Source organism: Orcinus orca, chromosome 9 (assembly GCF_937001465.1).
Source record: "Orcinus orca chromosome 9, mOrcOrc1.1, whole genome shotgun sequence".
NCBI lineage: Eukaryota > Metazoa > Chordata > Mammalia > Artiodactyla > Delphinidae > Orcinus > Orcinus orca.
In genome coordinates this window covers 35263311-35407489 of record NC_064567.1, presented here as the reverse complement: position 1 = coordinate 35407489, position 144179 = coordinate 35263311, and the positions used below count along the sequence as shown (strand labels likewise).

At 35.7% G+C, this 144179-nt stretch overlaps 1 protein-coding gene and 1 long non-coding RNA gene across 2 annotated transcripts; one reads left to right on the top strand and one right to left on the bottom strand.

Annotated features, from left to right (window-relative positions):
- Positions 1–59956: 59956 nt before the first annotated feature.
- On the top strand, positions 59957–136632 carry LOC117201339 (uncharacterized). Its single transcript, XR_004483344.2, has 6 exons — positions 59957–59971; positions 61765–61796; positions 65584–65645; positions 85380–85651; positions 132203–132356; positions 133811–136632. It is a non-coding gene; the product is annotated as an uncharacterized LOC117201339 (long non-coding RNA).
- On the bottom strand, positions 70451–109124 carry PPP1R3A (protein phosphatase 1 regulatory subunit 3A). Its single transcript, XM_004269876.4, has 4 exons — positions 108337–109124; positions 77336–77394; positions 77115–77239; positions 70451–75198 (listed from the first exon to the last, which is right to left on the bottom strand). Exons 1-4 carry the CDS (start codon positions 109122–109124, stop codon positions 72820–72822), a joined length of 3351 nt encoding a protein of 1116 aa, XP_004269924.2. The 3' UTR covers positions 70451–72819.
- Positions 136633–144179: the final 7547 nt, after the last annotated feature.

Here is a 144179-nt window from a genome sequence, read left to right as displayed (position 1 = left end):
CTTATATAGAATCTGACTGAAGGTATTAAGGTAAGGGCTGAAACAACGTATCTTAGAGTTATTGAATTGAAATCTTATTTCCTCTGTAAAAACTTAATCAAATAAATGAAATATGAGGCAGAGTCCTCCCTCCTCAACTTCATTCTATAATGCAATTCTCAGAATTGAGGGGAAATAGCAAATACTAAATCTTGTGCAGAGTGTAAATCTTCATTTGCTCATAAACTTAACATATTGTCTCCATCTTTATTTGAGTACTGGCTATACTTTTCTAGGTTTTAAAATAGCTGTCCAGAATAAAGTAGGTTTTTCCCTAGTCATATTCTAAACATACTGAGTATAATATTTAATAAAATAAAATCTATTTCATTTATTAAAACAGTATTTAAATTTTAGGAATATAATCTATAATGAAGTATAATCTACCCATGAAAAGGGTAAAAGAAAGAGTGAAAAGAGGAAGTAAGAAAACTGGAGAAGTGAATAAGGAATTATGCTGTGCAACATAACTTTGCCTTGAATGCCTTGATTTTTGAACTGGCATGTGTCCCAATATAACAGGAACTCTCAAAGGAACGGTTTACAATCTAAGTACTATGTTAACCATGGTGAAATGAGTCAGAGCTAAACATTCTGAATCTTGGAATCGGGCACCTGGTTCCTGGGCTGTGGTGGAGTGTGTAGAGAGGAAAGTAAGAGAGTATCTCCGTGGTTCTTTCATGTTTCTGCATATCTTGGGAGAAGAGTGCTTTGCCCCAGATTATCTTTTTAAGGATATTTGTATAGCAAGCAGCCTTAGAAGATAGAGATGGTATCTCCCTCCAGAGGAAGAGGCAGATTTACTTACTGTCTGGGGTAATAAAGATAATGTCTCCCTCCAGGGCATAGTCAGGTATGCTTACTGCCCACTATAAAAGATTTGGGTTCCCAAGTTCTGAGTTCATCTCCTGGAGTGCAACCTACTGCACATGCAGGTATCATCTGGCCCTCTTTGTGAGAACTTGGGCTCGGAGACTCTGCATAATGTATGCTGACTTTCATGCTGGTTTCTGTGCCATGAGTAATGAAGTTCTTTGACTCTGACAAAGGAGTCTCACATCTACTGCAAGCATCCATAGACCCCCTGTAAAGTAAAGCTCAGATCCTTCACAGTTCTTGACAGTTTGGTGGTGAATATGATACTGACAAAGACATGCTTTCTGGAAGAGGAAAAATTAGTGCCACAGGGCAATTAATGGTATCTGAGGGAGGTCCATAGGACTCAGTAGTAAATATATTGACCAAATTGTATGGCCAGCCTGTCAGTAAATGGTGTTCTGTTTTATTACTTATGAATGAGGAAACGTTAGGAGGGTGGTTGTAGGCCAAGTATCAGGAAGCTGGTTCAGAGATAGATGCATGAATGGTGCCCTGGTTGCTGCTAATTTTTCTCCTAAGGTGGAGGGTGAGGATTCCTTGACAATCTGGTAGTCAGTCTCAGGTCTGCCCCATTGTCACCCAGACAACTAACATTAAGGGTCATCCTGAGTAGGCAGATGTTTCCAATCCATTTCAGACAATAACTAAAGAATGTACACTACACTGGCTGAAAGAAGGAAAATTAATGAATAGTATGGACAGGACGCAGACAAAGTTTAGAACGTTGGCTGGTTTACTTGAGACATGAGGAAATGAGAGGCAGGGGACTTAATTGCTTGTTAAGGAGGAATGCAACAGCTGGGCAGGCTCATAGCTCAGCCCCACCCACAGTCTAGTATGACTAACTTAGATCCATTAGAATTGACAGCAAAAGGTCACAAAGGTCTTTTTGTTGTCGTTTTCTGTTTGTTTGTTGCAGTGGTTCATGGCTGTTATAAGGGAGATATGGCCCTTTTACAGAGATTTCCCTGAGACAGACGAGCTCCCTTGAGAAGCTCCAGATGAGGCATTGACTAAACTTTGGACTCTTATTGCCCTGATTGACTTAACAATACCAGTGGAGTGATGGAGTTCACCCCACTGGAGAATTAGAAACCCACTCAAAGACATGTAGATAAATTGTTGCAGTCAGCCTTGACACCATAGAAAACTCTCCTAGCCTTTATGTTGAAATTGAGTAAGCACTTAAGGTATACTGTTTTGATAATGGGATAGCAAATGGTGTAGATTAAGGTAGATTCCTTTTAAAAAGAAGACTTCTATGTGAGTTAAGCCCAAATCAAGCAAGGAATACAAACCTCAGGGTCACAGTCTCAAAGCAATTTGTCTGTGGCTGCTCAAAGGCTATTTGTCCATGGCTGAATCAAAGGGCCCCCAGATCTGTAATATAGGCGCCAGCAATGCTGACTTTGCTGCCCCATATAGGCCTTTGGTGGGCCAATAACATTGGAAGTTTGTTTGGTTGAGCCATGAACAGCCACCATGTTGCTGGAGACCTAAGGTAAATGTGCTTTATTTAATAGCCTAGTTCCACTCTCACCCTGCACATTCCGTTCCTTCTCTCCTTCTCTAACCTTACACAACTGCTTTAAAAAGAAAGATAATTAGGGGGAACTTCCTTATCCCGAAGGGGAACTGAAGTCCATACATACCCATCCTAGTAATCTGGGGAACTTTGGAGAGGGTAAGGACTCAAATTTTTATAGCTCTGTTTGGTATAGGGAGAAAGTTACTATCCTATACAGTCCCATGGGGGGAAGGGACACTCAAATTCAACTGATAGGCTTTGGGCAAGGTTTGCAGTGGGGAAAAGAAGTTAACAGTGATCTTGTATGGGTGTGACGCTTTGAGTTAATTTAATGTAGTATTGTTGTGACCTCCCTTGCTGAATGTATAATTGACACTGGTGTTTCACATGATGGTACTGAGAATGTTCATAAAGTCTAGGGGGACTTTTCTGATCAAAAAGATCTACATCTGGGGCTTCCCTGGTGGTGCAGTGGTTGAGAATCTGCCTGCCAATGCAGGGGACACAGGTTCGAGCCCTGGTCTGGGAAGATCCCACATGCCGTGGAGCAACTGGGCCCGTGAGCCACAGTTACTGAGCCTGCGCGTCTGGAGCCTGTGCTCCACAACAAGAGAGGCCGCGATAGTGAGAGGCACGCGCACCGCGATGAAGAGTGGCCCCCACTTGCCACAACTAGAGAAAGCCCTCACACAGAAATGAAGACCCAACACAGCCATAAATAAATTAATTAAAAAAGAAAAAAAAAGATCTACATCTGGAGAAGTGCTGGGGGACACATAAAATACTTCTTAACCTATTTCTCTGTCATCCCTGCAGCCTAAAGCAAAGCTTTTGGCTGAATTGAACCCTGAATTCACAGAATTTCCCCTAAATATCTGGGCCTAGTTCTTTGAACAATTCAGCGGAGCAGAAGCCTGGTGGTGTCCACTGGGGTATTGTGGCTCTTCAACCTCAGCGCCAGCTGTACAGAATCAAAGATATCTGTGGTTTTTCCTTTTAGTGTGGCAGTTCTCATAGCTCTAGCTATTACAGCCCTTGCTGAACCTAGTTATAGTTTTAATGAATCTTGGGCTATTGCCAAGTAGCCTAGATGTTTAGTCTGCCACTTGGGAAACTATAATCCAGCAGATTATAAGCATCTTCCTGGCAGATTGGCTATATCTAGCCTTTGGTCCCCTTTCAGGGTTTTTAGTGGTGCCTCACCATCACTGACATCTTTTCAGATTATGATGTTGCCGTTCTAGTCCAATCAGCCAACTGGCCACTAACAGGTATCAGGGTTTCAGCTTTCCAGTCCATTTGCAGTTTGAAAATCATGCAACAGCCAGTGAACAAGAGGATAATACTCAAGGTTTTGATGGTCTTCCATGTACTCTGCCATTCACAATCATCTGGTATTGCTGAGTGTTGGAACAGTCTCATAAAACATTGACTTCAGAAGCTTTCTGACTCTCCCTTACCTTGTCCTGGTCCACACTGTTCAGAAAGACAGTTTGGTCACTGAATATGACTTTCTACAAAAGTGGATCATCTTCTCTGGCCACTTCCTGTATAATGATCATAATGATCAGGGCAAAATGAGGGGGGTATGTAGAACTATTTTGATAATTCTGGAGTATGAGTCATTACTGGGCATGATGAATTTTTCTTCTCTCTAAAAGCAACCCCAGGCAAGAGATGGTAAGACACTGTAATAGAACCTAGCAGTGGGGGTGGCAATGATGGGATGACTTTGAGAGACGTATCAGAAGGAACATTAACAGGATATGGTATATCTTTGGATGCCACTATGTCAGGCAGGGATGAAAGGAAATTGTGAAAGAGAAAATGTTAAAGATGATACCCAGGTCAATTGTGATATCTTATTTAAGAGGTGGAATCTGGGAGAGGGAGTGGGCCTGGATTAGGTTCCCACTGAATAATGACCTTCTTTAAGAACATGTTGAACAAACAAGTGGATATGTCCTATAGTTTTAAAGCTGAAGAGTGAGCTGGGCTGGGAGTGTAGATTTGGGAGCTGTTGATACAAAGAAAAGATTTTAAATTATGGTACAGAATGAGATTTCCCAGAGAGAGTATATGAAATATGACAAAAATTCTGAAGATGGAAATGTACAAAGCAACATTTTTTGTGGTCAGCAAAAGAAGTTTAGACAATGAAAGTAGGGATATTGTATTTAGAAAGAACTCTTTTAGAAAGTGACTCTTAAAATGAATGACTCTTCTTATTCCGAAGAAGAGGGAAGATAATCCTTGGAGAAGTACAACTCTTATTGATACACATAACTTTATTATATTAAATCATTGTTTCCATGGACATTTTGGAAAACTCAGTGATATTTAGATATTTAGGGTGAAAAAAATGTAGTGAGGAGTATAGATTATATATATATTTTTAATTGTTAAAGTACAACACATTTCTTTTGTAATGAAAATACTAAAAATAAAACTCTATAATCTTTCTGGCAAGAAGAAATGTTCAGAAGACAGTGATTCTCAAGATAAGTGACTGAAGGAAGATGTGATATATTTATCTTCCTAAAAAAAGATGGCATAGCTTTTTAAATGTCTTGATACCTGTCTGACAGGAGGGGAAATCCATTGACCATGCTCATCCAACCACGGATGAGTGCTTTTTCCTCAGCCACTCTGGTTCTCTGGGCCAGATGGGAAGAGAGAGCTAAGAATGCAGATGTGTACAACTCATCCCTAGCTCAGGCATGTCAGAATCTATTTTAATTCCTCTTTAAAAATAACAGTTCTTTTTAAAAATAAATCATAAAGGCCAGTAATAAAGAATATTCTAGAGAAGTGCCAAATATGATGGTGGTTACATTTGCCATTCTTTGCCCTGCTAAAAAACGGAAAAAGAGTATTATGTTTGATATAGGATTTGAAAGACTGCTTCTTTATTTCAAGCATTTGGAAATATTATGGAAAGGAGTCCTTGAAAATACAATAAAACACAACAAAACATATCAAAGAATTAATTGTAAAATATCGACCCTCTCACACTCTGCTTTTCCATCCTTAGCCCCCTTCCATCACCCCTAGCATCTTATAGAATTGAAAATCAGAACAAAGGGATGAGAAGAGACAAACAACACAGGACCTGACACGTGTGTGAAGAATGACAGGTAAAGTGGTCTTCTGTGTTATTTGGAGGAAGGTTCATTACAGAATGGTAATTAAAATTATCCCTCACACTGGTAAGTTAGAAGCGGGGCATACTACTTCTCCGAAATATTTCATAGACGACTAAGCCTTATCCCTCCTGTGCTCTCCTGACAATTTGTGCCATATTCCCAAATTCCCTCCTCATCAAGAGAAGCACAAGTCATTTTCCAGACCTAATTCTTTGTGCTTGTTATTGCCTTAAAAGGGATGTGCTGTGAGACTATACATTTTAAGGACACGGGAGGCTCACTGTGTAATCTATGCACCACATGAAGGATTTATAAAATAAAAGACTATTTATAGATTATGATCTAAACTCTCATCACGTTCTTTTCCTTCATAGAGAATCCCACTTGGATTTCTCTCTTTTCTCCCTTCCTTGCTAATTGAATCTTCCTTTTTTAATGTTTCTTTTCTTTGTCTTTTCTTTGCTTTCTTTGAAGAGAAAGTTAGGTTTTTATTCTCATTTTATCCCTTTTCATCTTGTTTTCTACTGTATAGATGATCTGTTGTTTTGTACCTCACTGCTAAGTTGGGAAATTCTCCATATTATTTATTTAATGAACTAACTACAATTCTTCTGACTTTAATTTGGTCAATTACAACTTACTATGTTTGGTTACCTCGAGTTCCTAGACTGACATAAATTGTGTCACTTCTAGCAGCTACAAATGCCATTGAAAATAAAAATTTGGTGTCGTTCCAATCAGTCAGCTCTCCCTTCTCCTTTTTAATTATTTATTTTATTTTTAAGGCTTAAAGTTCTGTCATTATGAAGAGGGTTGTTCATTATTCCAAAAACTGCTAAGAACAGGATTGCTACCCAAGCAGAAGAGAATCTGTTTTAAGTGGTGAGGCATTTGGGTTGATTGTGGAAGAAAAAGGTGCCTCACACTTTCCCTTCACTGGTAGAAATGCTTTATTTTAGACTTCTCAGACCTGGTCCTTATTCACATTATTCTCAAAATAGAATGTAGTGACATTTATAAAAGGACAGATGAATTCTTTGTGTTTTTTCTAACTAAATGCTTTAAAATTTAAACACTTCATGAAAAAAAGATTAAAAGAGTATATCTATTAACACTAATATACTCAAATTAGTGGATTCAGGTCTGTAGAATGTTAAAACAATAAGATAAAGTGTTAAAAGGGTCATTGTAAATATTTATTTAGCCCCACCTACCTATATCACTATAATTGGTATTTCTCTGAGATACAAAGAAAGCAGAATTCAATTTGATTCAACAAATATTTATTAAATTACTATTATGGCCAAGACACTGTGCTAAGTACTGTATGGAATACAAATATAGGAAATGTTGTCTAGTAAAGGCTTGAGTTCAGTACTGTTTATTTTAGACAAGATTTATTGAACAGCTAGGTACTGTGCTAAGTATTAAAAAATACAACACATCTGTAGGTAAAGGAACTTGCAGTCTGGTAAGCTGGCGTTGATAAATCCTTAAAATCATATACAAAATTGTTTGCATAGATGGGGGGTGTGTGTGTGTGTGTGTGTGTGTGTGTGTACATTTATGGTTTTTCTGAGGGGCACTATCTGCTGGATTCTCAAAAAGTTCAGTGACCCCTCAAATGTTAAAGTTCATGTATGCAATACAGGGTAGACTCTCAGAGCTATAAGAGTGATCAAACAAAGGACTCTTTCTGACCTGGTCCTTCAATTGCCAACTGCCTACATGGTGCTTGGGACTAAGCTATGTGCTGAGATGACCATTTAACAAAGTATTTTGCAAAGCAAGGGAAGACAAACCTCCAAATCAGAAGGAAATTTTAAAAGCGAGTGCTAAACGCCGTTATTAAATATTACAAGAGAGAAACGAATAGTCACTAAACTTTGGAATAGTGGGAACAGGCTTCTGGATCCCTGAAGGAGTACAGCTCTAAGTGGAGCCTTGAAGGTCATGTAGGGCTTGAGTAACTGGAAGCAAAAGACAATGCATGCTTCGAATGGGCTACAGACAGAGTGAGCAGGAAATGGACAGGGATGTTTTCCCTGATGCTTCCGGATACATCCTGAACTGATGGAGTTCTGGACCCAAACTCTTTGGAGTCCAATTATCCTTCAATCCAGCTCTAAAAGTTGTTGCACCTGTTACACCACTGTTAGTTAGGCCAGAAAGCAGAGATTTTGTGTGCACATATTTATGTACATAAGCACACACACACACACACACATCAACATCACATACATACGTATGTGCAAATATATATATGTTATTATCTTTCACACAGCTCTTTTGATCACAGTTAATAATTAATGTATTTTTGAAGAGTCTACCTTTTGCTAAGCCTTGTGTAAGAGCTAAAGATGAAAAATATTTCCCATCGTCAAGGAGCAAATGTCCATCAAGTGAAGAAGGAAAAGTAAAGTATTGCAAAGAGAACAGCATAAATAAAGGCCGGGAAGTAGGTAACCTTGCGCCCCTTCTTGACAATGGCAAGTATTTCATTTGAACCGTTGTTGAAAGAGGAGTCCATTAGGGAATGAATTTGATGAAGAAAGACCTCATGGAAAACAATGTATATCATGTTCAGAAGCTTAGGATTTAGATAACAGAGAAGCTTTAAAAGGTTTTCACTGGAAGGACAATGTAATTAGATTTAGACTTTAGACAGTCTCTCTGGCAGCAATGTAGACAGTAAGACTAAAGATCTGGACAAATTTGCACAGTATTATAAAAGAATAAGTGATAGGACACACCACATAGTCAATGAAATATTAAACAGAATCAGTAAGATTTGGTTCCATATTAGATGTGGGAAATGAAGGAAATGAGAAATCTAGGATAACTACCAGGTTTAAGGTTTGGGTGACAAAGTAGATGGTGGTTCCACTCAGCAAGGCAGGGAACACAAAAGAGGAGAAAGTATAAACCAGATTAGATAACAGAGAAGGACAGGATGACCTGCCCTAGGAACAGGTTGAGTTTGAGGAAATCTGAGGAAGTGAAGACGTAGTTGTCTGCTTTATAAAATGAAGCTTGAAAAGGGACTTCTAGATCAGGGCTCAGCAAACGAGGACCTGCCCATCACCTGTTTGTGTACCTCCTGTGATGTAAAAATAGTTTTGCCTAATTTAAATGGTTGAAAAAAAATGAAGTGTGACATGTACACACTGCTATATTTAAAATAGATAACCAACAAGGACCTACTGTAAAAAAAAATAATTAATTAATTTAAAAAAGAAGAAGAATATGTTACATTAGTTTTATAGGACTGTCACAACAAAGTACCACAGACTGGATAGCTTAAACAACAGAAATTTATTTTCTCACGGTTCTGGAGGCTGGAAGTCTGAGTTGTCCACACGGTATTGTCAGGGTTGGTTTCTTCCGAGGCCTCTCTCCTGAATTTGTAGGTGGCTGTCTTCTCCTTGTGTTGTCACATGGTCTTCCTTCTATATCATTCTGTCTAAATTTCCTCTTCTTATAAGGGCACAAGTCATAATGGATTAGGGCCCACCATAATGACCTCATTTTAATTACCTCTTTAAAGATTCTATTTACAAATACAGTTACATTCTGAGGTATTAGGAGTTAGGACTACATCCACATTGCATGAAATTCAAATTCCAGTGTTTTATTGGAACATGGCTGTGCTCCTTCATTTACGTTGCCTATGGCTGCTTTTGTGCTACAACAGTGGGGTTGAGTAGTTGTGACAGAGACCATATGGCCTGCAAAGCCTAAATTATATACTATCTGGGCCTTTACAGAAAAAGTTTGCATCCTCTACTCTAGATAAAAGATGTGTTGGCAGTTACCAGTTTAGGGCTGGTAATATGAGCGATGAGATTACTAAGGAAGAGTGAGTTGTGTGAAAGGAAAGAGGGCGAAGCATGCACCCTTAAGACACAAACAGGTCAAAGAAGAAAGAAGAAAAGAAGCTACCAAGGTAACGGGGACAGAATGAGCAGAGCTGTCAGAGGAAAAGAGTAGTTGAACTGTGTACACTGTCTTCTTTCTCATGAGAGGGAGCAATGAACAGTGACAAGAAAACAGAAGGGTTCTAGTGTCACGGAAGCCAGCATTTCACATAGACGGAGCTGGTGAATTAAAGCAAACACTATAAAAAGGAGAGGATAATAAGCATTAAAAATGGCTTTTAGATTTATTAATGGTCTATTTGCTTTGGAAATGTCATGTAATATATAATTTAATATATATTAAATACTTAATTTATTATATATTTAATTATACATAAATTTAATTAATATATATTTAATTTTATAAATGTTTAATATATAAATACTTAATTTAATATTTCTGAAAGGCAGTTTTGCCTTCATAGGGCTTGCAGAATATTCCCAATAAAATAATCAGGTTTCTGTACTGTAACTATTTATATTCTGAAGACACTTCTTGTGAAATTATCTCTAGAATAATACTTTAACCAGTGAGTAAAGGGAGATAAAAAGAACAATTTCAAATACATTCTAAAATCAGTTATTGTGTACACATTTTAAAAAGTGAAATTTTCAAATATTTCTGCATATATGTCAAACTTACCAGAAAAACACCAAATTTCCATTTCACTTTATGCTGAGAAAATTATTGTACTTTGAAATTTACTCCTTTCATGTTACTATCAAATCTGTAACTATTCCTCCTTAAAGCAAGCCACTTTCATATAAAGAATGGATATTACTAACCTTCCATATTTTGTACTATTTTATATTTGGTGCCTTGAAAAAAGTTATTCAAAAAGAATAGCACTGAGAACTTTATCAAAGTTCAAAACAGGTATTTGAATAGAAAAGTGAGCCATAATCATGAACCAGTGGTTTCAAAATTATGATTAGATCAAAACAGATGCACTGTTTCTATGAGTTGTTAAGACCAGTGCAGAGGACCTATGTATGCTTATAAGCATTACTTGCTATCAACAAGAAATTAGCTCAAACATATAGATTCAGAGTGCAAGAGCCAAAGCATATTGCAAAAGTACTAAAGAAGGAACTGTCACTAAAATTCAATGCATTAAAGACAAATTCGTAATGAACACACAGAATAACTATTGGTTTTTTGAGTGTAATTTTATTACTATTAAATTCTCTTATGCTTCTTATATTTACTCTTGAATCTCGTTTTTCTCTATTAATATTATAATCATCTTTAAATCTGCAGTTTTCTTGAAAGATTTTTGACCCTTTCTACATTTTTTGGAACATTATTTATGTTTCTACCCAAAGTTATTTATTTTCTAATATTTTGCTTTTTAGGAAAGAAAAAATATTTAAAGGAAAAGGTGAAAATTATTCTTGAGAACACATCCATCTGAAGTAAGTACTTTGATGTACATTCTAATATTTGTATTGGGCTGCGTTTTCTATTACCTTATCATTTCAGAAGCAATGGAACAAATTGGTCTGCACATGAGAAAAGTATTTTCATTTGAAAGACCCAATGCTCTATTTAGAAATGGTTCCTGCATAACAAAGTACTGGAAATAGATTTTTTTTAACATCTTTATTGGAGTATAATTGCTGTACAATGTGTGTTAGTTTCTGATTTATAACAAAGTGAATCAGCTATACATACAACCCCATATCTCCTCCCTCTTGCGTCTCCCTCCCACCCTCCCTATCCCACCCCTCTAGGTGGTCACAAAGCACCGAGTTGATCTCTCTGTGCTATGCGGCTGCATCCCACTAGCTATCTGTTTTACATTTGGTAGTATATATTAGTCCATGTCACTCTCTCACTTCGTCCCAGTTACTTAATGTCTTAACACTACCTCTACCTTGAAGAAAGCTTTTGTGTCAGTTCTTTAAAATGTGTTCTCAAAGAAGACTATTTCCTAGAAAACGCGATCATATCTTTTGTCCCAATTTTGTTAAATGGATGCTACATTGATACAACTTTTAGTTGCATTTCACTTTAAGGAAAAAAGAAATGCTCTGGCTGTAGAGGGACCAGAAAAAAAAGAAGAATGTGTGGTGAAAATATTCTTAATACTGTCTCCCATTCACTTAATTATTTAGATGTTTTGATGAACAAAATCCTATGCTTTGTTGTTCTTAGAATGTGAGATGAGTGTTAAATCCAGCATATACCAAATTCTCCGAAAGGGTAGCAATCATTTTATAACGATGTAGTGACTCTTTGTATGACCAAAATTTACATGCTGGGTGCTCAGCTCATAAAGTGCTTATGGGAAAGTCAAGGCTGAACTCAAACTTCACTGTGAGACCTGCTAGTAACTATCATTTTTTATTCCTAACATATTAGGCAGAGGAGGGAGTTGAAGCCTAACTTTTTTTGTTCAGTCAAAGTGCAGATGGCAGAACGGCTGCATAGTCTTCAGCCTACTTTTGAGTTAATCAAGAGTTAAGTCCAGAAACAAGGGAGAATGAGTAAGTAGTCTTACTTTTTAGCAAGCATCTTTACCATTTGCCAAAGTTTTTCAGAAATAAAATTGATCAATTTCTACATGTATCACTCAATCATGAACAATCTAGAATTTGACCAAATTTTGTGAGTTACATATTTTTGGTTATTTGTTTGCATGCCTGTTCTCTAACTATACCCCTTCCCTCAACACTCTACGCATACATGCAACACTTAGACTGCCAGGTAGCCAAGCAGAAAAAAATATCCCCAGTCTCAGAAGTTTGTTTCCTAAGTTAGACAATATTTTCTACTTTCCTAAAGATGTTCCTTTCATCACTTTTTGGTGAAAATACCGTATGTCCCCATGGCTTGCATAATAGAAAATGTAATCATATACATCTGAGCAAGGTGAAGAATGCCAAGGCAGACCCAGAAGCCAAATTTTGTTATCTTAATCTTCCACACTTAGTTCCAGAAAAAATATTAAAGCTTAAAATAATAGGGTATAAAAGCACTAAAATGTTTCTATTTCATAGAATGTGGAATTGTAGTTTTAAAACCCTTTACAATTTTTTAAAAAGCTACCAATTAAGCTGCTAAAGTTTGGAGGGTTTTTCCTTCACTATAAAACCCCCCATAATTCAGTTTTCATTTGAACAGTCAAGAAATATATACAAAGGATCTGCGTAAATTGTAAGCCTTGCCATTTTTTTCTTTTTTCCATTTACAGCCTCCACCTTTCTCGTCTTCCCCAACCCTATCCTTTAACCTATTCTCTAAGTCACTTTTTGCTGCTGATAATCTTTTCAATTTTGTTATAATTATATATTAACTGGGTCTCCTAAAGTCTGAATGCGTTGTCGCAAAATACTGAATGTAAAGGACTTGATAGGCTGTGAAAAAAGCTATTTCTCTTCCTAAGTAAACTCTGGTTATCATCTTCATCTATTGAAATCAAGTTTCTGTCTATATTGGTTATTGGGTCACAGGAGAATGGCTGGGTGGATTTGGATGGTGTGTTTGGTATGGTATGTACAAGATTCATTTTGGAGCATCCTGGCTGGCGGTGGTGATAAAGGGCATCTCCAAGGGTGGGCAGTCATCTGCAGATTGCAGCTGAAAGTGACCCTTAGGGCTGCTATGCAGAAAGAAGACAGCGGTTTCAAATATGAGCCCAAAAGGCAGGGGTTGACTTGCAGTTGGGCTACCTTTCTTGTGGACATTCTCGTAAGTGAGCAGTAGCAAGGACTTCTATATTTAAAGATAGTCTTTGATTATGCCAAGCGATTCTGGAGTGTCCAGCTGGTATATGACAATACCATGTTGTAGCTTTAATTTCTCAAAAATATTATTTATACTCTTACCAAAATGGTATAAATTGATAGCTTTACGTTGTTTCACACTTGAACCAAAATATTTCTGGAGGAGAACCAATGCAAATTTCAAGAGAAGAAATCAAGACCTAAACCAAGCTCAAACTCAATACACTTTTTTCTTTGGTTTTGTTTAGTTTTCCTATATACCAAGTGTCAAGTACTACGCTATATATAGTGAATTGAAAGAAGTATTTAAGTTGTAGTACTTGACCTCAAATAACTGACAGTTCTGTGAGGTAAGAAACTATATTTGCCTCGTGTAATGCATGATGGAGAAGGGGTTTAGACAGTGTACTATGTCAACACTGAGCAAAGCTGACTAGTCTTTCCTGGATATATAGAAAGCCTTCTTTAAGGTATCTGCTTCCATATATAAAAACCTGCAATTTTAACTGTTTACAAAGCAGACATTCATGCCACTAGAAGTCTGAAAAAATTTTGGCAACATCAAACAAAAAATCTCAATATATAAACGTTCTGATTCATTTTGTTTGACCTAAAACATTAGTCAACAAGTTTTTACACAGAAACCATGTAAATTTACCATTTTTCTCTCTTCTTCCCATTTCCCATGTGCTCTCCCTTTGATCTGCTCCAACATTGTCCAGGGTCGTGTTGCCATAATTCTCTTGCACTTGGTCTTGATCTCCCAAACTAAAAGAAAGGGCAGAGTTGTCCAGGGAGGAAATGGACAACAATGGCATTTGGGGGCAGAGAGGCTACCTGAAATTGTGGCTTTGGAACAGACCAGGAAAGGCTCTGTCTGCCATATATGGAGGTGTTCCCTTGGAGGCTTTATGCAGCACATTGGCAAGATCAGATCTTTATTTCAGAAATATGATTGCAAAGCACAGAGATAAAAGAATAATTTCATTAACACAGAAGAGATAAAACAAGGGTCTAGAGGGCTGTTATAGAAGGATTTCATCATCTCCTTTCAGCCCAAGAGGCTGTGTTAGTTTGCTAGGGCTGCTGTGACAAAGTACTACAAACTGAGTAGTTTAAACAACAGAAACTTATTGTCTCAAAGTTCTGGAGTCTAGAGGTCTGAAATCAAGTTGTTGGCAGGGTCTTTTCCTTCTGAGGGCTGTGAGGGAGAGATCTGATCAAGGCTTCTGTCTTGAATTTATAGATGACTGTCTTTATATTCACATAGTGTTTTCCCTGTGTACATGTCTGTATACGAATTTCCCCTTCTTATAAGGACACCAGTCATAACAGATTAGGGCCCACCCTAGTTGACCTCATTTTAAACCTGACTACCTCTGTAAAGACCCTATATCCAATAAGGTTGTATTTGAGGTCCTGGGGCTTAGGACTTCCACATATGAATTTTGAGAGGGAAACAATCCAACCCAACAGAGGCCAATAGCCAAGGATTAAATAATTTGAAATCACACAGTTAGTCAGGATTAAAATCTAGATCTGTTAACCCCTAGTCCAGGACTCTGTCTGTGATACTAGAGGTGATGCTGGAAAGCTGTCTGTTGCCAGCCAGCATTGTGGTTTCAATAAGGTAGCATATAAAGTGCTGATATTTGTCCGTAAGGAATCAGTTATCAGCAAAGAGATTGACTAATGTCTTGAGAAAACTTTAAATTAGAATACTGTTTTTGGAAACCAAATTGATTTTTTAATAGAATTTAGAAAGCAAAGTTACTCCTCTTAAAGCAAACATCAGGAGGTAATTCAAAGTACTACCCCCAAGCCCTACTCATGCAGTATTACTCAGCATTATCCAGTGGTGCTTTCAAACAAATCCCAGGAGCACAGTTTGTGAAAAATTAAATGCAATAGTGTGTTTTTACTGGTTAAAACTCCACTTTTTAATGTTCAATAATTTTTTTGCTTCTATAATAATGTTATAGTGCTTACATCATAGTATCCAAACCAAGACAAGGTCTAAGTGGTGGTAATATGGAGTCTAAACTTGGGAACAAACATCAAATTTGCTTTCCCTTATGCCATAAGTCAGCTCGTATAATGATTAATATAGGATTTATATAGGTAGTGCTCAAATGCTATAAACCATTCAATAGATGGTTAACCACAGATAATTCAAATTATTCATTAACTAAATCTTTGCAACCATCTAATAGAAATTTGCTTAGCACTACTAAAAAGACTTCATTACTTGAAGAGGTAGAACAGTTTTATTAGTTGTCAAAATTGTTATGCCAAGGCCATTTATCTATTTTTTTGGTGAGAGAAAGTGTATGATAACATTTCTTAATAAGTATGAGCTTACACAGAGATGTCCCTCAAGGAACTTGGAAATAAGTAAAATGAACTTGTCCATGGAGAAGTAAATTGTAAAAGCAACAAGTAATGGATCAGAGAAGACATAACGCAATCACTGGAAAGAGACAGGACGGCTTATAGGCCATACATTTGGATTTAATTCTAATCCAGTTATACACACATATGCTTGCATACACACATACATGCACACCCATTCAAAAGGACTATGTCTATTAGAAAAGCAATTGCTCAGCATAAAAATAAGAAGAGTCAGAGAGGCAGCTGTTAGCAGTGCCTACTCAAACACCATAAGGTAGAGAAAAACTTAGCCTCCAACCATGAGGTATTTTCAGTCCATATGGCAAGTCTATCCCTCCAATGGAGACGGATGGAGGTGATGATAACTGGTGGACTTTACTGATTTCTGGTTTTATTGGCAAACACTTTACTTTGTGAGAGGGGTATGTTAAACCACCCTAGAATGAGGCAATTCCATATTTATATAGTTTAACTTCTTTTGTTCTTATTCTACTCTCAAATAGCATCTTTCTGATTATGATTTACTTTCTCTATGTAGCTTGACTATAGAGAGAGAATATGCTAATCAGGCTAGTAGAGTACTCTAGTCCCATGCGATTGAACTAGTTCTAACTGCAAATTAATACATTGACATTCTGGTATCTGTCCCTCATGACTATTGTGCATGCCAGTTATCCTCAGGAATTTTCTTAAGACTATATTTGAGTTAGTGTTATGGCCTTCAAAAAGAATGAGCAGCCTAATCTGTACTTTATCTGACTCTGTCTGGCTCCAGGAGGCCTGCCCTTAGATGACACTATTATCACTTCCTTCCTTTTCTTATTCATTTCTACACTGAACAGTAAGTAAATGTTCTCACCAGTATGTTTCTAAGAAGTTTTTCTCTTTCTCTATTCTTAAACAAGAGAAACATGTCTAGTTGGCCTAAAGTCAACCATATGCATCCTCTAATTAATCTCTTTAAAACACAAACACACACACAAATTATTACTTTTAAGACCTTAAAGATTTCACTCAATTAACACTGAGTTTCATTGTAGAACTAATATTGTACTTTATTAGAAATACAATTTCATTCCATTAGTTCATATTCTTAAAAATGCTTCAAATGGAAATGTCTTTGAGTGTTAAGTATTTAACCGCCTGAAGGCTTGTTATTTATCATTAATGTTTCATCAAGAAATAACTTTTTTATAGCCTAGTTTTAGAATTCCATCAATAAGTACAAAGCTTCACAATAGATCCTTGAGCCTCCATTCCTAATAATAAGTAACATTTATCTCTTTGTTTTATACACGTTATGTGGAATTAGAGCCCCCTGTAGAGACATTTGATTAGGAATTATAAAACCAATGTGGCATGCAGTCGTTGTCCTGATATTTTCAAACCATCAACAAAGAATGGAAAAAGGGGCACCTGGGCCCTGACCTGCCATGTGGAAACATATTATACAGGAGGGTATCTCTCTGAGAGTCACTAGCTAGACTGCCTGTGTAAAGTTAGATAAGGGGTAAACTTAATGTTGAGAGAAATCTATAAATAATTATGCAGTTCACCAAGCAAGGTAACACTGCACCCTGTGGGGTCTGAATCAGATGACTCAGTATGTGAAGAAAAATATTTGTATTTAACTGGAATTTAATTTAGTTTCACATCCTCAATATACGTTACTCTTCCCTAAATTAGGTCACTAAATTGGTAGTGTTTTGAAGTGTTAATTACTTTTGCCATGTCTGTCAGGCCTACAAACCAACTTTTGTAGTTTATAATGTAAATCCACACTGATCCAGACTAATTTGAGGGGTTAATTCCATGGTGATCAACGAAATGGCTAAAATGATGACTACAGACTAAAATTCAACACCCATTTATGATAAAAACCCTCCAGAAAGTAGGCATAGAGGGAACTTTCCTCAACATAATAAAGGCCATATATGACAAACCCACAGCCAACATCGTCGTCAATGGTGAAAAACTGAAACCATTTCCACTAAGATCAGGAACAAGACAAGGTTGCCCACTCTCACCACTTCTATTCAACATAGTTTTGGAAGTTTTAGCCACAGCAATCAGAGAAGAAAGGAAATAAAAGGAATCCAAATCGGAAAAGAAGAAGTAAAGCTGTCACTGTTTGCAGATGACATGATACTATACATAGAGAATCCTAAGGATGCTACCAGAAAACTACTAGAGCTAATCAATGAACTTGGTAAAGTAGCAGGATATAAAATGAATACACAGAAATCTCTGACATTCCTATACACTAATGATGAAAAATCTGAAAGTGAAATTAAGAAAACACTCCGATTTACCATTGCAACAAAAAGAATAAAATATCTAGGAATAAACCTACCTAAGGAGACAAAAGACCTGTATGCAGAAAATTATCAGACACTGATGAAAGAAATTAAAGATGATACAAACAGATGGAGAGATATACCATGTTCTTGGATTGGAAGAATCAACATTGTGAAAATGACTCTACTACCCAAAGCAATCTACAGATTCAATGCAATGCCTATCAAGCTACCACTGGCATTTTTCACAGAACTAGAACAAAGAATTTCACAATTTGTATGGAAACACAAAAGACCTCGAATAGTCAAAGCAATCTTGAGAACGAAAAACGGAGCTGGAGGAATCAGGCTCCCTGACTTCAGATTATACTACAAAGCTACAGTAATCAAGACAGTATGGTACTGGCACAAAAACAGAAATATACATCCATGGAACAGGATAGAAAGCCCAGAGATAAACCCATGCACATATGGTTACCTTATCTTTGATAAAGGAGGCAGGAATGTACAGTGGAGAAAGGACAGCCTCTTCAATAAGTGGTGCTGGGAAAACTGGACAGGCACATGTAAAAGTATGAGAACACTCCCTAACACCATACACAAAAATAAGCTCAAAGTGGATTAAAGACCTAAATGTAAGGCCAGAAACTATCAAACTCTTAGAGGAAAACATAGGCAGAAAACTCTATGACATAAGTCACAGCAAGATCCTTTTTGACCCACCTCTTAGAGAAATGGAAATAAAAACAAAAATAAACAAATGCGACCTAATGAAACTTCAAAGCTTTTGCACAGCAAAGGAAACCATAAACAAGACCAAAAAACAACCTTCAGAATTGGAGAAAATATTTGCAAATGAAGCAACTGACAAAGGATTAATCTCCAGAATTTATAAGGAGCTCATGCAGCTCAATAACAAAAAAACAAAGAACCCAAACCAAAAATGGGCAGAAGACCTAAATAGACATTTCTCCAAAGAAGATATACAGACTACCAACAAACACACGAAAGAATGCTCAACATCAGAGAAATGCAAATCAAAACTACAATGAGATATCATCTCACACCAGTCAGAATGGCCATCATCAAAAAATCTAGAACCAATAAATGCTGGAGAGGGTGTGGAGAAAAGGGAACAGTCTTGCACTGCTGGTGGGAATGTGAATTGGTAGAGCCACTATGGAGAACAGTATGGAGGTTCATTAAAAATCTACAAATAGAACTACCATATGACCCAGCAATCCCACTACTGGGCATATACCCTGAGAAAACCATAATTCAAAAAGAGTCACGTACCAAAATGTTCATTGCAGCTCTATTTACAATAGCCAGGAGATGGAAGCAACCTAAGTGTCCATCATCAGATGAATGGATAAAGAAGTTGTGGCACATATATACAATGGAATATTACTCAGCCATAAAAAGAAACGAAATTGAGTTATTTGTAGTGAGGTGGATGGACCTAGAGTCTGTCATACAGAGTGAAGTAAGTCAGAAAGAGAAAGACAAATACCATATGCTAACACATATATATGGAATCTAAGAAAAAAAAATGTCATGAATAACCTAGGGGTAAGATGGGAATAAAGACACAGACCTACTAGAGAATGGACTTGAGGATATGGGGAGGGGGAAGGGTAAGCTGTGACAAAGTGAGAGAGTGGCATGGACATATATACACTACCAAACATAAAATAGATAGCTAGTGGGAAGCAGCTGCATAGCACAGGGAGATCAGCTCAGTGCTTTGTGACCACCTAGAGGGGTGGGATAGGGAGGGTGGGAGGGAGGGAGACACAAGAGGGAAGAGATATGGGAACATATTTATATGTATAACTGATTCACTTTGATATAAAGCAGGAACTAACACACCATTGTAAAGCAATTATGCTCCAATAAAGATGTAAAAAAAAAAAAAATGAGGATTTCAAGTAAAGATCCTTCAAAACCTAATTTAATGAGAAGGGATTCATTTGTAATTAGCTCCATCATTTTTAAATATGTGCTAATAACTGTATTTAAATAAATAACCTCTGAAGTTAAATACACATCTCACTTTTTAATTTATTTCATCAAAAAGTTTTTTCTTTATAGATATTGTTCAGGAAATCTCCAGATCAACCCAAATCCAATTTTCATAACTGATGAATAACTTTGGAGGACACAGTGGGTTGTGGGCATTTGTGTTGTGTCTCCTTACAAACAGACATTGTGATGCAGAATCAACCAGAGCTTCCTGCAGCTTTGAAAGGAACATTAATTTTTGCATCCATCAGAAGAGCAAACTTCACTATTATTTTTATTGCTACCTTGTTAATTTTCCCCCATAACTCCTAGTAGTGTCTAATTATAGAGCCAGCTAATGCTATGGTAAGGTCTGCTGGTTAATAGAGATGTTTCTGATTCAACTGACAAATGTCCTCTGAAACACTTGAGCTCTTAAATTAAACTGATGACTCATGCTTCATAAGAGGCAGTAAATATCCCTGTTCATTTTGGCAATCCAAGGAGATTTTTTATAAACTGGAAAAGGTTAAGAGATGCAGCTCAGGTTCCTGGGACAATATTTGACGTATAATGACCTTACCCTAGGAAAAGCTATTCTTCCCTAGAATATCAAGGCAAATACATGGTTCATTCAAATATACATTATAGGCTGTGTATATACAGTATAGAAAAGAGTGTTGGGGAGAGAGAGCTAGTGTTTATTGAACAGCTATTATATAGCCAGCAAGTGATAAGAACTTTACACAGACAGCCTTACTTCATACTCACCAAGATCCTACAAGGTATATAGTGTCAGCTTATCAAATTAATTAAACAAATAAAGAAATATAGTTGATAACACTGTATTGTATCATTGACATTTTCTAAGAGAGTAAAATTTAAAAAAGAAAGAAGGAAAAACTCAGAAGAATCAACGTGGCTTTGGGAAAAGAGAGATTTAGGCCATGCTGTTCACAGTATGTAGCCTCCAACATAGAGGGCATTAACCAGTTATGATTGGAATCCTTCAAAACCTGTTATCAAGAGTTAACATGTCCTTTAGTTAATAGACCAAAGGGAAAGAGAGGAAGTTACACAGGGTTAGCTGAGATAATAGCTATCCTTTCACATATTTTTTCAAGGTAAATTTTCTAGTAGGTTCTATTTTGAATCCCATAATTTGATGTATCTCATGTGCATGAGATGTGATGTATCTCATGTGCATCAATGAGAAGATACACTATTTTAAAATGAAAATTTGAAGCGCAAATTATTTTGTAATCTCTTCATCATAAACAGTATGATTATAGGTATGCCTGGTAATAACTATAGAGCATGTGTGCCTGTGTATGTGTCAGCCTAGGGGAAATCTGTGAAAAGCATTTTGCCTATATTATTAATGAATGTACTTAAGACCACTCAGGCAGCATAGTTTCGTAACCACAGATCTAGCACTGAATTAGATTGAACCAAAAGATAGTCAAGTCAGTAGTCATGGGATTAACACCACAGAGTTACCTTGCTTAACTGATTTTAAAATAGTCTATTTGACATATTAAGTTACAAAGAGAATGCTTTCATTATTTGAAAACAAGGCTTTTCATTTATCAAATACTTCTTTCTTTTCAGTATGCTGATATTTAGATGCAGGTTAAATTAACAGTCTACTTGTCACTTTACCTCTGAAGTGATATGGTTAGGCCATGGAAAAGTGCTGTGAATAATTATATTGCACATGGCTGAATGTGACCAAGTTGTCCACTCCTTGGGTGTACCCAAGCCTCAGGCCTCCAGCATTCTGGAAGTACTCTTTGCTGTGACCCTCAGATAAAAGTGATTTTATCCCCCTTTCTAGAGAAGAAACTTCAGTGTCCCTATAGATAAGGAGATTCTCTGGGGGCTTCTTAAATGTTAACTTTTAATTCAGCTTCCCCAGCTTCTCTGTCTCTGCTCTGTGTCTCACTTATTACTCATGCCATTCCTATTTTATATCATATTATTCCACAAAAGCAATTACTCACTTCTGAGAGTCCTACCAGCAACACATTGTGACCTGGGTGAATTCTATAACCTGGGAGAGGTGAAAATATTGGGCTGGCCTAAAAGTTTGTTCGGGTTTGTCCATAACATCTCATGAAAATCCCAAACGAACTTTTTGGCCAACCCAATATTTCTAACAGTGACAAACTCTAGAAGCAAAAAGAAAAAAAGAAAGAAAAAAATTGATAAATTTGACAACATAAAAATAAAATTTTATTTAGTATATTAAGACACACACAACCACCACCAAAGTCAAAAGATAAATGACAAAATAGTACAAAAATATTTGCAAATTATATCACAAAGAATTAATATCTTTAATACCAATATATAAAGGACTTCTAAAGATAGAGAAGAAAACAATGTATCAATGATACAATAGAATAATGGACAAAATATATGAATTACAAGATCACAGTAAAAGAAATAAGTGAATGTGGTGCTCAAATATGTGAAAAGATATTCCATATCACATGTAAGATAAATTAAAATCCACTGAGATACAGTTTCTCACCTAATTGGCAAAATTCAAAATTTTGTTATTATCTGCTAGCGATGCAAAATCTAGACTCAAAAGGAAAAATAACCCACTTTCATACACATATAAATTGACAGGAAAAATAGAGTGAAAGATGGATCAATATACATTGATCCAAAGATATACATCAATCAACTGAAAAATTTGAACCTTATTTGGATTTCAATTTGAAAAACAGATACAATCATGAGACAATCAGAAAATTTGAATACTGACTAGACGATTACGAAAATAAATTTTTGGTAAAATTTATGTGTGATAATTATATTGTTGTTTTTTTTTTTTAACTAAGTCCTTGTATTTTGAGGAAAGACACTGACATATTCATGGATAAAATGATAGGATGTTTGGCATTTGCTTCAAAATAATCCGGGCAGGCTGGCAGCAAAGGATGAGGTGGTATACATAAAACAAAATTGACTATGAGTTGATCGCTGTTTATGTTAGGCGATAACTTCATTAAATTAATGTCTCCTTTTTATGTTATAGAAATTTTCCATATTAATGTTTCCAAAAGAACATCAAATATGTGTTAAAAAATATAGTTGTCAGTGTGAAGCTCATTTTACTATAGAATATTTTAAATTGTGATATAAAAGGCAATGTCTGTACCACGCTCTGAAAGTCTGAAGTCAAAGACAAGGTTTAGTTTGTCAGGATTGTGTAATAAACAATTTGTAGCTCAAGATCAGACCCTTATTCTTTCACATTCCTTAGACATTTCCCATCACTTCTTAGACAATGCTCTTCCTAAGTCCTCTCTTCTCGTCCTCCTCTTCACTCTTTTCTCTGTTTACTTTACTTTGGGCCCTACCAACACTTCTCTCAGGAAACTAAAGAATTTTTAATGCAGAATAATTTTCTCTCTCGTTTTCTCTCCTTACTAATTGAGGGACTGCCTTGAGAACCATGTTTCTACATACAAAGTGACCATGAACTTGTTACTTTTAAGGAAATATCCCCCTAAATTTAAATCAATCCTCCGTGCTACAAATTCATTACCTTATGTATTAAATAGATATATAGTCTCAAAATCTTAGTCTGTTGATAAAGTCATTGCCTTATACCGTTATTAGCAAATCAGTTTGTTAAGAATGATTATATTGTTTTTATTAAAAATTTTTAATTTATAAAGATTAATTTTGGCTGCTGTTAAAATATATAGGATATACTTTAAAATATATATAAGAAAAGATGTATATCATCAAAGAAACAATTATCTTTAAGTAGTTCTGAATTAGAAAATCATCACATAAGTTTTATTTTTTTAAAAATCACTTTAAATTATTTTCACATTTTATTTCCTCAATCTTTCCCAAAATCATTATTGAGACATTACAACTATACAAATTTCAACCCACTAGAAAACTTTTGTATGACTTTATAGTTAAAATTTATCTGTAGCAATTTTTTGTACTGTGCAGAATTATTCATAACTGCCATATCAAAAGTCATTCCTTATTATTTCAACAAACATTTATTGAGTTCCAGACAACTTATTAGTTCCTGACAATACCGAAACATCACTTCTTTCCCCTGTATCCCTAAGGATCTCCTGGCAGAGCCTCTTCTCTTCCCATGGGTGCACGGCTATAAAAATGCACCTCCAGCTTCCCCTGCAACTTCTGTAGTTTGGATCAAGAAAATGCTGTTGATTCCTTTCTCCATTTATTTTGTGCATGAAACCCTTGCCTCTTTTGGAATTCACATATCTCAGAGAAGTACACCATTTACTCCTGGGGAGCTACTCATTTATTTTAGGCTTCTTGGACAATCATTTTTATATTGCTTCTGGAAAAAAATAAAGTGTTTTCAAGGAAATATCCCCAATCCCCAATGCAAACTTATGCACTAAACTATTGCCTAATTTAAATGCAGGAGAATAACATTCTTGGAAAGGCTGGCTATAGACAGGACATTTTTAGAAGAAGCTAGAAACAGTATTATAACTTTCTGGGATGGTCAACAGTGACTTTGCTTCATTGATGTCATGTCTCCAATATAAGGTATTGTCACCTGGTAAGTCTTAGAATACATTTTTTTGCTGCAGTATGAGGAAGTTTTGTTTTTTTTTTAACCATATGTACCTTAGTTGATTAGTTAATAAATTCACTACTATAATTCAATCTGAAATAGGAAAACAAGTTTAATTCCCTTTTCCTGGAAGCAAGTTCTTTTTGAGAAATAGCACACCATTTAGCTAGTTAGTTTGGAAAGGACTCAGTAACTTTTTATTTGAGCCCTCCCAAATACAATAGCAACATTATTCCACATGGTTTTGGTTCTTTCCTGGTTCCTCTTACTCTGAAATTTCTGACTTAATGCAAAAGCTCATGTCACACATTTTAGTCCTGAGGGAAATTACTGTGACCTGTTTTCTTACTTTCTTCAGGGAGTTTTTTTTTCACTTCCCCTTCCCCCAGTTGTTGACTATTTCTTACCAGCCACAGTCCACTAAATCCTCCTTCTGGCAGGGCATGCCAGCTGTCTACTGAGGATGCATCTAATCTTGGTCCCTGTCTGTCATTCGGCTTTTTTAAAATGGTCCCAGTTAAAAGTGTTGTGTAATAAAAATAAACAGGTTCACCTCCCTGAGTGCTATGACTCACCCTCATTAAAGCCGTTGATGCCTTAAACGACACTGATTTTACCTTTCTCTTCAGAGTAGAAAAGCTAACGTGTGTACTTTCCAATAGAGTCAGGGCCACAAGATTCTTGTATTTTAGTAAATCCACATTTATGGATCACATACTATATGTATGCATGGATCAGGAAAGTGTAACCAAACTGCGTAAAAAGAAAAAAATCCAACAACTTCATCCCAGCATATTTAGATTTAATATCAACAATCGGAAATCCACAAATCTTTCAAGAGTTGGTGCCTTAGGAATTCCTTCAGCTGTGCATTCTTGGCATTTACAACCCTGAACAGAATATATATTTTAGTTGCTTTGGCTTTTCTGTGGTAAAATTCTCCTTTTACCCCACCTGCATGCCTCTCCCAGCTTCTGCTACTTCTTTGACAAAAAGCCCTAGGTGCCAGATATACTTCTGCGTGTTTTTTTCCCATATGTCCAAATTTCTGTAAATAGTGCATACATTATACTTTAGTTCTTTTACATTATAAGTTACTACCACCAGCTGGCAAATATTAAATAGCTTCCTCTGTTGGTTTGTTCAGCACCAGTCTCAGTAAATTATTTTGTAAAGGCATGAACATGAATCTGAGGGAGGAAAAGTCTATTAGAAATTTGATTTTGATCATTTGTTTTATGCATTCCTATGATATTTTGTAAGTTCATCCTACTAAATTTTCAAATATATTAACTATATATTATACACAGATAAGCAAAACAACAACAACAAAATCCTGCCTAGTATTGACAAACGTTAACACTAATTAAGACAGAGATGGCACTTTTTTTTTTTTTTTTGGAAAAAGCAGGTTTTTTAAAAATTCATCATAAGCAAAATCAACTTATTAGTAGTTTCCCCCTAGTATTCAATTAAATGTCCCCACTTTAAAACTGGGAGTTCCTGGGTGCAATATGGGCAAATCATTTGTTTAAGTAGTATGCAGTAATCCTAGACTGTCATCTGCCAGTTGTTACATGTCAAGGCCATTTGATGTAGACAGTCCTTCTAAAAGGGGAGCAGAGAGGCTGATTGACAGTTTGCCACAGTGGCAATACTTATACTTAGAGGGAATATACTTAGAGGGAAAAATTATAGGGCTTTAAATATGTACATCGGAGAGTAGATAAAATTAATTTAAAAATTTCTAAATTATAGTTTTACATGTTAAAGGTCAGGATTTCTTTAATAGAAAAGTCCCTATGTGGCTCCATTTATTTGGCTCTTAAAAGTATTGTTCCTTTAAAATAGAAAGTTAAAACAAAATTCAAGGTAAACTATTACCACATATTTTGTGTAAAAATAGTTCTCTCACCAGGAAGAGAATTGGTCTAGCATAGTTTCAGAAACTGGTTTCCCAGGATCTCTAGAAAACTTGGAATGAAACAGGGCACACAATTTCAAGGTCAAAATTTCCACAGTAATATTTCAAATCTGTATTTTCATTTTGATCATAGCCTCTTTAAAAATTATCAGTATAGAAGTCCTCTCTTTGGGTATATATTTTATTTTATTTTATTTATTTATTTTTTAATAAATTTTATTTATTTATTTTTGGCTGTGTTGGGTCTTCATTTCTGTGTGAGGGCTTTCTCTAGTGCCGCGACCAGGGGCCACTCTTCATCGCGGCACGTGAGCCTCTCACTATCGCGGCCTCTCTTGTTGCGGAGCACAGGCTCCAGACGTGCAGGCTCAGTAGCTGTGGCTCAGAGGCCTAGTTGCTCCGCTAGGGGTGTGGAGGGCAAAGTGGAGAGATTCCCGCACAGAGGATCAGTGCCGGCCAGCACTCACCAGCCCAAGAGGCTTGTCTGCTCACCCACCGGGGCAGGTCAGGGCTGGGCGCTGAGGCTCAGGCTTCGGAGGTCGGATCCCAGGGAGAGGAGTGGGGTTGGCAGCATGAACACAGCCTGAAAGGGGCTAGTGTGCCACAGCGAGCCAGGAGGGAGTCAAATCAAGCCTTGGTGAATTTTAAAAAGTTGAAATTATATCAAGTATCTTTTCTGACCACAAGGCTATGAGACTAGATATCAATTACAGGAAAAAGCCGGTAAAACATACAAACACATGGAGGCTAAACAATACACTACTAAATAACCGAGAGATCGCTGAAGAAATCAAAGAGGAAATCAAAAAATACCTAGAAACAAATGACAATGAAAACACGACAACCTGAAACACACGGGTTGCAGCAAAAGCAGTTCTAAGAGGGAAGTTTATAGCAATACAGTCCTACCTCAAGAAAGAAGAAACATCTCAAATAAACAACCTAAACTTACACCTAAAGCAATTAGAGAAAGAAGAACAAAAAACCCCCAAACTTAGCAGAAGGAAAGAAATCATAAAGGTCAGATCAGAAATAAATGAAAATAAATAAAGGAAACGATAGCAAAGATCAATAAAACTAAAAGCTGGTTCTTTGAGAAGATAAACAAAATTGATAAACCATTAGCCAGACTCATCAAGAAAAAAAGGGAGAAGACTCAAATAAATAGAGTTAGAAATGAAGAAGTAACAACAGACACTGCAGAAATACAAAGGATCATGAGAGATTACTACAAGCATTTATATGCTAATAAAATGGACAACAGGGAAGAAATAGACAAATTCTTAGAAAAGCACAACCTTCCAAGACTGAACCAGGAAGAAATAGGAAATATAAACAGATCAATCACAAGCACTGAAATTGAGACTGTGATTAAAAATCTTCCAAGAAACAAAAGCCCAGGACCAGATGGCTTCACAGGCAAATTCTATTAAACATTTAGATAATAGCTAACACCTATCCTTCTCAAACTCTTCCAAAATATAGCAGAGAGAGGAACACTCTCCAACTTGTTCTACGCGGCCACCGTCAGCCTGATACCAAAATCAGACAGAGATGTCACAAAGAAAGAAAACTACAGGCCAATATCACTGATGAACATAGATGCAAAAATCCTCAACAAAATACTAGCAAACAGAATCCAACAGCACATTAAAAGGATCATACACCATGATCAAGTGGGGTTTATTCCAGGAATGCAAGGATTCTTCAATATATGCAAATCAATCGGTGTGATAAGCCATATTAACAAACTGAAGGATAAAACCATATGATCATCTCATAGGTACAGAAAAATCTTTCAACAAAATTCAGTACCCATTTATGATAAAAACTCTCCAGAAAGTAGGCATAGAGGGAACTAACGTCAACATAATAAAGGCCATATATGACAAACCCACAGCCAACATCATTCTTAATGGTGAAAAATGGAAAGCATTTCCTCTAAGATCAGGAACAAGACAAGGATGTCCACTCTCACCACTATTATTTGACATAGTTTTGGAAGTTTTAGCCACAGCAATCAGAGAAGAAAAGAAAAGAAAAGGAATCCAAATCAGAAAAGAAGAAGTAAGCCTGTCACTGTTTGCAGATGACATGATGCTATACTTAGAGAATCCTAAAGATGTTACCAGAAAACTACTAGAGCCAATCAATGAATTTGGTAAAGTAGCAGGATGCAAAATTATTGCACAGAAATCTCTGGCATTCCTATACACTAATGATGAAAAGTCTGAAAGAGAAATTAAGAAAACCCTCCCATTTACCATTGCAACAAAAAGAATAAAATACCTAGGAATAAACTTACATAAGGAGACAAAAGACCTGTATGCAGAAACTATAAGACACTGATGAAAGAAATTAAAGATGACACAGATAGATGGAGAGATACACCGTGTCCTTGGATTGGAAGAATCAACATTGTGAAAATGACTATACTACCTAAAGCAATCTACAGATTCAATGCAATCCCTATCAAATTACCAATGGCATATTTTCATAGAACTAGCACAAAAAATTTCACAATTTGTGTGGAAACATAAAAGACCCCGAATAGCCAAAGCAATCTTGAGAAAGAAAAATGGAGCTGGAGGAATCAGGCTCCCTGACTTCAGACTATACTACAAAGCTACAGTAATCAAGACAGTATGGTACTGGCACAAAACTGAAATACAGATCAATGGAACAGGCTAGAAAGCCCAGAGATAAACCCACGCACATGTGGTTACCTTATTTCTGATAAAGGAGGCAAGCATATACAATGGAGAAAAACAGCCTTTTCAATAAGGGGTGGTGGGAAAACTGGACAGCTACATGTAGAAGAACGAAATTAGAACACTCCCTAACACCATACACAAAAATAAGCTCAAAATGGATTAAATACCTAAATGTAAGGCCAGACACTATAAAATTCTTTGAGGAAAACATAGGCAGAACACTCTTATGACATAAATCACAGCAAGATCCTTTTTGACCCACCTCCTAGAGAAATGGAAATAAAAATAAACAAATGGGAACTAATGAAACTTAAAAGCTTTTGCACAGCAAAGGACACCATAAACAAGATGAAAAGACAACCCTCAGAATGGAAGAAAATATTTGCAAATGAAGCAACGGACATAGGATTAATCTACAAAATTTATAAGCAGCTCATGCCGCTCAATATCAAAAAAGCAACCCAATCCAAAAATGGGCAGAAGACCTAAATAGACATTTCTCCAAAGAAGATAAACAGATTGCCAACAAACACATGAAAGGATGCTCAACATGATTAATCATTAGAGAAATGCAAATCAAAACCACAATGAGGTATCACCTCACACCGGTCAGAATGGCCATCATCAAAAAATCTAGAAACAATTAATGCTGGAGAGGATGTGGAGAAAAGGGAACCCTCTTTCACTGTTGGTAGGAATGTAAATTGATACAGCCACTATGGAGAACAGTATGGAGGTTCCTTAAAATACTACAAATAGAACTACCATATGACCCAGCAATCCCACTACTGGGCATAAACCCTGAAAAAACCATAATTCAAAAAGGGTCATGTACCACAATGTTCATTGCAACACTATTTACAATAGCCAGGACATGGAAGCAACCTAAGTGTCCATCATCAGATGAATGGATAAAGAAGATGTGGCACATATATACAATGGAATATTACTCAGCCATAAAAAGAAATGAAATTGAGTTATTTGTAGTGAGGTGGATCGACCTAGAGTTTGTCATACAAAGTGAAGTCAGTCAGAAAGAGAAAAACAAATACCGTATGCTAACGCATATATATGGAATCTAAAAAAAAAATAAAAATGAAAATGTTTCTTAAGAACCTAGGGGAAGGACAGGTATAAAGATGCAGACTTAGAGAATGGACTTGAGGACATGTGGAGGGCGAAGGGTAAGCTAGGACGAAGTGAGAGCGTGGTATGGACATGTATACACTACCAAATGTAAAATAGATAGCTAGTGGGAAGCAGCCACATAGCACAGGGAGATCAGCTTGGTGCTTTGTGACCACTTAGAGGGGTGGGACACGGAGGATGGGAGGGAGACGCAAGAGGGAGGAGATATGGGGATATATGTATATGTGTAGCTGATTCACTTTGTTATAAAGCAGAAACTAACACACCATTCTAAAGCAATTATACTCCAATAAATATGTTAAAAAATTGAAAAATAAAACTAGAACATAAATGTCTATCCACAAAATAACTAAATCATGATATAGTCTCCTAAAGGAATATTACACAGCCAGAAAAATTATAGCCTAATATAGCAATAGAGAATATGAATTATTACCTACTTTGTAAAACTGCAAGGTATGAAAATATAATAATTAATACTTTTATGGATTCTATGTAGTTAAAAATAAAATTGAAATAAAAGTTTACGAAGGACAGTCTTTCTATTAAAACAATGCTTAAATAAGAATTTAGCAGTTATGAACCAGGAAGGAGATTTGTCAGTGAGAACAGTCCTGATGTTCTCCTTTTGAGCTTTTCCTTTTGCCTTTATGTTGTACTTAGAGCTGCTTACTTACTATCACCACTAGCTGCCAGGGTTGCTTTCCTTTCCTAAGGCCTACTCATGGATTAAGAAATATTTCTGGGGCTTCCCTGGTGGTGCAGTGGTTGAGAGTCCGCCTGTCGATGCAGGGGACACAGGTTCGTGCCCTGGTCCGGGGGGATCCCACATGCTGCGGAGTGGCTGCGCCCGTGAGCCATGGCCGCTGGGCCTGTGCGTCCGGAGCCTGTGCTCCGCAACGGGAGAGGCCACAACAGTGAGAGGCCCGCGTACCGCAAAAAAAAAAAAAAAAAAAAAAAATTCTGGATGTAGCAGCGTTCAGGAACTAGCCAATCCGTTTATTTTGTCCCTTTCAAGGACAAAGGCCAATTTCATTAAAATTAAAACATTACCTGGCTCAAATCTTGGGAGATTTAGTATTTTATTTTGATAAGGGAGGCTGCTCTATTTCTCTGAGGTGTTTTTAAAACATTAAGAATTTTCATATGCCCTAAATTAGACTCAGAGCTGTAGAACTCATTTTTTAAGCTCTATAAATAGATCTAAGTGTTGTAGTGCTAGATAATAAATCCTATGAAATCAAGTTATTAAAAATATTCATATTTATGGCTAGTAAATATTCTATTTGATTTTACATCTTTCCTTATCGTCATTATTTAAGAAGTGCAACAATGGTTACTAAAGTATGCCAGTCCATATCAACACAACTTCACTTTGAGCCATATGCATTATAAAAAGGTAAATTTTAAATTTTAGTGGAAAAACAAGAGAGGAGGTTTTATTTATTCTTTATTCTTCCAACTCAACATAAGCAGTGTATTCCTCATCTAAGATATAACTTATAGTTTACTACTATTACAACATTGCTTCATTTATCATCTACATGTATGTGTAGGTATATAGATATCTGTATGATATATGCAGTTATCATGTATCATGTTGTAATTACACAGATCATGGTATATTTAAATAAATATTTTATTTCTGCTGGTAATAGTTAACACTTCTGTAACTTACACTTTATCAGGCACTGTTCTAAGTGCTTTGCTGTTAAACCTTGCAACTGTGAGGTGAGTAGTCTTATTATCCACATTTTGCAGATGAGGAAACTAAGACACAGAGAGGTTAAGTAATAAGATCAAGGTTGCACAGTTCATAAGTATTAGACCTGGGATTCAAACCCACATGTCTAGCTCCAGGGTCTGTGCTCTCAAATCTTACCTTATATTGCCTTTACAAAACAGCTATTAAATGAAGCCCTTGAAATACCAGTGTGGAGAGTTAGGCTAACAGCCCAACCCAAAGAAGATATTTTGAGTTGGGGTAGTTATTTTGAAAATTAATCTTCAAAGTCTTTTTGCCTATATTAACTAGATACAATTTTTTACTTTCCATTAGCACTGCCTGTAAGACTGTGACCTCTTCCAGCATAAGGACCACTCAACTATTTCTACTTTCCTGAACCTGATGTATTTTCTGTCGCACAGTCAAAAATTTGTTGAAAAGGTAAGTGATGGAATGACCAATGCAACACACTGACAAGTTAAAGGAATGGTTTGGGGTAACTGGATGGTTCAAATTGAAATTTTGTTTTTAAGAAAATAAAATATTTTGGCCTGAATTAATCAGATGGATAGGCTATATTAATCCACTTCATTGGATTAAAAGAAAATTGATCACTAAGTTAATTAGCCTAGTCTATTACTTGTGCCCTTGAGTCATAAACTACCATAGATTTTTCTTGTGATTATTTTAACAGGGCTAAAAAATTTAACTCAACAATTTGAGTACATAGCATTCTGATAACACCATATTGTTGTCTAACAGTGAAATACAAAATCTTATTCAAATATGAACATTTTCAGCAGATATTATAGTGTGTTAAAATACATTTAAAAATCTACTAAACTACTAAATCCTATTAACCAGTTTTAAAGATACAAAATTTTCAATTAAAGAAAAATATAAAGCATTTGCTACTGTGTACAAAAAAACCCTCAGCATTGATGAAAGATAGCTAAATATTAATCCTCAAAATATTTTAATGGAGGAAGATATGAGGTAAACATTTGTAGGTTTCCTATCTTTATCACCTGGCACTTACAGATATAAAATACATGTAAGAAAGGTAAGTCAGAGTCATACTCTCCCAATCGCTGTATAACAGGGCTGATCTTGTTATCACAATGGTTCTGTCCATTCAGTTAATATTTATTAAACACCCATTATACAAAAGGTACTGCACTAAGTTCTCTGTAATAGCACATTGTTTGCATGTGGTAATTTAAAGTGCTTCCAGCATTCACAAGTATTGTCACGTTTTGAGTTATGAGGTGGGCCACATTGATGTCCTTCTTATATTACAAGCATGGAAACTGAGGCCCAACATGGTTAATTATACTATCCAAAGTCACGGAAGTGATGGTGAAACTGGGGCTATAGAAGCAATACTGGTAATAATACAAAGGAGAGATGGAACAGAAATAGCCCATCAAAAGGTTCTGCTTCATAAAAGTCTTGATTTGAAAGCAATGTTAAATGGCTTGGTCATACATGGAATACACACCAAACTCATTTTATTATTAAGGGTTAAGTTTCTTTTGATTAATACAAACCAACTTATGATAATAATATTCTTTTAAAATATAATTGGCATATTCTTATATCATACTTTTCTCTCTTCTTGCTTAAACTTAATAGAATAAAACAAGCTTCAAAAAAGGCACCCTAAGAATAAATAGGGTGTGTAATGAGCAACCATTATACATGATTTCTTCACTCATGTGGAACTCCTATAACCCGCTAATGAGATCACCACTTGTGAGGTACTGAGGCCTTTTGTTTCAACTAGGTTAATCATATTTTATGACCAGCCATTATGTCTCTTCTATTCATGTATACAACTATTTCATTGCTAGGTACAGTATTCATACTTTATGGTCCAATTTATTATTTGGCTGCATCTGAAAACCAAGACTATATGAATATTTTATTTTATATGCAAAATACACTAAAGTTACTGTTACTTTTATAAACATATAATAAATCCTACAAAAAGGGATATTTTAGAAAAATAAGAAAATTGAATAGAGAGTACTTAAGCTTTCCCTTCTTCAGTGTCAACACAATGAGCATTCAAAAATTCATTTGTCCCAATATTGATGGTAATAATGGCTACTATATATTGAGAACCTTCTCTGTGCCTCTTCTCTTTATATACACATTTATATATTCATAATTTCACCTAATGGAATCTTTAAATTGGACATACAATAGTGATTATCATTTCAAAGCTGAGGAAACTGACATTCAGCAAGGGTAAGTAATTTTTCCATGTCACAGAATGGCAAATTTGAGCTTTTATTCCATCCTGAACACACTGTCTACTACATCATGGTTCTTCCCTCCCTGCTTCCTTCCACCCTCTCAGACTAGCCCACTGAGGTTCTGTCTTAATTCGTGCTCCATTATCTCTGTAGCTCATTTATTTAGTTATTCATTTGGCATACATTTATTGAATACCTTCTACAGGGCAGGCTTGGTTTTAGGAACTGGGGACAAAAAGTTAACAAGACAAAGTCCCTGCTCATAAGCACATATAAACTCAGGGCAGAGTCAGGCAACAAGATGAAAATAAGACAATTTCAAAAAGGGATAAGTGCTAGGAAAACAAACAGAGTGAAGAGATAGAGAATGCAGGAAGCAGGGCTGGTAGAAATGGAGAGTGTCTATTTTAAGTTGGAAGACATTTCTAAGGAGGTGACCTCTGAGCTGGACCATGAATGACATGAAAAAGACACCAGATGATCTGGGGCTGGGCATTCCTGGCAGAGGGAACACCAAGTACAAAGACCTAGGCAGAACAAGTTTAGCATGTTCAAGGAATAGCTGGAATGCCAGTGTGGCTGAAATTTAGTGAGCTGAGAAGGTGGTGGTGGTAGGAAATGGGGTTGAAGAAATAAACAAATGCCTGATTCAGTAGAGCTGAATAGGTCCTGGGAAAGAGTGTGGTTTTAAGTGTCATAGGAGGCCATTGGAAATGTGTGGAAAAGTCTTAGTCTTATCACAGCCAGTTTAGGTCATGTTTATCGCTAGCTACTATCTGTTATCCTATTGAGATGGAGCGGCTGCCTCAACTATCAATTACCCCATTAGAATCACTTCTATTTCTCGTGGGTTTACCTGACAAATTTTGCCTCCTGATACTGACGCCAGAGTCACATTAGCTTGATACACATTTTGGGTGCCTTGGCATTGCCCTGAGTCTGCTGAACCATTCACTAAAATTATCTTTACTTTCTCTGCCCCAGTGCTACTGACCTCAGCTAGATATTAGAGAAACATCGAGGGGGGTGAAGGTGGGAGGTAATTCTCTTTAAAGTGTGGAGAACTGACACCACTTACTAAACTCTAAAAGCCATATCACATCTTTAAAGGAGAATTCATGTTAACCCAAATGAAATTTTCATCTGTAGAGTGTCATAACTTTAATAAAGTGTGACTTGAAATATAATAAGATGACTTGGGAATCACTACATATACAAGTGTTTCCAGGGTTAGCCTTCTAAATTAATTCTGCTTTCAAGTTCCTTGACTTTCTTCCCTTCTAAATAGTTCTTTAAAAGCTCCAAAATTTTTCCTACACTCATTCTCTCAGCAGCAGTATTGGGGAGGAGGGAACCAATGGGAACAAGAGGATGAGTCAGAGGCAACTATTTTTTTTTCCGGTACGCGGGCCTCTCACTGTTGTGGCCTCTCCCGTTGCGGAGCACAGGCTCCGGACGCGCAGGCTCAGCGCCATGGCTCACGGGCCCAGCCGCTCCGTGGCACGTGGGATCCTCCCGGACCGGGGCACGAACCCGCATCCCCTGCATCGGCAGGCAAACTCTCAACCACTGCGCCTCCAGGGAAGCCCAGAGGCAACTATTTTTAAGTGCAAATTAGTTTAGATATATAATACAAGTGTATATTTATGCATAATAGGTACAAAAACCATTTCCAGAGAGAATGAATTCTAATATACAATAAAAGCTTCAATATTAATTAAAATTTGAATCCCAAGATTATTAATAAATGAGATTCCAAGTCATTTTCATGATCTTGAAAAGTAGTTATCATTTCTCTAGTATTTTGCTCATAATTCATTCAAACTGGTTAAGGGAAAGGAGCTAAGAGAAGGCAATTATTTTATTACACATATATTTGAATGTAGTGGCCTAGCAGTTACTTTAGACTTTATGTAAACATTATCCTTTAGAAATTTTCACACATGTAAGAGCTCAGAAATTTTAATTCTCTTACATCTAACATTAGGAAGTAGCTTTAGTGACACCAGAAATCAAGAAAGAGAGAGACATAGGAACCAGGAGAAGTGGATGCAGCCCAGGAGCAACAGACCTGGAAAGCAACTAGTCCTAACTGAAGCAGGAAAAGTAGAAAGACATCTTGGGGGGAAATGCCATATGACAGAATTTCTGATATGACAGAGAGTTTGAAAAAAGAAATATGACAAAGGCATACAGTGTAGGAAAAAAGAAATGCAAGAAGCAACACTATGAAAACCAAAAAGTAAAATGATAAATGAAAAGAAATAAAACTGAAAGTCTTGGCTCCGTAGTGTACAATATATGCAGGCTTAATTATGAAAATATTCTTCACTCATTTAACTAAAATAATTATACAGGAGAATGGGTGAGGCAAGGTGTTGAGGTCATATAACAGCCAGATCTCTCATCTATCTTCCCAGGAATTGAATACATGTTTCAAAAAGATAAATCAAGAAATGCTCCGTGTATTAATAGTGATGTTAGAAATGGTTAGGAGCATTAAAAGTGATCCCAGCTCTGGTTATTATCACTAGACTGTCTCCCACTATTTCTTCTGATGTGGACGACTTGAGTATGTACTGGAATGTATCCTTATGGAATTTCTGAGGTCAGTCCCATTTGTGGAACTTTAAAGAATTGCTGAGCTACAGCCTTATTACTGTATTGTCTCATTCATTCAATTTCTTATATCTAATGCCTACTCTATGCCAGGTACTGTGTTAGGTAGTAAAACTATGAAGCAGTAAACTTAATACTGAGAAATTGATTGTATTTCTTTAGTTAATTTGGCCTTACATGTAGATAGATGCAGAAGAAAACAAGTAGAAATGTGGTATGTGTTATGTAGGGGGCAGGTTCAAAATGTTCTTTGATTTTGAACTTGATCCCATGTGTGTATCTTTGAACAAAATAAGCAAACCAAAAGAAATAGAGACAAACAAACAAATAAAAATATATTTCCTACTTCTTTCCTATGAAGAAAATTTCTGGCTTAGGGACCACAGTTTTAGTTATTTGTTCTACGATCATCTTTATTTCCATCAGTTACTCTATTCAATCATTAGATAAACATTTCATAAGAAAAAAATTATTAGCAGTAAACTGTTAGAAAACAGTCTTGCTGATATTTCTAAAATGCATTTTGGATCTTAACAGTCATCTATGTAAAAATTTCCAAAGTTTTCACTTTGGCCACATGGTTCCTCTTCCATGTCTTACCCTTCTTTTCTTTTCTCTTCTTTTTCCTCCCCTTCCCTTTCCTTCATTTCCTTCTCTTTCCTAAACTAGTCAATGATAATGCTATTGAATGAGACAGAGTAAGGCAGGTATCTGTGCAGAGGGGTTGACCAAAGTGGAGAGTCAGAGCCCAAGCAGGGTGAGTAAGGCATCCACACAGAGGTGGGGGGCAATCTAGCATCAAGTGTCTGAGTCCCATGAGAAAGAAAGAAGATCCATCTCAGGGTAGCAATATCCAAGTAGAATCAGGAGAGCATCCACATAAGAGAAGGGGCAATATAATTTATAAAAGATTGGTTAGATACAGGAGGATTGATCAAACAACTAAAGATATTAAGGAAAATGGGAGTCAGATTTCCCAATTTTTGAAAGGGTGGGCTACAAATTAGGAAAGGGAGACAACTAGAATGAACCCTGTGGTGTTGCATTATAATGGAGGTATGTGTTCTGGCCATGTATTAATGCATCACAAATTACCCCAAAATGCAGTGATTTAAAACATTACAATTATTATGTTATTTCTCATGATTTATGTGCATCAGGAACTTGCAAATAAACTGTCCCAGGAACTGGGACAGTTTATCCCCAGGAGCTCAGGTGCGAAGCTTGAAAGCTGGGGATGACTTTGCAGCTGGGAGCTAGAATCATCCAGAGGCTAGAGTTTGATGCTGCCTGTTAGCTGGGGTCTCCACTGAGGCTGTTGACTAGAGCATGTACACCTGTCCTTTCCTTGTAGCTGTCTGGTTTTTCACAGGATGCTGACTGGATTCTAAGAGCAAGCATCCCAAGAGGACCAGAAAGAAGTTGTATAATCTTTTAAGTGCTAGACTGGGAAGTCTCATAGCCTCATTTACACTATCGTCACAAGTATTAATTAGCTTGGGATGCCATAACAAAATACCAAAGATGGGGTATCTTAAATGACAGAAATTTATTTTCTCACAGCTTTGGAGGCTGGAAGACCAAGATCAGGGTGCCAGCATGATTGCGGAGTCTGCCTTCTTACTGTGTCCTCACATGGAAGAGAGAGAGAGAGAGAGAACCCTCTCTGGTGGCTCTCTAAATAAGGTCACTAATCCCATCATGAGGCCTCACTCTCATGACCTCATTTAAACCTAACTAACTCCTAAAAGCCCCATTTCAAATACCATAACACTGGATGGTTAGGGCTTCAACTTATGAATTTGTGTGGACACAGTTCAGTCCCTAGCAACCACTGGTGCAAGGTAGGAGACAAGCGTGGCTCTCACTTCTGTATGGGAGGAGCATTAACGTTATATTGTAAAAAGAACATATGGATTATATGGAATGGGAGATCTTGTTATAGCTAGCTTGCAAAATACAATTTACCACATTATGTATGCTTGTATACACACATATACATATATACACACATACATGTGTGTGTTTGTGTGCACATTCCCTAACTAAGTCCAATGAGAGGGCACAAGAGCAGCAACTGCATTCTACTTCAACAGCAATGAGCACACCTGGTGCCCAGATCTTGACTTCCAGGTATCACTCTTTATTATAAGGAACCAGGGCTCCTTGGAGAAATGGCTGATTCAAGAGCTAGAGAAAAAACAAGGTGACTTTAGAACCACTTGTGACAGAAATAAAAGAATGATGAGGGTTGTCAAAAGGACACAGGGGAAAGCTTAAAGGAGCTCTGTTGGCCAATTCTGGAACCACTTGAACATCAAAATAATGAAAGTAACTGGTTATAACCCATTGAATTAAATAAATAAATAAAACTTTTAGTGAAGAATGGGATATATACACACTTTCCAATTACCTCCCCATGCAAATATTTATTATGTACAAAAGTAGAAAAGGAACTTCACAGATAGGAATCCTGGAAGACCCTATCTTAATCCAGTGATCAAAGTGAACATCATCATTAATGGGACAAATTAAAATTACACACCACCTGACATGCAGTGAGAAAAACATAGCCCCTCTCCTGTGATGTTCCTGCAAAAGATGCATAACTTGAAACAAATCATGAGGAAGCATCAGACACCAAATTAAGGAACAGTTACAAAATAACTGGCCTGTAATCTTTAATAGTGTCAAAATCATTAAAGTCAAGGAAAGATTGAAGAACTGTTCCAGACTGGAGATGACCAAAAGGGCTAACTGCAACATGTGATTCTGAACTGGGTGTGTTTGATGTAAAGAGCATCATCAAGACCATGAGAAAACTTGGATGGAGTCTGAAAATCACATGACAGTAATGTATCAATGTTGATTTTCTGAATTATACAAGGCTTAGTAAACATCCAAGTTGTTTAGCATGGAATCCACAGACTTTCCAATTTTGTATCTTACCTTGCATCTTACCACTTCCCTGGCAATAACCACATGTTTTAGCTTCAGAGCTGGTTAAGCCTTCACTAATCCTTTTCCAGGAAGACCTGTTTCTTGTCTCTCTCCTGGAAAGTCTTTCCTTATTCTTTATGACCCATTGAAATGCTCACTCTCCTGTCGAGCCTTATTAATTGTCCTGAACACTTTTACTTAGGTCCTCTATTTCCACCACTTTCGTACGTTACTCTGTGTGTACTGTCATAATACAGGACACAGCATGAAGGGAAGGCCTGCATATATTCATATTCACATTCCCAGGACTCATCACAATCCCTAGAACATAGGAGCAGCTCAATATATTGTGTCGAATGAGTAAACAGTACTGCTCTGTTAATATTGTGTTTTAAAAGGAGTTCTATTTCTTAATCTTTGTTATCACACACACTTATGGACATATAATCTTTGGGGGAGCTTTCAGTTGTCCAGTTATACATGTATTTCATTGTAAGTTCCTTCTAATCATTTTTGGAGTCGAATGAAAGGAATGAAAGAAGGAAGGGAGGGAGGAAGGAGAGAGAGAAAGTGAGAGGGAGAGAGAGAGGGAGGAAAAAAGAAAGGGAGAGAAATAAGAAGGGGGGTCATTTTGAGTTTGGAAAATCCAGTGAATTGGTAAGACTTGTCATCTCTAACATCTGGTCAGCACAGCTACTTGGGCACAGTAGACAGAAAACGTATTTCAGGGTAGATGAACCTGCATATGACCCCAGTTCCGCCACTTTTCAGTTATGTGATCTTGGGCAAGCTAGCTGATTCTAAGATAACCTCATCTATTAAATGGAAACGATACTGTTAAATCCATAGGCTTATTGTGGGGATTAGAGGGAAATTTTTAAATAAAGAGTTTAGCATTATGCTTGGAATATTGTAAATGATTAGAAGGTGGATCTATTATTTTCACTATCTTTAAATTTTTTTTTAATATTTTTTATTGAGGTATGTTTGATGTACAATATTACGTAAGTTTCAGGTGTACAACATAGTGATTCACAACTTTAAAGGTTATATTCCATTTATAGTTATTATAAAATATTGCATATTCCCTGTGTTATACATTATACCTTTGTAGCTTATTTATTTTATACACAGTAGTTTTTACCTCTTAATCCCCTACCTTTATCTTCCCCCTCCCCGCTTCTCTCTCCCCACTGGTAACCACTAGTTTGTTCTCTATATATGTGAGTCTGTTTCTTTTTTGCTATATTCACTAGTTTGTTTTATTTTTTAGATTCCACATATTAGTGATATCATTCAGTATTTTTCCTTCTCTGTCTGACTTATTTCACTTAGCATAATGCCCTCCAAGTCCATCCATGTTGCTGCAAATGGCAAAATTTCATTCTTTGTTATGGCTGAGTAGTACTCCATTGTATGTATACACCACATCTTCCACATCTTCTTTTCTTTTACATCTTTATTGGAGTACAGTTGCCCTAAAATGGTGTGTTAGTTTCTGCTCCACAACAAAGTGAATCAGCCACACACATACACACGTTCCCATATCTCCTCCCCCCTGCGTCTCCCTCCCTCCCACCCTCCCCATCCCACCCCTCCAGGCGGTCACAAAGCACTGAGCTGGTCTCCCTGTGCCATGCGGCTGCTTCCCACTAGCTATCTCTTTTATGTTTGGTAGTGTATATATGTCCATGCCACTCTCGCGCTTTGTCACAGCTTACCCTTCCCCCTCCGCATATCCTCAAGTCCATTCTCTAGTATGTTTGTGTCTTTATTCCTCTTTTACCCCTAGGTTCTTCATGACATTTTTTTTTCTTAAATTCCATATATATGTGTTAGTATACGGTATTTGTCTTTCTCTTTCTGACTTACTTCACTCTGTATGACAGACTCTAGGTTCATCCACCTCATTACAAATAGCTCAATTTGGTTTCTTTTTATGGCTGAGTAATATTCCATTGTACATATGTGCCACATCTTCTTTATCCATTCATCCGATGATGGACACGTTGGTTGTTTCCATCTCCTGGCTATTGTAAATAGAGCTGCAATGAATATTTTGGTACATGACTCTTTTTGAATTATGGTTTTCCCAGGGTATATGCCCAGTAGTGGGATTGCTGGGTCATATGGTAGTTCTATTTGTAGTTTTTTAAGGAACCTCCATACTGTTCTCCATAGTGGCTCTACCAATTCACATTCCCACCAGCAGTGCAAGAGTGTTCCCTTTTCTCCACACCTCTCCAGCATTTATTGTTTCTAGATTTTTTGATGATGGCCATTCTGACTGGTGTGAGATTATATCTCATTGTAGTTTTGATTTGCATTTCTCTAATGATTAATGATGTTGAGCATTATTTCATGTGTTTGTTGGCAGTCTGTATGTCTTCTTTGGAGAAATATCTATTTAGGTCTTCTGCCCATTTTTGGATTGGGTTGTTTGTTTTTCTGTTATTGAGCTGCATGAGCTCCTTATAAATTTTGGAGATTAATCCTTTGTCATTTGCTTCATTTGCAAATATTTTCTCCCATTCTGAGGGTTGTCTTTTTGTCTTGTTTATGGTTTCCTTTGCTGTGCAAAAGCTTTTAAGTTTCATTAGTTCCCATTTCTTTATTTTTGTTTTTATTTCCATTTCTCTAAGAGGTGGGTCAAAAAGGATCTTGCTGTGATAGATGTCATAGAGTGTTCTGCCTATGTTTTCCTCTAAGAGTTTGATAGTTTCTGGCCCTACATTTAGGTCTTTAATCCATTTTGAGCTTATTTTTGTGTATGGTGTTAGGGAGTGATCTAATCTCATACATTTACCTGAACCTGTCCAGTTTTCCCAGCACCACTTATTGAAGAGGCTGTCCTTTCTCCACTGTACTATCCTGCTTCCTTTATCAAAGATAAGGTGACCATACGTGCGTGGGTTTATCTCTGGGCTTTCTATCCTGTTCCATTGATCTATATTTCTGTTTTTGTGCCAGTACCATACTGTCTTGATTACTGTAGCTTTGTAGTATAGTCTGAAGTCAGGGAGCCTGATTCCTCCAGCTCCGTTTTTCGTTCTGAAGATTGCTTTGGCTATTCGGGGTCTTTTGTGTTTCCATACAAATTGTGAAATTTTTTGTTCTAGTTCTGTGAAAAATGCCAGTCGTAGTTTGATAGGGATTGCATTGAATCTGTAGATTGCTTTGGGTAGTAGAGTCATTTTCACAATGTTGATTCTTCCAATCCAAGAACATGGTATATCTCTCCATCTATTTGTATCATCTTTAATTTCTTTCATCAGTGTCTTATAATTTTCTGCATACAGGTCTTTTGTCTCCTTAGGTAGGTTTATTCCTAGATATTTTATTCTTTTTGTTGCAGTGGTAAATGGGAGTGTTTTTTTGATTTCACTTTCAGATTTTTCATTATTAGTGTATAGGAATGCCAGAGATTTCTGTGCCTTAATTTTGTTTCCTGCTACTTTACCAAATTTATTGATTAGCTCTAGTAGTTTTCTGGTAGCATCTTTAGGATTCTCTATGTATAGTATCATGTCATCTGCAAACACTGACAGCTTTACTTCTTCTTTTTCGATTTGGTTTCCTTTTATTTCCTTTTCTTCTCTGATTGCTGTGGCTTAAACTTCCAAAACTATGTTGAATAAGAGGGGTGAGAGTGGGCAACCTTGTCTTGTTCCTGATCTTAGAGGAAATGCTTTCAGTTTTTCACCATTAAGAATGATGTTAGAGCAGAAGCAAGAAGAAGTACAGTCCTGCAGCCTGTGGAACAAAAACCACATTCACAGAAAGACAAGACAAGATAAAAAGGCAGAGGGCTATATACCAGATGAAGGAACAAGATAAAACCCCAGAAAAACAACCAAATGAAGTGGAGATAGGCAAACTTCCAGAAAAAGAATTCAGAATAATGATAGTGAAGATGATCCAGGACCTTGGAAAAAGAATGGAGGCAAAGATCGAGAAGATGCAAGAAATGTTTAACAAAGACCTAGAAGAATTAAAGAACAAACAAACAGAGATGAACAATACAATAACTGAAATGAAAACTACACTAGAAGGAATCAATAGCAGAATAATGGAGGCAGAAGAATGGATAAGTGACCTAGAAGACAGAATGGTGGAATTCACTGCTGTGGAACAGAATAAAGAAAAAAGAATGAAAAGAAATGTAGACAGCCTAAGAGACCTCTGGGACAACATTAAATGCAACAACATTCCCATTATAGGGGTCCCAGAAGGAGAAGGGAGAGAGAAAGGGCCAGAGAAAATATTTGAAGAGATTATAGACAAAAACTTCCCTAATATGGGAAACGAAATAGCCACCCAAGTCCAGGAAGTGCAGCGAGTCCCATACAGGGTAAACCCAAGGAGAAACACGCTGAGACACATAGTAATCAAATTGGCAAAAATTAAAGACAAAGAAAAATTATTGAAAGCATCAAGGGAAAAAAAAAAAAAAAAAAAAAAGAATGATGTTAGCTGTGGATTTGTCATATATGGCCTTTATTATGTTGAGGAAAGTTCCCTCTATGCCTACTTTCTGGAGGGTTTTTATCATAAATGGGTACTGAATTTTATCGAAAGCTTTCTCTGCATCTATTGAGATTATCATATGGTTTTTATCCTTCGATTTGTTACTGTGGTGTATCACATTGATTGATTCACATATAATGAAGAATCCTTGCATTCCTGGGATAAACCCCACTTGATCATGGTGTATGATCCTTTTAATGTGCTGTTGGATTCTGTTTGCTAGTATTTTGTTGAGGATTTTTGCATCTATGTTCATCAGTGATATTGGCCTGTAGTTTTCTTTCTTTGTGACATTCTTGTCTGGTTTTGGTATCAAGGGGATGGTGGCCTTGTAGAATGTGTTTGGGAGTGTTTCTCCCTCTGCTATATTTTTGAAGAGTTTGAGAAGGATAGGTGTTAGCTCTTCTCTAAATGTTTGATGGAATTCGCCTGTGAAGCCATCTGGTCCTGGGCTTTTGTTTGTTGGAAGATTTTTAATCACAGTTTCAATTTCAGTGCTTGTGATTGGTCTGTTCATATTTTCTATTTCTTCCTGATTCAGTCTTGGCAGGTTGTGCATTTCTAAGAATTTGTCTATTTATTCCAGGTTGTCCATTTTATTGGCATAGAGTTGCTTGTAGTAATATCTCATGATTTTTTGTATTTCTGCAGTGTCAGTTTTTACTTCTCTGTTTTCATTTCTAATTCTATTGATTTGAGTCATCTCCCTTTTTTTCTTGATGAGTCTGGCTAATGGTTTATCAATTTTGTTTATCTTCTCAAAGAACCAGCTTTTTGTTTTATTGATCTTTGCTTTCATTTATTTCTGATCTGATTTTTATGATTTCTTTCCTTCTGCTAACTTTGGGGTTTTTTTGTTCTTCTTTCTCTAATTACTTTAGGTGCAAGGTTAGGTTGTTTATTCGAGATGTTTCCTGTTTCTTAAGGTAGGATTGTATTGCTATAAACTTCCCTCTTAGAACTGCTTTTCCTGCATCCCATATGTTTTGGGTCGTCGTGTCTCCATTGTCATTTGTATCTAGGTATTTTTTTATTTCCTCTTTGATTTCTTCAGTGATCACTTCGTTATTAAGTAGTGTATTGTTTAGCCTCCATGTGTTTGTATTTTTTACAGATCTTTTTCTGTAATTGATATCTAGTCTCATAGCGTTGTGGTCAGAAAAGATACTTGATAAAATTTCAATTTTCTTAAATTTACCAAGGCTTGGTTTGTGACCCAAGATATGATCTATCCTGGAGAATGTTCCATGAGCACTTGTGTATTCTGTTGTTTTTGGATGGAATGTCCTATAAATATCAATTAAGTCCATCTTGTTTAATGTATCATTTAAAGCTTGTGTTTCCTTATTTATTTTCCTTTTGGATGATCTGTCCATTGGTGAAAGTGGGGTGTTAAAGTCCCCTACTATGAATGTGTTACTGTCAATTTCCCCTTTTATGGCTGTTAGTATTTGCCTTATTTATTGAGGTGCTCCTATGTTGGGTGCATAAATATTTACAATTGTTATGTCTTCTTCTTGGATCGATCCCTTGATCATTATGCAGTGTCCTTCTTTGTCTCTTCTAATAGTCTTTATATTAAAGTCTATTTTGTCTGATATGAGAATTGCTACTCCAGCTTTCTTTTGGTTTCCATTTGCATGGAATATCTTTTTCCATCCCCTTACTTTCAGTCTGTATGTGTCTCTAGGTCTGAAGTGGGTCTCTTGTAGACAGCATATATATGGGTATTGTTTTTGTATCCATTCAGCCAATCTGTGTCTTTTGGTGGGAGCATTTAAGGTAATTATCGATATGTATGTTCCTATTCCCATTTTCTTAATTGTTTTGGGTTCGTTATTGTAGGTCTTTTCCTTCTCTTGTGTTTCTTGCCTAGAGAAGTTCCTTTATCATTTCTTGTAAAGCTGGTTTGGTGGTGCTGAACTCTCTCAGCTTTTGCTTGTCTGTAAAGGTTTTAATTTCTCCTTCAAATCTGAATGAGATCCTTGCTGGGTAGAGTAATGTTGGTTGTAGGTTTTTCTTCTTCATCACTTTAAATATGTCCTGCCAGTCCTTTCTGGCCTGCAGAGTTTCTGCTGAAAGATCAGCTGTTAACCTTATGGGGATTCCCTTGTGTGTTATTTGTTGTTTTTCCCTTGCTGCTTTTAATATGCTTTCTTTGTATTTAATTTTTGATAGTTTGATTAATATGTGTCTTGTGTGTTTCTCTTTGGCTTTATCCTGTATGGGACTCTCTGTGCTTCCTGGACTTGATTAACTATTTCCTTTCCCATATTAGGGAAGTTTTCAACTGTAATCTCTTCAAATATTTTCTCAGTCCCTTTCTTTTTCTCTTCTTCTTTTGGGACCCCTGTAATTCGAATGTTGGTGCATTTAATGTTGTCCCAGAGGTCTCTGAGACTGTCCTCAGTTCTTTTCATTCTTTTTTTCTTTATTTTGCTCTGCAGTAGTTATTTCCACTGTTTTATCTTCCAGGTCACTTATCCGTTCTTCTGCCTCAGTTATTCTGCTATTGATCCCATCTAGAGTATTTTTAATTTCATTTATTGTGTTGTTCATCGTCGCTTGTTTCATCTTTAGTTCTTCTAGGTCCCTGTTAGATGTTTCTTGCATGTTGTCTATTCTATTTCTAAGATTTTGGATCATCTTTACTATCATTATTCTGAATTCCTGTTAGGGTAGACTGCCTATTTCCTCTTCATTTGTTAGGTCTGGTGGGTTTTTATCTTGCTCCTTCATCTGCTGTGTGTTTTTCTGTCTTCTCATTTTGCTTAACTTAGTGTGTTTGGGGTCTCCTTTTTGTAGGCTGCAGGTTCGTAGTTCCCGTTGTTTTTGGTGTCTGTCCCCAGTGGCTTAAGTTGGTTTAGTGGGTTATGTAGGCTTCCTGGTAGAGGGGACTAGTGCCTGTGTTCTGGTGGATGAGGCTGGATCTTGTCTTTCTGCTGGGCAGGTCCACGTCTGGTGGTGTGTTTTGGGGTGTCTGTGGCCTTATTATGATTTTAGGCAGCCTCTCTGCTAATGGGTGGGGCTGTGTTCATGTCTTGGTAGTTGTTTGGCATAGGGTGTCCAGCACTGTAGCTTGCTGGTCGTTGAGTGAAGCTGGGTGCTGGTGTTGAGATGGAGATCTCTGGGAGATTTTCACCGTTTGTTATTATGTGGAGCTGGGAGGTCTCTTGTGGACCAGTGTCCTAAAGTTGGCTCTCCCACCTCGGAGGCACAGCACTGACACCTGGCTGCAGCACCAAGAGCCTTTCATGCACACGGCTCAGAATAAAAGGGAGAAAGAAAGAAAGAAAGATTGAAAGAAAGGAGGAAAGAAAGAAAAGAAAGATAAAATAAAGTAAGATAAAATAAAATGAAGTTATTAAAATAAAAAATAATTATTAAGAGAAAAAAATTTTTTTAAATAGAACCCTATGACAAATGGTGGAAGCAAAGCTATACAGACAAAATCTCACACAGAAGCATACACATACACACTCACAAAAAAAGGAAAAGGGGAAAAAAATCATAAATCTTTCTCTCAAAGTCCACCTCCTCAATTTGGGATGATTCATTGTCTATTCATGTATTCCACAGATGCAGGGTACATCAAGTTGATTGTGGAGATTTAATCCGCTGCTTCTGAGGCTGCTGGGAGGGATTTCCCTTTCTCTTCTTTGTTCACACAGCTCCCAGTGCTCAGCTTTGGATTTGGCCCCACCTCTGCGTGTAGGTCGTTGGAGGAGGTGAGGGAGGGGTAAGGAGTGCGGGGTGGGCCTGAGGCAGCAGAGGCCGGCATAACGTTGCACCAGCCTGAGGCGCGCTGGGTGTTCTCCCAGGGAAGTTGTCCCTGGATCCCTGGACCCTGACAGTGGCGGGCTGCACAGACTCCCGGAGGAAGGGGTGTGTGGATAGTGACCTGTGCTCGCACACAGGCTTCTTGGTGGCAGCAGCAGCCGTCTCATGCCCGTCTCTGGGGTCCGCGCTTTTAGCTGCGGCTCGTGCCCTTCTCTGGAGCTCCTTTAAGTAGCGCCCTTAATCCCCTCTCCTCGAGCACCAGGAAACAAAGAGGGAAGAAAAAGTCTCTTGCCTCTTCGGCAGGTCCAGACTTTTCCCGGGACTCCCTCCCGGCTAGCCGTGGTGCACTAACCCCCTGCAGGCTGTGTTCATGCTGCCAACCCCAGTCCTCTCCCTGCGCTCTGGCTGAAGCCCGAGCCTCAGCTCCCAGCCCCACCCGCCCTGGCGGGTGAGCAGACAAGCCTCCCGGTCTGCTGAGTGCCGGTCGGCACCGATCCTCTGTGCGGGAATCTCTCCGCTTTGTCCCCCGCACCCCTGTTGCTGTGTTCTCCTCCGTGATCCGAGGCTTTTCCGCTCCGCCACCCGCAGTGTCCGCCCGCGAAGGGGCTTCCTAGTGTGTGGAAACCTTTCCTCCTTCACAGCTCCCTCCCACTGATGCCGGCCCCGTCCCTATCCTTTTGTCTCTGTTTATTCTTTTTTCTTTTGCCCTACCCAGGTATGTGGGGACTTTCTTGCCTTTTGGAAGGTCTGAGGTCTTCTGCCAGCGTTCAGTAGGTGCTCTGTAGGAGTTGCTCCCCGTGTAGATGTATTTCTGGTGTATCTGTGGGGAGGAAGGTGATCTCCGCATCTTAACTCTTCCGCCATCTTTCCCTCCTTATCTTTAAAATTTTGATGCTCTATATTCTCTAACGGTAAACTATCACCTTGTTATACTTTACCAATAAGTTGATATACTAGAATAAATATTTAAAGGTATAGAGCAGCAAAATCCTACTTCTGAAAAAAATCCTATGGTTGTTTGTTTTTAATCTATAAAAATATTGTGTTTATGATTGCAGGTTTTATTTTCAACTTGGTTATTTTCCAAGTCAGATGAATTTCCAAGTTAGTTGTGTATTGAGAATACAGAATTGGACATTTTGCACATGTAAAGCACCTTCTTTGGTTTTGATAAGATGAGAGGTATATTGTTCTTAGTTCTTATGATCATTTTCGTACTTTTCAGACAAAAGGTTTTCTGCTGCTAATCTGTCAGTCTTAAATCTCCTGGGATATGCCTTCTTCAACCCTCCTCTCTCTTGTTTTTTGAGTAAATAGTTATATGATGTTTTCCTGCTAATGCATACATTGCTCTAAATCAAAGATCTCTAAATGAAAAATTTACATGGAAGTGAATCACATAGTAAGTATTCATGGCGTTTTGAACTAATAAACAGCAGCTACAATGGCTTTTAGCCAAGTCAAACTAAAAAAAAAGTAGAGGTTACTGAGTTCAGACTGATGTTATTTTTCACGTCACTTCTCTTAGAGTTAGAAAATCCATGAGGAATAACAATAAAATCCCCCAAACTGGAGGCAACAAAAGAATTAGCAGAGTAAACCTAAGATATCACACTTCTAACTTTTAAGGTCAAGGAGAGAGAGAAACCTAAGGATGTAGATACATTCAAAGTCTTATTTGTCTGGCTTCCTTTAACCCCCAGTATTACCTGTGAATTTCTGTGGTGTTGGATAGCCACATTCCTCACACGAATTGCTAAAGGAGTTTCTACACAGCATCTCTCCTTCAGTATTCACTGCAAACAAATCAGCAATCACTATTCACTCTGTTAAGTTTGAAGAACTTTCTTTTTATGTGCTTTGAAAAATGTTGTATAAAATTGGAAATTTCCAGGGTGTTGTTTATGTTCAAGGACAGATTTAAACAATGAGGTGACATCAGGCTTGGAAGAGTCTTTGAAAACAAAGACAACCTATATCTTTTATGAAGAAAAAAGTATTATTTGGAAAATGCTGTGAGTGGGTAAATCACAGAACACGCATGCACCAGTCTAATTATCACTGCTAAGTCCCTCTCCTCATGCTCTGCGCCTGTATTGCTGGCTCTTTAACAGGACTCAAGAGTTGCACTTTGCACTGTGGATTTCAGAGGGCACCTAACAAGCCACCCATATTTTGGAAGCAGTGAGCAGGAGAATTAATGAGTTGCTTAGCCCCCTTCCTTTGAATGAGTATTTATTGATTCTGACAGAAGCATAGGGAAGTGGATGATAGAGAGTAGAGTTGCATACCTCATCTGGCTCTCTGCCTTAATTTGTTTGTGAAAATGAATTAAGACTGATGGCAAATAAGACTGTGCAGGAAAGACAGGACACAGAAAACTATAATGGTCACAGAAAGAGTATCAACTAAAAAAATCCAGTTCTTAGCTAGATGCTATTTTTATAATCTAGGATTTTAGGCACAGATAAGCTATTTTAATATCATGCTTATGAATACATTCACAAAGTTATATGCAGTTTACAGCCTTAAAAACAAGGTTCTCCTAACTTGCAGCACTGTAAGCTCAATTTCATGTACCTGGGTCTGAAAAAAAATCAGATTGTGTTCTTTTACTTGCGTACATCATCACCAATAAAAGAGATTTCTGGGGTTGGACCGCAATGGCACCTTTGTTAAAGATGCATGAAGTCAGTGGAATAGACCTTATATCTCTACAGCTGGGGAGGCTCTGGAGGTCTAGCAGTGATAAACATTTGTCGCTTAAATGAGGCATAAATGACTCAGCAGGGAAGATCCAATTAATGTGTATGTGGAGGGGTGTTTGTTTGCCTTGCTTTATTGCTGGGATTTGTTTTGATTTTGCTAAGGCATGCTGTTGGCCAGACCAAAATCAAGGTTAAGAATAAAATGGTATTGGTACCCTCTCATTCCATGTGGTTTTTAGCTTATCTTGTTTGATGGAGCAAAAACTACACATTGAAGGTTACAGTCAGCTAGGTCTCTGTGTGGCTCTACTCTTGTGTTAGTTTCCTAGGGCAGCGGTGACAAAGTACCACAAACTGGGTGGCTTAAAATAAATGAAATTTATTGTCCTACAGTTCTGAAAACTAGAAGTCTGAAATCAGGGTGCCAGCAGGGCCATCCTTCCCCTGAAATCTATAGGGGAGAATCCGTCCTTGCCTATTCCAGCTGCTGCTATTTGCCAGCGGGCCTTGGCATTCCTTGGCTTGTAGACATATTACTCCAGTCTCTATCTCTGTTGTCACATGGCCATCTTTTCCCTAAGTGTCTCTGTCTCTGTGTTCTCCACGTCTTATAAGGACACCAGTAATATTGTACTAAGGGCCGTTCTATTCCAGAATGAACTCATCTTAGCTACATCTGCAAAGACCCTATTTCCAAATAAGTTCACATTCTGAATTACTAGGGGGTTAGGACTTCAACATATCTTTTTGAAGGACACAGTTCAACCCATACAATTCTCAATTATATTCCTCCTAAACCTGATACCTTTTGAATCATATATTTAGATGAGAAGTACATTTCAGGAAGGAACAAAATTGTAGGAATACTTGAAGTTATGTTTGTTTTCAATCTAATTACAGCATTCTTCTCACATTGTTATATTTTAAAAATTATAGAATATTTGAAGCACAGAGTTTCTTAGTTTATGATTTGTTTGATGGAATTTTTTAAATAACCTGAAATTTTTTAACATTGTATGACAATTATACTTCAATGAAAAAACAAAACAAAAGAAGCCCACAAACTTAATTCTGTACTGCTTAAAAGAGATAAAGACAAAGATCAAATATAAAAAGGTATAAATAGATATAACAGAAAAGATTAGCCAAAAGTAAGCTGGTAGTTATATTAATATCATACAAAGTAGGTTTTTAAATTTTATTTATATATATTTAAAAATTTTTATTTTATATTGGAATATTAATGAATCAGCTGAGCTTCCATAACCTCTAATTCTGTCATTCAGATTCTCTTTAGATGGGCCTGTAACTCTGGTTATAAACCAAGTGCCTACTATGTTCCAGGCTCTGGGAAAGAAGCTTTTCATAGAGTTCTCCCTAAAATCCCATTATACTGGCATTATTCTATCCATCTTACATATAATTGAACAAAGTAATCATAGTTACATGAGGCCAACTGCTTCTTATAAAGTGTTAAATGCAGAAAACCCACCCTTTTGAATTCTCCCTGAAGCTAAATAAGTGGCTTCCCTAATTTTTCCTCACTGACTTGAGTGGTTGTTTGGCATTATGTGCAGACTGACTCATTACTGTTTTATGCTTGGGCTATGTTTATTATAGAGGGTAAAATTCATCCTTAATTTACCTTTTGGAAGATTTATTTCCCCACTAGTCTTTCAGAAGACTGGTAAAATATTTTTCTGCTTTTTTTAAAGATAAAAGGGATATAATTTTATTTTACTTGATTGTAGAGCACACACTCAGCATTTAAAACCATTATACTATGTCAATGCATTTGTTTACCTGGTATAACCAATATCGAATCAATTCAAGCTATACAAACCTTTGCTTTTAGAATTAATATGTCAATCTGATATTTTTAAGACAGTATCCCTAGATCTGGTCCATTTACAGGAACCTGAATAAATAATTTGTTGTAATGGTAAGATTTAGCTTTTGTCTACTGTATTATCCTCTTTCTTCTCTCCCTATTCCAATCATCTCCATCCATAAATTATTACTACACAGCAGCAAGGGAAGGTTCTGTTAGTCTCTACCTGAAGCCCATTACACATTAAATGAGATTCAAACTCCCCATCATGGTTCATGAGATACTGCCTGGTCTTAACTCAGTTCTTTTGTCCTGCTGTCCAGCACACACCACACTGCCACACCAACCACCCTGTAGTTAGTTCCTCAACAAGAGCAAGTTCTTTTCCTTCCTGGATCCTCCACTCACGCTGTTCCCTCTGCTCTTCCAGGGCTGTTCCTTCTATTTACAGGCCTCAGCTCAAATTGCAACACTTCTTCACTGCCCTCCTGGCTTATTCTTTGTATATAGATTCCAGCCATGTCATTCTCTAACATTTTGCACTGTTTACTTCCTTGAGAACACAACACCTTTTACTATTTATTTGTTTACCTGTTATTATCAGTTCACCCTTTAGACTGTAAGCTCTGTGAATACAGATAATATGTCTGTTTTTTTGACCACAATACACCCAGTTTCTAAGTCATTGGCTGGCATATATTAGGTGTTTATTAAATATTTGTGGAAAAATAAATAGATATATAATACTTGGTTTCCTTGTGAAACCCTGGTGCATTTTTAATACTATTTATGTTTTTGTCAGTCTGCTTACTACTGTGTGGCAGAAGTCAAAGAAATACCAAGACACTGAATGTTCTGCTTTTATTTCTTGTTATGTGGTTAAGTAACAACATTAAGATTTTAGGAGTTTTATAGTTGATTGATAGCTCTTTTAAAAACAATATTTGACCACACCCCTCCATCATTATTTTCTAAAAGTAACAAAAATCATCATCCTTCTGTGTGTGCATTACATTTTACATGAAGTAACTGGGAACATAAAAGAGAAAAATATACTTAACAGTAAACTCCAAAGCACATATTTTTTTAAAAAGATAGCTCTTTATATTTTCTGAAAATAATACAAGAAATCAGGTGAAAAATATGTGTAGCTATAAAAATTGTTCATACCTTTCATAGGTTGCTGGGGAATTTTAATGTTGATATAAGTACTACAAATAATGACTCAATTATGTATATGAAATGGTTGGACTGGTGTCTACTCTCTTTATTACCATCAGTTAGAGTATCAAACTGCATTTATTTAAACTATGAATGTGATAGATTATTGTTTAAAAAAAATCCCCCATGCTTAATTTTGGCTATTTTTCATACCTCTTCAGAACACAGCCCATAATGACATAATAAGTAAGCATTCCCTACATGTTAAATAAATGAGTGGCCATTGAATGTATGCTATTAAGTTGAGAATTGAAGTATATGTAGTGTCTGTGTGACCTTTCCTAAACCTGACCTTCACCCTGTCCCTGTAGTATAATGCTCAGGAGCAGATACTTGGGGGATGTTTTCCAGCTTTGCAACTTATTGCCACTTAGCCACCTTTTTCTATAATGTGTGAATAATATTATTTATCTCACTGGGAATTCTTCAGACTGCATATGCAATACTTTGTATCATAAGCACCCAGTAAGCTGGTTATGAAACTAATTATCAGGCATGCCGATAAACCAGATGGCCATTTGATCTCTTCCAGAACCTTAGCCAGGTAACTCTAAACAGCTTTTTAAAGGCCCTATCCGGACAAGGTTCTCTAGAAACTATAGTGATACGCAAAATGTAAATGAGTTCAATAATAGCTAATAAAATCCAAAAGGGTATGCCTGGTTTATTCCACAGTTTACAAAATCTCCAATGGCAATTAGAAAATAATAATAAGTCTTATGGGGAGTTACTGATAAATGTTATGCTTTGGCATTATCTAGCTACATTCAGATATGCAGTGGTATCTTTTGTCCAATTACAGTGTACTTTTTTTCCTTAATTTTACCTGTAGGGGTCACTGGTGTCACAGGGCAATCTTCCTCTCTGTTTAGGTTTTGATGGGTAATTACCTGCTGACAGGTAATGTGTTAGAGGAATAAGGTAATATATTCTTACAATTTACTATTCAGTAAGGAATTCATTAACATAAAGATTATGACCTAGAATATACCCTTGGGAAACTTTCATGTTGATATGCTTTTATTTGGAAGGTGAGTCACTATGTTTGCTAGTGGAAAATAGTTGACAGAAACTTCATTTTTAACTTAGTTCTTATTGGATATAACTGTGGGGTTCAGTCAAATGACAATGAACCGAGAAAAAATTTATTTAAAATTTAAAAATTATTTTAAAAATTCATTTAAAATTTATTAAACACATATATCTTTGAATGTCATAAGAGGTATGATTGTCATAAGAAAAATGCATTATGTAAACCTAGTTAATAGAACTAACTTTACACATTTTACTGGATATGTTAGTAAATTCTAAATAGTAGCCTTCATTTCATTCAGGTAGTTAATATATTAGTGGCCACAAGAGATGCTTTCCATGAATTATTTAGTTGAGATGGTGACAATAAACCTTTGCATTTCACAGTCTAACACAAACTAAATTTTTGTATTCATATAATTCTTATATATATGGTATTTACCTAAGTATCAAATGTTGATTTTTGAATAACAAGTTTCTAGTTGGTGAAAATGGCCCAATTAGACTTATTATTGATTTTGCTTCTTTTCTTTGACCAAATGTTAAGATACCGACGTTAGAGACAAATTGAACTAAGTCCAATCTTCTTCCTTTTCTAGAACAAAAAAATGATGTCAGCCAGAGACACCTTAAATGTAGAAAGTCTCCACCCAACTCCTGACTGGGGAGACGTGTCATTCACAGGCAATTCTATCTCAGCTGTGTTGGTCAGAGAACAGTACAGGGAATCCATTGCTGCTATGTTTGTCTTCGGTGGGGAAAAATAATAAATGTAACCAAAAGAATAAAGGATGTTTAGTAATTTTCCACTAAAGTTTAGATTGCAATACAGTCAGTTCAGAGAATTTTTTATGAACCTGATTTTGTTTTCTTCAAAGCCCAAATTGGTAATGAGACCATTCTAAATCTATCAGATAATTGTGTAACTCTATTATGGTTAGGACTGGGCCTATTAGGTTTTTGCAAAATTAAAATAGGATTTTAAGAGTTAATTTTTTAATTCCTTGGAAATTTCTTCATAACCTTTCTCTGTTTCACAATGAAAGGCAAACACTATCTTGAAGTTGAAATGCAGGTGAATTAATTCTGAAAAAAAAATAAATGTATTTGTACTAGAACTGCAAATGTTTGACAGAAATTGGAAAGTGGCTCTTGAAGAAACTCTCAGCAGGAGAACCATAATTAGTTTTAAGATTTACTTCTAGTGGCTTCTCAGACCAACGGGACTTTGTTTGCTATAACATCTTAAAGTATCTAGGGGACATTCAGGCTTCAAATATCAAGGGATATTATGTCTTACTCTAGTTCAAAAAGCTATGTGAAAATATGCTAATACTGTAAAAATCATAGAAAAAGTTCCCAAATAGAAGCCATTTAACTTGACGTTAGTTCTCCTTACTTGGAATAGATAATATATTTAGACTTTTCATAATCTTAAAAGTAATCTTTGTATAATTGTTTCTTATGCTGTGGATTTGTATATTTATTTTGAGAAAAAGAAAACATATCCTCTTCCACTCTTTTTTGTAGTATGTCTTCTGGTTTTGGATATGAGATATAAAAATACACACAATGGAAATTAATATCAATTTTTTAGTTTACATAAGCAGTGATGGTAAAATAAATTATCCTTTTAATTTCACATATAAAATTTGTTGTGAAAGCTGGATTTGGTAAATTTTTCACCTCGCTGGTAAAGGAACATAAAGCATATATAAAAGTATAAAATATGGTCTTTTTCTCAATGAACTAACAGTTGAGAAGAAATGAACATAAGGGAAAAATAATATAGTATGTGCTAAATGAATAGAAATATTAAATAAAAATAGGTATTTACTAAGAGACGGAAGATATTCATATTTGTGACCACCATCATGAACAAAAATTACATGTGAAAATATATAGGCACAACGTCAAGCCACAGAGAGTCCATGACTTCTCAAAACTGTTGATCATATACTTATCAATTCAGCTCTCTTATTCTGTAAGTGAGGAAACAGAGGACCGAAATAGTAAGTGACTTGTCCAGCACACACAAAAAATTAATAATAGAGTGTGCTGTTAGAATTATGAAGATAGAAGAAAACGGTGGCAGCAAACCTGAATCTTTTCATGTCTATAGTGATAGCCCTGCCCTCCTTTCCTCCACTCTGTGCCTTGTTACTAAAATGTGTTCCAAAAATGCCTTTGAACTGTCACTGATTTGTTTAAAGACCTCTTCAAGGCTCCATGAGATATGAACTTAAGGCTGCCTTCCTGCCTTTCCTCTCACTGCTCTTCCCTCTCTTATACAAAGTAAATATAAGCTAACCTATTCTCCAAACACATTCTGAACATTGTGCCTTTGTGCACATGGTCCTTTCACCCTGTAAGCCTTCCCTCTTATCTCTTCAACTGCAAGCGTATCTATTCTATGTTCAGCTCAAAAACCACCTCTGGGGTTTTCCTTCATCTCTTCCAGTTGAAATTAATCTCCCCCATATTTAGCCTATTATACCTCTGTGGTATATATCCATTGCTCCCAAAAAACTGAAAGTTCATTGAAGACTGAGACCTTCAATCTAGCATATTTGCATCATCTGCAATACATTGAATAACTTACACATAGCCACAGAGAAGTAGCAATGACAGAGCAGTTCACTAGTAATAACAATAAACATATTTAAAATAGTTAACATTTATTAGGCACTTACCCAGTGAGGGTAGGCACTAACCTAAGTGTTATAGATGAAGTTAGAATTTGAAGGCAGGCAGTTGATCCTTGTTTTTAGAAGTGTGGGCTCTGGGGTCAGCTGCTTGGGATTGAATCCTGATTCTACCACTTAACAGCTGAGTGATCTCTCTGTGCCTCAGGGATTTATCTATAAAATGAAAATATTGATAACATCTAACTCATGGGTTTTTTAATAGATTAAATTAGATAATTAATTAATAGATTAAATTAATAGATTAAATTAGATAATTCATGTTATCAAGGTTTGTTCTAAATTAGATAATTCATGTTATCGAGTTTGTTCTAAGTATTTGTTGAGTTAAATTAATTCAACCCTCTTAGGTAAAACACTTCTTACTTTCTCACCTCCTATCAAAATCCTGTTCTAGCTTTAAGAACCTGTCCGTGAGCTAACCTCTCCGTGAAATCATTCCCAATGCCACCAGGATTATTTTCACAGAGTTGTATACTTGTAACCTTATATAGCAGCTGACTATAAAGTTACTTCAGGGGACTTCCCTGGTGGCGCAGTTGTTGAGAGTCCGCCTGCCGATGCAGGGGACATGGGTTCGTGCCCCGGTCCGGGAGGATCCCACATGCCGCGGAGCGGCTGGGCCCGTGAGCCATGGCCGCTGAGCCTGCGCGTCCGGACCCTGTGCTCTGCAACGGGAGAGGCCACAACAGTGAGAGACCCGTGTACCGCAAAAAAAAAAAAAAAAAAAAGTTACTTCAGGAAATAGTTATGGTCAACTATAGTTGCAATAATGTAAGAAATTGCTATAGAGTTATCAACTTTTTCTCATTATAAAAAACATTATTGTCTAAACTCTTGTGTTTTGAATTCAATCTTTCTACTGACTTGCCTAAGTTATTCTAAAAACTGTTCTTGTGGTAGGTAGGATACTCTGAAAAACCTGAGTGGGAATATACAAAACTCTATACTTTGTCACAACTACAGCAGAATTTTAATTTATAAATTGGAAGGAAAAAAATCTCTCAAGGTACCCAGGTAGCATTAACATATCAAAGATGAAGTGTTTACTCAATACTCTAGTAAAATCCCAATTTAATTCAATCTTTTCCCATGCAGGAATTGTTTTGGTATCTGAGGAACCATACTCAATTTTCTAGGTAATATTAAGGCATGTTTTTGATGAGGTAATCCATAAAAATGTATTTTCCTATAATGAAAAGTAAATATATACCAGGCATTTTCCCTGAATAAGATGAAAGGGATTTTACAATTGTCAGGACTTGATAGCTTATTAGTTCAGCCATGCTCCATGATGTGGTTCAGGAGAGTGGCACAAATAATCAGCAGTGAGGTTGCAATGAAGTATTTTGATGTTGCTAGATTTGGTGATGCCTTTTGAAACTGAAACATAAGAGTAATCTAAGTCAATCATTGGCTAATGTGGTTTTTAGCACTGAAATAATTTTTCATCTCTTTTCTCTAGTTATTTAATGAGAATAATCTATATAATATTAGGTATTAGTTCATATTTTAGTGAGATCATACTTTAGTTGCACCATAGCAAACACAAACCTTCCTTGGCTCAGTCCTAAATCTTGTGAGATTGTGTGTGTGTATATATATATATTTGTGTGTATACATATACACATATATATATTTAATGTCTGAGATCACTTGACTTGTAAAATACTCATAGTGGCAAAGACAGAAGAAAAAAGAGGAGAGTTGGATGTAAAATGAAAGTGGAAAAGATAAAGCCTAAAAATCCAAAAGCTGAGTTTTCTCTCAGGTTTCTCAGCGAAATTGTTTTCTCTTGCACAGGCCACTTTCAGTTTCCCTGCTACAAGTGTGAGGAATATGAGAAAAATAATGTCAATTACTTCAAATTCATGTACCTGGATTTCATGACAAAAGGGTGTTTGATTCCACCAGTAATTCAGACATATACCTTTCAAGCCCTAGAGAATCCGTGGATCACAATGAAACAAGCGTTTTATCAAGTGTCTAAGATCCCCTAATAATAGGTCATTTCCTTCTCTTTCAAACATAATGATTTTCAAATATAAGCTCTACATGTTTTGCAATCCATAAAAGGACATGTAGTGGTATGATTTATGGATACACCATAAATATTTGAGAAGTTAATTTCACATGTCATCTTTGATCTAATTCTAAATTCTTATTAATTTTAGGATACTCTTAGCACCTGTCAAAGAGAATAAGAGACAACACACTCAACCACTGTCTCTTACTACTGTTAAAATTGGCATTAATCAATTAAGCCTTCTAAACAGATTCTTTCTTTGGAGTAAACTGGGCTATAAGGTAATCCTAAATATACAGTATTGAAACAGAGACAGCCAGTGCACCTAATGTCTTCATATCCCTTTAACATCCTTTTTAGCTTATACACAGGGCTGAATTTCTCTCCCTCCTAATTCTCACTCCTGCCATTTCCTAGGATATGACACATACAAAATTACAATAACTAAAAACATTTGACAATGTGACTCAAGGCATGTTAATTTTTTTAATTAATTTTTATTGGAGTATATTTGCTTTACAGTGTTGTGTTAGTTTCTGCTGTACAGAAGGCATGTTCCTTTTGAAACCATGGATTAAAGTGGTCTCTCCTTTTCATAAATAAACTAAAACCTAAAATGTAACTTTAACAAGCTCCAGACCTAAGGAGAATACAGACATATCATATCCTCCCTACTAAAAATAGCACAAAACAACCAGCTGACTTTGCAATTGACAGAATTTGCAGTATTTCTATTTTCCCCATAGTACAGAAGCCCCCACTTCTGGTAATATTATTAGGCTCCACGTGTGAGGATCAAGAAGCCAGGTGAAGACAATGATGAACAGAGTTGAGACAGGGAGAAATAAACTCAGAGAAGGAGAGAGACAATGAATTTATAAACAAAAATTCTAAAACACATGAAGGAATCAAATACCAAATACAGCTAAAACCAAACCAAGAATTGGCACACTCACTTCAAACTAATGGGATATTCCACTAAAGATTTTAAATATCTACATTTAAGATACTCAAAGTGATAAATGGAGGAATAACTTTTATTTTTTAAATGGGAAGGAATTATTTTTTTATTGAAGTATACTTGATTTACAATATTGTGTTAGTTTCAGGTGTATGGAATTATTTTTTTAAAGAAGAAAAAAATGGCTAGGTATGAAAAAGAACAAATTCTATATATTTAAATAAAAGTCATCGTTATTGAAATGAAAAATAATTCTATATTAAACAAAGTAGAAGAGAGAACTAGTAAATTGGAAAGATAATTCAAGAAATTAAGAATGAAGGACAGAGAACAAGGAGAGAAAAATATAAAATAGAAACTCAAAATGACATGGTAAAAATAAGTCCAAATGTATTAGCTGATCGAAATACCATGAATGGCTCAAACTCCTCTATTAAAGGACAGACTATAGGTTGAATTTTTTTAAATATAGCTATAAGTTTCTGGCAAGAGATATGATAAAGTTATGAGGAAAGCTATGTTATGTCAATATTAATCATGAGAAAACTAGTGCAGCAATATTAATATCTGATGGCATATAATTTAAGATGAATATTAATAAGAATATCATGTATAATAATAAAGGACAAATTCACTAAGAAGTGGTAACAATGAGCTTATTTGCAACTAAGAATTAAGAGTCTTAAATATTTAAAGCAAAACTGACACAATTACAAGAAGAAATGGATAGTTTCATAATATTAGGAGATTTCAAGTAATGGTAGTCAAAGCACACTAAATATTAGAATACAGGTTTTTTTATTAATTAATTTTTATTGGAGTATAGTTGATTTACAGTGTTGTGTTAGTTTCTGCTGAACAGCAAAGTGAATCTGTTATACATATACATTTATCCACTCTTTTTTAGATTCTATTCCCATTTAGATCGTTACAGAGTATTGAGTAGAATTCCCTGTGCTATAAAGTAGGTTCTTATTAGTTATCTATTTTATATATATAGTAGTGTGTATATGTCAATCCCAATCTCCCAATTTATCCCTCCCCGCCTTTTCCCCCTTGGTAACCATAAGTTTGTTTTCTACATCTGTGACTCTATTTCTGTTTTGTAAATAGGTTAAATGAATGTATTTTTATAGATTCCACAGGTAAGCAGTATCATATGATATTTGTCTCTCTCTGTCTAACTTACTTCACTCAGTATGACAATTTCTAGGTTCATCCATGTCACTGCAAATGGAATTATTTCATTCTTTTTATGGCTGAGTAATATTCCATCATATATATGTACCACATCTTCTTTATCCATTCCTGTCGATGGACATTTAGTTTGCTTCCATGTCCTGGCTATTGTAAATAATGCTACAATGAACATTGGGGTACATGTATCTTTTCAAATTATGGTTTTCTCTGGATATATGCCCAGGAGTGGGATTGTTGGATCATATGGTAGCTCTATTTTTAGGTTTTTGTGGAAACTCCATACTGTTCTCCATAGTGGCTGTACCAATTTACATTCCCACTAACAGTGCAGGAGGGTTCCCTTTCTCCACACCCTCTCCGGCATTTATTGTTTGTAGATATTTTGATGATGGCCATTCTGACTGATGTGAGGTGATACCTCATTGTAGTTTTGATTTACATTTCTTTAATAATTAGTGATGTTGAGTAGCTTTTCATGTGCCTGTTGTCCATCTATATGTCCTTTTTGGAGAAATGTCTATTTAGGTCTTCCGCCCATTTTTGGATTGGGTTGTTTGTTTTTTTGATATTGAGCTGCATGAGCTGTTTGTATATTTTGTAGATTAATCCCTTGTCAGTTGCTTGATTTGCAAATATTTTCTCCCATTCTGTGGGTTGTCTTTTCATTCTGTTTATGGTTTCCTTTGCTGTGCAAAAGCTTTTACTTTTTGTTAGGTCCCATTTGTTTATTTTTGTTTTTATTTCCATTTCTCTAGGAGGTGGGTCAAAAAGGATCTTGCTGTGATTTATGTCAAAGAGTGTTCTTCCTTCGTTTTCCTCTAAGAGTTTTATAGTGTCCAGTCTTACATTTAGGTCTTTAATCCATTTTGAGTTTATTTTTGTGTATGGTGTTAGGGAGTGTTCTAATTTCATTCTTTTACATGGAGCTGTCTAGTTTTCCCAGCACCACTTATTGAAGAGACTGTCTTTCCTCCATTGTATATTCTTGCCTCCTTTGCCATAGAGTAGGTGACCACAGGTGCGTGGGATTACCTCTGGACTTAGAATATAGTTTTGAACAACAGACTTATGAAGCATGACCTGATAAATACATAAAGAAATCTGTACCCCCCAAAAGAATGAATACATAGAATAATAATTACATTGACAGTGCAGTGGATCACAAAGGAAGTATTATCACATTTCAAATAATTGGCAGTCAACCACATTCTATGACAATAGTCTAATGTAATTTGTACCAATTATTAAAGATCATAAAAAATTAAATGTCCTGTTAAATAACTCATGTGTTAAATTACAGTGGGAATTATAGAGGGAAACAGGAAATAAAGGGGAATAAAAATGTTTAAAATGTTATATATATGTATTCACACATATATTTTTGAGTTACAGGTAATTATCTCAAAATCAATTCAATGTAGTTAAAAATATTTGGTTTATTTTATAGTATTATATGAACTTTTTTAAGGGAAAGGATTAAAAATAAATAAGACATACATTTACCTCAAGAAGACAAGAAAAAGAAAATAGAAGCAAGTGAATTAAAAATAATACCAACTAGTTATATTAATGATAGAATTTGGCAAGATGCATAAAAGAACATACAAAAATCAATACTGTTCTTATACATTATTGGCATAATGACCAAAATATCAAACTAATAACTAGTAGGACTAATGAGAAACTTTGGCAAAATAGTTGAATAAGTGACAAATAAAAATCAAGTGTTACGAAATATCAATAATTTCCCTAAAGAAAATATAATAGGAAAAAGTGATTCATTCAAAATAGTAACAAAATCCATGAGGTACTTAGGAGTATATCTGATAGTAAATATGCAATGTATTCATGGAGAATATTATAAATCATAATTGAAGGAACAAAAAATGAATAAGAAATATACTATTCTCATGGGTGGAAAGACTCAATATTTTAAATGTCAGTTCTCCTCAAATTAATGTACACATTCAGTAAAATTCCATTAAAAATCAAGTTTTTTCATGAAACTTGGTAAGCTGATCCTACAATTAATATGGAACAGCAAGGGGCCAAGAGTTACAGAGTTTTAAAGAAAAATGTATAGGAACTTGCCTCACCTAATATCAAGATCTACTATAAATCTACAGAAATTTGGGCCATGTAGATCTACAAAAGGAAAAAGAGGAGCAGAAATATATCCATAAATAATATGACAATTGGCACGTTAGAGATACACATTACAAATTCCATATTCCCACCTACCCTTCGAGAACCTACAAACATTTCCGTTACAGTGAGTCCCTCTATCACCCTGTGCCTCCAGTTACGGGGAAACAATGGATTGCATGTAGAACGAACAACTGTATAAATTTCTGTCTTCTAAGAGTTTAGAACTGAGATCCAGGTATCTCTAAGCAGTTAACCTTTGGACATATATAATCAGGATGCAAGATTGCCATTGGAAAATTCTACTTCAGGGACCATGCATCTTGAAGAGTAAGTTGAAAGAGAAAATCCACTGGCAAAAAACAGAAAAATAAAGTAGACTAAGAAAAGGGAAAAAAAGATGGGAAAACAGGAAAGTCGGGAGAGATTCCATTTCTGATGGCTTTTCATGACCCGGCTTCTGTCCCTACTGATGCCTGTTTTCACATCTAGCCCTGGGGTAGTGGTCTTGTTTCCTTAAGATATGTTTTTTTTCTGTGTGTTTTGTCTTGTTTTGCTTAAACTACTTTGAAAGGTTTTGGTTATTTCCAACCAAAGGGCTTTGAGTAATGCACATTGACTATTATCAAAATTCCCTTGTCCCTAACAATTAAAAATGATAATATGCAACTTTATAAAATATCATGAGCTCTACACCTTCAGTGATAGAACAGCTTTATAGGTACATAAAAGTGACCCCAGTGACATTTTTTAAATGAACAAAGAGTACATAGAGAAAGACCACTATTTAAAAACTGTTCTTCTACACTCTGTAAGTGTAAGGCTGGGTTGAAGTCACCAGAGGCACAACACTTTTAGGGCAATTATGCTAGCCTTTTGCCATTCATTCAGTATGAACATATTTTGTGGTCTTAAATTATGGTAGTAGTTCTTTGGATAAGGTTCCAGTGCACATATCCCTTAAGCAGAAGTGAAGGGAATGCTGATCCATCGTCATTCACAGTGTCAGCACAGCACACCTGTGTGAAGTGAGGCCAAAGGTAATGGTTATTGCAAAGGCCAAAACTAGATGGAGTGACACTGGTTCTGCCTTAAAATGTCCTTGTCTCTTATTGAAATCTTGGGTCATTTGTTTATATTTTAATTTATTTTTGCTACTGAAATACTATTAGCTTGTCTCATGATTGTTAAATGCCAGTAATATGTAGCTTAATTTCCAAAAATATTTGTTTCTCTTACAAATGATGAGCAGCATGTACACTCATAATACAGCTTCCAGAAACATAACACCATTATAATTTTGAGTAACACACAGTGGCTTCCACAACTTTTGCTAAAGTTTCTTCCATGTTGTTCCACTTTGACTATCCTGGATGATGGAAGTATCATGTCCTGTGCCCTCTGAATAGACTATAGGCTATAGTATCAGGTTCCACAAAGTTACGGTTATCAGGTGTCAGTAATGTAAATGACTTCTTTCTAATGGATTTTGACCAGCACATTCTTTACAAAATGTCCCTACTTTTTAAAAAAATCATTGCCCTCTGCAATACTGAATCTGCAAAAATGTTGCTCTTCTTTACTTAGGCTGACCAGGGACTGGTACATCTGAGCTATATTCTACAACCCTAAGGACAAGAATTCTGCCGGTAGGTTATAGATGGCATTCATATTGGAAGTTTCCCCTTTTATTCTTGTGACACAGAGTGATATACACCTGCTGGCTAAAATATTTTCTTGGACTTTTAGGCTGACCTTAGCATTTTTCATCCAAATCATTTTACTTTTGAAAGTGAAAGGAGTACTATTAATAATTACACTGGGACATCAGGCATAAATAAATACTATACCAGTCACATCAAGATGTATTCTCATTGTAGTTATTATGTCTGTAAAACGCCAGTTGTAATGAGGCATTTGGAGGGTTTTATTCTGATTTCCTTGATACCTAAAATTATTATGCTAAAAAGATGGCACATTTATGAAATATAAGAAGCAAAGTGCTTACAGGAGCAAACATTCCTTTCTTTGTGCCACTTCTGTGCTTAGATCTTACCTCTATTGTTGAACTGGTCACAAGATATTGCAATTACTGGTCTCTAACTCCTTCGCTATACTCAAGCTAGGCAAGATTTGGGACTAGTGCAATGTTTGTGCCCTGGAAGGAAGTCAAAGTGTATTTTTTGAGGTCATTTGAATAAATTGAAAAGAACAGAATACTTTTCGGAGCTTTTTTTTTTTAGGAGCATTAATAAAGATAGGATTATCTGTGCAAGATATAGTGGTATACTCATATCTCATAGTATGTAATTTACTTATATATTAGTATAGCACCATGCAGCATGCTAACATATAACTGCAATTTGTAAGATAACTTAGTATATCTGAACTGAAGGAACAACATGGTACAGAGTTTAAGAGGCTCAGCTCTGGGGAAAGACTGGTGGAGTCTGAATCTAGACTAGCATGTGACCTTGGGAAAACCAGCCTTTGTGCATCTATCTGTAAAATGGGAAAGTAATAACACTTCTCTCATGAAGTCATAAAACATAAATGAGTTTTTCACATAAAGAGTTTAAAACAGTGCCCAATTATTGTAAACACTCAGAAGTTGGCAATTATGTTTTTATAACAATAATAATTATTACAACTACTATTATTATTATTAAAGGTTGAACCTCACATGCATAGATCAATAAAGATACAGATGTAGCTGTTATACTCAAAGATTCAGGCTGCAGCTGGTTTCCTTACTTATTCACATAATGAAAAATCAACATGTTGCGCTTAAATATTAATTTAAGCGTGGGAGTAAGATCATGTAGGCCAAAGAATTTATATGGGAGAAGACAACTGACTTAAATTGAAGTCTATATGCCTGATCCCAAATATTAAAGACTATGAAATAAATATGAAGGACATTTATAATCTCTTATCTCATTTTCCTTTCCAACTTTCAAAGTGTAGAAATGTATTTAAAATATACCCACTCATATCTGTGAAGGTAGGAAATAAATTATCCTTTCTTTAACCTTTATTCTCTTTCTTAGGCAGGACTGAGAAGTGAGAAACACAGGGAAAGTTTATGTGCATAATAAAAAATGACAATTGAATTTTCCCAAAGATTTATGGGTTAACTGGGAAGAGACACTTAATGTGTAGTAACAAAATATCAATATCATTTGTAGAATGTATGTGTAAAAATGATTTACATGTGTGATATATGTAATACCCCACACTAAAAATACCCCACACTAAAAAATTTTATAAACTGTACATTAAAACCTACATAGAATTAATTATTAAAAGTAGGTTATGGGTTATTTAAGTGTTTACAAAGAGAATTTCTAACCTCGTATAGTGATTTTTAAACTTTCTCTCTGCTATTATGTTTTATAGAGTGTGTCTTTAGGAAATTTTAAATGTTTCCACTCAGAACCAACTCAACCGATGCATGATACTGATGAATTCTACAATAGACTAGACATGTATCTGGCTTTTCTTTAAGTCTTAAGAGACTAATTGCTAATGGTCTTAAGCTGTTATATGGCATGCTACTACATCTCTAGGCCATATACTGCTTTCGTTTAGACTCTGCCCCCCAAACAGGCTATCTTTGTGTTATCATTTTAATTTCATATCTAAATATGATAGAATGAATCTCTTCAAAGAAAGGATAAACCGTTTATATATTACATTATATATATTTCACTATGCATAGTATTAGTAGACTGTTTACTGCCATATTGTCATTTATCAGATCTTGGAATACATGTATGTATGTGTGTGCCTTTGTGTGTATGTGTGCATGTATATGTGTGTGTGTTTCAGTATATATAGGCTAATCAGGCAAATGTTTCCTTTTTAAAAATCCACTTACTATTTTTGCTAGTTGTTCTGTTTGCTTATCCTAAAAGTTGACATGCAGAACAGGTGTGAAATTCAGAGATCAGCCATTTTCAAAGGGCATGGCAGCAGTTGGGAAGATTGAGTTTCTTACACTTTATATCTTGTGATGTTTGTTGGTTTTTAATCTACTAAGCTTCTTTATCTGAAGACATGCCTTGTTCTCTTAATTTTCACATTAGCCAGCAAATTAAGTTATGCGTTATTATTCTTTTAATATATAATCTGTATAGTATTTCCCATGAAATAGAATGAAGGGAATGTTGCCTGTGCTAGGAAGAATTAATATATATAGAAAGCTAATTTAATTGTTAAGAAGAATGGAGAGGAAGGATTTTTTTCTTTCTTTCCCACATCCCAGATCCACTGCACCACTCTGTCTTGTAGCTACATTCTCTTTGCCTTTTTCTACATTGTCTTTGGTAGTTTATGAAAACATTCCAGCTTTGCTTTGATTAAGTTTATTCATTTTAAAATCAGACCTCAAAGTATCCTGTCCACGTTTCAGGGACAGCATAGGAAGGAGACATCACTGCAATTCAATTCTATCCACAAGTATTGACTGAGGATTCCTATAAACTAGACCTTGTGAGGTGATTGGAGGGAAGAAGCCACATTCCTGTCTTGAACAAGCAGATGGTCCAGTTAGTATAATCAGTCAAATACCTAGCACATGCAAGATGGTTAGTGTCATAAGAGACCTGAAAACGAAGAGATCCCACCAACAGAAATATTAGGAGACTTCAAAAGGATGGGGACTAAAACAGTACATAGAAAAATGTACAGAGTTGGGTAGGAAGAGAGGAGGAAAGATAACTGAAAGTGATTTCTAGACAGAGGGGCGTACACGAGCAGTCACAGAGGAATGGATGAGCATGGCATGTTCTAGGGACAGCGTGACTTGCTTAACTGACAGAGGACTTGAAGCAAAGAGCAGTGGGAATTAGGGCTGCGTGGTTCAGATGGGGTGATAAGAAGGACGATGCACTGATTCCAACCAAGACCAGAAACTTAATTAGGCATTGAAATATGCTGCAAAATCAGATCTTTGCATCGTCTCAGACAAATAAAAGTGATTTCTTGGTGATCCACTATTGATTTACCCATGATACTCTTTACTTTACTATTATGAATACAAAGAGCTGAATATATTAAGAAAAGACTTAGGGAATTTTTCCTTAAATTTTCACATACTACATTGTTTCATATTTGATGAATGAAGGTAGTATGTATGTATCTAACAAATATAGAAATGACACAAAATAAAAATGCTGAACTTTTTAAAGAGTTGTTTGTTTAATAAGGTTTTAACACACTGTAATAATATTTCTTATAAAACATGTTCAAACTAGGCTGAAATTCTAGTGAAAATTTGATTAGCTATTTAAAGAGGTTTGGGTAAAATTATGGAAATGTATTAATGACTGAATCTATTTTTAAAAGATGAAAAGTAACTTATGTTGCCATGAGTTTTATTATGAATTATTTCTGAAAGTAGAAAAAAATTAAGTAGAAAAAAATTAAGCAAATTAATTTAATCCAATAAATAAAAGTAACTTTTTTAGTTGTTCTCTTTATGTAGGAGTACAACTGTGGAGATGCTGGAGGAGCATGGCCTGTCATAGTCCTTTCATACCTTGTTTCAGAATCAGAGTCAGTCCTATTCCTCAGTTCCATGGAATTGGCTAAGACAGGACTTAAATTAACAAACCACGATCTTTATTGCATCGTTCAATTTCTGTATTCACTCAGTGAAATTTTAAAAAGTCAGAGATCATGACATCAGAAATCAGTAGATGTACTGGCTCTGGGGATGACAGCTTTCCTACCTGCATCTTTACTAGTTTTCCTGCTAGTTTTTTGTTTTGCTTTGTTTGCTTTTTTGCAAAAATTTATATGTAAAAATTGAGACTAATAAAGAAGACAACAGGTCTAGTGAGATAAAATAATATTCATGACTGAAAAAAATTATTAAGAAAGTATCATGAATGCTATTTGGGAAAAATACTTATTTCCCCAAATTTGGTCTGTATATTTTTAAGTTTTCCATTTAACCAGAAGACTGGTTTAAGATGACAAAAGATGATCCTGTTTCTCTCACAAAATGGTGCAGAATATATATATATTCTTTGAAAAAATTCACTATCAAAATATTGGAACTCAGCAGGGAAACACAATTGCATTAAGCCAATGTTCTTGAATATTGAGAGGTGAATGTCATCTCATTGACCTATTTACTCTTACATTGAAAAATCTGTTGAGATATTGGTGGCTTATACAGATGTGATTTTTTGAGATAGTTGATTTTACTACCTACACTTGCTTGACTCATCAATTAATTTTTAGAACTTTGTTTCTAATAGTCAGAAGCCCAGCAAGATAAAAAGATGATGGTTATTACATCACATTTCTTACCCACTATAGAAGCAGATGTACAATATACTTCTTTTTGTTTATTCTTATGCCACACCCTTTTGGCCCTTAACCAATACTTGAGGGGACACGATGAAGGCAGCTTTGCTTATAAAGTTGACCCTTGTCATGATGATTCACAGTCAAATCTTTATTAACCAGGGGCTGCCAGTTCTTCCTGAGATCCACTTTTCTTGTTCAACATAGTGATGTGACCAAAACAGGTTGCAAAAATCTACCTCTCCATCTGGCAATAGTTTCATAGCTCTTATGACTTTATTTCTAATTCTTCATAAGTAATGTTTGGAAAGTCAGTTAAATCACCAATTATTTCTTCTTTGCCTGCAGAAAAGTACACAATGGAGTATTTTAAATCCTTTGAAACTTCTATTGTCACATTACAAATATGCATGAGAAGGTATAGTAAGTTAATGTTACCAAAAGTCAAATAAAAGAGATAAAAAAAGGTACATTCTTTTATGTATAAGGGAACAATTACACTTTGTGCACCTGTGTTCATAAAGTAATATAGTGTTCTTTGCATTAATAAGATATGGCATATTGACTGAAACTCTTAAAGGTAGAATGCAAAAACCAAGCCATTAGGAACTGAAGAAATGCTAACCCTAACTTCGTAGTAATCTAGACCTGTCAACAAAATTATCAAGATAGCAATTTTAGAGATAATATTCTAGGTACAGCCTACAGTATCCCACTTGTATTAAATGAAAATATGCTCTCTCAAACAATCAAATATTTGCCCTAAATTCTACTTCAGGATGTTTGTATTTGTTCAACTAAAAAGTTAAAGTCAAGCATTCAATTTCAATGGGACTTAAGACAAGCATGCAATTAGGGGATTTGGAAATAGTTGTGTACCTAATGAAAATTAAGGAAATCATTTACTACCACATGAAAGTCAGTTTAAATGCTTCATTCTCATGTTGTCTTCCCATGCATGCATGTTTCTTAGGAGTGTAGGATAATATATACAAGTGTTAGTCATTGAATTTACCTTTACAGGTTAATAAATAGATTACTTTTTCTCTCTGAAGATCAATGTTATATTCTCCATAAAAGAAGTTCCTGTTAAAAAGAAATCACCCAAGTGGCTCCCTCAATGTGACTTTCTCCCATATTTCTGGCCAAGTCAAAAGCATGAAAATACATATCGATGCCTCCTTCCTGAGGACTAGCCATTCAGGGTATCAAAGGAAGTGCTCTGCCATAGAACAGAGCACAAGGTTTTGCATATATTAGTCATTCAATAAATAGTTGTTGAAATCAATTGTGTAAGATTATTTGCATTACCACTATGTGGCTAAAATGATTACTTAGCCATAGATAATAACAGTAACTGAAGCCACTGCTGTACTGGATATTCATTTCTCTCTCAGTAGATCTCCATATCTACCTATTTGTCTCCTTAAAAATTTGAGTTGTCATTTAACAACCTGATAGCTATATAATAAATATCACCAATGATTAGTTGTTTGTTCTCTAAATGCACCTTGGGGAATAATTTATTGTTTTATAATGAGAAAAGTTAAAAATTTGTTTGAAGACAAAAAATACTACCAAGTAAAATAGTTCATTAGGAAATCTTTTTTTAATTATTGTTATCATTTAATGCTTTATGCTTTATAGGTACAAATTCATTCTGAAGCAATGCTTCTGGAACTTTTAATTTAAATTTCCAACTGAATAATAGTTGGCATCAAAATTGTTCAGCTGTGTTATACAGTCTGTAAAGGAGAAAAATATTGCTTAAAGACAGGCCATCCCCCAAATTTTGTAGAACTGAAAGATCATCTCTTGATTGTTTCAGTCTTTGTCAAATTTGGGTTACGAATGCCCTGACTTTGTAGGTATGCAGGATATAAAACATGTGTATGTGTATTAAGTGTTATTCAAGTGCATAATGTGTTTCTTCAGGTTAAATCTACACATTTCAATATGCATGGGTGTTGTTCTTAAAAATATGTAATCAAAGTTGAAAGATTCGATTTATCAAACTGTGCTGATAAATGATAGAATGGTAAATGCAAATTTCATGGTCAGTATTAAAAGACAAAAAAAAAGTCCTCTGCCATTGTCCATGTTTTATCTATTTTTAGAAACAGTAGAGGGAAAAATACACTCAGGAAAAAAAAAATGAAGCTTTACTGCAAAAGAAATGAATGCAAGAAATGGCACTTTAAGTAGTGAAGAGACATGAAGCATTGAAACTTCATAGCCTGCTAAGGAGCAACAGCTGTACCTAATTTCAACTTGACGTGCTTCAGATCTCATATTCATATAGGTATTTAATGATCCAAACATAATGGTCCTATATAGAATAATTACTTATATGAAGGAGCAAACTTCATACGCATTCCTTTCTAAATGATCCTTCAAGAGAAAAACTGCGCTGGCTCTTTGAACAACGAATAGTCTCTTTAACCAATCCAAATGTTTGGGGCTAAATAGCTTATCTTTTAAGAGAGAATAATAATAGTGCTGAGGTTACTTCTTTTTGACAGACTCTTTCTGTCTTCCCCCTTCCCAGCACAGCCAGTACAATGAAAAAACGTAGAATGCCAAGCCGGTCATTAAGTCATACTGATAGATGGTTACAAGAAATATCAGAAACAAAAGGAAATAAGGTATTTTAGAGTTGGTGTATTTCGAAAGCAGAGATTCCCTTTGAGCTTGACTTTCCTGGGCAGGGAGATTGTCAGAATCAGGGCTCTCAGATTCCTTGTCTCCTGAAGAGCACAGTGATTGTCCAGAGTTTATTAATCCTTCTTTTTCATTCCTTGCCTCTTCCATGTTCTCAAAAGCTTCACTGAGTAAAATTGTTGGCCCTAGAGATTTCTCCACACTGCATTCTCCTTGTTGGACAATCTGGCCTATACATCTTTCCCTCCTACTACCTGATGTCACTATTCTTGAACTTTTGGAAACTTCTTCAGGTGTAGATGCAGGATGATGGTGATTCTCAGCACCCTGGATTTCACTTGTTGGATTACAATTATATTTTGATTTAGAAGAAATAGATTGGAGAGTTTTGGGAGTAATTGCATTCTCTATAGCAGTGGCCTGTTCATGAGATGGCAGTGAAGTTTTAACATGGTGATTAGAAATGTGAGAGCCATTCTGAGAAGCTCTATTAGTGTCTGAGTTTAAAGCAGAATGAATAATGGCATCTATATTCGTTTTCTTTGATAATTCTTGGATCTGCCCGTGATCTCTATTTTCTGGAAATATTTTTTCGTCTGTTGGTAACATTCCCAAATGTAAATCTAGTTTTGAGGCTGCTTTTTGATAGTCTGTAATGACCTGTGAGGATTCTTCTACAGATGTTGTATTTCCAATGACACATTTCTTCCTGTCATGTGTCTCCCCAGGATTGTAAATAGATATGGTTTCTTCCTTCTCCATTTCACCTACATGTACATTACAAATACCTAAACATGATTCCTTTTCAAAATCATTGTCATAGATTATACCTACTGTATCTCGTTGACAAAGGGTATCATGTGAATCATCATTTCTCCCTTCATGTGGATCAAACGCTGTTTCCTTTACCTCGATGGGCCTGTCACTTCGTGCTGTCTCTTGAGGTAGCTTAGCAATTATTGCTTTTTCTCTAGCAGACATGCTTTCTAGAGTACTTTCTGATGTTGTCTTAATTATATAAGCTGTACCTGCTTCTGCTTTCTCAGTAATACCATGATCAGCTAGAGAAGACAGTTCACAGCTCGCTGTTTCTTGGCAGGTAAACAATTCTTCTGTAGGATTAGCTTTCAAATTCCTTGTATTATCTCTTTTTTCCCACATGTCTCCACAATCTGCTTGTTCTTTGGTCTGCTCTGTTATATTTGTCTTACTCTCTCTTGCTCTTCCCTGACTTTCCAGAACATTCCAACTTTGTTTATGCTGGTTGTTCTTATTTTGATCTTCGGGATTAATCCAAGCTGATTTTTCTTCTTTAACTTGGAAAAGATACTCATTCCTCAAAACATTTCTATTTCTTGGTAAACAAGCTTGACCAGGCATCCCTCCTAAAATAGTGCCTTCACTAGTCGAGAGGTCAAGGTCTGAGGTTGTTAACACATCTTCCTCCCAGCTTAGATTTGTCCTCGGTGAATGAAATATATCTGCTCTGATTGACTGGTCATGAATTGGGGTATCCTTACTCGGCAGAGCAGTTAGGTCTCTGTTACTGGCTCCCATCCCTTCCACACTTATTTCAGAGTGGCTCATCTTCCTTTCTTGGTCATGTAAGATTGACTGTAAATCTTTGCTGTGTTTTTCATTAACACCTAAACATATTCTTTGCCCCTCCTCATTCTTACCATTGCCATAAGCTTTCTTGGAAGATCCTTTTTCTATAGACTCTTCTGAATGGAAATCCAAACGGAAATCACTTCTTAAACATTCCCAATCTTTTACTTCAGTTTGTTTAGCTTCTCCTTCAAGTTTTTGATTAAGGTTGTCTGCCATTAGTTGATCTGCAGAGGGACAAGATATTTGCACTCTGCCTCTCCCTTGGGCTGGATTAGCATTATTATCCAGTACTTCTTTGCTACCAATATGTACTTGCACTAATTCATCACTACTAGTATTTCCCAATGATGGCTTGATTTCTCCCATATCTGAAGTAATTTCCTCTGAAGGTTGATAACTACACTTATTTCCTGAGGAATATTTTTCATTGTGGTAAAACTCTCCCTTTAAGGATCTTTCTGCTGATGAACTTGAAGACAAAGGCCTGTTAAACAAGTCAGTGTATACTTCATCATGGATTTGCTTCTTCTGTAACCCCTCAGCTTTATTTGGAAAATTGACTGTATTCTTTTCATCTCTGGAAGCAGTACTTCTTATTAAATGTTGATTTATCTTAAGGGATAAAAACACAAAAAATAATGATCAAATGATTTTAAATATACAAAGCAAATTAGATAGGTTTCATTAACTTGGCTAGTAATTATCTGGTATATATCCTTGATTCATTTTATTTGTGGGTTTTGCACAGATTGTGGAAGCTGGATGTTTTGGGGGGATCCATGTAGGCTATGACTTCGGAATGAGATTAATCAGAAAAGGGGCCAAAATTAATCACTCTCTTTCCTAGCTTCCAAATATCACATTGTATTATTCAACTATTCTTGCTTGTCATTGCACTTTCTCCTCACTTAGGATATACACATTGATAGCTCCATGCTAATCAATTAGAGAGCAGCTTCCTAGATGCCCCTTCCTGCATTTACACTTGCTGTAGGTGCCCCTATTACAGTTTCTCTTATTAATATGTTTTCTGCAAAGCCTCTGCAAACTATTAATAGCAAAACGTCACTCAAAGAAAAGTGAGGGAGTTAATGTCTCTGCAAATTCTGTTTTAATGACCCTCTGCCAACTGGTGCTCAAATGTATTTGAGCTCTTCAGTGATGCCAACTGTCAGGATTTAACAGTGAGATGCCTGTGTTTTTTTTTTTTCCTCATAACTGACATTTGCATGATCTCAATAATTATATGCAAATCTTACGTTTTCCCCTTCTTCTCACATAAGGCTCATGTTACTTGTCAACTGCACAGCTGTCTTGTAAGCCAATGCCTGTGGGTTCCAAAGATTTGGTTGTATTTCCATCTATTATAGAGCTTCATTGTTTTATGCATTAACATCAGCATGGAGCAAATTAGCATCTAAATTACAGCTCCCTATTCATTTATTGGATGTACAATCTCAGTAACTTCTAAACAAACTTTCATATTTGAGCCTGCTGATTGTAATGAGGTATATTGGTGAAGTATGTGATTTTTCAGGGCCCTTTCATTATATTCTGTGGTTTGAAAAAGATGGCGATGTTAACTTTCAGCTGGTGAGAATTCTCACAATGGATGACAACTTTGTAGTTTCTTAAAGTTGGAGCAAAGTAAATTGCATACTTTAGTGATGCAGCTTCCATATCACTATAGAAAGGGTGGAATGTGTGGGGAAAGAGGTGAGCTCCATTTCTTTTCTGTTTCAGCACTGACACTTGAAGAGGCAAATGTCATTTTAATCTTAGATGATTATGAATCCATGTATCCTAATGATATGAGCTCCAACCAAATACAGTAAAGGATAAATTGCATTATGTGACTCATTTACTCCTATTTCTTCCTTTGTGATAAAAATGCTATCTAAACCATCCCCCTAAAAATCCCAAATAGATTGAATGTTCACCAAGTGTGAAATCTATGATAACAAATTTAATACTAAATTGTACAGTTCTGAATTTGTTTCCTGTTTGAAAAATATGGCACAGGCTATTTTATCCTCATTTGGTAATTTAATACTTTCCAGTGATATAGAGCTTAGAGATTCTCACAGATGTAAGTAAGTAAAAAAAAAAAAAAATGCTGCTAAATGCAAGAATCAGACTTGTAGAGCTGTACAGAACCCTAACAATCATCTAGCCCAGCCCTCTCATTTTATAGACGAGTTTATGATAAGTGTACACTTGTCACAAAGATTAGAAATGCACATCAGGATAGTACTACCTCTTCTGTAATTCCTACAAACTATTACTCAGAGCCACTGGTAAATAGGTAAGAAATGAATGTCATTAATTTACCATTGCAGAGACCGGAAGCAACATACTGAAATCAAAGTGCCTTGTTGATCAAGCTAGAGATGCAAGGACAGAATAGGCTGCACTTTCACATTTGCAAATTACTTATTAATTGAAGCTATTGAAAGGCAGGCATTGCAGCATCTTTGAAGCATAAATGGATTCATCTTCTCTAATACCGAGGCAAACAGAACACTTACCATCAAATCTAATTCTTTTTCATTATGTTCATCATGTTCTGTGTTTACATCTTTTACATTCTGATTACTGGTTTCCAAGTCTTGCTTGTCCTCATGAGAAAAAACAATTGTTGGGACATAGGTGTCTGAAAAGTTAAGATAATTGCACCTATGTAAGATTGTTATAATTGTAGGCTTTAACAAAATAAATATATTCTGTTTAAAAATTAAAGAAATATTACCTGTAATCTTTGAATTCTCAGAGTTATTCTCATCTGATGTTACCAATGATTCTTCTTTACTGTTAAGTTGAAAACAAAATGTTATACTTTTTTCTGGGACTATATTTCTAAGTATTTTTATAGAGGAGGAAATTCAAACCAATTACAAGCCAAACAAATATTATATAACCTTTCACATTTTCTTGCATTACTTTGTATATTTTTAAATTAAATTGATCTCTTAGAATGATGCAATAATATATATTAGTTGTAGAAAAATGTAAAAATTATTTACACAATTCCATAATTCTAAATAAAATTATTTTACTCGTATTAAAACACATAACCAAAGGAAAATATATATATAAGTGTAGATTATTCCATCATTCATGAATTTAATCTTTGCAAGTGAAAACATTTTTCTCTTCTTTTAAATTATGAAGTTTTATGAACTGACAGTCCATTTGTGGTCATTGAAATTACTTTCTAACGTTCCAGTTATTTTTTTGTGTTCCATTTTACTCAAAATTCTTCCAGTTGAACTGACATATTATTAACTCTCTCTCTCTAGAAAAGGGGAAAAAAAACAAACTTACTAGAAACTGAAAGGCAGCTAAATTTATATCCAGTTTAAAGACTTCATGTATCGCCAAAGGCCAATTTTACAACCAAGGCTTTAGATCATTCATATGGAAGCATACATTTTCTTTCTTTAAAATAATTCAGGTTATACTAGCTTTTCTCTCATATTCTGCATGCTTATTGAGAAAGATAAATACTTTTTCCTCCAAATGTAATGTTTGTAGGTGTATTTGTGGAATTATAAGAATTTAGATTTGTCCATGACACTCAGCAAGAAAAGAGTTAGTGAAGAGCTCACTTTGTGTATAGTTATGTCACAAGTCAGTCTATCACAAATGATTGGCCCAGTCTCCCCATTTTCTTGTACTGTCTCAGCTGAATTTTCTCCTAGTGACTTTTCTCAGTGACTTTTTTCTGCAATAAAAGAAATACAGAGAGTTCACAATGGCTGATAAATTTGTGTAATAGAGCCTAGTTTTCGTTGCATGGACAATGTTGATTCAAATCCCCGGAAGGCTAATCTTGTTTCAGCAAATCACAAGAAAATTGCAAATTCTTCCATCTTGACCATGTAAGAAGTAATTCAGCTTTGTGTACATTTTATGATGCTTAATTTTAGCTTTACTAAGGTACTATTTGATACCTTGAAGTGGGCCCAGAAATGAAAATAATGTTTTTACCTAAGTATAATTTTATTAGAAAAATATTGTACTTCCAATAAGTGATACTGCTTTAATCTATAAATCTATATTGTTTATGAGGCCTATAATTATGAAAAGATTCAATTTTTGTGGAATCCAACTGCAAGCTGACACATTTTTCTTTCATAGAGTACATAGAAAATCTGTGTACTCTTAAAAATATATAAACCATTAAACAGCATTTAATTATCCCTTCTTTATCTTTAGTCCCATAGCAATGCTGAAAATCTCATTTGTAGAGGGAAAGATCATAACCATTTAAAGCTTTTTGTTTTTGCCTAAGCAAAATGCTATTAATTATTTTTCTTATTAAATTCTCTAAAATGCTTTAATTTTTAAAGTGATTGCATCAAAAGGAAAGAAACCTGCTTTTAGCTCACTTTGGGGACAAATAATTAGGTATCAAACTATGTATTATTATATTGACTTCTTACAAAAACATATAAATACAGAAATATAGGAAGGAAATCTTAGATTCAGGGGTAAATACAAGAAAGAGAACCTGAAATAGATGATATTTAAATGTTATATCAAATATATATTAAAAAATGAATAGAAAATGTGTAAGACTTCTACAGGGAAAAGAATAAAATTGTATCAATAAATATTAAAGACCTAGAAATTATTGAGAGATATACCATGTTCATAGATAGGAAGAAGATGGTGAAGATATTATCTCCCAATTTGATCTACAGATTCAATTCAATTCTAATCAAAATTTCAAAACATGTTTTCACAAAATTTGAAAATATGATTCTAAAGAGAAGAATAAAGGACTGAAAATAGCTAGACTACAGAGAAATAGAAGGGTAGAGGAAACTGCTCTACCTAGTTTCAATAGTTCTTATGAGGATATAGTTATTAGGACAGTTATATTGGTACAGAGACAGGCAAGTATTGATAGCTTAGTAACAGATCCCTACTTATATAGAACTTTGGTATATGACAAATATAGCATGTCACCAAGCAGGGAAATAAGGGACTTTTCAGTAAATGGAGATGGGGAAAGTGGCTACCCTCATGGAAAAAATATGAAATAGGTAAAACATATATTTGGTAATCAATTCCACATTGATTAAGATCTTAAATGTCAAAAACCTTGAAATTCTTAGTAGAATATGTAAATATCTTTCAGACCTCAGAGTAGAAAATGTTTTCTTAAATAAGAAAAAAAAAAGTGACTATAAAAAAGATTGTCAGTTTAGCTCTATTAAAATTAAAAATTTTTGTTCATTGAAAGACATCTTTATAATAGAAAAATATAAATAAACTGGAAGAAGATGCTTATGTTATACAAAATCAACACAAAATAAATATCAAGAATATATAAAGAACTTCTACAAATCAGTAAGAAAGCACAAACATTTCAATAGAATCAGGGGAGAGGAGCAGACATTTCACAGAAGAGAAAATACATATGGCCCATAAGCACATAAAGGATGGTCAGCATTATTAGAAAACAGAGAAATGCAAATCAAGATCACAAGGAGATGCTATCTTATACTTATTTAATTGGTAAAAATTGCTGTCAACTGCATAAATTGAACCAATCCAAATGCCTATCAACAGAAGAGTAGATACAAAACTTGGAATACCACAAAAGAAATATTATAAAGCACTAAAAATTAATAAACTACAAAACATACAACAATATGGATAAATCTTAGCAACATAATATTGAATGAACAGTGCTAAAACATTACATCAGAGGAGGTTCTTTTTTATTGAGCTAAAACCTACTAAAATAATTTAAATATATTTATCAAGAAATACGTATAATATAATATATAGAATATAACAAGAAAGGTTGATTTTCAAGATTATGGTTACATCAAGTGGGGTGAGTCAGAGGAAAGGAATGAGCAAAGGAAATGGTGAGAAATCGATTGTTTTGAGTGGTAGTTTTGCAGGTGTTTATTATTTAAAATATCTAAATGGTTAAATTCTAGTTTTAGATAATTTATTAAGACAAATGGGTTGCTGTCTGGCCAAAATTACAGAATGTTTATAGATAAAATCCCACTCCAAAATCCAAAGTGTCTGTTATATGACCAATTACATTTAAAGGGTTTAATTAAAACCACTTCAGAAAATTTGAGGAAAAAGGCAAAGAACTTGATGGTTGATGAAGATAGGACCCACAACTATATACAATTGTGGTATAAGTGAAATATGTTAGTGAATATTTCTAGTCTCCCCTTTATATTCCCTGAGTCCTTTTGGAGTAGGGGAGTTTCTTATTGATCTGTATTCCCAGTGGCTAATACATTACCTGACATATAATAGTGGCATAATAAATGCTGCTGAATAAATGCACAGTGTCCTTTCTACTCTTCCCTTCTGTCCACCTCTTGTCAAAATTATCATAACAGGGCTTCCCTGGTGGCGCAGTGGTTGAGAGTCCGCCTGCCGATGCAGGGGACGCGGGTTCGTGCCCTGGTCCGGGAAGATCCCAAGTGCCGCGGAGCGGCTGGGCCCGTGAGCCACGGCCGCTGAGCCTGCGCGTCCAGAGCCTGTGCTCCACAATGGGAGAGGCCACAACAGTGAGAGGCCCGCGTACCGCAAAAAAAAAAAAAATTATCATAACATTATTCTTCTTTTCTTTCCTCATTAAAATTTATTTTCATAAAAGATTCTAATAAATTAAAACGTGCATGTTTTTGTGTGTCTTATAATGTTTACCTCCCACTCTAAAGCTAAAAACAGTGCTTTTAATTATGGGTTTAAATAGCTAAACAAAAATTTTTAAATCTTCTAATATAAAGTTAGAAATTAAAAAGTCAAAAAGGTATGTAGTTTGTGGAGGGAGAGTTCATTTCTAGTGCACCTTAAATCATATAATATAGTCACTAGTATTATTTAATCATAAGAGGGGTCATTCATTCTTCTAATAGATATTTTGAATATCCACTATATGCCATAAGTTCTAATAAACACTGGGAAATCAAAGATGAATAATATATATGTAGCCTCTTACCTCAAGGAAGCTATAATGTAATGATGGAAATAGACACATCAACAGGCAATTATTATAATGTGATAAATATTATAATAATGGGATATGATATTCTCTAGAGAAAAAATAACAGAAATGAGGAGAGCACTCAGTTGGAAGAATCAGGGAATTTTTCACAAAGGAAGTAACATTCTAATTAGGTTTTAGGGGAAATAGGAGTTCCTCAAATAGAGAATGGTAAGGTCATTTCAGGCAGAGAGAATAAGAAGTGCTCAAAGAAGTACAGGTAAGAAAGCACAAAAAGAAGAGAACCATCCAGGAACAATGAGATGTTCAGAGGGCTTGGACTGTGTTTTGAGGAAAGAATGCCAAAGAATAGAACTGGGGTTGGTTTGAGCCAGGTTTAAACAGCTTAGCATGCCAGGAAATGTGGGACTGAATTCTTTCTGTACTTTTAAACCAGTGCTCCCGTTGCGGGGGAGGGGAGTGGAGGAGTTAAATGGGAGAGAGACACCATCAGATTTAAATTTAGGGACCAATCTCTGCAAGTACATTTAAGGATCTATTTTAGGAGAGCCTGGATGGGATGAGCCATAGTGAAGCAGGAAGACAAGTCAGGAGTCTCCTTCAGTATTTCAGGCACAAATAATGACTGTTAAAGGTGATGGCAATGAGGAAAGAGAAAAGGAATCAAATTTGAGTTAAACTTTTGATGTAGCATCAATGCGATTTGTTGATCAGTTCCCTGAATGTAGATTTTAAAAATGCCTTCTTTCTGCCTGACCTTGGCTGTGTTCATGAGATTTAGAAATCAAGTATTGCCCTTTCCAAGACCTAAGCAAGAGAGAGTTAAGTCTGGTGGTTAACCGCGGCTCCTTCACTGTTAAGTCGGTAAGGTCTTGAATTAGTCTGCTGGCTGGTTTCTGATGTCTTGCACACTGGGTAATCTGCTTCTCAGGTGCCCATGTAGACACGTTTCAGCCTTTTTCTCTAATCTCTGGTACGTGTGCCTGGACAGTGCATCAGCAAGTTATACCTAGTTTCCTGGCTTTTATTCTAATCAATTCATAGCGAAAAAGAGCAGAAAGACCTGGATTCAAATCACAGTCTTTCCTGTTATTTACCTTACTAAGTCACTTACTAGCCATGCAACCTCCAACAAGATACTTAACCTCTCTGTATCTCATTTTTCTCCAAAATATTGCCTAGTCCTTACACAGGGCAATTATTTATCATAATTCTCAATATGCGGAAGTGTTTAATAAATATATTATCACTACTGTTATTACCATTATTATTAGTGACATGTAGTAAATACCGCACTGATCATTAGTTCTATACTGCCACAGTACCCGATTCCCGTGCTTCTCCTTTTACTTGGAATTATGTATATTTTTTTAAAGTTTACTCCATTCTCTCATATCTTTAATTCACAAATTACTTATTTTTCCACAAGTTACTTTCAGGAGTAAAATTTGCAGCCCATGATGACATACTAGCTTATTAGTCTTTCTAAAGTATACTCTTATTATCAGGACCACCCTCCAAAGAAAGATCACTAGATCATCAGTGAAAGTAACTTTTTATTTAAAATACAAATACAGTGTGCATGTGAATGCAAATTCACACTTTCTGCTATTACCCAATTGATTTATTCACTGTCAGAATTTAGGCACCCTGTTAATATTCTTGCAGTTTCTGGGTATGTGGCACTTATGCTTTTGGAGTTATGGTTAATTTTAACACTGTCAAAATATAGTAGTTTTAGTATAAGTAATAATATCATTTTTCCTGGGTTTCTGTAATGCTATTGTGCTAAAAGCCCATATGTCTCTTAAAATATGAGTAAAACCTGTTCCACCCAGTCTAAGTCTGAAGTGGTGGAATTACCCAACTAGTCAGGGTAAATGTGAGGATTAGGTTGTAGGTGGCAGAAATGTAACTCTGTTCCAAGAGGAATCAAAAAGTTGGCATAAAAAAAGGATCACTTCCAAAATGAGTCATGAATATTGCGTTTGTGTCTCTTTAACACTCTGCTTGAAAGTACTCAGCATTGCCTAAAGAAAACCAACTTGGAATTCTTAGGCATCACCTCTCACTCTGATAAACAGCTAAAAAGTCAATATTGAACTCTTCAAGAAGACGTTAAGTGTGCCTTCTTACTTCGAAGCTTGTGCTCTCATTTGATTTCCTCTACCCACTCTCCCTAAATGAATGGAGAGATTTTAAGTTAAAAATATTATGTACCTCACTTGAAATTTTTTTAAAGACACGTAAGAAGAATATATCAGGATTGGCATTGCTAAGTAGATACTTACAGAAATACTGAAAAGGTTTTCCTGGAATAAATAATTACATATTGTGTACTGTTTATTTTCATAATTTTATGGTGATATTTCTCTAAAAATGGACTTTCTAGTATTCTGACATTTTATAGCCATGAATTGGAGGAGGGAGGAAAGCAGAAACTTGTACTTAATGAGAGGTAAAGTTCATAATACATTAACCAACTACTAGGGCTTAGTATCGATTCCTTTGGTGTTACAGTACCAATAGTCTTTTGATCAGGAATAAAACCAGAACAGAAGAGAAATATTTGATCAAAAGAGAGACAATTAGAGCAATAAATGTCTAATTGTGAACAGAAGTGTCTAAGGAAAAAGTTTAAAGGCATAATGCAAGAAGGAATCTAGGATGAAAAGGTGAATTAAAATTCAGTTCCTTGATAATAATTCCACAGAGGAAAACAAAATGAAGACAGTTCTGCATTAATAACGGGGATTGAAAGAAGCAAGAAATAATCTCAAAGAAAAAAACATCAAATATTTTAAATGGCTTCTATTTCCTTTAGATGCTGAATCTGGAGACTAATAACTAATATGGTAAAGAACATGGTTTTTGTGGGATTCCTCAACTTCAAAGTGAAAGCTCTGGATTAGATTAGGGATATCAAATACAATACTCTCATGCTGGCCTCTTTCTCTCGCACCCATGGCAAGCACTGATAACAGATCAAGGGACTTCCTAGCTGAGACCAGATTGAGCACTGTGATCCTTCTCTATACAATCAGGCAGCCACTACCCCTTTATTTCTCAACCCCTTTATTGCTCAAAATGGAAACAATTTGCCTTTCTCAATTTTGACATTAAATAACATGCTTTCCAGTTTTAGGAGTTCCATATTTATGTAACTAATAATATTCCATAAATATAATTTTGAAATGTCATTTGGAAGTTTCTTAAATTTGTTTTCAAAAGATATAAATGCTAGTAGGATCAATAGAAATAACCATTAACTTTGCAATACAAAGATAAATTCTCAATTAAATCTTATGGTCAGCATTTCAAATTTAATACCTACAGAAATCCTACCCACACAGTTTGTGAGCTAGACTTACATTATTTATAATGCAGAGTATACAATGATTTATTCCCAAATTATTTTACTATGTCCAGATAAAACTTTTCAAATACTGGAACATTATCAATATCTACAAATGATTGGGTTAAATGAATATATTGTATAATACATATGATATAAGTTAATTTATTACTTTTAAAATGTAAGCATAAACCACGGCAAACCACAAGCCCCTTGAGTAAAGTCTAGTGAACTGCTCAAGTATTCAAGTAACTAATAACATATCACCACATTAGTGACCAGATGGTTTTATTGAGTCACTTTCCTGTTTTCCACAAACCTGAATTGCTATGTTCCTAAAAAATCTTCTCTATTTCTTTTACTAAATTACAACATTCCCTATTGCCTCAGTGCTTGATCTTGAAAATATATTGAAAACGATGGTATGATGCCTTCTTGATGCAGGAAATTTCAATAGCAGAGAAAGAAGCAACTAAAAAGCATAACCTGGACTTCCTGGTGGCGCAGTGGTTGAGAGTCCGCCTGCCGATGCAGGGGGCACGGGTTCGTGCCCCGGTCCGGGAAGATCCCACATGCCGCAGAGCGGCTGGGCCCCGGGAGCCATGGCCGCTAAGCCTGCGCATCCGGAGCCTGTGCTCCGCAACGGGAGAGGCCACAGCAGTGAGAGGCCCGCGTACCGCAAAAAAAAAAGCATAACCTTGTTGAAGAATTCTTTGGTAAGTTTCTTTTCCAAAGTTGCTTCATTTCCTAACTCTTTGTCTTCTGCCAAGGATTGCTGTTTTCAAATCTGCTTTGTCATGTCAAAGCAGTGGGTGCTATTTTTTCTTGCTCACCCACCCCACAGAAATCAGGGAGAAAACATTATTTGGATTTAATTCTGTGATTGAATCTGGGCATCATGTGCAATTTTGTAGAGATGGGATCTCCTTAGAGTGTCTTCTAAAGGAGTACTAAATTGCGAGAATCTAGTGCTTAATTAAGTCAAACCTTGGAGGCTCACGTATGAACAACAACAAAAATTGTAGGTTGCTTTGGGAGAGATGTAATTACAAGCAGAATCCATGAATTTTCAGTGAAAGAAGAGTTATAGGTAAACCTGGCCCAAAGGACTTCTCTGCCACAATCTGCCAATTATATTCTACCAAGAGAGAAATGTAAATGTTTTTAAGTGATGGATACTGGAAAAACTAAAGAATATACATCAGACAGATATCAGAAAAGAATTCTTAACTTTATTGGTCTAAAGTCCTTATTTTACCTGAGTTCTTAATGGAAGTAATTGTTATCCGTGGAGCATGTGGGTGACAGAAAAATTAGTCATTGTCCAGCTGAGACTCTTACTACTTCAGAATTCTGACATTCTGATTCTCCACAATTCCCCTACAAAGTGATTTCTAAGAACTTTATACAGCATCCATCTTTTGAAAATTATCAGAGAATTGTTAATATCTATTTTTTCCTAAGGATACTAATTTTCAGGCATTATTTCCTTCATAAAGATATTGATTTGTTTGTGTTCGTGTAAAAAGTCATTATCACAAAATCATGACTACCAGCTAACTAACTGCAATTAAGGAAATCCTGATTAAACATGTTTTCTCTGTGAAATCTACATGTTAAGTATCACCTAAGATATTTGGTCTGTTAAATACTGAGATTTGACATCCAAGCTCTACAGAATTTGTATTAAATATTGTTTTGAAAACTGTTTTAAGAAAAGGTAATTTAAAATGTAAATTGATATTCCCAGTGTATATGTGGAAAGGTTGTATTTGGAAGGGCTAGGAGCGGGAAGGAAAACAAAGGAGCATGAGACTTACAAACTGAAATCAAATCATTCTGAAGTGACACTTCTCAAAAGGATCTGTTGCCCAGCTGAGGGTGGCAGCCACTCCCCTGAGCACCTGTGCCCTCTATTGTTCCCCAAGATAGTAAAGTTTACATGGGGTTGTTCGTTTTGTTTTTTCTTTAATGGGGAACAAAGTGCCAAACTTCTCCAACTCTTTCCCCAGCTTTTCTCCTCTTCCTGGCTCTTGACAGAGAATTTCAAGCATGTATCAATACTCTTCCCCTTATCTGGAGAGTAAATCAGGTGAAATGATGTATAATCCAGTAAAATATTGGTAAAGCAGTTCTTCAGTATTTCGTATAGGAGATGGTAGGTTTTATGTTCATAAGAAAAATCACCAAGTATCTTAAATATAATAATTAGGGCCAACAAAAGTCAGGGCATGCCAAATCAAGTTAGAAATGTTAAAGTACTGCCTTCCTGTTATTGCTTTTAATTAAATGTTAAATTTAAAAGTTATGAAATCATTTTTTCAAAATCCTAGGACCTTTTATTTATGGCTATGCAATTAATAAATGAATTTTCTCTATATTTAAAATTCTTTTATATTTAAAATTTTTTAATATTATCAGCTACTGCTTTTTAGTTTTCATAAGTGTTTAGTAACCTCTATCATATGAAATCCATTGGAATTCATTTCCATTTTCAAGAAATTCAGTTTCACAAACATTTTTAAACTACCTACTCTACTTATGCTAATCACAGCATAAATTGATATATCAGGGAAAAGAGAAATATGGTAAATTGGGTTGGATGGTTTGTGTTAAATTCCAAATAAGAACCCTATTATCAAACTGGATTTGTATTTAACTGCATTTGAAAAGTTTTCTAGGCAGACTCAGGAAGTCTTAAAGCAGTATTTCTAAATTTAATGCTTTTGTGAACTTACGTCACACATTAAAATCATCTTAATGCACCTTTTTGTCGAATCTTCACAATAGGATTACAAAAGGAAGGGAGGAGAGGATACATTTAAAAAGCAAATGAAAAAGAACTCAATGGAAGCCTATTAGGCTACCTGTTGATGAGCCTGTAAGAGAGTCATTAATATGCGGATCATTGACATGATAGGCCATAATGACTCCTCCAGGGACACTCATTCTATTGTGTCAGAGACTAGTTAGGGAGTCATTAACGTGAAGACTCGTGACTTCTTAATATGCAAATTATTAATGCAATGCACTGAGGCATACTCACAAATGTCCACATCTTGTGTTACAGGTTTTCTTTGCCAGCCCTTCACCCACACCTTTTGTGAATTAGTATTTTCTTTCTGTCGTCTTGCGGATTTCTTCACAAAAGATTCTGTACTCCTGTGGAATCTACCACTTCATATTCAAAGACCTCCTCCCCTTCAGCCCACATTTCTTTGATTTAAGGCAGGTTTATATATACAAACCACTTGAACATTTTGACTAAATCAGTCAAAATTCAGCACAAAATCTGATTTGATATTTTTCTGCAATGTCAAATTGCTTTTTGGCTAAAGGCAGAACAATGTGAACGAATCGCTTGTTTTTAAAAAATGAGATTCTGAAACATGAATAGTGTAACCAGCATTTGAATAATTTGCTCTGAAGGTGGGTAGGGAAAGAGTAGTAGAATAGAAAAAAGAAAATGAGAGCAGAGAAAGGCCATGAAAGAGGACACAAGAAAGAAAAGTTTAATTAAACTAAGAAGAGTAGGTGTTCGTACCAATGTAACACATTAAATGAGGAAATGGATTTAAACTGCTCAGTGTCTGGCATACAGCAAGCAATCAATAAACATTACCTATTATTATTACATCGACACTTTGCAAAAAGATGAAATTAATATCCACATTCCCTGTTGAAACAATAAGAAAAATGTTACGGAGTGAAAGTTGTTCAGTCCTTGAATTAACATACTCTGAAGAAGGGGATCAAACTTATAGTCCTTATTCCTGCAGCAGAATTATCTACAGAATTCATGGAAAGGTACTCAAGTATCTTTCAAAGCTTATACACATACCATGTATGGGAAATATAATTTTTCATCTGGGACTATGTATGCAACCTGTATTCATTTTCTTGCCATTTTATTCTAGCCTCATCTAAAATACAAAACAATCTTTTACTACTATTTCTCTACTAAATTTCAGGAGAAATTTCAGACCCTTATTTCTAAACTTATAAACCCTAAATTCTACAGTCCGTCTATAGAAATCTATATCTGTTTATCATAAAATATTAGTATCCCCATACAAAATTAGTAAAATTTTTTTTTTTTTTTTTTTTTGCGGTACGCGGGCCTCTCACTGCTGTTGCCTCTCCCGTCGTGGAGCACAGGCTCCGGACGCGCAGGCTCAGCGGCCATGGCTCACGGGCCCAGCCGCTCCGCGGCATGCGGGATCCTCCCGGACCGGGGCACGAACCCGCGTCCCCTGCATCGGCAGGCGGAGTCTCAACCACTGCGCCACCAGGGGAGCCCCGTAAAATAATTTTTTAAGTTAACAGCTTTACTGAGGTATCATTTACATACCACAAAATCCACCCATTTTAAATGTTCAATTCAGTGACATTTAGTATATTTAATATATTTACAGAGTTGTTCAATTATCACCAAATCTAATTTTAGAACATTTCCAGCACTCCCAAAAGAATAAGCCTGTTAGAGTCACTCTTTACTCCCATCCCCAGTCCTAGGCAACCACTAACCTTCTTTCTGTTTTGAGATATTTGCCTATTCTAGATATTTCGTATTAGGAGAATCATACAATATGCATTCTTTGTGTCTGGCCTCTTTCATGGAGGAAAATGTTTCTGAGGTTCATCAGTGTTGTAGGATGTATCAATATTTCATTTTTATAGATGAATAGTATTCCATTGTATAGATACACTCACTTTACGCATTAAGCAGTTGATGGGTATTTGAGTTGTTTCCACCTTTTGGCTCTTGTGGACAGTGCTTCTATGAACATTTACATACCAATGTTTGCATGGACATGTTTTCATTTCCCCTGGGTAGATACCTAGAAGTGAAATTGCTGGGTTTATGATAATCCTATAATTTGTTTCTCCACATCCTCACCGACACTTATTATCTGTCTTATTGATTGTTGTCATTATAGTGGGCATGAAGTGACATCACATTGTGGTTTTGATTAGCATTTTCATAGTAACTAATGATATTGAATACTTTTTCATGTGCTTATTGGTCATTAATATATCTTCTCTGGAGAAATATCTATTTAAATCCTTTGCTCATTTTAAAATTCGGCTGTCTTTTTATTATTGAGTTGTAGGAGTTCTTCTGGATGAGTCACTTATTAGATATATTTGTAAATGTTTTCTCCCATTTTCACTGTCTTGACTGTGTCTTTGGGTGCAAGAGTTCTTAATCTGGATGATGTCCAAGTAATAGAATTTTTGAATTAGCTTTAAGGTCTTTGCTAACTTGCAGAGATCCTTCATAGAATCTATTTGATTAAAACTCTTTAAATAAGAGGCAATATTATTTTTAACATAAATAATCTTTATTAGTGTAGTTATCACATGCAACCAACTACATTTCATATTCTTGCTCATGTTAATTTCAATACTAAAATGCTAGAAAATGTCCACCAGTTATTGGTCCTAGCCAAGTTCTAGACTGGAGAAGATGTAAGCAGATTCAGGGATGATGCAAATGAACCTATAGAGTCAAGAAAAGAAGTCCAACTGATTTAAGAAGCTTACAGTACAAACACCACCTTACTCCTCTGGTTGGTGCCTTTCACTGCAAGAGATGGAATAGGTAGGAGGAGTTCATCACTGCCAAGATGGCTCTCCCAGTTGAAGGCTTTTGGATCCCTGATTAAGTAAAGCAAAATTCATTGCCAGCAAACCTAAGAAGATGAAGTGTGAAGGTCTCACTAAGACAGACTATGGTTAGAGATTAATAGAAGAGCAATACGATGCTTGGGAAGGACAAGTTGAGAACCAGTATGAACTAAAAGGCAAGGAACAGGTGACTGAAGAAGTTGGGCCACAGGCTGGGATTGCTGAAGGAGTCAAATGCAAGGGCTGAACCCTGAAGGGATGCAGTTATGTTGCCAAAGATGGGGATCTCTGCCACACTTTTAACAAGGCAGCACAAGACTTTACAGTCAACATTCTGAAGAATACAGCTATCAAGTGGCTTTAAAAGGATTCAGTCCTTCTACTGGACATCATGCTAAGTCAGAATAATGTTGGACAAAATTTAGTATGTATTCATTCAGCAAGTAGTTAATCTGTGCTAGGCATGATGCTAGACGTTAAACTACTAGCACAACCTGAGATTGAACCAACTCTGACTTCATAGAGCTTACAGTCTAAAGAATGATAAATGAAAACTGGCAGTATAAAATCACAGCTGTACATTTCATGATTGGGGAAGCATGGAGTCCTATAGAAGAAAATACAGTCGACTCTTGAAAAACACAGGTTTGAACTGCGTGGGTCCACTTATATGCAGATTTTTTTTTCAATAGTAAATGCTACAGTACTACGTGGCCTGCAGTTGGTTAAATCTGATGATGCAGAACCATGGATACAGAGGAACTGAGTACATGGAGGACCAACTATAAGTTATACTCAGATTTTCAACTACCAAGAGGGTCAGCACCCCTGATATCCCTGTTGTAATAAGATCCATAACAGGGTCCATACAGGATCCATACAGGGTCAACTGTAATAAAATCCATAAGTCAAACTCAGGGAAGGCAGTAGCAACTGTGTATATACATGGGCTTGTAAAGAGAGCAGACTGAAGGAAGATCATATCCTTTAATATGATTACAAATCATATTTAAAAGTTTGACTTTTCTGAACTGTAAAATATATACTTTTCAAAAAGAAAAGTAAATACTTTCTAAAAGTTTACTTCATTCTAAATGGAAATTAACTTTACCATGCTATTTAAAGTGTCTTTTTCGCCTTCCCCAAGTCATCACAAATGATGGGGCAAAATTTCTTTAATAGATGCCCTATTTAAAAAGCTTATCTTTTGTATCGTAATTCCCACAGTACTTAATGTTGCTATTAATGCTTAAAAATCCCTCAGGCGATATTTGCAAAAGCATTATTTTATTTGCTAATTTTTCTTTGTTTAATAGCATTATTCTTTTGGTGGATACTGAGACTAATTGATTTTCAAATTTAAAAAAAAGTTACAACTCAAAACACATGTTTTTAGTCTTTTGTTTATATCATTCTCAACCCTGGTGCATATCAGAATCAGCTGGGGAGCTTTTTAAAAATACCAGTGCCTGCAACCTGACCCCAACCAATGAAATTGGGGTCTTATAGGAGGATCTAGGTGTGGGTGCCTTATTTTTCCCCTACCTATGCACACCCAAGTTTAAGAAACACTGGTTTACACTACTATTCTACCCTGGCTTTTACTATATCAAAGTATGGTTAGTGGGAAAATAAATCCTTCAGTGAAAATACTCTGCTCTTAAGATTTTCTATGGGGTGGGAGGAGAGAGTATACATAATCAAGCAGGTTAGCAATAATGTAAATTCTTTAGGGATTTTACTTCTGCTACTGTTAGGTCTATTAAACAATTAATTTTTTTTTTTTCTTTTTTACGGTACGCGGGCCTCTCACTGTTGTGGCCTCTCCCGTTGCGGAGCACAGGCTCCGGACGCGCAGGCTCAGTGGCCATGGCTCAGGGGCCTAGCCGCTCCGTGGCATGTGGGATCTTCCCGGACCGGGGCACGAACCCGTGTCCCCTGCATCGGCAGGCGGACTCTCAACCACTGCGCCACCAGGGAAGCCCACAATTAATTTTTATTCATCATGGGAATTACCAATCCATACATCAGTGAATTTAAATTTACTGATTTTTTTTAACTGAAATGAAATCTAGATGCTGTTTAGGGTAAGAGACATTAATCTTTTCTACCCTAACACTGATCATGTTTGTTAAGATTTAGACCTGGGATGGTAAAATGTTTTCCAGTTGTACTATGGCAAATTGTCCAAACGATTATTGTAAATGCAAGCACCGTAAAGTGTATTGCCAAGGACACTAGTTGGTTAGATCCCATAAAGAGACAATTAGTCTTGAGATGAAAATGGTAGCGATGAGGTGACAGTTATTAAAAAAGCAGAACACGCAAGGTAGTGGCTTAAATGTAAGTTGTGGATAATGCTGATAGTTTAATGTGTTTGGAGTTTGTAATATGTAAAATAATGTTTCATATAAAAAGATCAAAACTGCTTATATTCCGGTCTTCTTTCTTCCTCATTTGCTACATAAGTAAGGGCACTTGCAAGATTACACTTGCTTTCCTTCCAAATCATCATTTTACAATGGTTTGCTTGATTTATTTTACATATATAGTGTTAATTTATGAAAAATGTTTTCTTCTTACAGGTATCAATTTACATAAACTTATCCAATCTACAGTACTTATAGTCTATTGTCAGGATAATCAAAAAAATTTGAAATAAAATAATAATAGATAGAATTTTTCAGTGCTTTTTAAGATAACTCAAATGTGGAATTTCTTCTTTGATTAGATTACCTGTAACACAACTGCACCTTCACCAAGACAAAATTGCAACTCAGTCCTTCAGTTGCAAAGATGAATCTAAAAGATTGGATATAGGGATTTGGGCAGCCAGAGAAAGCAGAAAGGGACCCTAAAAGACTTTAGAGTCAAAGACAAACTGCTGATGACATATTTTCATCTGTACCTTTGCTACCCTGCCCCTTTCTCTCAGAGACCCTGTGGGTAGTGATGAGTCCTGTGGGAAATAAGCCCAAGAATGTACAGGCGACCTAAAGAGCATGAGAACCTAATGTAAACAGAAGGGGAGATCCATCACTTGAACTTACTTAGAATATTTGCACTGGTTGCTTTGCTCTGCATGGAACTCGCTTCCCCCAGATTTCTTCATGACTGACTTTCTTCAAGTCTCTGATCAATTGTCATCTTCTCAATGAAGTAGTCTTTATTCTTTATTCTTTTTATGCTGCTCTGTTTTTTATATTCTCAATTGCATATGTCATCTTCTAAAATAACTTACTTATTCTTTTTGTTTATTACTTATTAGTTTTCCTTCCATTAGAATGTAAGCTACATGAGGACAGGGCGTGTCATTTCTTTCATGATGTATCTCTAGTACTGAGAACAGTACCTGACACATAGTATGTGTTCAACAAAGATTTGTTGAATGTATGAAGATCCTGTATTCATTTCTTCTAGTCATCGATCTTCTTTTTTACTCTCTTTTAATACACAAGCTGAAAAGCATAGTTAGAACTTTGATACTAATATTTTGATTTTTTTTTTCATGTGAACCAAGATTCATACCCTCTTAATCTTGAGGTCATTGGTACTATAGAAAAAAATATACTAGTGTAATTTCCATGTATCCATCCAAGAAGATAAAGACTGAGATGCCTAGACTAATCTTTTTCACTAAATTAAAACGTAAACCTTAGATTTTGAAGGAAGAATTTGGGTGAGAAAGAATTATAGAAATAAATTTCCCCCAAGTGTCACCAGAGTAGTAAAATAAATCACCCATGAAATAGTATAGAAATACCTAAAAATTAGTGCCATAATATATGTATGTGTTTATTTATGTTAAAGATGACCTATAGCAGAATTCAGTTAATATTGATAATGAGAAAAGGATAAAACCTATGTTTTAAACATTCTAACATACAGAAACAGTAAGTAAAAAACAGTTATGAACATAGAAAATCAATATCCCTTTTATGGACAGTGACCTAGTTCATACTTTTCACTCTATTCTGCATATGCTTACTGGATTGATATAACTAAAATAATACTTTATCCTTGAGCATAGGAACTAAAGTTCAAAATCCTTGGTCTAGCAAGACTGTGCAATTCTTTTTCAACCTTTTTCTTCAAGTTTGACTCTCACAATTCTTTCCATTCCAGGCAGTCAAATTGACAACAAAATCTCCGACTTATCTTTTTTGCTGCCGTGTCCACAAGTATTTTTTATTCTATGTAAACAGTCTCCTAACTCTTCTCCACCTACCCAAGTTTTACCATTTCCAGATCAAGTTCAGTTCCTCTGTGATGCTGTTTCTGATCAGGTCCACCTGCAGTAAATCATTTCTCTAAAGCCTGTTGCCCTGCATCTCCTATGCTCTCCTCTAAGTCTGTGTCATTCCATTTATGTTGATAAGTAACTTCTCATGTGCATAAATGTTATCCATTTATCAAATTAATGCTTGAAAATAGAAGCTAACTAGAAGAATCCTACATAAATTAAGGACTCTGTAATTTCTTTATGGTTAATTGGCTGATTGGGGCACTATGGTTCAAAGCCGCAGGGAATTAGAGACCTTAAATCACAAAAAGAGCTTTTCCTCTTATATATTTCCTGGTCTTGATCAAATAAATCCCTTTTGCCTAAATTTCTTCTTATGTAAATAGGACTGGCCTCTTGACTACAATGTATAAAAGTGATCTAGTAGGAGGTAATTTTATATCACTTAAATAATGATAGAGACATTTAAAGTATGTATTCCTTAAGTTTATATAATTAGAAATTTCTAAACCAAAGAACAAGCTAACTTGTTAAAGTAGTAAAATATCATAAATTTAAAGTTGTCAATGGGCTACAATCCATGCACAAGATGAGAGTCCCACCTGGTTTTGTAGACAAGTTCTAATAAATGTTACAGATGCTCAGATAAAAATTAAAAGAAGGAAAGCAAACTGGTCCAAAATTACCATAAGTGGTCAAGGAATTCCCCAGGAATTGAAGAATAACACAGAAAAAAAAGACTCTTATAATCACACCAACATAATTTTGAGGGTTTTCAAAAAAATTAATTGCCTCAATTAGTCACAGACAGGAGTATTCTGTTGTACTAATAAGAATACCCCTCCAGGATGCTCAGTCAATAGTTAAGCTTTCCCCAGAAATTGTTTAACTCAGTCTCAAAAATGCCATTTTCAGTAGGAACCCATCCGTATTTGTATACTAAAAGTTAATTGGACAACAACAAACGTAAATGATAAAACTTTAATTTTCAGCAAGTTTCATTAAAACACTTCTTCTGAGAAAGTGAAACATAACTATTTACAAATGCTATGCATTACCTACCTCAATAATACATTTATACTTTGGGTGGAAACTTCAGGTTTTATACAATAAAGCTCTTTAGGATATTAGGAAAATTATAGTAAAACTCTTAATGAAAACTATGAGATGATAGTTGAGAGTGGTGATGTTAGAGTTAATTGATGTGTCATTATAGACGGGGTATATTATTATTTTGCCATATAAAATATGTAATTATTTATGCTAATTTCCTAAAAACATATATTTGTTTCCCAATTCTTATATCATAAAAAGAAAAATATAATTTTAAAATTTAAAGCATTATAATATAATAACAGTACTATTTCCATCTGAGTTTGTTAATATTTTCACAAAACATTTTAATTGTAGTTTATATTCTGCAAAAATCAACAGTTAGCTACAAACTAGAAAGTCACCATTGCTTATGGTTTTCAAAGGTAAAAACTTTTGCCTATAAGAATCAATGTAACTGGACTCCTCTTATATAGTTTTAAAACATTTATATACAAGCATATGGGAAGTCTTCATATTATTTCTATAAATTTCTTTAAATCTAAAATTATATTAAAGTAATTTTTTGAAAAAGTACTCAATAGGGAGTTCCCTGCAGTGGCTAGGACTCTGCGCTCCCAATGCAGGGGGCCCAGGTTCAATCCCTGGTCAGGGAGCTAGATCCCACATGCCACAACTAAGACCCAGCACAGCTAAATAAAGAAATATTTTTTTAAAAAAGTACTCAACAGAATGTAGCAGATTCATCATACTACCTTTTTGTAGGTTTTAAGGTTAAACATTTACATGCACTGCATTTTTTCTCTTTAATTGTTTTTGTTTTTATGGTTTCATATAAGCAAAGGCCAAGAATCTGCAATCTCAAGACAGAGAGGACGTGGTTTAGGTGTTTAGGTTTAGGTACAGGGGAGGAATCTGGTAGAGGCAAAAGGCCCAGTCAAAGGAAGTCATTAAGGTAAAGAAAAGCAGACAGAACAACAGCCAGACCCAGAATCCACAGGTGTCAGAATCAGTGAGTGCCACAAGCAGCGGCAGCAGAACTAACATGAGTACTGGCCCTGGTCCTGGCCCTGGCAAAGAGAAAGAATGAATGACTCAATTCTGATCAGTGGACATTCAATATCTGCCTTTGGTCTTTTATTATTCAGCCTGTTGGATTTCTCTCTTGTCCCACTAGTCTGGATTGTGATATGAAGGAAGCCAAAAGCTGACCAATGAGTATTTCTTTTATTTGGGATGTTAAGATTACTTGATATTACAGAATAGTAACATTGTACTGACTCAATGAATCAGCTCATTAGAAGACAGGAAAGAAGGAAAGACTAAATAAAGTGTCAACTATATTAACTTATTTCTCAATTTGATCTTTCTTTGATACCCTGGTAACTGCAAGTAAATTTAGACTACTACAAGATGTTAATATGGTTAATATGTTCAATTCTATATTTAATTTTGAGTCAATTTAGACAACAAATATGTGGTTACTGAAGAAATAAATTTCCCTCTTAGCTGTTGTTTTTATAATGTGTATGTTTTTTGTATACTCTGTTCTTTATTTTTAAAATAATGTGTTTTTTTAAATAAATTTATTTAATTAATTTATTTATTTTTGGCTGCGTTGGGTCTTCCTTGCTACGTGCGGGCTTTCTCTAGTTGCAGCGAGCAGGGGCTACTCTTCGTTGTGGTGCATGGACTTCTTATTGTGGTGGCTTCTCTTGTTGCAGGACATAGGCTCTAGGCACGCGGGCTTCAGTAGTTGTGGCATGTGGGCTCAGTAGTTGTGGCTCGAGGGCTCTGGAACGCAGGCTCAGTAGTTGTGGCACAAGGGCTCAGTTGCTCTGTGGCATGTGGGATCTTCCTGGACCAGGGCTTGAACCCATGTCCCCTGCATTGGCAGGTGGATTCTTAACCACTGCGCCAGCAGGGAAGCCCCAGAAACAATGTTTATTTTTATTCAAATGAACAATCATTACTTACGTGGCAATGGAATCGAATATGAGTGTAGAATTAATAGGAGTTGGCAAAAGAGAAATCAGTTCTTATGTTGACGTTTCTTATATGCATGACTGGAATGATGATTATGACTTTAAACAAAGTACAGGATAGAGGAAGAAGGATTAGGATTGAAAGGGAAATGTAACTTTGGTTTGGGACGTAAGGGAATTAATTTGCCACATGGATATCCAGATGGAGATGACCAGTAGGACCCTGATTTTTAAAGATTGTGAAAACAATAAAAGCACTCATCATTAAAATTATAAAAAGCATAATTCATTCTTTAAGTATTCAGAATGAATACTTTAGGATTTTACCAGGCTCTACGGTTATCAGGTTTAATCAATATTTTTTCAGAGCTTTTCCACACAAAACCCTTTGTTAGTCACAGTGGGGAATAATGCTTAAACTAATATACCACTGCTGACCTCAAGGATCTTGCAATCCATTTGAGAGGATGGCACACACATAAAAGTTTTTAAAAGTGCAGGAAAAGGCCACCATTTGAAAGACCACCATTGGAAGAATTCTGGCTAAACAGATATAGAGGGACATATGACAAAAGTCCTCTTCTTCCAAATAAAAATATCTGATAAACAGTAAGTTTCACTGAATGTTAATTTCTTTGCTTATAAATTGCATCAGATGCAAACATGGCAAACAGCAACCCTTTCATTTAAGGAAAGTTGTTTTATTTTGCATCATAGGAGTAGCTACTCCATGGGAAAATATTGCCAGAAACGCTGGTAATTTTAAGGCAGTATAGTGAAGCTATGAAAGGGCAAAAGCAAGTTCCGTAACATGGATAAATCGACAGTAGGAGTAGCCCTGGTGAACTACATGAATTTTATGAGATTTGTAAACAAGTGCCTTGAATGTTCACATAACTGCCATTGTCTAAAGCTTAACTTGGTTTGCCAAAGGTAACTTTGAATGAGGTATTACTAATACAAACAATATAAAATATTAGAAAATTATGAACTATCTTTGTGAAAAGTGAAAAGCTCATATATACATATGCATGTGTGCTTTCCACACAAAAAAGCAATGCATCGAGGATAACTTGAATGGAGGTGGGCAATATTACTTATACTGCTCCCTATGTTCAATTTACTAAATAAATTATCAGCTCGATTGACTGTACCAGTCCTCTGTACATATTCATTGCTTCAAACAATGCCTTTTAGTTAAAATTGTACACACACATAGACACATACACACAGAATCAATAATTTTAACATATATTCAAATGACTTCTGCTTGTGAACACAGTATTAATCTTTCTACAAAAAGGTACACTTACAACAGTTTAAATTTCAGCTGGTCAGTGTTCCATTTGGTTTTTACAAATCTATTCAAAATTTCTTTTCAATGTACTTACAAAATTATATTATTGAATGAAATTGTACTAAAAATGAGCTTTCTAGAAAAGGGTGTAGCCATTATTCAAAATTAGTCATTATTTGTCTAAGAGAGTTTCAACAATTCTAATGCAGCTATCTTTTTAGGTAGGATTGAGAAATAAATGACATGATCTTCTGAAGTACTTTTAATTTTGTGATTTAGTAAAATAAAGCCTCTTTCCCTTCTCTGACTCTCACAGGAGTCCAATACTCAGGATTCAGAGCTAAAGAGGGCAGGATTGGGAAAGCTTCTTAGCTAGCCTATTAACCTATCCAGCTGCCCTGATACCTTGGTTGCGGCAGTGCACAGTCCTTGTAACAGTGCTATCATTCACTGGTTGGTGATGATTTTTTTCTTCTCTGACTTTTGCATTGAAATACTACAAACTAGTTTATTAGTTTGATCATTAGGAACTCAGGGGGGAAATCTAATGTTGTTGAGCTTATTTGACATGGAAAATAGAAATTAAATACTTTAATTTTAAAGTATAAGTATAGGAACTCCAACATTTAATTCAGTTGAGAATCGAAGTAAACAAATGACAAGATTAAAGGTATATAACAACATGAATGGCTACATGAAAAACATAGAATTTCCTGATCGAATACTTTACTAAAGAACACAGTCTTCCCAGGAGATGTTTAAAAAGAGAATATTATAAGCATTTGGCTTAGGTAGTTTTCAGAATAATTCTGCCTGAAAGCAAAGGATAGAATTAGATGGTCTCTTCTACAATACAATTCAAGGAAGACTCTTCAGAAATCAAGTGCTGTATTAGCATTGGAAAAAAATGATTATAACTTTATTTACACTAAGCACAGTAGTCTTATACACTTACTGAAGATTATATGTGAAGATCATATTTTCTTCTGCTTGTGCCTGAATGTGATTTTAAAATTCGGTGAGATTTTTCCATTGGCAAATACTCAAGAGATTTAAGTTGTAACAATATATTATTATAAAATTATTTATAAACATTAATCCTCAGAAGGAGATATTAGTAAAATGTGAAAATACTCAGCTTTATATCATATGTGGCTTATGAAGCTGAAAGTTACCTGAGCAGTTCTATGTAATTTGTAATTGTGTGAATACATCCACAGTAATTTTTAAGAATGAAAATCAGCTTAGGGTTTTTATCACAGCTTTAGAGTCATAAGGTTAGCTTTGTATCATGGTTTAATTCTGTAAAACAAGCAGAGTACTATCAGTGTTAAATGGGTATAAAATCTGTTTCACATAATTAGGAAAAGCACCGACAATTTGGCATGCTTTACAGATTTAAATTTGGGGGATATTTTGATCTTTTTTACTACTGCAAACTTCAAAAGGGGTAAATGAAATTCAAATCTACAACCGCACCCAGGACAATCATTGTCTTATGATATTAGAATCCCATTTGTAGTTGTGACTTGAATAACACTGATGTACAGCACAGACAGACCATTTTCAGAATAACTAGAGGGGGAGGGAACAGTAAAATTTCCTAAAGCAGGTTTGTTTAATGTACAATTGGTCTCTGTCACTAAACAATGCTGTATAACTGTCCAATTTAGCAATCTATTTCTATTTGTCATAAAATCTCTAAACAGCAGGATAGTATGACTGAGGTTATAAACTGAGGTTAAAAACCAGTTATTATTTATATAATAGATAATAACACTACCATGCCAGTTACCCAAGTAAAGCTATTAGGGAAGCAGAATAAAAACCAGAAGAGATTTGAGAGTTATGCCCTGAGGAGCTTTTTCTTTTTATATAGTGGTGATGGGGTACAGAAAATGCTTCAAAAGCAGAGAAATGACCAAAATTCAATGGTGTATAATAGATCTTCTTAGAGGAAATAATTATATCAAATCCAGTTTCATTAACTGAGTTATTTGTAATGAGGTAGATGGACCTAGAGTCTGTCATACAGAGTGAAGTAAGTCAGAAAGAGAAAAACAAATACCATATGCTAACACACATATATGGAATCTAAAAAATCAGTACTGTTGAACCTAGGGGCAGGGCAGGAATAAAGACACAGATGTAGAGAACGGACTTGAGGACACAGAAGGGGAAGGGGAAGCTGAGACGAAGTAAGAGTGTAGCATTGACATATATGCACTACCAAATGTAAAATGGATGGCTAGTGGGAAGTTGCTGCATAGCACAGGGAGATCAGCTCAATGCTTTGTGACGACCTAGAGGGGTGGGGTATGGAGGGTGGGAGGGAGGCTCAAGACGGAGGGGATATGGGGATATATGTATACTTATAGCTGATTTACTTTGTTATACAGCAGCAACTAACACAACATTGTACAGCAATTCTACTCCAATAGAGATATAATAAAAAAATTCAATTTCTATTCATATGTATACAGGGATGATAAGGTGAAACTGTGTATAGCCAACTCAGTTTTTTACTCCAAAAGAACCATCTTAAGAAGAACTACCTTAAGAAAAAACATGTTGTACTTCATTAAAAAAATACCTAAAAAATCCAGTCGATGTTCCAAAATTTTTTTGTAACCCAGAAGTTGCTGGAATTTAGGAATCATTTTTCCCCATAGTAGCAATGCCATAAAATATTAGCTTCCCTGGTTAGTGCCCAAAAGCTTATTGAACCCATAATTTTGAAACTATGTATTTGTACTAACCTGGATCCAGGCAGCAGGAATGATACTGAGGGGAAAAATCATCTCTCCATTAATCTTGGGCATAAGACTAGCCATGTACAAGATTTTAAAGTATGGAATTTATCACCAATGCCATTTTGAGTATCTACTAACTGTCAGCAACTGGGATAGATGTTTATATATGTTAGCTAATGTATTTGTCATAGCAACTCTTCCAAGTGGAGATTATTATCCCTATTTTATACCTGAATAAAATGGATACAAAGCGTAATTTATCCAAGTTCATACAGCTACTAATTAGTTAGAATGAAAGCCCAAATCTGCCCTACTTTAAAGCCCATGCTGTTTCCAATATGCCTTGTTGTTTTTGGAATCCTCCTTCCCTCCCAAATACACACACACACTCCAGACCCCCAGCGTCCTCCTGCTTCTGTGATCTCCTTCCAAAACTCTGATTCAAATCTGCCTTGTACACCATAATGCTCCCTGCTCTAAAATTATCCATTTCCACTGTCTCAATCCAAACTCAAAGCCCATTTGTGCAGCTGACCTTAATTGGGTGTAAGATAGAGATAGTCCCTGCCAGCCTAGAGGTCTGCATTTAAGGAAAGGAATTTCTATGTGTGTGTGTATTATATAAATATGTGCTTACACATATAAACACACACACACACACTTATATATGTATGATCTTTTAAGTCTGACAATGCAGTAGACAATCAGGCCCACTTCAGGTGACTGCCCCTGAGGTTACTTCTCTTATACTATTCCTGTTGGGGTGCTGGGGTAAAACCTTGGAACCAAGGACAAGAGTCACAGTGAGCAGAATTGGAAGAAGGTGAAAAACTTAAGTGTCCCACTTCACAGTCATCTTTTGCCTGGAGCGTTATTGGCTCAGAGTTCTTGGTCCCTGCTCCATTTTTACAGGCTGCAGATGGGCTTCAGATGGGAAGTTAGGCTCGTAGAGATCCCAGAGGATCCATGTGAGGCCTGGCATCCGTAGTGATTCCCTTCAGCTAGGGCTTGAGAGAAACCCTGAGTGGTGAGACCCTCTTCTTCCTCTTCTCTCAGAAAAGATTCAAAACTACTCTAGGGAAAGTCTAGGCTTATAGGGGTATGGATTTCCCACAAGACCAGGAAGCCACAAAGCCCTGGTAGACCTCCAAGGAAACTCTAAACTAGCTGGTTCCTTGCTGTCAACCATCTGGCAGCTTCCAAACAGTCCTCCTGATGGGTCCTGTGCAGCTGTGTTCTGGGTTTCCATATGGCCCTGCCAGAGGTCCCTCCCTTAAACAGACCCGGCTTCCACGATTAGTGTGCACTCAAAACAGGTTAGTTATGGAATACATTAAGTCCTAAAGGCCTCATGGGGCTATTGACACTTTGCACTACTTCCAGGACCCCAGGTTATACTGTAAGTGAAAGTTAAGGAAGTCTCACAATCCTAAAGCTCTGACTGGAACATGCAACAGGACCATATTTTAGGCACCATTTTCCAGTGCTTTTCTTGGCTTCATTTTAATGATTTTCCCACCCTGAAAGATAAACTCTCTCTAATCTTAAAATCATGCTTTAGAAAGTATCTCTCTCTTTCCCATTCTTGAATGTACCTGGTTCTGTTCCTCAAGGACAAAAATTGAAGACTGGTCGGTTTTTTTCCTTTGGCATTGAAATCTTTCGGGCATTTATTTGCATTCGCTTGGCCAAGTTATAAATACCATCCAACACCTATATCATGCCATTTCATTACTTAAAATAATAAATTGGTTTCACTTAACAAAATACAAAACCATATGAAGTCAGTCTGTGTACCCAATGGTTAGGAACATTTAGCAGCTGTTGGGAGGAAAAAAGAGATGCTGAAAAGGTCAGTCCGCTGTCCAGAACACAAGATCAGTTATAGATCACAGATCCGAGAACACCTGAAATGTAATGTAAATAGTTCTTTTTCATCCATGGCTTCCCTGGTATACCCAAAGAATCTGAGCTTTGTTTTGGTGTTCTTCCCCCCCCACCCCAACTGCTCTCAGCCCCTGTGAGGCCTGTTCCCTTGGGGCCTCTGGTCTTCACAGGGTCATGTTTCCAGCCATATGCCTAACAACACAGTACCTGACACACAGGCCCTTAATAAACACCTGTGGAATGAATTTTGAAACCTGAACAAGGAAGACTATGATGTCAGGAGAAAAAATACAAGTCCAAGAACCAAGAAATTAGTTAGGTGAACACAATTTGATAATAATGACGGCAATTATATTTGGGTTTTAATGACTACTTTATATGTGCCCAACACTTTACTAGAAGTTTTTAAAATATAATCTCATTTTATTTTAGCTTAATCATCACAACATTAGGCAGGCACTATTACCCCTATTTACAGATGAATAAACTGAGGCTGTGAGACATAAAGTAATATGTCCATGGCCACATAGTTAAATGTATATTACCTGGGATTAATATGTGTGTCTGTTCAATGCCATAATCAATGCCTTTTTTAACCCTTTTGATCTGGTCCTCCATTTTTTCATCTATTAAACATGGAAATTTTAATAGTCATTAAGGTCTCTTCCAACTTTAAGATGTTCTAGATATCAGGTGACTACATCTCAAGAAAATTTAGAATTCAATGAGTTTCCCTTGTTGATTAAAATCCTGCAAAAGACAAAGAAATGGCTCTCTAAAGGTAAAAATTTAGAACCCGTGAGAGGAAAGAGAAAAGGAACTTTTGGGCAGTTTGGGCTTTTCTAGGGTTTTTCAGATCCACCTAAAGCTAGAGTTAGCCTTGTCTTTTTGCAGGATTTATTATTTACTGATAACTTACTATGTTCCAGACACTATGCCAAAACTTTATATGTATTATTTTATGGAAATCTCTAACAATGTCTATGAGATAGTACTATTGTTATTCACAATTAACAGAAGGGGTACCAAGTTTAACTTGCATAAAGTCACACAGCTAGCATGTGGTGCATCTTGGACTCAAACCCAGACATGTTTAATTCTGAAGCCCCAAATTTTAACTTTGAAGTTATACTACTTATGCATGCTATTTTTAGTTTATTTATCTATATACATTTAATATTATTTATATCAATGTCATTTAATTCTTTTGGTCTTTTTTTTTTTTTTTTTTTCGGTACGCAGGCCTCTCACTGCTGTGGCCTCTCCCGTCGCGGAGCACAGGCTCCGGACGTGCAGGCTCAGCGGCCATGGCTCACGGGCCCAGCCTCTCCACGGCATGTGGGATTCCCCCCGGACCGGGGCACGAACCCGTGTCCCCTGCATCGGCAGGCGGACTCCCAACCACCGCGCCACCAGGGAAGCCCCTGGTCGTTTATTTTGAAATAATGGCCCTGAGATGTAGATCAGAAATCTGCTTAGTTTGTTTGCTAACACATACACCAGTGCCACATATGTGGTGACACTTACCAAGTATTTCATGATGCATGACTTTCAGTGCAATTAAATACCTTTGGGTCACTCTCAGTCACATGCCTATGCGTTACAAACTGTTTCCCTCTCCCTCTAGATATTTCTTTCTGTCCAAAGTGGATAGATTAACAAGAATCAAAGAAAAGAGACAACCACATCGATGTGGAGGTTTGCAAACTCTGACCTGAAAAAAATCTCCGTAGAGAAAACATAACAGAAATCCTACCTCACTCAGTGTGTTCCCGCAGTTCATTCTGTACTTATTAGAAGGGATTATTGACACTTCTAGAAGATACAATCTCTGAGACCCTGATAGCAAATTAACTTTGGTATCAAGAGGAATTCAAGTTAGTTGTTACTCTCTACATTAAGACAGACTTATTTTCAGTTTAACTCTGACTTTTGTTACACACTACTATTAATCTACTTGCATGTATGAAGTAAAAATTCACATACATTTCTCTTCTGCATTTACCTTCTCAAAGAAGTGACCTCCAAATTAAGTTACAAATTAAGGAAGTGTGGAAATGCTCAAAACAGACCCATTTAGATTCTGTAACTTTTGATGGGAGGAAGATATTTTAGAAGCTATAACTTTTTTGATCAAATAAGTATTAGTCCATTTTTGCTTTAGCCAAGTACACATTTTGTAAAAGAACACTAATAAGGTGTGCTGTTTTTCCCTAACCAAATTCTTCACAATGAAATCCAACTGCAATATTCATTTAGAAATTTGATAATGCTCTCTTGTGTGAGTTTTAGGAATATTTGAAACCCCATTGCATATAAATTATATCATGGAAAAGCTGTATAAATATTCTATTAAGGCACATGCTGTTCTAAGGATCTGTCAGGATTTCCTTTATACACTCCATTTTGAGTGGTATATAAATCAGATGTAAAAATTCACGTTGGACTGAAATTCAGCACAAAAGGCCTCCTCCAGAGGCAAATGCTTGTTTTCAAAATGTGGTTTGAATTATGTTGGTCATTTTTAAGTTATAGAAGTGCAGAAAATGTATTTGTGGTTTTGAAGGAGAGAGATTTTTTCCATTTTTATAACTCATTAGGAAACTTTACAGGCCTTTAGACCATTTTGTGGTTTAGCTCTTCTCAAGTTTTTCCCCAAAGCAATATTAAAACTTGAATGGTGTCTGCCATGAATCCAATGGTTACTGTTCTGAATACAAATGTGGGTATTGATATATATCCAGTTATACATATCTTAGACTAGGAGAAGTTTCAATAATATCATGACTGGGATAGATTAGGCCTAGCAGTTATCCTTTTTTGTTCTTGCTATCAAGTCAAGTTTGCTCTATCAAAGGAATCCTCTATCTTTACCATAGTTCAGCATGTAATGCTTGTAATTTTAAAGCTGCATTTCTTAACTTGCAGAAAAATCCAGAGTTAAACGCTGCTTCTTTTATGAGGTCTTTGACAATAAGGCTATGCCTTTTTTAAGTTTCACTTTTCTCTAATATATAGGGCAACTTGCAGCATGTATATTAGATATTCACAGATGATGATCTTATTTGTAAAGTATTTAATATGTGTATGTTTATGTATATAAATAGTTTATTAAATAGTGTTGAACTTATTTTATCTATATAGCTAACATGTTGCTGAATAATTTCATAAACTAATAAACTATTACTTTAGCACATAGAGATTATGATTATATTATCTCTCAATAGCATCAGTTAAAACCTGAGAAACTTTTGTTTGGACTAAGAAATGTAGCATATCTCACAAAGTCAGATAAACCAATCTGTCAAATGACTTTAAAGGATAATGAAAACAGAAATATTTTATATGATTGAATTGCTTCACCTACATTATATTTAGTTCATTAACGCATTAGAATAACACATTTAGTAGTTATTATTTATTGCTGTATAAGAGATCAAGGCATTAAAGCATAAGAGGTTAGAACCTTCCCAATGTAATTCTTTATGTTTTTATTTAATTCCACTTAGAATCTGGGTGTCTTGATTCTTAATACAGTTCCCTTTTCATCATCTTACACTATTTCTGGTGCAGTTACTAGAATCCTTGGGTCCAGTGACAGTTATGGTGGACCATCCAGAGGATAATCAAACATTTCTGTGGCTGGTAGAGCATGTGGATTCGGAGGAACAGGAGACATCCGTCTCCTCTTGGATGTTTTATCTACTCGCCTACTGTCATGGAAATTAGCCAACTCTACAAGAGATAGAATTGAAGACTCAGTTTTCTTTATTTTTTACATTAACAAGAGAGCAAGGTTACTAATGAGGGGTCATATCCCAAATCTCTAATCTATAAAGCTAATATCCTTATTTCTATTTGGGTCATTTTTTTATTCTGCTCCATTTACTTTTACTAAATTATACTACTTTGTGTTCTATAATGTTACATTTGGTTATAATTATAAACTTTTATGTGTAATTCATCCATCACTCATATACTTCTGTCTTTCTCTTAGCTTACCATTAAAGTCATAGCTCTTCCGATTTAACTTAACATGTATCACTCCAAACATCCCTGTATGACTCAATCAGTCGTTAAAAAGTTTGTTACAGCTTTGGGGGGAAGTCTGTGAATTTCTGAGCACTAGATACATACTGAAATACAGTTTTATGTTAATAAGAAATGTTTTGAAGTACGGCAAAAGTATTTAAAAACCACTGAAAATAAATATACATTAAATGACAAAATAAATAGTTTTATATGTTAAGAATCTAGATTCTGTGGTTTGAATTTAAGCAATTTATAACTCGCTAGGTAGGCAACATGCACATTGCAGTCCCCCTGCCATCTGTTACATTATACCCATATTTTCCTTACATTTGGAGGATAGATAACACAGTGCTTTTATTTGAATAGCACTGACCTTATTAAAGCCTAGCACCATTGTTTTATACATAACAAAAATATATTTTTAAACAGAATGGCTATTTCTTACAACCAGTGAAATAAAGAATGACCTTAAATAACCTTAAGATTATAAAAAAGTAAGGAATGTAAGATATATCCTCACCTTGATTTTACCTTTAAGCAGCCTTTTATTTGTCTGTTAGGAACTTCTTCCTGTAGTTTTCCAGGCTCCAGCTCTTGTTCTTTCTTTTGACAAACCAGTATATAATTTGTGCCATTATTATTTGACCAAAATGTACCAACAGAAGTTTCATAACGTATACAAAACTCAACTTTACTGCCATCTTTTTGATAAGGAGGAACCAATAAAATTTTAAAGGAGAATTGGTCAGTTTCACCATCACATGAATTTGGGACATATTCTGCTAATATGTCATAATATGTCTGCCAGTCATCTAAGGACATTCTCACATATACTAACTTCTCAAAAGAAATATTCAAAACTCGAATAATGCCCTTCATACTTGTAGATCCATGAAGATACTCAGTTGATTCCAGTATTGCTTTCTGTACTTGAAGTTGTTGCATAAGGTCTTCTTTTGAAGAAGGCAAGTCAAATAGTGGAGATAAAACATATTCTTCTGTGTGGAAAATGTCCTTCATTAAGTCAAAATCAGTTGAACCACTCGGAAATTCCCAGGAATCAAATTCTTTAACAGACACAAGATTGAACCCAAAGTTGTCAGCAAATGAAACTCTTCTTGCACCTGAATGTGGATTGTCCAGGTAACTGTCTTCAGATGAATCAGAACCTCGCCTGCTAGGTTGAGGGGAGAAACCAGGTCTGAAGGTAGCTTTAACTTCTTCATCTTCAGAAAGAGAATCAGGTACATTAGGAACTTCTAAAAAGTTATCTTTGCTAATCTGACTAGGTTCTTCAGAAGGCTCCATTGGGCTCTCTGATATCAAATAAGGGAGAACTGTACGACTAGTAGAGGCTGATACTTGAGACACTGAGGCTTAAAATAAGTATAAGGTTACAGTTGACATTGCAGAAAGGAGTCAGCTCTATAAATAGGTCTGATGGCGTGTAAACTATGCTCGCTTGCCTCCAAAGGCCTTTAATATGATAGCATCCATGTTACTCTCACCAGCATGTTTCAGGTTTAACTCTCAGTTTTTAAAGTTGCATATGTTTATGAGTTCCAAAGAGACATCTTAAATCATTTTCTGCTGTGTTCAACAATCTGAAACTTTAGAATAAAAATATTATTTTAACCAGTTGATATTAAAAATGAAAACTTGAACCATTTATTTTAAAAGACAATAAAATTAATATCACAATACTAAATATGTAGTTTGAGCTAAATCCATCCATTGGAGCAGGCAAGGGAACACAGGAGAGAATGAGAACATTTATAGAACTGGAAAGATCCAGTGTCTAATAATAATGATAGCTACCATTTATCATGGACTTATATATAATGTGAACTCTAAAGGGTTAAATAGAGTTGCTGGGAGTTCTGAGGAAATAAACATGATTTAGGTGGAGAAGGTATCATTTGAAATAAACCGTGAAGGGTAGGTAGAATATATACATCCAGGGTTGGAATGAGGTGGATTTTCCAGGTGGAAGAAATAGCATAAGCCAAGGCCTAGAACAAATAATTAGTCAAATCTGTTATTTTAAACATTATTGTTTCTTTCAATTAAGCCATGGAAAAATACAAACAAGTAATGTTTAATTAACTTGAAAATATAAGTGGGCAATGGTAAACCCGGCCCAGGAGTAAAATATTTATGTAGAATAAAATGTTCTTCTTTGGCAAATTGCCATTTTATGCCCACAGAGCAGAAGTTAATACCATGACATGTTGGGGTTCTATGTGAGTTTTAAAGTGTGAGCAGCCTGTTTAGACTCTCATATTTTTTTGTATTAATGTAAAACCCACTTTGGAATTGGCAATTGGGAAAAACCTTAAAAGATTTAAACATACATATGCTTTGACCCAGAAAATGCTATGAATTTGCCCTATCAGTAGGGATAAGTATGCAAAGATAAATGTAGATGTATGTTCATAATAGGATTGGATTATTTTTAAAATTCTAGAAACTATCTAAATTATCCATCAACAGGGAAATGAACAAATAATGTTACACCCATTCAGTAGAATGTTTTATAGTCATTACAAAGGATAAGGTACCACTTTATGTGTTGATATGGAAAGGCAACCAAAATAAATGGCTAAGTGAAGAAAGGAAAGTGTGAACAAATATGTGCATAGAAAATTTCTGGAAAGACACAAAAGAAACTATTAGCAGTGGTTATCTCTAACCACAGAGGGTGAAGCTTCTAAGGGAAAAGGACTCATTCATTTCAGTTTATGGTCTCTGTACTGTTTGAAATATTAGCCATGAGAAAGGTTTTCTTTCAATATATCTTCAACTCAAATTAATAAGTGTGAGGTGATTATTTTTTTTAAAAAAGAGACCTCAATAGTATAATTTCTTTAAAATTACTGCTTTATAAATACATTATAACTTACTGAATAGTTTGAATTGCATACAGTAGTGGATCAAGAAATTATTTTTGAAATTAAAAATAAATAGTGTCTAGGATAAGGGAATAAAATTATTTAGGCTTTACCACATAGCTAGAATGGGTGATGACCACATGGATTGTTCAAGAATGGCAAATGGCTGTGGAAATGACTGTCCCTTGCAAATGTAATGCCCATGAGCCATGAGTAGCCATATTCCAAGGTACCTAAAATATGTCATTAGCTAGTCAAGGAAATTCATAACAAAGTACTCCATAGAATTTGTAAATAATCCATACAGTCATATAAACAATAGAATAATGAAAATTTGCAGATAGAATAATGTACTAAAGTAGTACATCCAGGGATTATAAGCAGAGACATGGAGATAAAGACCCCTGGGTTTGTACACTGGCTGTGACACTTACTAGCTGGGTGACCTTCAAATGTTGCTCAAATTTTCTTACCCTAAGTTTCCCTGATTGCTAAAATGCAATGTTAACAATTAAATGAGATGCTTGCTAAAATGTTTAGCACAAAACTTATAGTAATAGAAGCAATCATTATTTTTATTTCTATGTACGTTTGTGAAAGGTTGATTTTAAGATACACCGGTAGATCAGATAGATAGATAGATAGACGGACAGACATAGAGAATCTACCTATACAATATTAAGTAATGGTTTATAATTTGCATCATTTTTGTCTTTTTTTAAAGGCTATAGTATATAACATTTAGCTTTACAAGACATAAAATAGCTCTACATTAGAAAATGGTCCTGTATTTGAGCTTAACGTTCCTGTTCTTAATTTCTCTTCCCACAGAGCAATACTCCCTTGATTTGTAATAATCACTGCCTATCTTTTGGAGTGTATAACCTTTGCGTAATTGTAGACGGTTGACATGTTCCCCCTTAGTCACCACTTAGCTAAAGCAGAGTGATTTCATCTTTTCAGTCTCTTCTCACATGTCAGTCCTTTGGCACTTCTTATCGTTTTGTTACTCCTCTGTGAACTCCTTCCAGCTTGCCTATATTATTCTGTTAATGAGCTGCCCCCAGATGAATGCAGTAGCATAGATCCAGTGTCTCTGGGGCATGTAAAGAAACTCTGCCAATTTCAGCCTTGTGACTTGGTGTTTGTATCAGTTAAAATTCACATCTCCTTGCTTTTTTTTCCATATCATAGATCAAACCAACATCTCATTTTCTCATACTCACTACTACCTCAGTTTTAACGTGACTTTTACCACACTCTTCCTCAATACCTTAGGTACACCGGTTTTATCAGAGTTATGACTTTTTAAAAAATTTATTTATTTGTTCATTTACCAAACGGCAGCTCAAGTTTCCACACATTCCACTTCCTTTGTATTAATCAAACATTCTCAACGTTACCTTTAACATAAAAGGCTCTTTCAATAAGGATCCCTGTAAACAGGAAGTAGATGTCATGCTCAAAATAAGATAATTCCAGGAGGGCTTATTTACAAGGGTCTATTTATAACGTGTAAATGCAAAAAAGCCACAAGGGTTAGTGCAGTAAACTGGGGCCAATCGCATCAGAGCTGTTACATTCCTCAAGGGAAGAGGAAAGGGGACAATCATCAAAACTTGAAAGCACAGAGTGCCATAAACTATATACCGGCCTGAAGGGGATCAGTGATCTTTGGTCAAGGGACACAGCCAGCTGAAGATGACCTTGCCAGGAGTGATCCATGGACAAAAATACACTGAATTCACTCTTCTTTCCTACACTATCCTGCCTGGGCTACCCATTGGCCAGAGGCTATGGGTTCTATTACAGTTCATTCAGGTCAGTCTCCCAGAGCAGAGAGCAGGGTGGAAAAGGGTGAAAAAAGTGGTGAGTGGGTTTGGAAGAGCAAACAAAAGATATTGGAGATTAAGATTTTGTATTTACTTATCTTTATCTGCTTATGCGTTATATTTAAGCATATGTATGTGTTGCTCTTTCTTCATACATATTCCATCTCAATGCCAACTGAGTTTCTATTACCTGATCTTTTATTATCCTAGCAAAAAATGTTCAAATATCTAAGATCTTTAAGCTCTGATCCAGCCACATAAGAAATATTGAGCTTATCCATGGATGACTAAGAAAGAAATGATCTTTTTGAGATTAATTATAATGTTGCATTTATTTCCCTTGTTAGCATGTCTTTGTCTGCAACCTAAACTCAAGAAAATTTTGTCAAAAGAGAACCTGGAACAGTGATTCTTAACAAGAGATACATAGTAAAAATCACTGAGTGAGATGTTCAGACTCCACAGGCTCAGGTGCACTATCAGGTCTACTGAATGTGAGCTTCCAGGTTGATGATGCCCCGCAAGTGATTCTGGTATACAGACTGGTTACAAGGCATGATCCCCATAGGGTCCAGGACTTAGGTTCTAGTTAGAAAGAGATGTAGCTATCATACCTCAAGTACCACATGCTTTTTTTTATACAGAGGCTATAAAATACTTTTACCAAAAAAATGACATAAAAATTTAGTTGAGTTTCAGAGTATCAGAACTTTAAGGCATTTAGCAATCATCTAGTCTAGTCCCTTCATTTTCACATAAGGAAACTGAAATCCAGAGCAATGAAGGACCCCATCATTTGATAACAGAGCTGGGACTTGAACTCAGCTCTCTCTTGCTTTCAGTCCTGTATTCTCCACATTATACCATCCATACACCAATTCATAATTAACAAGTTAATCATTCTTTGAAAAATAGTCATTAAAATTTGTTTTGTTCTAGATCTAGTTTATTTTTTTAATCAATTAACTTTTGTGAACTTTCTTTTTTCCATTTGTTGAAATATCTCCAGAGGTGTCCAGATAGTTTTTATTTGTGGCAGAGTCTCTCAACCTTTTTTAACCTATGCTCCTTTGGTAAATATAATATCTTACACTGTTTTCTCTTGCTCCCTCAGAGACTTTGCTATACTCCTTTTTGGTAATTACTGGTCTCAGTTATAAAAATGAATTATATGATCTCTTTAGAACTAATATTGATATTTATTATTTTAAAGGACTGTTAAAGGGTCCTACTTCAAACATAGCTTGAGACGCAGATTTGTTCATCAGATCCCAGTCACTGGAAAAAAAAATCCTTTGAAAATGTACACATCTACCAATAAAGCATACCCAGATAAGTCAGCAGAAAATGAAAACTTTGCCGTATGCAGGTAAATGTTTAAAGGGATGTGTCATTTATTCCGTGGAGAGGTGAATAATTCAGTATAGGTAATTGATCATGTTACAACAGAAGGGTTTGCCACCAAAGGCAGCATCTAGATTCTTTAGCTTAATTTATAAAAGAAAAACTAGTAACATACTCAAGCACCAAGTGCTTATTTTATATGTATTGTATAATATGCTTTAATCTCCTTTGATCAAAATAAAGGCATGTAAGCATAGAGTAGTTATAGAAATCTAGAGTTTTAAGGACAGTTAGCAAGCAAGCTTCAGGGCTACCCCCTTCATTTTACATATAAGAAAATTGAAATCTAAGTGGTCAACTGGATCCTTACCTTGGGTTGTGGGTGATTTCAGCATTAACCTTAGAAGGAAATCATATTGTAAACTTCTGAAAGACAGATACCATCTGATAATATCTTAGTAAATTGCTGATTGACCCATAAAAAGCATGCTCATAGTGTATGTGTTTTGATATTAAAAAGTACAGCTAGGCACACTGCACTAGGAGTAAGTAGGCCTGAATTCTGGAGTCACGTTTATCACTAGGAAATTGTATAACATTGGAAATTATTTACCTGCTTTGTATAAATACCCAGATATTTATTTAAGATCTCCTCAAAACTTGGGAATCTGCAAACCCTTGAGCCTTTTATTTTGCAAGTTGCCATTTGTATGTGAAACAAACATACACTGACTTCCTTCTCTGTGCCACATACTGTGCTAGAACCTAAGGCTACAAAGTTAAATATAAAATATGCAATCTTTTCTCAATAGCCTAGCATCTGGTGGAGAGATAGGCAACAATAGGTCCCCTTCATCATAATATAGCTCACTTTCTTGCCCTAACATCCTTAGTCATTGATTGGAAAATTTGGGGAACTTGACTTACAATATTCTTTTCTTTATTGTGTTAGAAGTATATTGTGTTAGAATTGGACTCTTGTCTCGTAGACAGGTTTTTAAATTCTTTCATCTGCAGCCAGGACTGATCTATCCCTTTTTTAAAAGAAGTTCAGACTCCACATCCTACAAAATACTGATTCTTGTGGCTGCTATTTACTTTGTTAATTTTATTGACTATTTTTTCAGAGACTCTAGTGTTAGAATGTTAACCAAACCTGCTCTGCTCAATTTTCGCCCCACATTTTTCCTGTAGGTGAGGGAATCAGCTAAGAAATACTTAGGAGTCCACCTGAGAGCGCAATATCCCTTGGTATGATATAGATAGCCCTAGCCTAGAATTGCTGCTTTACACAATTAAGAAAAGCAAATTCAAGGGTTTTTCCCCCTAATTATACTAATATGAATTATCAAAAAATTATTTTAAATATTAACCTAATACTTAAAGTTATAAATTCTAGTAGTTAAATTTCAGATAATGTTTATCTAGATTCACTCTGACACATTTGTCGTATTTTTCAGACACAAATGTTTATTTCATTAAACATATTTAATGGTGGAAGTTTATTAAAGTGGTTAAGAGTAAGTTTTGGAGTCAAACAAACCTGGTTCAAATGCCTGCTGTTTTTCTTATAAGCTTTTTGCTTTGGGGCAGGATGTTCAACTACTCTGTGCCTCATTTTTCATTCTGTGAATGGAGCACAATAATGCTTAAGTCATTGGGTTGTTGTAAAGATTAAACTAGAACTTGTGTATAAGCAGTTGTCAACAGTGACAAGTCTATATAAACAGTAAAAATTGTGTATGTCATTATTGTTATTCTTGCTGATGCTAATATTGCAATATTGTTGATCATATTAACATACCTCCATTCTTGAGAGATAATACAACTGTGGGATTTGAGAACACAGTGTATGGAGATGCACTGCATATGTTCAAATCCTGCTTCTATTTATTAGCTGAGTGACTTTAGCTAATTATTTACCTTTCTGTGCTTTTATTTCTGCATCTGTGCAATAAGTAATACTAATAGTTCCTACCTCCAAGAGTTGTTACAAGGATCAAATAGTTAATGAATGGAAAGCTTATGAAGCAATAAAAAATATACAATTATGGTGGTTAAAATTTACAAGGAAAAAGATCACTTGAAATCTCATCAGCTAAATTATGTGACATGATATAAGTGTTAGCTAACGCTATGGTGGTAATCATATTGCAAAATATAAATTTATCAAATCAACATGTACACCTTAAACTTGAACAATGTTATATGTCAATTATATCTCACTAAATTTTTAAAAATCCAATCATCTAGTATAGTCATTGTGTATTTTTCTTACATTTTTATTCATGACAGTTTCATAAGAAAAATTATCCATTTTGTGTACCACTGTATTTCCATATATCCCATATTATGTAAAATGGATGAGTGGGTGTATGCATGGATGGATAGAAAGACAGATGGATAGCTGGATGGATGGGTGGATGAGTGGTAGGCAGAATGAATGACTTCAACATAAGCCATCATCTTCCCGGAATTCAAGTATACCTTTTATTACTATTTCTGTACTTCTGCAATGTAGTAAAAATCAATGTTTATAATGTAAGGTCCTGAAGTAACTCCTAAATTATTAAAAATAATTATTCATATGTGGAATATGTGGCAGTTCTCCATCTGCCAAAATAATTTGTTAAGCAGAGTACTCTATTCTGTGTTCAGGCTGGATACTTCCCATAGTAAACAGAATGTAAATACCAATGCATGCGGTTGGTGATGTTTTATTATGTGCACATCCAGATAAAAGCAGAAGAAAGAATTGCATTAGTTGTTTCAGATTCATTTTCTGCTACATTATTTTAGAGGTATATATTTTCTTTCCACTGTGTCACCATAGGTTCAAACCACTAGAAGACTTTTGCCTTCTTCTCCACTTCATACTAGTCCTTCCTTGTAGTCATTGAATTCAATAAATTGTTTAAGATAGAATGAAACAACATAGGGCATGGAAGGAAATTAAGAGTTTCTGGGATTTTACTATGGGAGCCTACAGAAGTAAGCATGTAGGTAGCTACATTTTTTTCCAATCTACTTACAGGGTAGTATTGTAATATATGTGACTTACATTTTTATGTCTTATGTCATTTGAGTTGGTTAATATAGGCAAAAATTCAGCATTAACTGTGGATTTCTCTCAAAATTTCAAAGACAGGTAAATGCTTTATTCAATGCTTGGCGCAATTTTGGGTGATGATAAATACTTAATGCTTCCACAACAACTTAAAGAATCTCAAACTGAATTTACCATGCAGGGTAGGATGCCTAATAGTGTTTAATATTATAACAAAGCCAGCAACATTGTCAGTGTTTGTGCCAACTATACATTATTTTAGTTAACCAGGCCAGGACCTGTGATATATGTGTACAGGACACTGCCAGATATGTGGGTAGAAAACAAAGGGTCTGAAAAGTCTCTAAAATTATATTTTAAATTTATTCATGTCTACATTTTACTGTGCTGACCATACACAATTTTTATTCCAGGTCCTGAGCCAAAAAATTTAAGAATTATTGATATCTGCAAATAATTGTTTGACAACCAGGAGGAGCTGGTCCTATGAATTAAAAGTAGAATATGTGCCAGTCTCTGCCTTTCATGCACCTAAAGTTCAGCCCAAACTGAATCAGTATCCATTATAAATATCTCTTTGCTATGTAGTGTGAAAAATACACGATGGTGTTTATATCAACACATATACACATTATGCATATCTAATCTGACTATTTAGGTGAACGATAAATAGAACTTGCTTAATTTTTCATAAGGCAGTCCTGGTACAGTGAATAGATATAGTTAGCAACATTCTAAATTTTCCCATGGCAAAACATCTTTGACCAATAGAGCAGTCAACTTTCACTAAATTATTTTAGGTTTTTGTTAAGAACATTAAAAAAATCTAGGCATAATTTAATGTATTGCTTAACTCAGTAGTTTAATATATATATTTTAAATTATGTAACTAAAAGTTGTCAAACATATAAGGAAGTGAGAAATATATTTTCTTTTAAGTGGAATCAGCTTGATAGTTTAAATGATTTGCTCACTGATGAACAGTGTTTGGCAAATTGTTTGGTATGACCCACTTGGGAGGTTGTGTTTGTTCATTGTAAGGTTGACATTATTTTGTCTTAGAGTTGAAAAGATGCTTGGAAATCATTTTATCCAAAGTCCACCCTTTAAAGACTCCCTTTTAAGATTATTTAATAGGAATGCTTCTATCTTTACCTTGTATAAATCCAGTGATAACAAACTCACTGCTTCATGAGGCATCACATTCTACTTTAAAAAATTAATAAGAGTTCTATTATTTTGTGCTACAGTTTAATTTATATTAGTTTTTGTGTTTTATTTTTATTTTTGTCTCAGATGCAGGATTTGATATCTTCATAAGAACTTACTGCCTTAACCAAAGTCTTCATAAAAATTTGTGTCAACTGAAGCAAAACTTTTAAAAATACTACATTTATTCTAAAACTTCACAAATCATTAGTGTGCAGCCCACTGAATTTTTCCTAAAGTGATCTTAGCCATTTAACCAACTAGTTTGAAAAATAGATTACCAACTCCAGCAAGAAATCCATCTCATACTTACTCCCAATAGCTGCCTCTAAAGGTAACCACTATCTTGACTTCCAATCACCACTGATGAGTTTTTCTTGTTTTTAAGCTTTTCTGGAACCAAACTCTTTGGCCTACTGCCTTTTGCTTACTATTATATGTTTGAGATTCATCCATTCTCTCTGTTGTATACTCTTCTATTTTATGAATAGATCATAACTTATTATTCATTCTACCGTTGAAAGACATGGGTTTGTTAATAGATGAACCACTAAAGACAGTTATCCTGTAAACATTCTTGTATATGTCATCTGGTGCACAGGTGTATGCACCCCTGTTAGGTATATACCCAGGAGTGCATTTGCTGGATCTTAAGGTATGTGTACATTTACCTTTAATAACGTTTATCAAAGCGGTGGGACAAGTATACACTCCCAACAGCAATGTATGAGGGTTTGAGTTACTTGAAGTCCTTGCAAGCCCTTGGTATTGTCAACAGTTTTCTTTGTCACCCTGGTAGTTATAAAATGGTATCTTACTGTTGTTCCCTGATGTCTAATGAAGTAAAGCATCTTTTCATTTTTTGAACATTTGGATGTCTTCTTTTGTGAAGTGACTGTTCAAGTCAGATAAATAGATCAATCGATCGATAGATATTGTTTTTTTGTCATAAATACATGTGTGTATTATTTCTCCTGTTATGTGACCTATCTTTTCACTCTTAATGGTGTCTTTTTTTGTTGTTGTTGTTTTTTGTTTTTGTTTTTTTGCGGTACGTGGGCCTTTCACTGTTGTGGCCTCTCCCACTGCGGAGCACAGGCTCCGGACGCGCAGGCTCAGCGGCCATGGCTCACGGGCCCAGCCGCTCCGCGGCATGTGGGATCTTCCCGGACCGGGGCACGAACCCACGTCCCCTGCATCGGCAGGCGGACTCTCAACCACTGCACCACCAGGGAAGCCCTAGTGGTGTCTTTTGATACATGGAATTTATTTTAAGTAGAATTCATTTGCTAGTCCTTGAGGTGAATTCTTTATGATTTACCTTTCACATTTAAATCTACAGTCCATCTGGAATTGATTTATGGATACAATATGAGGTAGGAGAATCAAGATTTATTTTTGTTGCATAAAAATATCCAGTGTGTGCAGCATAACTTATTGAAAAGATTGTTCTTTCTCCCTACACCATGGTGTCACTTTTGTAATAAAATTAGTGACCATATGTGTGAGAGTCTGTTTCTGTACTCTCTAATCTAGAAAATTGTTCTAGGGACTTCCCTGGTGGTCCAGTGGTAAGGAATCCACCTTACAATGCAGGGGACGTGGGTTCCATCCCTGGTCAGAGAACTAAGATCCCATATGCCGTGGGACAACTAAGCCCGTGCACCACAACTACTGAGCTCGCGTGCCTCAACTAGAGCCCGTGTGTCACAAGCTACAGAGCTCACTGCCTCTGGACCCGCACGCTACAGCTACAGAGCCCATGTGCCCTGGAGCCTGTGCACCACAACTAGAAAGAGAAAACCCACACGCCACAACTAGAGAGAAGCCCACACGCCGCAGAGAAGAGCCCCTATACCTCAACGAAGATCCTGAGTGCCGCAGCTAAGACCTGATGCAGCCAAAAATAAATAATAAATAAATCTTTAAAAAAAAGAAAACTGTTCTCTCTTACTATTTTTGTGCTGATATCACATTTTAATTATTGTAGCTTCATAATGTCTTCATATTCTCTAAAGTGAATCCAAACTTGTTCTTTTTCAAAATTTTCTTGACGCTTTGTAACTCCATTTAAACCTTAAAATCAGTTTGTTAATTTCTACAAAAAATTCTGTCTGCTAGGATTTTATTTGGAATGCATTGAGCCTATAGGTTACTTGAAGAGAATTTGAAGAGAAATGACACTTTTACAATACTGAGTTTTCCAAACTGTAAACATTGTATGGCCTATGTTTTTAGCTCTTTTAAAATTTCTCTTAATAATACTTGATAGTTTTCAGTGAGGAGTCCTTTCACATATATCATTAGATTCATTTCTTGGTATTTAATTTGCTGTGCTAGTGTATATAATGTCATTCTAAGTATTTAATTTTCTATTTTTCCATTTCTATTTTCTATTTTCCCTTTTGTTGGTATATAGAAATGCAATTGACTTTGGTAAGCTGATCTTGTAGCTAGTGACCTCACTAAATTCATTTATTAATTGTAGTAGTTTATTTAGTTTATTTTGTGTTCTATGTGTACAATGTCACATCATCTGTGAAGACTGGAAGTTTATTTCTTAGTTTCTTATATTTTTATCTGTTGCTTTACTTTCTTGATTTATTGCACTAGGAAAAAAGAAAACTCTAGTACAATGTTCAATAGTAGTGGCTGTAACTAGCATCCTTGTGTAAGTCTCATCTATATGGTAAAGATTACAATATTTCACCATCAAGTATGAAATTTAACCTTGGTTAAAGTAGATATCCACATGCAGCAGAATTAAGTTGGACCCCGCCTCCCAGTAAACAAAAATTAATTCAAAAAGACTTACATTTTAAGAGCTTAGACTAGAAAACTTTTACACAAAAGCATAGGCATAAATATTTATGAGCTTGGATTAGACAATAGTTTCTTAGACATGATACCAAAAGCACAAATGATAAAAGAAAAAAATAAACTGGACTTCATCAAAATTAAAGACTTTTGTGTCCAAAAGACACTATCAAGAAAATGCAAAGACTACCTACAGAATGAGAGAAAAATATTTGCAAATAATATATGATAAAGATCTCATATGTAAAATATATAAAGAGCCCTTACAATTCAACAATAAAAAGACAAATAACCGCATTCAAAAATGGGCAAAGGATTTGAATAGGCATTTATCCAAAGAAGATTTATGAATGGTCAATAAGCACATGAAAATATGCTTAACCTCCTTAGTAATTAAGGAAATATGGATCAAAACCACGATGTGATTCCACTCCATACCCACAAGCATGGCTATAATCAGAAAGTAGACAATAACAAGTGTGGTTGAGGATTTGGAGAAATACGAAGTCTCATGCATTTCTTGTGGGAATGTAAAATGCTATAGCCATTTTGGAAAACAGCTTGGCAGTTTCTCACATGGTTAAATATGAGTTGCCATATGAATCAGCAATTTCACTCCTAGGTATATGCCCAAGAGAAATGAAAACATCTATGTACACAAAAACTCATAAATGATAGCCCAAAAGTGAAAAAAAACCCAAATATTCATCAGCAGATGAATGGATAAACAAACTGCAGTGTATCAATGAAGTGTGGTATATACAATGAAACTGTGGTATATACAATGAAATGCCATTTAGCAATAGAAAATAATGAAGTTCATGTTACAACATGGATGAACCTTGAAAACATTATGCTAAGTTAAAGAAGGCAGACAGAAAAGGCCACATATTGTGTAATTCCATTTACACGAAATGTCCAGAATAGGCAAATCCGTTGAGAGAAAGTAGACTAGTGGTTGTCAGAGGCTGAGGGTAAGGGGAACGGGAAGTAACCGTTCATGGGCACTGGGTTTCTTTTTGCAGTGATGAAAATATTATATAATATTGATGTTGCACATATCTGTGAAAATACTAAAAACTCGCTAACCTGTATACTTTAAAGAGTGAATTTGAAGATATGTGAATTATGTCTCAATTTTTAAAGCTACAATTCTCTGGTGAAATTCTCCATCTTGCCCTATTTTCTCACACTATGTTCACAGCGATTTTAAAATCCATGTCTGATAACCATTTTTCTTTCTTTCTCATTGGTCTTGGCAGGATAATTAGTCTGCCACAAGATATATGGCATCGTAACAGAAAGGGAAATTAATTTTTCTGTCTTTTAAATATACCAATTCTCCCTCAATGTGTATTAGTGTAATTGATTTTATGAACCTAAATGTAAGATAATATTATTCTTGTCAGCTTCTTTCATCTGCTATAGCATCCAGCTTTCGTATTAGTTATAGCATTCAGCTTTGTTACAACAAGCATTCCTAGGTAGGATATAATTTTCTAACATCTATATTCTCTATAGATTTATAGGTGCAATATTTCCAAACTTCCTCACCCATACAAGTACAAACTTCCAGTAAACTAGTAATGATGATCTATGAGATCGTTCTGATAAAAAGAAAAAACTTAAAAGCTATTTCCATGTTTTTTAGATGGTCTCCAGCAAGAAAGTCTTTGAAAAAAATTAAATAGAACATATTTCTAGAGCAATAAAGAACTTTAGCTAAAACCCTTCTTTTTTAGAGATGTAGATATTAAAGGGCAGGTACACGGCATATCTTGACCCCATCACAGCTAGTTAGTAAAAGGATGGCATTAGTCCCAGAGCTAGTACTTTTTATCTGCTCACTGCTTTACAATAAATTCAATTCAGCTGAAATCCACTGGGGAGAGAGCAGCATATTATGAAGAGTATTAGAGTCTGGAAAGTTCTGTTCAAACTATGGTTCATATATTACCAGTCATGTGAACTTGGGCAAGTATTTAACTTTTCTAAAGATTCTCATTTTCTTTACATATGTAAAACAAAGATGATAACTATACTGTTATGAATGTTAAATGAGGTGTTTTGTTTAAAGGTCAAGCGCAGTGCCTAGCACATAGCAGGTGTTCAGTTAGCAATAATGTACAGGAAATTAAAAATAAGGTAATTTTGGGCTTCCCTGGTGGCGCAGTGGTTGAGAGTCCACCTGCCGATGCAGGGGACGTGGGTTCGTGCCCCGGTCCGGGAAGATCCCACATGCCGCGGAGCGGCTGGGCCTGTGAGCCATGGCTGCTGAGCCTGTGCATCCGGAGCCTGTGCTCCACACCGGGAGAGGCCACACAGTGAGAGGCCCGCGCAAAAAATAAATAAATAAAAATAAAAATAAGGTAGTCCATTGCCTTAAACTCGTGTAAAAATATTACAATTTTTAAAGCACAATATTCATTACATATTATCACTTTTATAACATTTTATTCTGTTTCTGTCTGTGTAGCTTTCGTTTAAAGACAGTAACTTGTAGTGCTTAGTTTGCACTTGAACAACCATAGAAGGAAGAGTCCTAATTATTGTATCTTGTTTCATTGAAGATGTTAAGTCCCAATCTTCCTATCTCCACTCCCAAATCCCATCAGCCCATCTGAAAAACACCCACCTATACTCTCAAACCACACCAAAATAGCCTAACGGAACACAAGAACTTCCTACAGGCCTAAAGTTTAAAGAGGTGGGGATAGGAAGGCTCTGATACTACCCTTTTTACGCTTTGGAATTTAAACTTATTTCAATTTGATAATTCCCTCAGAAAGGATAAATATAAATTCTTTCTCATCCCCAGCTCCCACAGAAAGAGAATGTGATTCCTCATCATGTTCTCTCATTAAAACAAAATTTCACTATCATAAAACAATTAGTTGATCTCCAAGGTCCTTTTTAATTTTCTGATTCTGACTCTCTGCCCCATGAAATTTATTGCAATGTGCTTAAACGTGTATATTGAATTTTGCCAATTTGTTGATTGTGTGTGTACATGTATGTGCTGGGACAGGCACTATTGATTGACCCCCAGGACTTCCATTTTATAAGATTCACTTCAGTAAATATTTATTGATACTCTAACCTCGTGAAAGGATGAATAAGAACATACCCTTGCCTTCAAGGGCACCACAATTTATCACAGAAAATGTAACTTAAATAACTTCTCCATTGTGAATTAGACAAATATTTTTGTATGCAATCATTAGAGTTCATGCTTTTACTTCCTTAAAAGTTTATCAGCCTGTGCCTTTCTTTTAATTTTTAAAATGTTAGTGCATAGCTTTCCACACGTTATTTAGGTAAGTTGCCTACATCAAATATGCATCAGGTTGAAGCACACTGGATTGCTGTGGTGAATGGTGTTTTATTCTTATTAGGAGATCTGCAGATCCAAGAAACAGACTATGAAGATAGTATAGTTGTCACTAGGTTCAGATCAGACAACATTATGAGCTCTTTTCCATTACTTGCATAGTATTATAGGATTGGCTCAAAATTTCAGTTCATCTCCATCATTTTCACATATGATGAAGTGAGAGCTAGCTCTTGAAGGGCTGGAAAAGCATTTGTATGATATCATGTCTCCCACAGCTCCAAGTACACAGCCTTACTAGAAGATGTTTGTGTACTAGAACATGTTTAAACTGGAAGGGATTCTAGAGAGCATTTTGATCCTCTGCTTCATTTTATTGTGGAAAGAAGCAGGTCTGTAGGAGAGAAGGGAATTTCCCCCCTCCTTTTATGAGTGCACTAGCAGCATAGGCAAAGCCAGCACTTCGTCAGCTGGCTCACAATTCAATGGTCTTTCCCTCAAACTCATTAAGCAGATCTTGTTTAATAATTAAGAGGACTGCTTGAAATGTGTCCCTGTGCCTTTCCTGAAGGAGTCCTCCAGATCAGTAGCAGCTGAACCCTTCTTTTCTAGATATTTTTATTGTATCCATACTTGAGACAGGGATGGTCTATAAAATGGAACTCTGAGAATCAATCAAGTCCCCTTAATGGAAGTGGTATCTCTCCTCTTAATCGAAGTAAACCACACTGGGATAATTATCAAATTCCAGTGCAGTGAGAAAGTACAAAGATGATTCCTCAATTGATAAAGGATTCCTACAACACTGATATGTCATCATTTTTCTGCTTATCCTCACTTGGAGGCGATTTCTCCACTGCCTATCTGGAGTCTAAAGGAGAGTGCTTTTTATCTTTCTGAAGAAATCCTTTTAAAAGAACAATAAGCATGTGTTAATGTAATATGAAGCTATTTACCATACTCATTTATATAAGAAGCCCTGTGGGATAAATTTGCATCATGTAGTATATAGACTTCGCAAAAGATAAGAGAAACTTTAAAGAGTAGAGTAGAAAACAGAGTTATGAATACATGGACAAGCAGACTAACATTAGATCATTTTCAAGTATAGTTTTAAATAAAATATAAAGATGTGAGGGAAATGATCCATTAAAAAGTGATGTTAGGGAATTAGAATCGTTAGAGAAGATGTGATAAATACATACTGTCACTACTTCCGCCTGATTGTAAAAGTTTTAAATTTAGGTCTGGCCATTTCCTTTCCCCAGGAGACTAATCAAAACTTAAATTGGAGGTGGGAAGGTTTACAAGGTTTCTGATCCAGAACTTTCCCAGACATGAAGGGTAAAAAAAAAGTCCTAGCTTACTTGGAAGGCAATATTTTTTTCCATCCTTAAACACCAGAAATTATAATTACTGCAGCAAAGAATAAGGATTAACCATCTTATATAATTATAGGTTAAGTCTTCTGAGCATAGGTGAAGTGAAAATAGAATATGAATAAAGTTCATTTGCCCAGTCTAAATTTCAGAAGTGGCATAGCAATCTCGGTTTCCAGGATTCAAGTTACTACAATCAGCATACATGGTCTGTGGCCTAACACTGCAAATACCAAAAAGGAAATAAAAATCTAGAGTCATTTTAGGCTCCTCTATGTGTCCAGGTGTCACTCATTCACCCTCTACTGAAAGTTGAGGAGTTTGGAGGCCAGGCAGGTGAATTTACTTTCTACACCATCCCTATAAGCTTTTGTCTAAATTATCTAGCGACACAAAAGATCAGCTTGAAACTTATTGCTCACCTCTTATCTGTTCAATGGTTTGATGGAACAGCAAGGAATATCGTTAAAGACAATGAGGCATCAACTCCTTTAATTATTCTCTCTTAAGAATCTGCCATTTCAGACCATCTATTTCAGATTTGGAATCGTGACATTTAACCTCTTCTTGATTAAAGGTTTCTATCTCCTTCTCAAAGAATGCTTACTTATATGTGGTTTCTCACAAATGGCTTAACCTTTCTGCATCTCAGTTTCATCCATTATAAAATAGAGATAATTACAGTGGGTTCTATCTGCCCAGCATGTGGCAGTCATGATCCATGCCTGGACTCCCTGTAAGGTCTTCATATGGAGTTCAAAATATGTCCTAAGAGCAAAGAAAGAACTGAAAACAGATTTGGGACTAAAAACAAGGCAGGGCTCAAGGCAGAGGAGAGTTGAATGTTGATGTTCTAGAGTCCTTTGGTATCTTTCTGTCTTTTATACACTTAATTCATTTACCTAAAAAAAATATAAAATATCATCCACAACTTTACAGCTGGTATAGATTAAAATTTTCATCAAGCTTCCAAGTAATATAGCACTTTTCCTTTTTAACAGTAATAAAAACACAAAGTTGAGAATGGATGTGATTTTAGTTTTCAAAGTTATTTTTCTAAAGGAGATAAAAGTTGTGGTATACTGATATTTTAATGAAGAAGTGAATTATTATCCCATGATTTCTCCGTTAAGAATGAAAACAGCCTCCACATGCAGAAGGGTTTGTATTACTTTGTCAGTAATTTTAAATTTGAATGGCATTTATACTTCCATTTATTAATTATAGACTTTTTGTATTGTCACTGAAAAGTGCTTTTAGGCGATCTGCTCCATCAGTCATTAGTGATTAATGGTTTTAGTCTATATTGGTAAGTATTTGGGAAGTGTTTCTCACACGATATAGATAATACCTATCAATAAATTCCAATAACTATGAACATGTCTTTGAAGCAATTTGTTCTTTCCCTGTATTAGAAGAACTATGTACAGCTGTTACTAGTAACATACTATCAAAATGTGATCCATAATCAGATAGTAATCCAATGCCATTGATAAACACTGAGAACTTCAGGAATTTTGACAACAGTATTCACTATTAGCAAAATGTTGGCATCATTAAAGTGTCCCTTTTATGACTTTCTTTAGTTGACTAGAAAGGCTTACCAATTAATTAAAAAATGCATGTACTTAAACCAAAATATTTTCACAAGGTAATATCTCCTTGCTTTAGGTAAAATAGCAAGTCCAAGGCAAACAGGAGACATTGATTCTATGTCAATAGATTATGATTTTATCCCTCTTTCAATAAGTGGTCAAATGGAATGTTCTTATTCATTTTATGTGAAGAATGTTGAAGTGGAAAGAAGTTGTTCACTAAATTATTATTGATTTACCTATTATTTTTAATAGCCTTAGAAAATCAGATCCTAATAGAATTTTGACAGGAAGAAACTATTTGCCATTAAATAAATCCTAGCATATGAGGTAAATTTATTCTTTAGTTTGATTGATGAGACAAAATTCTAATATCTTTAAATTTCCTTCTAAATATAGTAGTCCTTTGTGATATTAGACATGTAAAGTTTGTATGGTTATGTGTTTTATAATATATTTTCTAAGAAAAATGGATAAAACTTTCTATATAAGTCTCAGCTCTTTGAAGAAATAGTACTATTTTCACATTGACAATCAGTCTTATATCATTCCCTGAACACTTGAAGAGCCTGCAGGTTTACAACGTTAATTCAAATTTTAAAATCAAAATTTGGCAAGTGAATATAGTTCAGTGTAATTGAAACTTGCCCAAATTTATATTTATTTGATAACAATTCTGTGACATTCTAGATTTGATTTTTTTTTTGTTTTTTATTCCTCAAACAGCCTATAGCATGTTTACTTCGTCCTCCAAAGTGTTAGATTTCCAGCAGACAACTAAGGGTTAAGTATTTAATTGATATTTTGAATTGGTCAAGAACCACACTCACTTGGACTCCCGAGCCTCTTGGTCCTATTTTGAGAGTGGCCTGCCCCATATAAGCCATAATACAGTTTGTAAATTGTCCAACTTAGCTGTTCAGCTGCCGTAGCCCAAAGTTTAAAAATATGTAAGTGGGTCAGTTCTAAAATTAATGCAGCCTAACTTTGCCTGAAAACACTAAGAATATTACCCATCACAAGAGCTGAAGTATCGCCCCCAAGCAGACAGAAACAATCCCTGGAGAATGACTGCCCAGGATGATGGCTCTGTGACATGCTCACTCTACTCTCCTGTCTGCAGCCCTTGATTACAACCTAGGGTGCTCTGATCCTGCTTTTCAGACAAGGACGATATTGGTTTTAGCTGACATGCAAATGAAAATAGGCTGATCAAATGAAGCACAGTTAAATGATAACAATCACAACTAACATTTATTGAGCATTCGTAATTTACCAGACACACTCCTTTAATCTTCTAACAATTAAAAAAGAGAGGCATTATATATGCCTATTTTACAGATTTAAAAACTGGGTTTGTATAAGAGGTATAGCTGGAACTTGAAGAAAAGCCTCAAAAGTCTGTGTCCTTAATCACCACATTATACTGCATTTTGCATGTATTACTTTCCTTTGTGTCTATTCATTATTTATTAAGCACTTAAAATGTGTCAGCTAGGGATTAGGGAAATAATGATAAGGTTCCTGTCTTCAGATAACTAATATAGTAATGGAGACTGCTATGGACTGAATGTGTTCCCCCCACCCCCTGCCAAATTCCTATGCTGAAGCCCTATTCTTCAGTGTGATTGTATTGGAGATAGGGTCTTTAAGGAGGTAATTAAGGTTAAATGAGATCATAAGGGTGGGGCCCTCATCCAATACGACTGGTGTCCTTATTAGAAAAGAAAGAGACACCAGGAGGGTCCATGCATGGAGAAAAGGTCATCTGAGAATACAGTGAGAAGGAACCAAGGAGAGAGGTCTCACCAGAAACCAATTCTGCTAACACCTTGATTTTGGATTTCCAGGCTCCAGAACTGTGCAAAAGTAAATTTCTGTTGTTGAAGGCACCCAGTCTGTGGTATTCTTTAGGGCAGCTTTGAAGACTAGTGCAAAGACAGATACATGTATCATTTTCTATAAAAGAATATGAAAAGAATAGATGTATAAATCAAATATCTGGAAAGAATAAATTTAATTTTTTTCTAATAAAAATATGAAGATGGGTTACAAAATTTAATCCCTAGAGAGCATGCAGTTTTTTACTTTTGTCTATAGCTGATATGGTCTTCTTCAAGAGGCCCCCCCCCCTGGTTTATTGAGAGAAGCATTAACTAATTGTCTAATCCAGTCTAAAACTTAATCCAACAATTGAAGTAATACAGTGGGGTACTATTCAGGAATTCCAAGAAACTGTTATCAGTCTCTCAGACTTATTACTCTTTGTTCTGCCTCTCAGGTTCATCTCCAACAGGGCATCTGGGTGTGGCGTAAGGGTGGCAGGGGTGGGAAATTCTTTTGGTGAAGTAGTCTGGCTCTTCCAGCCTCCTGGTGGTGTTCCTTGAGTGCCCAGTTTATGGATGCTCTATGGGCCTCCAGTGCTAAAATGTGAGCAAGAAAATTGTGAACCATTCTTTTGGCATCTACAATGTACAGATTGCTCCCTTAGTGGGTTCAGCCTCAGTTTTGCCCATATTGCTGATATAAACAGTAAGCTGAATGTCGCATTCAATACAAGCCTAGGTGGTCCACTCACAGAAGTACACTTCTCTTAGCCATCCAAGGGCCTGTGCTACACAGGAAAGAGTAAAAGTGAATTGGAAAAATAAAATATCAAGTTGTGCCTTTAAAATAATTCTGTTATGGCTGAGTCCCCGACAGGATGGTACAAAGAAAAGTATGAGGGGGCCCTCCACCCAAAGTCCCAAATGGGGATGGGGGCGAGGCCTCACTCTGCTCCCAGTGATATTCATTCATAGAAAGGATAGATCTGTTCATCATATTCTCCCACATCTCTCTTTCCTTGACACATTTCTCCAAGATCTGAAAGGGACAGGCTTCTTTTCCATCCTCTTCCTGTCTAGAATACTTATGTAAATATCTATGGACTAAGTTCCTAAGTCTATGCTAATAATAAATAATGAAATTTGGACAGTCCAGTTCTCAATCACTGAGCTCCAGACTATGGCCTTGCTACAAATTCTATTCTTGAACCTTTATTACTACCTCAAACTGTATCTTTTCATTCCTTTTGGAAGAAACCTTAACCAAATCAAAGCAGAAGGATCTCTTTGGTGGAATATAGTTCAGAAAGGCAAAAGAGTAAGCCACGTAAATAATGTTCAACATATAGATCCTATTATACTCTTGCTGAGTAGCTAGAGGTGAATGATTGGTTTTGACTTAAAAACGCTTCCCAGAAGAGATAACCTTTGTGCCGAATCTAGAAGGAAGAAAGGAATATTTGTTAAAATATTTTTAGGATCGGCTCAGTTTAAAAATGCACAACCATGGGTTTTGTCTAAACTGGGCACATTTTTATATCACCAGAGAATAGGCAGCAACAGCAACAAGAACACTTGACAATTACAGATCAAACTCAATAAATCTGAAAAAAAAAAAAACCTCTTCCATTAGTTGACAGGCACTATAAGGCACCTATTACATCTATGAATTGTGCCAGGTGTTACCAAAAATGGAAAAGACACACTCCCTATTATCAGGCAACATACAAGCATACTATTGAAAATGCTTAGCTTGCAGTGCAGCACACACATTTTAGAAGGGAAGAAGAGTTGTAATCACTGAGTAGGGTTAAAAAATAATTTTCCAAATGATGAAAGTCAAGTATTTCACAGTAAAATCAGGACTAATCCTTTTATCAGAGTCCCATCTATCCAGTTGTTCAGAGAGTCACAGATGGTACCTCCCTTGCATTCCATGAGAAGAAACATGCTGAAAGATTATGACCAGTATAGGAAAGTTTATTGAAAGATTATAGGTAGAATAGGGTATATTTTGGCACACATGTTTATTATTGAAATTCTATTTACAATAATCACTAAGACTTTTAATCACCTGTCCAATAAGTATTTTTAAGTTTATAAGTTTGCACTCATTATTCTTTAATTTCATAACATTGTAAGAAAAGTTCACAAAATACAATTCTGAAGGTATAATATGTAAATAATCATTTTCCGTTTATTGAGTAAAAATTATCTTAACCTATAATACTATTTTTTATGTAAAATGTATTTTATTGAATACAAAGTAACAGGATATAAATGGAAGTGAGGCAGGTAGAAAAACTAGCTTATAAAGTGTTATGACTGAAAACAAATATTGTCTGATTAACCAACCAATAAAGTATTAAAATTATCATCTATAAGTATTTTTAAATCAATGACATTCTATAACTTTCATCATTACTGCAACTGGTGGGGACAAAATTGGGTTTCAGAAACAAATAATGCTGTACTTGTATTCTGCTTGTATTGACTCCATACTTTTAGGGAGAAATTACCGTCCTCATGAATTATCTCATATACTGTTCAACAGCAAATAAAAGTAGAACCTCCTCTTAAAAAATACTGAATTTAGGGCTTCCCTGGTGGCGCAATGGTTGAGAGTCCGCCTGCCGATGCAGGGGACACGGGTTCATGCCCCGGTCCGGGAAGATCCCGAGGAGCGGCTAGGCCCTTCAGCCATGGCCGCTGAGCCTGCGCATCCGGAGCCTGTGCTCCGCAACGGGAGAGGCCTCAACAGTGAGAGGCCCGCGCACCGCAAAAAAAAAAAAAAAATTATACTGAATTTGTAACCAGCAAAGTCTTGAATATCTTGAAGAAAATGAAGCCCAGAAATTTATATGTAACACAATCAATGGTGGCTTTGAAATTCTACATAAGTGGGGCTTTAGGACAGAAATCTGGTTAAGCCAAGGAGCTTGTGTTGAAGTTCCATTTGCAGAGCAAGTACACTACTTTTATTTGGGTTGTTAATTATAGTGGATAAAAACATCAATATTTTATAAAATTTTATTTGGCTTTTACATAAGTTTAAGAAAACACAAATCTTCACATGAAAAATATTATCATTACAGTTGTCCCTCGATATCTGCAAGGGATTGGTTCCAGGACCACCTCGAAGATACCAAAATCCGACGACACTGGAGTTTCGTATGGCATACTAGAGTCGGCTTTATGTATCAACAGTTTCTGCATCTCATGGATGAAGAGAGTCAACCATATTTTTATGTAAGAGACAGTTTAAAATATTATTGGGAATTAATATTTTCTCCCTCCCTCAAGCCATTCAGTGGTACCTCCACTGTAGACACATAAAATCATGTGTGAAAAACTCCCATATCTTTCTAATACTAACCCTCTCCTAAAGTCAAGAGTTATATATTTACCTTCATTCTCAAAGGCATATTAAACTTATGTCCAAAATTATGTTCATAATTTACTACAGTCTCCCCAAACATTTCTCTCTTTCAGATTTTCTATTTTAGTTAGTTGATGGCACGACCAGCCAGCCAGTCAGCAGACTGGCTTCATTCTTAGTCCTTTTCTTGGCCTCATCTTCTATTATTTATTCCTTCTGTATCTCAAATGGAGGCATCAACGTTCATCCAACAATTCAGGCCGGAAATGTGGAGCAGGCTCATGTCAATATCCCATCTATCTAGCTAGAGAGAAAGTGATAGTAGCAATGTAGGTAGTACTTTCTCCCCACCCAATGCAATCAGTCACCAAAGCTGGTAGATCTTACCATCGGAAAAGTTTCTTAGATTTATTCTCTCACATGATAGAGCGGTTGGTCAAACTGAGCTTTGTGTAAACTTGAATACTTGGAAGATTCACATATTTAAGATTCGAGTTCACACACTTGAATACTTTAATTTCATAGCAGAAGACTATGCAAAAGGCAGAACTGGAATGCTGCCCATGTAGCCAAAATGGAAATAAAAAGGGACAAGAAGGTCCTGGAAGTAGATCACGAGACAAAAACTCCATCCCTAAAATTAGGTATAAGACCTGAAGGTGTCAAGAATAGAAGACAAGTTTAAGACTCTGTGCTACGAGTCTAGGATCTTATACATTTCCTCTGATTAGAGACAAGATTAGTTTAAGGATCAGAGGCAGAACCAAACACCTATACATCCATGCATATACACATACATACACATAAATATAAAACAAAAAAATTCACAGTATATGGCAATATACAAAACTGCAGAAGCCATCAAGTCATTAGTCTTTTTCAGTGCAGCTCTGAAGCTCAAATTCTTAGGTTCTAGCTTAATCTCTGCCATATACTGTATGGTCTTGGAGAAGTAACCTACATACTCTGAGCTTCATCTGTGAAACAGGGATTATAATACCATCTACCCCATAAGACTGTTGAGAGGTTTAAGTGAGATAACGCCAGGGGATAAAATAAACAGAGTTTATTATTACATATTGAAACCTCTTGCAGTATAATCTTTAACTACAACTAACTTCCTTTAGCATAACACTCTACTCCTTTTTTCCTCTCATCACTATATTGATGACACTCTAGTCCTCATTTCAGGTCATAAAGCTCGCCTATGCCTTGCTTATCTTCATTATTTATTTGGATGTCTCCACTTGAATGGCCTTTGATACATTTTACAAATCTGAAACTGAATACATTATCTTCTTTTATTTACTTTATGTGGCAATAGCCTCAGCAAGTAATTGAGAACTTTGGCTGAAAAGACTGCGAAGAAAGACAGCATTCCTCCCCTTAAGGTAAGTTAACCTTAGTCTTCTCAACTAGATTGTAAACTCCTTAAAAATTTAGAACAATTCTCCTTTTTACTGTTGTGAGGCTGGGCACCCCAGGAGAGATGAAATTGATACATTGTGGGAGGGTGATGAGGAGGATGTTTCTCATATTTTTTCAGCTGATAGTGTAGCCAGAGAATGACCTTTGTATCCTTGAACAAGTCCTCCTACCTAGAACCTCCCTTAGGGGACAAGTCACCATGGAGTCCCTGTGGGTAGCATCCTTAGTAAAGCAGGCAAGCAGCCCATTACCTAAGGAAAAGTTACTTGAGAATTTTAAAATGAAAGATGACCTTCCTTTGAGGGGTTTGCACCCAGATAGGTATCATATTCTGGAACCAGTCCTAACTCAGCATTCCTGATTCCTTTTGGAATTCCTCTTTCCTTTTACCCTCATGAGATTATCCAATGCCTTTGGCTGTTTCCTCTGTTTGAAGGATCTTCTCCCCAGATATCTGACGGCTCATTCCCTGGCTTCCTTTAACCTTAACTATAAAACAACTTTCTTCTCTTGGGGCTTCCCTGGTGGCACAGTGGTTGAGAGTCCGCCTGCCGTTGTAGGGGACACGGGTTCGTGCCCCGGTCCGGGAGGATCCCACATGCCGCGGAGCGGCTGGGCCCGTGAGCCATGGCCGCTGAGCCTGCGCGTCCGGAGCCTGTGCTCCGCAATGGGAGAGGCCACAACAGTGAGAGGCCCGCGTACCGCAAAAAAAAAAAAAAAAAAAAAAAATCAACAACAACTTTCTTCTCTAAAATTACAAGCTCCTCTCTGGGAAGCACACATACACACAAACTTCTTGTCCCCTTTCCCTGCTTTCTTTTTCTCTTTAACCCATGTCAATATTTAACACACATTCTCTCTGTGTCTCTGTGTCTCTCTCTGTCTCTCTGTCTCTCTCTCTCTATATATATATAGTTGGCTCATTTATCATTGTTTTTTGTCTGCCTTCCCCATTAGAATTAAAGGTCCATGAAGACAGGGATTTTTGTCTGTTTTATTAACTACCCTAGCCCCAGCACCAAGGACAGTGTCTTCTGCATTATTATATGGGCTCAATAAATATTTGTTGAGTGAATAATTCAATTACTGGACATGTTCTTTGTAATCTCAAATGGATGGCCTCCTTCTCTAGGGATTTTCATGCTCACAAGCCACCACTGGGGAATTTTACCTGGTAACTTTTGTCTTAAACAATTCTTCATTCACTTCGCCACTCCCATGTTCCATTCTCTTGGAATTTTTTTAGATGATTGGGAATTATTCTTAAAAAAATTAGGTGAATGCAGATGGCTAAAATTAAGTACAGTAGTCCAGATACAATTTTCCACGGTGGGAGTCCTCAGTGACTCATCCCAAAGAGTCAAAAATGTGAAAATTTCAGGAAATGTGGCAGTCTTTTGGGAAAAATTTGAGGGCAAGCGAGTGTTAAACATACAGTGTAGAAAGCTGCCTTTGCCTTCTATGTCTGTGTTCAACCCTGGGTCTTCCAATATAATCACCCTGGCTTAAAGCTGATGTATTGTAAAGATAAAAATTAATAGGTTCAATAGCTGTTTACTGAAAGGGCAATTCATTTAGGAATACTTTTTAGCAAAGATATGGGCTTTTTAGCCAAGACATTTTTACTTGACTACAATTTAAGCCAATTTCCTTTTGTTTAGCCCACGAGAGAGTCAATAGCTAGTTCTCGTTATCCATCTTTCTCACAGTAATATTTCAAAGGTTTAATAAAGGACAATACAAAACTTTTGCAAGTATAAACTGCGAGAGGAATAATGATGGCTTTATTCTTTAGTGGTTCCATGTCACCTTGCTATATCTTGCTTGTCATTCACTAATTAAATGTCAGTTCCCAATTGCTACATGGGTAAAAGTGTTATTTGACATAATCTAAAATAGAATCTAATTAAAACTCAGTTGCGCTTGGATGCCTATACTGTTTGTCCTCCCATTCCTCATGTTCCGCCCAGTCTCTCTAGTCTGCTTTACTGTTCTTCCCCTCCCTCTACTACTCACCTGTCAATTCCCACCCCATTTCCCACCACGACATAGAATAAGTGAAGGCCAACTCCTCTCCAGCTGTAATTTACTATTACCATTCCCATATATTTTCAACTGATAGTGTAGCCAGAGAATGACCTTTACCAGTCCCATCCCCATTGTCCTAGTGTTGTATCGTGCTACCTACAGATTTCATGCTGGTTTTGTCTTTTGGCTTCTATTTTATTTTATTGTCAGGAATTGTGTCACTGAAGATCACTTGGCAAAACTAAGAACCGGTGTTAAATAACCTTACTGTGAGTGAAGCATGTGTTTAGGAGGCAGTAAGAGATGAAGGCTGGCAGTAAGTGGCAGCCACAGTCGAAATTTACTGGTTCTTGGATTAACCTCAACCCCACAACAGAAGCAAATGTGTGATTTTGCCAATGGAAGGACAGCAATTTTCAGAATAAGCTTGTTCTTAGAATAGGTAACTTGTGGCACTAACTGGCTCCTATATTTCCTTATTTTACCTCAAACAACATTAAAACCATGAGCAGTATTTTGAGAAAATAGAGTTGTCTCTTGAAGAAGATTCCATAAAACAAAAAACAGAAAGTATATCATAACATACTTGTATGAGTCTCTGCACAATATCACTGTGAGGCAGGAAACTAAGTTACAGAAAATTCAGACGACCTGCCTCAGTTTGCAAAGAAAGTCACATTCAACTCTCAAACCCAGGTCTTTTTTTTTTTTTTTTTTGGAGTAAAACTGCTTTACAATGCTGTGTTAGTTTCTGCTGTACAATGAAGTGAATCAGCTCTATGTATACATATATCCCCTCCCCCTTGGACCTCCCTCCCACACACCCCCCATCCCACCCATCTAGGTCATCACAGAGCTGAGCTTCCTGTGCTACACAGCAGGTTCCCACTAGCTATCTATTTTATACATGGTAGTGTATTTATGTCAAATTTAATCTCCCAATTCATCCCACCCTCCCCTCCCCCCATGTCCACATGTCCATTCTCTACGTCTACGTCTCTATTCCTGCCCTACAAATAGGTTCATCTGTACCATTTTTCTAGATTCCACATATATGCGTTAATATACAATATTTGTTTTTCTCTTTCTGACTTACTTCACTCTGTATGACAGACTGTAGGTCCATCCACATCTCTACAAATGACCCAATTTTGTTCCTTTTTATGTCTGGGTAATATTCCATTGTATATATGTACCACATCTTCTTTATCCATTCATCTATTGTTGGACATTTAGGTTGTATCCATGTCCTGGCTATTGTAAATAGTGCTGCAATGAACATTGTGGTACATGACTCTTTTTGAATTATGGTTTTCTCAGGGTATATGCCCAGTAGTGGGATTGCTGGGTCATATGGTAGTTCTACTTTTAGTTTTTTAAGGAACCTCCATACTGTTCTCCATAGTGGCTGTATCAATTTACATTCCCACCAACAGTGTAAGAGGGTTCCCTTTTCTCCACACCCTCTCCAGCATTTATTGTTTGTAGCTTTTTGATGATGGCCATTCTAACCAGTGTGAGGTGATACATCATTGTAGTTTTGACTTGCATTTCTCTAATAATTAGTGACGTTGAGCATCTTTTCATGTGCCTCTTGGCCATCTGTATGTCTTCTTTGGTGAAACGTCTATTTAGTTCTTTCACCCATTTCTTTAGTTGGGTTGTTTGGTTTTTTTGATACTGAGCTCCATGAGCTGTTTGTGTATTTTGGGATTAATCCCTTGTCCGTTGCTTCATTTGCAAATATTTCCTCCCATTCTGAGGGTTGTCTTTTCGTCTTGTTTATGGTTTCCTTTGCTCTTCAAAATGTTTTAAGTTTCAATAGGTCCCATTTGTTTACTTTTGTTTTTATTTTCATTACTCTAGGAGGTGGGTCAAAAAAGATCTTGCTGTGGTTTATGTCAAAGAGTGTTTTTCTTGTTTTCCTCTAAGAGTTTTATAGTGTCCGGTCTTACATTTAGGTCTCTAATCCATTTTGAGTTTATTTTTGTGTATGGTGTTAGCGAGTGTTCTAATTTCATTCTTCTATATGTAGCTGTTCAGTTTTCCCAGCACCACTTATTGAAGAGACTGTCTTTTCTCCATTGTATGTTCTTGCCTCCTTTGTCATAAATTAGGTGACCACATGTGCATGGGTTTGTCTCTGGGCTTTCTATCCTGTATCATAGATCTATATTTCTATTTTTGTGCCAGTTCCATACTGTCTTGATTAGCGTAGCTTTGTAGTATAGTTTGAAGTTGGGGAGTCTGATTCCTCCAGCTCCATTTTTCTTTCTCAAGATTGCTTTGGCTATTAGGGGTCTTTTGTGTTTCCATACAAATTGTGAAATTTTTTTGTTCTAGCTCTGTGAAGAATGCCATTGGTAGTTTGATAGGGATTGCATTGAATCTGTAGATTGCTTTGGGTAGTATAGTCATTTTCACAATGTTGATTCTTCCAATCCAAGAACATGGTATATCTCTCCATCTATTTGTATCATCTTTAATTTCTTTCATCAATGTCTTATAATTTTCTGCATACAGGTCTTTTGTCTCCCTTGGTAGGTTTATTCCTAGGTATTATATTCTTTTGGTTGCAGTGGTAAATGTGAGTATTTCCTTAATTTCTCTTTCAGATTTTTCATCATTAGTATATAGGAATGCCAGAGATTTCTGTGCATTAATTTTGTATCCTGCTGCTTTACCAAATTCATTGATTAGCTCTAGTAGTTTTCTGGTAGCATCTTTAGGATTCTCTATTTATAGTATCATGTCATCTGCAAACTGGTTTCTGTTTCTTACAACTGATGATGAATTGGCACACTTCCTTACTGGGCACATTAATTATTAGTTTCTGAATGGATACAAAAGTCCAAAGGTTTATTTCCATTTTCTACTCTTTTTTCTTGTGTCAGATAAAAATATGAACATGATAGAGATCTATTTACCTTCTTTCTCTTTCAGTACTGCTGTTAAGGAGTACTTGTTTTCATGCAAAGGCATTGCAAGTATATGAAGAAACAGACCTGGGTGACTCATTACCTCGCTTTGGATAATTTAGCGAGAAATTAGCTCAGCAGGTCTTAGCTCAAGAGAAGAATAGATTGATATTAGAGGCTGTGATCCAGAGGCTCCTCCTTTCTAACAAGGCCAGTTCCTCCAGCAGGGAAGTAATGCTTGCCTAGATTTATCTTACCACTGAAGCCTCTTCAGCTGAGCACTTTGCAAGGTGCACACAGCCAAGCTAGGCACAATATAAACCCACTTCTACTGGGGATTGTGAGACTTTAAAGATGGTACACTTTGCTATTTCTTCGCTTGAAAGTTTTTCTCTTAATAAAGTCTATTTTATATTTACACCATGTGGTACTAGGGGTATGTGCTCATATTTTCTTGGCGTAACAAAGCCAAACCAATAAACACGATGAGAGACACACCTATAATCAAAAGTCCTTATTCTTTTTTTTTTTTTAAAGTCCTTACTCTTAAAGAGCTCAAGTCTAGTAGGGAAAATACCATGAACACAAACTACTATAAGATAAATAATGGTGATTGAATCATAAATCCTATAATATCCACACTCAGGGAACATCCAGAGTTTGCTGAAATGCTTCCTTTGAAGAAATAATTCACTGTTTCTTGAAGCAGATACTAAAGTTGCTGCAACCTATCCCACCATAATATATCCATCTGGTTCTTGTTCTTCCCAGAGCCTACCCTTCTTCCAGCTGAGTGCTCTTCTAATATCTGAAGACAGTTGTCACAGCAAATTCTTGTAGAGTTTAAACATCCTCAATAACTTTAGTTGTCACCTAGCTACAAAGCTCTATGGAAACAGAGGCAGGAGAGAATACTTCCAGGTGGGGTCCTGAGCTGTATTTATTGAATAAGAAGCATTTCACTTTCGGGTGAAAAGCATTTCTATAAATGATGGGAAAAGATGGGATTATTCCAGGTGGAGTGAGCAGAGAAAGCAAAGTATGAATTTGGAAAAGGGATGATTAGCTCCCAAAGATGTAAAGAGTTCAGCAGAGGTGTTTGAGGGAGTACAGTGAGACCACGTCAATGAAGAGCATAAACTAAAGTTTGTCATGTAGATAATTAGAAACCTTGAAACACTTTCAAACAGAAGAATGACATGATAAAAGATATGCTTTGGGAACATTACTTCAGTATAGAAGGGAACCAGAGAGAGAGGAGAATAATTAAGGGGTTATTATGGAAATCTAAATGGGGTGTAACAAATGCCTGAAATAGAAGAATAGTGGGAGGTATGATAAGAATAGGTTAAATGCAAGATTTGGTGCAGAAATAGAATCACCATAGTACTACCAGATCTATTTTATTTATTTTAATATTAAGAAATCACTGCAAAAGATTTGTAGATTACGTACTTCTACCAAGGCAGGTTGGTGAAGTAGAAAGCAGCTTTAGAGTCAGAAAGACTGGAGTTAAAATCTTGGATCTGCTGCTTCTTAACTGTTGTCATGTACAAATTATTTTACCTGGGAATCTGCCTAGTTTGTAACAAGGTGGTAATAAAGCATGGTGGTGCCTGATACAATGACACTAAATAAATGTTATATCCCTTCCTCTTTTTCTTATTTCACTCAAAAACAATTTTACTAACCTGCAGTTATGTACCAGGAATATATAAAGTAGATGGAATGCTTTCTAGGTAGAATGTTAATCTAAAAAAGCACGAAGTCAGGACAAAATGAAAATTTTGGTGGGAAGAAATGATTTATTTGAAATGAATAAAAAAATCTGTGACATATTGTTGTCAATAGAAGATGGCAAAATTAAAAAGAAAATCTGTCAACCAGAGTATACTCTAGAGATTAGATAAAAATACTTTATATATAACATTTGTTACCATAAGCATTACAGACAGGGATGCTATTACCTATATTACATATATTTTACAAAGACAGAAAAAGAGTCACATACTTTACACTGAAAATCATTAAATAACATTTCTATATTGATTTCAAGATCTTACAAAGTAAAAGAAGTGTGAAGCAAGTTTAGTATCATAAACTAGAATATCACTTAGATTAAAGGAAGAAAAGAAGATATTTACGTTTATGCTACTTGTCAGTATGTCTAAAGAGTTTTTTAAAAAAGAACAGAATGAGCATAGGTTGCATCATGAGGAATTTAATGTTAATTGTATTTTCTAACAGATGATAATGGCTAAAAAACACAATTAAAGGGATATTCAGGGGGTCTATGTCAAATAAGCAAGGAAGGTTTATGTGAGGCATGGGTTACAAGGAGTCAAAGCAGCGCATTGTAATAGAACACTTGACTAAGAACCTGGAAACTGATTCTCAGAGTTGCCTCTAACACTATGTAGCTTGTTATCTATTAAAGTTTATGAACCTTTTGCAGTCATTTCCAGTTCCATTCTTTTGAGTCAATAAACTGAGTATAATGTAAGAGGATGGATAATGTCTTCTGGATCTGAACTTTAGAAATCAATCAACTCTAAAGAGAATTCTGACCATTAAATTGTGTCTTTACTAAATAAGCATTTTTTCCTAAATTGTCCTCTATGGTGTGATCTAAATTACTATTTTCACTTTCTTTTTAAATCTATATAGGGATTAAAAGTATATCCAAGTAAGGCAGAATATAAGTTTGGTCTTTCCTTTACTGCTCTTGAATGGAAAATTCTCTTTAGTATAACAGTTTTTTTTAAAATATAGTTTTGATCCAGTGTGAAGACCAGTTTCCATCTTAAAAAATTATTTCTCATGGTAATAATATTCAGAAAACATTTCAGGGGTTACCAACCAGTGGCTCTGATCCCATTGAGTAAAACCAAGGATAATTATTGATGTCACACTCATTTGTTGCTGTGCAGAATAACATTAGGAACAGACTTCTCAAAATATATTTTCTGCTTCTAAATTTCAATGCCATTGCAATTCCTTATCTAGTTCCTTGCTTCTTGAACGACATCTAATCACAAGACTCAGGCAGATGTCAAAGGAACTTGATTGACCTTCAAGATCTCACTTCAATGATTGTCCAGTGTGTAAAGAAGAGTAACTGTTAAAATTTACACAGATGTTTCCATAATGAAGATCCACTGTAGATGTTATATTTAATGCATTAAAAGCAGAGTATGAAAATTCAAAAGATGTAACTCCAATATTAAAATATTGGTAAGTGTAAATGACCAAAGGATATCAATAAGATGTAGTCTTATTATTTGCAGTCTTCAGATTTTTAGAACAAAAGAGACATATATTTTACTTGAATCCACCGTAACAAAACAACGAATAAAGAAGAGATACTTTATTGGAGAAGATATTATGGTATTTGAAAACAAAACAAAACAAAACTGGCAATAGATAAACAACAGGAAATCCAGTAAGTAAAGATTTGTATATAACTGAAAAATTTTTACAAACATTTGTCATTCACACTTACAGAATTGACTAAGAAAAAGGGATATAAAATTTTGTATAGTACTTCCTAGTTTTTAAATTGTTTGCTGCCTTCATAGATTTACTTCATAAGAACATGTCCAAAAGGGAGAAGTATTAAGGGAATTATTATATTCTTTAGGTACTAACTGAGAGTAGTTTTCTTATGCTCCAATTAAAAGCCCTAACTCATTAATCATAGTGAATTATGTAGAATATAGTTAGAACGGTCTAAGAATGCAACTTTAAAAATAGAATAATGGAAAAAGCAATTTGATGTTGTTATAACATAAATGTTGAGAAAACTATGACTTCAAACACAAGATTGCAGAAGGTATCCTAATTTCAAGAATAAAAAGCAGTAAAACAAATTTCACTGCATCTATCAAAAATCATACTCAGGATAGAATGTATGACTAATATTACTTCCCTGGTTTTCTATGCTTTAAATTTACCTGAATATGCATATTTTTTAAAAAAAGTTTCTTTAGGAAAAGCTTTTTTTAGTTGGAGTACAACCTCCTGAACCCCAATTTAGTAAGAAATGTCAGAAATGCTATGATCGATAATTATGGAGTGAATCTAAGTCAAATGATAGCTTTTTAATCATTAGAATGATCATAGTAATTTGAAAGGTGAACATAACAAGAATGATGTTAACATAAAATTGTTGATATCAAAAACTGAAATTAATATGGGATCATTCCCATCATTAATCAGGAAATAAATCTATCTTGGAAGAGGATTTTCTGAGAGCAGCTAATAACTGCTATCACACTTTCCTGAATCCATAGACCAAATATAGATAGAAGAGTGACTGATATTAGGAGCCTGAAAGTGACAGTTTCCTCATGAATATCACCAGACCACGTGACCTCTACGGTATTAAGATTTGAAGGAAAATTATCTTATCATGAAATAATTCACCAGTCAGCTTGATGAGTACGCTGCACTGCAAAAGCACAGTTGTCTGTGTCAAGCTGATTTTCTGCCATTATCTGCACATTTAGAGAGTTACTTGAAAATAGAAAAAAAAATAGAATTAATAAGTTTTGTATAAGTACATACAATACAGCAAATACAATAAAAATAGGTTCAATAAGTGGGAGCGGCCTCTAAATCTTTATTCATGATTGTTACTGGCACGCCCCAAATCGCCATTGAGATTTTATCAGCATCTATCAAATACTTCCAATGGCAGTAACAGCCCTTTAGTCTTAAAAGACAGACATATAGGAAACTATTCCAATAGAATTTTTTGATGTCCCAAAAAATTGATGTCCCAAACCACTAAACCAAAATTATTCTATTCAGTATGATTTTTAATCAATATACTACTATTCCAAGAAAAGCAGATGTAAATGTTTTCTTCATGTTATGCAGTGTCCATGACAAATATTGCAAAGCAGGAGGCTTTGCTTCCTCTGTGACTTCCATCCTAGGACTTCAGAATTGCTATCAAGGTTATATGATAGACAATTTAGGCAAAAAAATCAAAATTTCAAATAGCAATATTAATTGACCCACAAGATCTAGCTCTAGGAATTTATTTAACAAATAAATTCATTTATTTATTTAAGATACATATATATATATATATACTCACATTAGTGTTCAAAGATACACACATATACACACACATATACATCTTCACATATATGTGTGTGTAAAAGATATTCATTGTAGCAATATTGTAATAACAAATAGAAGCAACATATTTATTAATTAGTGTTTTATATATTCATATAGTAGAACACTATACAACCCAGTAAAATGAATAAGGTAATTACCTATAATATTTAGTTACACAAAATATACAAA

Bases quoted from the DNA above. Each gene is read 5' to 3' on its own strand.
- PPP1R3A (XM_004269876.4), bottom strand. From the start codon at position 109,124: ATGGAGCCTTCTGAAGAACCTAGTCAGATTAGCAAAGATAACTTTTTA. The intron at 77,395-108,336 runs GTGAGGATATAT...TCAACTTAACAG, and splicing joins TGCTTAAAGGTAAAATCAAG to TAAAGAAGAATCATTGGTAA. The intron at 75,199-77,114 runs GTAAGTGTTCTG...TTATCCCTTAAG, and splicing joins AAAAAGAATTAGATTTGATG to ATAAATCAACATTTAATAAG.